Source organism: Nelumbo nucifera, chromosome 4, assembly GCF_055504915.1.
Source record: "Nelumbo nucifera cultivar China Antique chromosome 4, China Antique-T2T, whole genome shotgun sequence".
Taxonomy (NCBI): Eukaryota; Viridiplantae; Streptophyta; class Magnoliopsida; order Proteales; family Nelumbonaceae; genus Nelumbo; species Nelumbo nucifera.
The window spans coordinates 47064577-47186472 of record NC_142652.1 but is presented as its reverse complement, the minus strand read 5'-3'; the positions used below and the strand labels follow the sequence as shown (position 1 = coordinate 47186472).

Genomic DNA, 121896 nt, shown 5'->3' with positions numbered 1-121896 from the left:
CCGGTTGACACAAAGGATTCAAGGCACAAACATAAACAAATTGGAATTGGATTGCTTAATACAAATAATGGGTGTCTTCTTAGGAGAGCAATTAATTAATTAGATTCTCAACAAATGATATTCTTTGGACTTATTTCAACATCCTTCTATCGCAATCAACTTTCTTTTTCTTGTGCTTTTAATTGTTCAAGGTCTGAATCTACTACTTAGAAATTGTTTGTACATCCCCATCCATAGAGCACTTCTATTATGTATTGCAAAGATCTCCCGAGAAGGGAGATATTATGGATGTACAATTGTAATGTCTTGTGGGTAGAGATGTTGGATCTAGCAAATCCAAGACACAGGATGGGATGGGAAAAATGTGGGATGCGGGATCCTAAAAATAAGAACATGGGGTCCAATCAATGCCCATGGTTTTCAAAACTGGACTAGATCGGATGGTCGGATCGGAAAACTGGGAACCTATCAGGTGATTGGTCCTATTTTTCGCCAAAACTGGATTTTGGCAAAAAAACGTTAATTTGATCAGCAAACCATTTGACCTGGGTAGTCGAACTGTTTGGACTGTTCAATGGATTGATCGTTTTTATTTATTTTATTTTATTTTTTGTCACAATGAATCGATCGTTTGGTTCAAATGATTGGACTGTTCAACCCAAGAATCGAACCTTGATCGGTTCGTTCCCCGAGTTGATTTTTAAAACCTTGATGTGACATCACTGAGAAAGTTGAGGACGTCTCTAGGAAAAATTATTGAACCTTGTCAAATAAAAAGCTACTTCATATCTATGGGCACTTTTTTGGCGTTTTTGAGTGACGGTAAGACCACACTCATTTTCTACTTGTTTTAGGGATTCTGTTTACCCTTTTTTTCGAGAAAGATATTTCCTTATCCGTGCAAGATGAATGCTCAAAAACTCTAGATCAAATTTTATCCAAAAATACTTATATTTACACCTTTTTTTTTAATCGATTTGACAAAAATACCCCTTAAATTTACAAAATTACGAAATTACGCCTTTACCCTGATATAAAATCAATCCGAGTTATTTTATGAGGGGGCGACTGTTCACCTTGATGTCTTCCAACCTCTCGAAGATATCAACCGAGCAACCTAGCAGCGACAACCCTCTCCACCTCCGTCCAACTAGGTTCCTCACTTTCTCATTTTTCTCTCTTATCTCTCTCCCGAAGTACGAAATACCCACAATTCGTGTTCTCCATTTGGCGGAGATACAGAGCACCGTTCACATTCGTTTCAAAGCTCTCAACCGAGCAACCCAACGGTGGCTCCTTTTTCCCCAACATCTTGTCACTCTCTCATTTCTCTCTCCCTCTCTTTCATTATCTCTCTCTCCATTAACACGAAGGCACTGTTAATCTTAAAACTCTCGACAACGAACAGAGCGGCGGCAAGCTTCTCCTCGAATTAACAAATTAGCTCCCGGACTCCTTTCTTGAACGTGGCTCATTCGGCACGGGTTGTCTGACTCCAGCTCATCGAATTCACTTCAACAGGTGCAGCTTCTTCTTCCATAGCAAATAAAAAATCGATGGCAAATTTTAACGGTCTCGCCACATATTGTCTTTAATGCCTACCCAAATTTCTTTATATTATTTTTTGAACTTTAATTTATTATTTTGATTTTTCTCGGTTTGTATATTGATATGTGGTGATGTGTAATGGTTTGGCCTTTAGTAGATTGATGCTGGATTGTTTCATGATGTGTATCTTGATAGCTCTCTCGTAATCTCTGTCTTTATAAAAAAACCATCGTACAAAGGTGGAATTTAATTAACATAGCGGATGGCAGCTTTTAGTTTTTAGTTGGGTATTCTCATGGTCTTCATCCTTTTCTTTCTTTCTTCCTTGTAATACACATTCAAGTAGCTAGGTGTTTCCTTTTTCTTTCATTTTTTTTTTCTTTTCCGGATGCCCCTTTTTTATCTTATTTTACTTCTTTTCCATTATAAATCAATTGTAATCAGTTTGTGTTAGAGTTGATTACTAGAACCGCTTGCCATGTTAAATAACAATCAAAATTACAATTTCTCAATGGCTAAAAACGTATACTAGTAATTAATTAATGATTCTCTTTTATTTTGTTTTCTTGTTATCAAACAATACTTAGGATCTTTTTGGTACTAATTAATGCTCTTCATTGTTGTCATAAACAGGGAATACTCATCATATTCAATTAATTCATTTCTATTTGCTTAGGTGAATCTTCTCATGTTATTTAACAATCCTCTTTCGTTAGTTAATGATTATGATCTCAGATTAGATTTTTAAGTAATTCTTCATTCATGTCAACTACTCAGATTAGATTTATTTTTTTAGACTAATGACTCACTTTCTTCTTAAATTATTAAATAATTATCATTTTGTTTCTTTTCTCTCCTTCGTCAATTATCAAAGCGTTTTTCTTAGGTTGTTGAATAACTTTTTGTTTGTTTAGGGATTACCTCTTTTGAGCTTTACTTGCATTTACTCATAGAACCCCTATGTGGACCCCACCTATCGAATCCCTCTCTCATTCAAGTCTTAGCTGGACCGGTTGGACCGTTACCTTAAGTTTAGAGTCTCTACTTGGACCAAAATGATTTTATGTATAAATAACCCGGGAGGCCCATCACTCCCAATTTACATTAATGATGGGTGGCGACTCCAAATCAGCCCCAAGTGAGTCGTTTTCCGACACTCACAATGGAGGAGTGTAGATTTAACTAGAGCTGCAAGTCGGGCCGGGTTGAGGCCAACCCTAGCCCAACCTTAAGTTCTAAAACCCCAACCCTAACTAGGGCTGCAAGTCGGGGCTGGTTAGGTCGGGTTGAGGCCAACCCTAAGATCTAAACCCCAACCCTAACCCTAACCCAACCCGACCAACCCAACCCTAACCCTAACCCTAACTAAATTCCTTCAACCCTAACCCTAACCCAACCCAACCCAAAGTCAATTTCGCTTCTTCCCATCCCTTAAAACTTCATAGAATTTCTCGATTTTAGATCTTAACTCAACTTTCACCACATCTATTAACCCTATGTTTCATTAGTATTTGTTTGTTAACGTTTTTTTTTTTTTTTTGTTCTTTTGATACAAAATTCAGAAAAAACAAGTGTTAGAAATGACTATACTTTATTATGAGTTATGACTTCTGATAAAACATAAAAGTTTCAAAAAACATAAAATAAACATTTTCAAAAAACATAAAATAATGTTATTAAGGTTTTAGTCTTTCTGATTAGGATTAAGTGAAGTGATTATCTTAAAAGAAATACATGATACTATGTGGTGGGGGCTCTAAACAAATCAATGTATGCTATATATTACATATAACATATATTTATATATAGGGGTGCAACTTGGGTGGGCCTAGCCCGGGCCTGAACCAGCCCAACCTGGAATTTTACACGGGCTGAGCTAGGGGTGATCATTTCAGCTTGGCTCAGCCCGCACAAGCCCGACTCGGAAATTTTGGTTTTGGGCCTAGGTTTTGTGTTCAGGCCTGGCCCGGGCCCGTGCCCACATAAGGGCCGTAAATTTTAGGGCCGGGCTTGGGCTTAATACTTCAAGCCCGGCCCGGCCCACATATATTTAAACTTACACATTTTGTGTATAATGTATACATATGTATACATGTTATTTTACATTATATTATATATTTTATATATAAATATTATAACATGATCTGTATAATTTATATTATATGTAATATTTTATATTATATAATGTCTAAAATAAGTTTATATGCATGTTATGTCATTTAATATATAGATATGTAATGTTTTATATATGAGTGACATTGGCCGGGAATCAGGCCTGGCCCGGCCTGGGCCCATATAGACCTGGGCTAGGGCTTATGTTTTAGGCCTGGAACCCCGGGCCGGGCCGGGCCTGGGCCTAAGCTATAGCCCTTATCATAAGTGCAAAGCCCAGCCCGGCCCATGATCACCCCTAGTTCGCTTGGATTTTTGGTCCTCGAGCTGGGCTCGGGCTCAAGAAGTTGGGATTTTTAATTTTCCGGGACGGGCTTGGGCCTAGCCCTTAAGTAGCCCGAGCCCGGCCCAATTTTATACATTTATACATATATATGTGTATATATGTAGATGTTACATTTAATGGGTTCATGGAATTCATTCATTCACTCATTCCTTTTCCTTTTTATTTCTTTTTTCCCCTATCCTTCCTCTTGGCTCTTGGTTGGATGTTGTTTAGACAGAAGTGTAAAGCACTGATAAATTGATATGGATAAGTTTTGTTTCTTTTTGAACTATTTAGGCTGCATATTTTGGATTTTGGCTTCACTATGTTTGTATTTTCTCAGTATTATATTCTGATTCCGGAAACTTTTTTTAACCTAGTTTCGTTGCATTGATTTCTTAGCTCTTTGTCTTGTTTCGAAATGGGGAAACTGGGGAAAAAGGCAAGAAAGTTTGCGAAGAAGAATCTTCAGTCTGTACTGAGAAGGAAGAGGAAATTAAAATCCATATTCAATAGGAAAAGTTCTTCAAGTAAGTATTCCAAGCATGTGTACTAGTTTTGTTTTTCTTGGTGATTTGATTAGTGATTACCTCTCTTTTTCATTTACTTGTTTTCTCAATCCTTGTTTTTTTTTTTTTTTTTTTTTTTTCAGTAACAAAGGATCAGAGAAGTTTATTACATACTTGCAAAACTCTACTTTCATCTTTACTGGTTTATAAGTTCCTCGTTTTTTTTTTTGAGAATAGGTAGGTAATTTTTATTGAAAATGGGCAGGGCCCACGAATAATACAACAAAATCCTGGGGCCAGAGGAGATAGCCTCTACCACTGGACAAAACTACAGACCCCATAGGCTTAGAGGATTTAACACCCGAGCAGTCCTATGGTGTTCAAACTCATTAAAAACAGAATCCCAAGAGACCACTTTCTCCACAACAAATCTTATTAGAACATCTGGATCTCTAAACTTGTTTGAGTAGAGCCTCTATTTTTTTTTTTTTTCAGTCAAAATTGTTCATAGGACAGCCACAAGAATTGCCTTTGCTACCCAACCCTGGCAGAACCCAAGAAGACATCAAACCATGCACCGAGGCAGGCATAATCCAGCAGATATTTGTAGATTTAAGGAAATGACTCCATGGAGCTGCAGCCACTCGGCAGTGGATATAAAGATGATCAAAATCCCTTGGCAGCAGGTGAGTTTCTATCAAACATTGTCCTAGAGTAGCCACTCACAGCAGGAAGCTCACTTTGGGGGGAGCAATGACTTCCAAATCTGCTTACAAGGGAGATGGATCTATGTAGAGCTTCTCTACTTCTCAGCAGTGGATTTTAACAGAGAATTCACCTTCCTTGTTCGACTTGCAACCCCACCTATCAACATTACCATCTCCTATTGCTTTATCTTTTGGGAGTTGCAGCAGATCACAAACGGAACCCTTCTTCCAGTTGAAGAAGTTCTTGCATAACTTGGGGACTCATACCAAATTACCTCCCACATTCAAAGCATAGTCAACCATGGAAATTCCTGTTTCTTTCTCCCTCTTTAGTGCCTATTTATGATAGAGCTCATAATTTGCCTTAAATTTAACCTCACTTTCTTTCTAACTTCCTTTCTTATGGTTTTACATTTTTCTAAGTTTCTCCATTTTAGTTTGTTTTTTCAATCATTTTTGTTGGTTCGACTGTCTTAATATGTTTATGTATCTCTGTTGGGTCTTTAGTCTTTTGTTATTGGGCCTAATCTTATTTAGTGTTTTTTATTTGTCTAGGTGTCCCATCACTAATCAGGGGCATTCTAGTCTTTTTGTGTAACATTATGTAATAAACTTATTAATAATAGAGTAGGGCCGGCTGAGAGATTATTGCCGCCATTCTCAACTCTCCTTCTTCTTCTTCTTCTTCTCATCTCCTTCGGCAGCTTCATTCCAGCAAACATGGTATCAGAGCTCTAATCTTTCACCTGGTTACAGCCACCGCTTCATCTTCTACTTGTATCCAACTCTCTTTCTTCCTCTTTTCTATCTTGGTTGCTGCAAAGAAACCCTAGGGTTGGTCGTAGAATACAGCAGGACCTACATCTAGGGTTTCCCTTGGTTGTAGGGCCCAAGGGGAGTTAGTCCTAGAAGCTGATGCCCTAATAGACTCAGTACAACAGATTGTAGCCATTCGGCTAAGAGAGATCTGTGTGGAACAGATCTAGGTGGGTGGACTGATCTCAGCAGTCCTAGAACTGGTCGTGGCAGAGATTACAGGCTGCGACAGCAGTGATTAGAGCACAACAGAAGTCTGGACTGATTACAGTCTGCGACAGCAGTAATTAGAGCATAGTGCAACAGTGTGGTGCTCGTGGTTTCAGCTCTGTTACGGGTTCTTAGGACAGAGTTTACAGTGCAGCAAGTTCCGTAAGTCTGAAACAGTTCTCTGTATATTGTGTTTACAGTTTTTGATCTTTGCAAGTAGGAGAAGATGTCTTCTATATTCGGGGAAGTGTCTTCTAGAGATGTTAGGACTAGTGGGAGGTCCCCTAATCTGGAGAATCCAAATCTGCATAGCCTGCAGATTACTAATGTGTTGTTGGATGAGTATAACTTCAGTGAATGGTCTGTTTCAGCCATGCTCTTCATCACATCCCCGGAACTCACTAGTTATTTGGACGGGCAGAAGAAGGAACCTGAAGTGGGTAGTATTGTTTATGTAGTTTGGCGTAAGGAGAATGCTACAGTTATGTCCTGGCTACTTGCTTCAATGACTCCAAGGGTAGCTAGGACTGTTCAACATTTCTCCACTGCTGCCAAGATATGGGAGAAGGTGTCTAAAACTTATGGGCAGAGAAAAAATAATGCCAGAATTTATAGATTGAATGAAGACATTGCTCCTTGAGGCAAGGGGATATGACTGTTGCAACATATTTTGCTACCTTAGAAGGACTATGGGAAGAGCTAGATCATCACCTCATTCTTGATTGGGAGAATGCCAGATACAAGGAAAGGCATGACAAACAAATTGAAGAGGGCAGAGCATTTAAATTTTTGGCTGGCCTAGATCCAATATATGAGAGCATAAGGTCCCAAATTTTGGGAAGGGATGAAATGCCAGACTTACATCATGTCTACTACCTCGTGAGGAATGAAGAGGTTAGAAGAAAAGAGATGCAAGTTGATACTCAAACTAAGCCAGCTGAACAATCTGTGGAACATTCGGCCCTTATTTCTACAAATCAAAAGGGGAATAAGTACTCGAACAAGAGACATCTGAAGTGCACCCACTGTGGAGGAGAAAGGCATGTGAAAGAGACTTGTTGGGTTCTCTATCCACATCTGAAACCAGCTGCTTTGAAGAAAGATGAGAAGAATCAGAAGGGTCAAGCTGCAAGTGGGAATCTGGTTGCCAGTCACAGTAGTGATGGCTCAAAACACTCATCCACAGTTACTTCCTCTTCCACGGGACAGATTGCTAATTCCTCCGGACACGGGTCCTTGGGTTTCATTGTCGATGAGGTAGAGGTACTTAGCCGGACACTAGCCCGTCTAAGGACCAATTCTCTTGCTTCCACCTCCCTTGCCAGATCAGGTACTGCCTCTGCTTTTAGTGCAACTAGTTCTATTGACCCTGCTTCTTGGATTATTGATTCCGGTGCAACTGACCACATGACACATATGTCTTATCTATTTTCATTCTATCATTTACTGTCTGGCCAAGATAAGATGAGGGTTGCTGATGGTTCCCTCTCTACCATCTCTGGGAAAGGGGTGGTTGACCTAAGCAAAGACCTCTCACTCAAATCTGTACTGCATGTTCCCAATCTTTCTTCAAATCTCTTATCTGTTTCAAAGCTTACCAAGAATTTGAATTGTAGCATAACTTTTTTTCCTACTCATTGTGTCTTTCAGGACAGGTTGACGAAGAGAACGATTGGGAGCGGTCATGAGTGTGGAGGCCTCTACTACCTTGATGCAGACATCAGTTCGGCCTTACAAACATCTGCTACTAGTAGTCAGTCCAATGTGGAGTCAATAGCTAGGTTACATCTGTGGCATGCTAGGCTAGGTTATTTACCTTTTTCATCATTAGAAGTGTTGTTTCTGGAATTATTCAAAGGAGTTCTTGGCTGCTGAATTTGAGATCAAAGACCTGGGTCAGCTGAGATACTTCCTTGGGATTGAAGTTGCTAGATCAAAAGAGGGCATCTACATATGTCAGCGGAAATATGTCCTTGATCTTCTACAAGAGACAGGCATGATGGGGTGTAGGCCAGCAGATACTCCAATAGAACAGAACCATGGATTACAGGAATCAGTAGGAGAGGACTACCTTGATAAGGAAAGATACCAAAAGCTGGTGGGGAAGTTGATCTATCTGTCCCTCACTCGAACTGACATTGCTTATGCTGTACATGTTGTCAGTCAGTTCATGCACACTTCTAAAATCCCTCACATGAAAGTTGTGGAAAGGATTCTCAGATATTTGAAGTCTTGCCCGGGGAAAGGGATTTTGTTCAGAAAACACAATAAGATTGAAGTTGAAGCATATACTGATGTAGATTGGGCTGGCTCTGTTGGGGACAGGAAGTCCACTGCCGGGTACTGCACCTTTGTTGGAGGAAATCTAGTTACATGGAGGAGTAAAAAACAAAATGTGGTTGCTAGATCAAGTGCCGAGGCTGAATATCGAGCTATGGCTCATGGTGTTGCTGAACTTCTGTGGCTTAAGATCCTTCTTGGTGAACTTGGAATAAAGATCGAGTGCCCTCTCAGGTTGTACTGTGACAACAAGGCTGCCATCAACATTGCAAATAACCCAGTGCAACATGATAGAACGAAACATATTGAGATAGACCGCCACTTTGTCAGAGAAAGAATAGTCTTAGGAGAACTATGCATTCCTTATACTCCCTCCACGATGCAGATCGCAGATGTTTTAACTAAAGGGCTAACTGTAGTAAAATTCTTGGACTTACTTGGCAAGCTAAACATGATTGACATCCATGCTTAGCTTGAGGGGGAGTGTTGGTTCGACTGTCTTAATATGCTTATTTATATCTGTTGGGTCTTTAGTCTTTTGTTATTGGGCCTAATCTTATTTAGTGTTTTTTATTTGTCTAGGTGTCCCATCACTAATCAGGGGCATTCTAGTCTTTTTGTGTAACATTATGTAATAAACTTATTAATAATAGAGTAAGGCCGGCTTAGAGATTATTGCCACCATTCTCAACTCTCCTTCTTCTTCTTCTTCTTCTTCTTCTTCTCTTCTCCTTCGGCAGCTTCATTCCAGCAAACAATTTTAACAACAGAAAAATGCAGGAACAATGGTAAGATTGCATTGATGGCCTTCCATGGAGAGGTTCGACTTGTCCTAGGCAGTATTCCAGCATCCCATCCATTGTCCAAGAGCCCATGAATCTTGCTATCACTTTTGTCCTGAATTTGTCCCTATATTGAGGCATTCAAGGTTTAAAATGTCTATGTCGATGGAAATGTCGCTTACCAAAATATAGGACATATGTCGGAAATGTAGGAAATGTTGAGGGGAAATATTGTAAAAATTAGAGACATTGTGGAAATATCATGAAATATGTGGAAATATGCAATGATATTTTGTAAAATGATAAAAGAAGCATTAATACATATTTCTAGACTATTATCTTATTCCCAACCATTATATAAAGCTAAGAAACTAAGATCACTAACAAATTAGTAAATGACGATTTACTGGTTTATTATGCATTTTGATGTTTTTACAAGGTTATCTGATATTTTCTTTTCTTATTTTTAATTCTGATTTATTATAAATTCTAATATATTTATTTCACACTAGTAAATAGAAATACATTTATTCTGATTTTTAAATATTAATGTTATAATACAATATGTTTCATTATAATATTAATAAATTGATTCTCCTTTTTGTAGTATTAAGATTATGATAAATTCTGATTTCTTATAAAACTTAATGAATTTATTATGATTTTTGATACTAAATTTATAATAAATTATGATTTAGTATAAAATTTAATAAATTTATTCTGATTTTTTATATTAAATGTAGAATATGATTTATTATAAAATTTAATAAACATTTTCTGATTTTAATAAGTATTTTAAAAAATACTAACTAGTTAATATTTTATTACTTGAAAAATATTTTATGTTTTATATTATAATGAAACTAATTTATTCTTTTGTTTTTATGTTTTGTTAATTATTTTTTATAAATATTTTATTTGAAATATTAAATAGAAATTATTAATGGAATAATTTATATTAATATATTGTATTATATTAATATAATATACTAATATATTATATTATAAATGTACATTAGTCGACATCCTCTCGACATTATTGACATCCTGTCGACATAATAGGAAAAATTGTCTTTTTTTTGGTTATTTGGACCGATTTGGTCGACATTTTCGAAATATAGGAAATGTCAACCGAAATAATGTAATTTTTATATTACCATCCATTTTCATGTCGGTGAGCCTTGACACCGACATATGTTAGGCGACATTAGTGACATTTGAAACCATGGAGGCATTCTCCACAACCACTTTCCTAAGAGAGCTGTGTTCATTTTCTGTCTGATCCTTAATTCCAACTCCCTTATTTTTTACCTTTGCATACCACTTCCCTACTTATCCAATGATCTCTTTTCTCTCCCCCCTGTTCCTACAAGAAGTCCCTATGATTTTGCATACACTTGCTAGGATCTTGGTAAGCTGGTTAGAGTTGATCTAATCAAAGTGATTCTGCCTCCTAGAGATATCCTCTAGAAAACAAGCTTTTTATAACATCTTTCCATCACTAAATTCCAAAACCTAAGATGTTTGCACACTTTGCCATTTCTCCATCCTCCATATTAATTCCAGCTATGCAGCTTTTTTCAAAGTTTTTCTTTGAATTTGACATTCTTTCAAAGAGCTGCACCAAAAGCTTAAAATTTTTTCTCCAATCCACTTCATTTCCTTCACAAAAAAGTTTGGTATCATTTGCGAACTGTAAGTGGGTAATTAGCACTCCATCTCTTTCTACTCTCCACCCTTGCACTACTCCCCTCAAGTTTGCCCTCGGTATAATTCTGCTAAGGACATCAACAATAAGTGAACAAAGAGGGAGAAAGGGGGTCTCCTTGTCTTATTCGATGCCTAGCCAAAAAGAAATCTACCATTGTGCCATTTACTAGCACTGAACAATGACAAGTTCTCAAGCATCCGAATATCCATTTGCATTGCACCATCTCTCTCCAAACCCACATTGAATCAAGACTTCAATTAAAAATGTCCAATTGACTAGATCATAGGCTTTTTACAAGTCATGTTTAGGAATAATGCCTTTTTTCCAGGTAGACCTTGATAACAGGTGGACTAGAATCTTGTGAAGGGATAGGGGAATTAGTTGGGAAACGAGTCCTTAATGGGATTCCTCGGGAGGCATAGTGACCTTGTGGAGAGATGAGGTCATCGAGGGATTTGAAGAACTTGTTGGTAAATTCATAGTGTCCATTAAGTTTTGATAAGTGGCTGATGACTTTGAATGGGTATTGATAGATATTTGTGGTCCTAATGGATATAGAGAGAGGAATGAGATGTGGAAAGAGTTGGGATACATCAGAAGACTTTGGGAGGGACCCTGGTGTGTAGGTATAGGTAGGGATTTCATTGTAATTAGGTTCACTAAGGAGACAAATAATTAGAATCAAAGAATCACTACATGTATGAGGAAGTTCAATGAGTTCATCAACAACCATGAGCTTAAAGAGTTGACTCTCTTGCATAATAGCTTCACTTGTTCCAACCTTTAGGCAATTCCAATTTGCTCAAAGCTTGACAGATTCTTATTCACTGCAAATTGGGAGGAACATTGGGGAGATCTAGTTTCTATAGCCTTTACCTAGGGTAACTTCTGATCATTGGCCAATTTCCATTAGTAAGGAGTTAGGTTGTAGAGGCCTAACCCTATTTAGATTTGAGAATATGTGGTTGTCATTTGGGATTTGTAGAGAAAGTAAAGGATTGGTAGAATGAAAGTAATCCCTGGTAAAATGAGAGGGGATGGAGTTCCATTGGAAGCTAAAAGAACAAAAAGCAAAAATAAAGGAATGGAACGCTTAGCAATTTGGGAGAATAGAAGAAAGGAAACAAGAGGTGATTAGCCAAATTGATGATTTGGATGCTAAGGAAGGAGAGGGGACTTTTGAGGAAGGGATAGGGAGGTAAGATGGGAGTTAAGGAAGAAACTGGAGGATATCCTGTTTGAAGAAGAAATTAGTTAGAGACAAGTCCAGACAAATGGGTGAGGGAAGGGGATAGAAATACAATGTTTTTTCATTCTTAGTAAAATGGGAGTAGAAAAAGAAAAATTTTATCTCTAACTTTATGGTTTATGAGGTAATACTCACTCAACAGAATGAGATAGTAGGGCCTTTATGGATAATTTCAAATTTATTTCTAGATCGTTACTTGATAGAATGAGATTAGAAGGGTTGGATTGGCCTAAATTACTTGAGGACCTTAAATTATGGCTTGAAAAGAATGTTGAGGTGGAGGAATTATGAATAGGTCCAATGCACTTGGTCCAGATGGATTTATAATGGCTTTTTATCGGGACTGATGAGACATACTCAAGCATGGTATTCAAAGGGTTTCTAATGAATTTTTTTGGGAAAGGGTGATAAATTCCAGTTAGAATTCAAGTTTCATTGCTTTGGTCCCAAAAAAGAGTGGTGCAAGTCACCTAAGAGAAGGACCATGTTTGGGAGTGCTTATGTTAAAAATAAGTGCTTATTCGAATAAACACTTATTTGCTTTTGGCACCCTACTTTTTCAAAACAAGCACTTATTTTATATTAGACATTTGGTGTTCTTTTTCTCCAATCACTTAAATAAGCAATTGTGACTCTTTTGTCCTTTATTTTCTTTCAAATTTTCAAAATATCCAATCCAAAGTGAATGAATAAAAGTACTTTGATAGAAGTGCTTTATAAAAGTACTTTTATAAAAGTGCTTTCCTAAAAGTACTTCCATAAAATGCTTTTATAAAAGTGCTTTTATGAAAGCATTTCCATAGAAGTGCCTTTATAAAAGCATTTCCATAAAAGTGCCTTTATAAAAGCGTTTTCGTAAAAGTTCTTTTATAAAAGTACTTCCGTAAAAGTACTTTTATAAAAGTGCTTTCATAAAAGTGTTTTCGTAAAAGTGCTTTCATAAAAGTGCTTTCGTAAAAGTGCTTTTATAAAAGTACTTACGTAAAAGTGCTCTTCTAAAAGTACTCATGTAAAAGTATTTTAACAAAAGTGCTTTCTTAAAAGTACTTTTATAAAAGTGCTTTCATGTAAAAGTACTTTATACAAAAGTGCTTTTGTAAAAGTGCTTTCATAAAAGACTTTCGTAAAAGTGCTTTCACAAAAATACTTTCGTAAAATTACTTTTCATAAAATTACTTTTTATAAAAGTGCCTTTGTAAATTTTTTTTGTAAAAGGGTATAATTGGTATTCTAAAAATTCACTAGGGACAATTATGGGAGAAAAAAATTGAATAAGTGCTTATTGCATGAACACTTAAAAAAAACTGGAAATGTGGGCATAAAAAATATGCTATTATTTTTAAAATAAGTACTTATTTCAGGCTTATTTCCCAAATACCAAAAAGTGCTTAATGGTGTGGTCCTCGCCCAAATAAGCACATATTTTTAAGCACTCCCAAACATGTCCTTAGACCTATAAGCCTGGTAAAAAACTAATAAAAAATTATTGCTAAGGTGCTCTCTTGGAGGATTAGAGTAGTGCTCCTTAACATTACTTCCCTTAATTAAGGTGCCTTTGTAAGGAATAAACAAATCATAGATTGGATTTTAATTGATAATGAAAGTGTGGAGGATTTGAGAATAGTTGGAAAGAAGGGTTTGGTTTGCAAGTTGGATCTATAAGAAGGCTTATGATATGGTTGATTGGTCTTTTTTGCTGGAAGTGTTGGAAAAATTTGGATTTGGTGAGAGATGGTTTAAGTGGGTTCAAGGATGCATTAGGACTTGCCACTACTCTATTTTGGTGAATGGAACTGTAGTGGGTTGTTTTCTAGCCACTAGTGGAAGTAGACAAGGGGACACACTCTCTCCTTTCCTTTTTAGTTGAATTGCTGAAGTTCTAGGTAAGCTAATTGAGGGGGTGGGGAGTTGGTAGGGATAGAGGGTTCAAAATCATTGACAGTTTGTGAAGGTGGTGATATCAGGTGGGTGAGGAATTTGAAGTTGGTGATCCAATAATACCCCTTCTAATCGTCAACCCATTCGGTCTAAGGCCATTGTGACCAAAATCGACCCATCGCTACTCATGCAGGCCCCACACCAGATCAAATCTCCATTAACTAACACCCTTGCCTCTTGAGCCCATTTGTCTCCCTTATTTTCGGGCCACATCTTTTGGCCTTCCTCTTTCCTAACCTCAACCCCCTCCACGTGTTTACCCCTGTTCTTTTCCACCTCCTCCCTTCCTCCCTTCCTCCCAATATTCCACCTCTACTCTTATCACCCCCACCTCATCATCTGTTTTCTGATCAATAACTGAAATTTATATTATTAATAGAAATCAAGATTACATACTCTAGGGAGAGATAAAATGACTTATCTCTCCCCAGAGAACCAAAAGGAAATTACAAAGTTGCCCAAAACAATTGACCCCTTCCCTCCCCATGCTTGCCAAGTTATCATCAAACGCATTTGCAGTTCTCTTCACCCAATGAACCTGAATTTCCACTCCCCTCATTAACCACTTAACCTCCCTCCTCTCATTAGCCTAGATCCAAAAACATTACCCTTAACTAATTTAACAGTAGCTGTAAGTCTCCTTCAATAATCAACTTTTGAATATCCAACTCCTTTTCCTTCCTTAATCCAACTTCTTTTCATCTCTTATTACACCTCCAACACCTGAGGGTCCTTGATTGCCTTCACTACTCCCATCAAAGTTTAACTTTATTAACCCTGGGGCTGGAGGTGACCACAAAGGATATACCAATGACTTAGCCGACATAGAGGATACCACTTCCTTCCAATTGTTAATCAACATACCTGTGGAGACATCAACAAACAGGTCCAAAGTTTTCAGCCATTGCATCACCCCAACTGTTATGACCTCAATCAGCTCTTCTTTCTTTCTTACTTTTCAAGAGAAGGTCCTTAGATTCCTTTCCTCCCACAAAGGCCAACAGATGGCAGCTCTCACACATCTTCACATGATTTTACCCCTTTTCTTTGGCCACCTCAAGAAAGAAGCAGCAAACAAGCCTTGTATACTTGGAGGAGGGAGCCACCTGTACTCAAATAAATCCATAAACCAAACCCAAATATCAAAACCAAAAGAGCAAGAAATTAGTAGGTGGTAGGGGCTTTTACCATTGGCCTTGCATAGGATGCACCAATTTGGAGACAAGCACCTATTAGGTCTTTTCCTTTGGAGTATATCACATGTATTGCGTATTTCCAAGGAGGCTTCCCAACAAAAAGCTCCAATCCTTGGAGGGATTGGTTTACCCCAAACTTCCTTCACTGGGAAATTTTGAAATCTACTGTTGGCGGGGTGCATCATAGACTTGAAGAAGGAGGCACAAGAAAAGACACCAGAGGGGGATAAGGTCCAAATCCTACTATCCCTTTTTGAAGGGTCCAATACCACCCCATTCAAGATCTGAACTAACTCCAAAGCGTTCCTAAGTTCTGAATCCCTAAGGCTTCTTCTAAGACCCAAATCCCAATCAAAACCAAAATTGGACTCAGAAGGGACCAAAAAGGAAATCACAGGTTCCCCTTTAAATTGGGAGAGAAAATAGAGGGAACTTTATCTTTTAATGATACGTCTCCCACCCAAAGGTTTTCCAGAACTTCACCTGGTTACCAGAACAAAGATCATACCTAATATGTTGCAAAAAGGGAGATTGACATGTATGGATCTCCAAGGCAAGGCTCTGGTAGTCCTTGCCACCAGTCCAGAGTCCCACCCATCATCTGCAAGCCCATGTATACTCAGTATTACTTTAGCCAACAACTTATCTTTGTCTTCTTCTAACCTCCATAACCACTTTCCCAACAATGCTTCATTTCTTTTCCAAATGGTACTTAGTCCCAAGCTTCCTTCCTCCCCACGCCTAGAAACTATCTCCCACTTCACCCTATGGTCTTTCTTGTCCTCCCTCGGCTCCCACAAGAAGTCTTTCATCAGTTTCTCTAAAATTTTACTTACTCCCTCTGGTATCCTAAATACAAATAGATAGTATACTGGCAAACTAACCAAAGTGGACTTTATCAAAGTGATTCTGCCACCCAAAGATAAGTAATTCTTCTTCTGGAAGCCAATCATTTTGTGAATCTGTCAACTACTGGGCTCTAAAAGCTGTTGTTCCCCGGATTATCCCCTAGAGGCATCCTCAAATACTTCAAGGGCCATTGGGAAACCTCACACCCCAAAATTTCAGCCCTTTCTGTCATAGCACTCTCCTCCATGTTGATCCCCACTACAAAACACTTGTCAAAATTCACCATCTGATTTGACATTTTCTCAAAAATTTGCTCTCCCATCTTCAAATTCCTAACCCACCCCACCTCCTCCTTGTCATAGAAAAGAATTGTGTCATCAACAAATTGTAGGTGTGTGATAGGTATTCCATCTCTTCCAACCCTCCATCCCCTTACTAGGTTCCTTGAATCTACCCTCTCTATTAGCCTCCCCAACACATCTGCAATCAAGGTAAATAGAAATGGAGAAAGAGGGTCACCTTGTCTAATTTCCCAGATAATCAGAAAGTGATCCATTACTATCCCATTCACCAAGATTGAGTAGTGGTAAGTCTCAATACAACCCAAAATCCATTTACACCATTTCTCTCCAAAGAAAAAACAATTCATCACTTGCAACAAGAAGGACCAATTAACGATATCATAAGCTTTCTCCAAATTCAACTTACATACAATCCCTTTTGTGCTTCTTCTTTTCACCTCCTCCACACATTCGTTTGCAATTAAAATTTGATTAACAATATGCCTCTTGCCCAAAAGGCCCCTTGATTCTGTGAAATTATGCTAGGGAGCACCTCTCTGATTCTTCAAGATAAGACCTTAGCCACAATCTATACAAACTATTCACTAGGCTGATAGGTCTGAAGTCTCTTCTCTCTTGGATGACATGCTCCACCCTTCTTTGGGACTAACTCAAAAAACATTGAGTTCAACCTTGGATTTAATACCCCTATCAAAAAAATTCTTCAAACACTTTAATGATATCCTATTTCAAAATCTCCCAGCAATCCTGATAAAAAGCCATAGTAAATCCATCCAGCCCTGGTGCTTTGGGTCAGTCCATTGCAAGTATTGCTCCCCTTATTTCCTCCTCAAACCTCCTTTCTAACCATACCTTGTTCTCCTCTGAAAGTTTAGGCCAATCTAGACCTTCCAACCAAAAATTCTGATCTAAAGGTTTTCTATAGATTAATTTAAAATGCTCCACAAAGGCCCTAGCAATCTCATCCTATTGAGTAAGAACCACCCTTCCCACCTCTAGTTTAGAAATAAGTTTCTTCCTCCTTCCATTAGCCATTGCATGAAGAAACTTAGCTTTCCTGTCTCCCTCTTTCACCCATTTGTTCCTAGACTTTTGCCTCCAACTTACATTTTCATGATAGAGAATATCCTCTAGTTGTTTCCTAAGCTCCCACCTCTCCAGTTTATCTCTCTCTCCTCAAGGTGCCTCCCATTTCTTTAGCATCCAACTCCTCAATTTTGCTAATCACTCCTTGTTTTCTTTCCTCAATTCTACCAAACTGAAGGGTAGGAATGGCAATGGGGCGGAGCACCCCCTCCCTGTCCTCGCTCCGTAGCCAAAGTCCCTTACCCTGTGCCCACCCCATCCTTGGTGGCGGGGTGGGGCACCTCCTTATCGGGGACGGGGAATCCCTGAATTTTCCCTGTCTCGAGTCAATGCCTAATATATGGGGTATTTTGGAAATTATATTATGGGAATTTAGGGGTTTTTAAACATTAAATTATTGGATCCTAAAGGTTTTTGGAATTTGGGGAAAATTTAAAGATATTTTAGAAAGTAATGTTAAACCTAGGCATATTTTAATAATTTAATATTGGGTCAGGGCGAGTTCAGGGAATTATATGCAAAACCTGTCCCTTGTTCGGGGCAAAAGTATCTTCCCCATCCCCGCTCTGTCCTTGCTTATGATCGGGGAAAACCCGCTCAAATTCGAGGCGGGGCGGGGCCCCATTTTTACGGGAAAAGTTGCCATCCGTACTAAAGGGTGTTCCAATCTTTGATCTTTCCTTTCAGTTCCTTTAGTTTCCAATGGATTTTCATACCTTCCCAATTTGCCCGTGGATTACTACCGTTCCACAAAGATTTGACCATCTCAACAAAACCGGGGTGGGACAGCCTCATATTCTCAAACCTGAAATTTCATACCTTCCTCAATTTGCTTCTCCTTCTTCACTTAATGTACTTGCCGCAGGGGACCCCCACCTAAGTGATGTGGACAGAAAGACAAATACATGCAGTACCTCAAGTATACATCAATAAGCACAAGAAATGCCAAGCTGAAAACAGCAAAATAAGTTGGACCTTTAGGGATTTCAGACCTGAACCTGAAGTAAAACCCCTCTTGGAACAGTTCTGCTACATTAACAATGTTAGCAAGCTGGCCTCCCACGCGGACACGCAGCGATGGAGGGATTGGAAGGTGCCAAAATGGGTCGACTCCTCAAAACCCAAGCTCCCAATGCTTTAAAACCCTAGATGGGGCTGAGCTACAACTCAAACAAGAGAGAAAGAACCAAAAAGACCCCTATAGAAACAACCCCCTTCTCTTTGACTCACTGAGTTGCTGGACAAGCCAGTTAAAATATTTACACATAAGCCCCTAGAATGTTTCCCTCTCACAAGCAACTCCATAAGAACAAACCAACTTCAAATGAATCCTCAAAAGATAACTTTTGTTACAAAAAGACCCAAGAGACCAAAACCCAACAGATATGCACCCAACTGTCCCTGACCAAAAGTCTGACTTATAAAATGACGAAAATACCCCTGGTTCCAAACTGTCAACAAAGCTGCCCAAAACAACAATTTGGGATCCTACTACAAGAAAACATGCAAAACAGAATACATTCACACATTTCTTTTTTTTCTTTTTTTTTTCTTTTTTTTCCTTTTTTTGTTGCCTCATCACTAAGTCTGAGATTGACCTGCCTCACCACATTCACTTCTTCTTCCAAAATCTTCTTCGCCAATTCTCTACTATGAAACATGAAGAGGAACAAACCTCTGTTTAATTTCCTAGCACCCATCAGCTTATCCTTTCCCCATTCAAGATTTGCCCAAGCTTCAACCTCGTCTGCTTCCAAGTCCAGGTCCACAAGTCTTCCAACCAAATTTGCTCTTAGCGTCATCATCCTCTCATCCAACTTCCCAACTTTCCAACCAAACTTGCATGCACGTACCATGAATCTCTGAGGAGGAGAACAGACCCATGAATCTTTGAAGAAGTTGCAGTTGGTGGCAAACATTGCACCATCTCCTCTAAGACTTTAGCTTGCCAGAGTTAGGTTAAGAAGAGAAGAGGGAGAAGAAGAAGAACAATGCACTGTCTTTTGTACAAAGTGGTCATTCTCAGATTTAAACCCACATTATCATGCTTGCCAGTTTGGTATTTTACCATTATATCAAGCAATGGCCTTTACTAACTATTATATGAACTACGTTCCAATATTTGGCCTTTCTTGAGCTTTAGGCTATAAATTTTCAAGCTTGTCCCAAAAATGTTATGCTTGATTAATTCCATAATTGGATTACTTGCCAGTCTTGCCCCCTGATTTTGACTATACTTTATGATACAATTGACATTTTCCAATTACTGTAGGAAATGATGTTGATACTGCTGAAGATCAAGGACAAAAGATAGATCTGTCTAATGGAAGGTAAAACGACAATCCTATGATATGACTTATCATGACATAACCTTACATAATTGCAAGGCTATCTTTTCCTTTATTTTGACACTGAATTCAGGTTTTCATTTGGATATCTGGTATTTAGTAGCTAGGCTTTTTTGTATTAATTCCATTTACTCATTAGGATGCTCCTGTTGCCAACTTATTTTGATCATTTTCCAAAATTTTTATTTAAAAGCATCATACCGAGTATTGTTCAAGACCATTCATATTCCTGTTTCCATGTGCTTATAGAAAACATAAAAAAGAAATGTTCAAAGGGTGGTTTCTTTCTCCAGATCATATATATATGTGTGTGTGTGTATTGAAAAAGGTAAAGTACATTTCATTAAAATAAATTCAAAGCCCGTGCACAAAAAGATTGTGTAGAATGAAATGTAGAGGTATGCTGGTTCTATCCATGTATATTTTGTGTACAAGTTTTGAAAAACCAAAACCAAACTATGAGCCAATCCAAAAAATACTTTGTGAACAAGGTCCAAGATGCTGTAGTCCTCACTGTTCTGTTGGCAACTTTTCTTCACTACCTAGTTTGAGAAAATGAATTCGAATTAGCTGAATTCTTTAGCTGTGTAGCAGGCTGTGGAACCAATGATAATGCCCCACACCAGTGACAAAATACATGGGGCCCACACTGAGAGGTTGGTTTATTGTGGGCCCCATGTATCTTATGACCAGTGTGGACTGTGGGGTGTTATTATTTGTTCCACAGCCTGCTGAATGGCTATTGCTTTCAGCTAATCCTATCTGTGAGAAAATAGGGGCATTTCTCTTCTTTCATATGTTCCAAATTACTACAGCTGGAATGAAATAATTTCAGTGGGTAATGTGCTTCATTTGACCTTTACCAGTTTAGAATGAGATGGAAGGAAAACCAATTTTTGATCTGTGAGAGTGACAATAACATAGATTATCCCATTTATATTTCATTTATTGGACAACCAACAAGGACCAACACAAATATACTGACAGTCTGCTTGGGAGGTTGAGCATTGAAACAATTAAACCTGATGCTTCAAGAATCTCGGAGACATCACATCCCCAGTTAGTTTTCCATGTATGATTTTTTTAATACAATACAAATATTCAGCTATATTAAGTATTTTCATTTTTGATATGGAGTCCAAAGAGGTTAAAAATTAAGTATTTTTGCATATTGTAGGTTCTTCATTCAGGGCTTTGTAAACACTTTAACTCTCCCCACGAAAAAAGAAGGGGATGGTAGGCTCCTGGTTTAAGATGTCAACATGCTTCCTAATATTTCCATTTCCATGGGAACCAACACAAAATATTAATGGCACCAACATATTCCCCAATGAAAACTTTTGGTGCAGTGCAGAGTACGCAAGATGGTATTTTAGGTAGCAACAATATTGTAGATATGTGGAATAACAGTATTATTGCCTTCTAATGGACATGATGACCACTTTGATTTAGCGTAAAGTTCTCTATGGACATGTTAAATCTTGGTTTTTGTGAGTAGTCGATAGTCGATTGTTTGGTTGATCTATTATAATCATTTGCATTTTCTGTATCTGCAAACTTTGCTAGAACTTATTCTATTGTGTAGCTTTAACTCTTAAAGTCTACATGACAACTTTATGGAATGTTTTTTTTTTTTTTCTATTAGCCCTAGTCATAAAAGGTGTACCTATGTTTTTTTACCTTCTAATAAAATATCATTTTATATTTACATATATTTCAGAATGTTTCTACCATGCCTGTAATTTTCACTCTATTTCCATACAATGTATGTGATATTTCCAATGTGTTTCTTATATTTGGGTAACTGATGTTGCCACTAGGAGTGGCATTTTACCTTGGTTATGCTAATTATCTTGATTCTCTTGTGCCTTTTTGGTTATGAATTCATTGAAACTGGTAATTGGAAAAAAGGGTCTTTGTCTCTTCCTGTGGCTTGGTTTGTTGCAACTTTTGGCCTGGTCCTTAAGTAGCCCATATGGCTGGATGTTATTGGTGGTCCCAAAGTGGTGAGACTTCATCCGACTACACGTTGTTCCTATCTTGGAGGCTTTCTATAATTGGGGTTATCTGAGATGGGGTTTATGCATAAAGGTTGAGTCAGGGGGGTTATTGTCACACTGATGGGAGTTTGTTTATGGGGTGGCATCCAAGTCCTTTTGTTCTCTTTGTTCATTTTTTCAGGTTTCAGGTTGAAATCTCTACTGATAATTCTGACAGCAATGCTGTACTGCTAGACCAAGACACAGAATCTGGTAGTAACTAGTAAGTACAAAAGTGATTTGATTTCGCTTGCTGATGTTACTTTGGAGGTGGAGGTTGAGTTGGAACATTCAAGAAGGATGAGATGCCTTTGGAAGTGACTTAGTTGGAGTTGGGGTTTTTTCTTTTTGAGATCTGATCAGTGATGTTTCTGAGTTTTGAATGGAATACCAAGTACAATTGGGATTTCAGGGTTGCTATTCCCTGATGTGAATTCTGCACCTGTAATCGTGGACCTGCTCTGTGCACAATATCTGCTCAAGTGGCTTCTTTTTGGTTCTTGTGTTGTTATTTCTTATGTCTTTATTATTAACATCTATGTAAGAGACAGTTTTGTCCTAAAATAAGCTGGGTCTACATGCTTAAAACAATGGGTAAATGAGTTAATTCTTATTGTCAAATTGATATAGGATGTTTTTTACTATAAATACTTGTTCTTTCTGTAATTTTTTTTATGGTTTTTTTTTTTTTTTCAAGCTACAGATTGGAGGTAGTTTTGGGCTACTTTACAAACCTTAATTGACACTAGATCAATCAATCCTCTTATAATTGTTGTTTCTTTCTATTTCCATGTCCTATTCCTTATTTAACATTAGAGCATGCTAAGATCTAAAACCATGACTACATATGGTGGAGAAGGAAGTAGTGGAAGAGGTATGGAAGCGTAGCAAAATGTGGTAATGGATTTGAGCCAATGTTCAGAGAACCAAACTGGGCAAAGAACTGGAAAAAAGGTGATGTTCAAAGGTCAGGGGTTCAATTGGGGTCAAACCAGAGGTTGAACTGTGATGATGTGGCATATATGTATATATACTGCAGCTCATATAAATACTATATAATATATTTTACAAATTATATTATATATAAATGTGGTGGATAGATGGCAAGTTCCTTAATTTTTAAAGCAAGTAACCACGCTTTAGCCTCTTAACTCACTTTTTCTGTAAAATATGTGTAATAAAGTAATATATACAGACTGATAAAAAAGTAATATATACATTAATGAGTCATTAATTATCACAGTTAAAGAAATGGGTTAATGGCAAGTCAGTAAAACACATAAATTGTAGGTCATGGGTTGAAGTCTTACCATAAGCATTTTGAAATTTAGATTATTTAGTGACCGAGTGGTTTCATGAGTTAAACTGGCTGGTCAGATGCTTTTGCCCAGTTTTCTATCAATTTTGATTTCTAGGGGTTTGATCGAACTGGCCAATGCCAGTTGCGATTCAATCAGTTTAACCGGTCGGTTCGATCTGGTTTTCTAAACACTGGTGTGAGTTGCATAGTTGAAGAGTTGTTGGGATTTGTGCAAAGGTATTCCAACAATGGGAATGTGTGGAGGTATAATGGAGGTATGGGTAGGCCAATGCAGTTTTCTGGTATACTGGAAGGTAATGTATGACCTTTGCCACCAAATTTGTGTAGGTTTGGGTGCTTTTATGGCAGTTGGTGTAGGATCATCTGCTTTGATACCAATTGATGTTGGACTTGAATGAATCAAGGGTGAGTCTAGGAGAGCTAGGGTGGGTTTAGGGTGATTTGAAGACTAAAGGTAAAGATTGGTTATGCAAAGAAGGTTTTGAGGCTTAATTGCAGCAATTGTAGATCGGTTCCAACACTATGAAAGTTTCTAATTTTAAATTGGGGAAAATAGTGGGGTTGCACGTTTTCAATGAAAATAGTGGGGAAAATAAAGGTGACCGAATTTGGTATGGTTCAGAGTACATCTTGAAAATAAAATCTGGTAGGCTAGACTTGTGTACTCAAACCCTATATAATAAATTCTAGCCACTCAAATCAGTATTAATTAGTCAACTGGACAGAAGTATCTTTAAACTCATATGGCCCTACTTCAAAGTAGAAACTCACATGATTTCTAAATAAAGTTATATTGACTAAATACCCCCTGTGAATAAAGCAACATACAAGCTAACTCAGTGTTTTAAAAGCGAAAGGCACAAAAAAGGCGCAAGGGCCATTTTGCGCCTGAGGCGCAAGGCGCAAGGAGAGACGCACACCTTTTTGAGGCAAGGCACACAATTTTTTGAAAAAAGTTGAAGGTATAATTAAAAAACATATTCCTAAACTTCAAATTAAATTCAATGATTAGCAAACAACCTATTGATATGTCAAATAGCAACAAAAATCTGAAATAATCAAGTTCTTAAGTACTCACCAATGACCTATTAACATTAATTTCAAGACTTAAAGTTGGGGTGAATCCCCTGTTTTTATGATAACAATTGAAAAACAATGGGGCAGAGCCCCTGTTTTAACGAGAAAAACTGAAAAAAATGGTGCAGATCCCCTGTTTTTATGATAAAAACTGAAAAAAAATGGGGCGTAGCCCCTGTTTTTTGCAAGAAACAAGACTGCAAGAAAGAAGAAGAAGAAAAAGATAAAGAAGTTGGTAGAGGAGGAATTAGGGGAGAATTTTGAAAAGGAACAAGAGGGTAACACTCCAGTTCCTAGTTCCCAAGTAAGGGGAAGGGAGGGAGAAAGGGTAAAATTGGGCCAAAAAACAACAAAGAGAAGAATTGGGAAGAAAAGTCAAAAAAAGAAAAGTGGAAGAACAAGATATTTCGAAGAAAAAGCTTGGAGGTGGGACACCTAAAAGGAGGAAGAAGAAATTGAGTGAAGTGGAGAGATTGAGGTGTGAAGTGGACTATGACAAGGGGTGTTCTGGGAGAAAAGGAAGGTAGTCGGGTTAGCAAAAGGTGGTTTTTAGGGTTGCTCATAAGTTAGGTTCTCAGTGAAGATTATTAGTTGGAATGTAAGGGGATTGGGGAGTTCCAGGAAGAGAAGAGTGAAAGGGAAATGCTCAGAAAAGAAAAAAGCTAGATATTGTGTTGATTCAGGAATCAAAACAGTCAGAGGTGGATAGGAGATGGGTGAGAAGTATTTGGTCGGCTAGAGGACTGAGTTGGGCTTTTGCATAGTCTTGGGGGGCCTAAGGGGGTATTCTAACAATTTGGAAAAACGAGGATTTGGACTGTACAGAAGAATTAATAGGTAACTATACGGTTATAGTGAAATTTAGAAGAAGAATTGATGGATTGGAATGGGCTTTAACAAATGTTTATGGGCCAAATTCGTATAGAGAAAGGGAGGAATTTTGGGAGGAATTAGCAGCTATAAGATTTGGGAGGGTCCGTGGTGCTTGGGAGGGGATTTTATTGTCGTCAGGTTTATAACTGAAACAAATAACCCCAACCAAAGGATCACCTCAAGTATGAGGAAGTTCAACCGTTTTGTGGATTCTTTTGAATTGAGGGAGCTACCGTTGGTGCAAACTGATTTTACCTGGTCTAATTTTTAGGAAGAACCACTTTGTTGTAAACTAGACAGATTTTTATTCTCTTCAAACTAGGAGGAAGTATGGGGTGGTTTGGTGATGAGGGCACTATCTAGACCTACGTCGGATCATTGTCCAGTTAGACTATCTCAAGAAAGACTAGGAGGAGGACCTTGCCCCTTCAGATTTGAAAACATGTGGCTGTTATATCCAGACTTTCAAAAGAAAGTGAAAGAATGGTGGGAAGAGGATCAGGTGGAGTTTAGGTGGAAGGGATATAGGTTTTATAAGAAGCTAGAAAAGCTAAAAATCAGGATTAAAGCTTGGAACAAAGAAGAGTTTTGTAGAATTGAAGACAGAATGGAGGGTATTAGTAAAAGGATTCAAGAACTTGATGTTGCTGAAGCAGAGAGAGGATTGAGGCGTGAAGAAAGGGAAGAGGGATGGAAGTTGAAACAAGAGTTGGAGGAAATTCTCAGAAAAGAAGAGATAAGCTGGAGACAAAAATCAAGATGCAAGTGGTTGAAGGAAGGAGATGGTAATACAAGATTTTTCCATAGCTTGGCAAGTGGAAGAAAGAGAAAGAACATAGTGGAAAGTTTGGAATGGAATGGGGCAATGCTGACAAGAGAGGAAGAGATTGCATTTAGGTTGGATTGTTTAAACATAACCTAGGCGCTTGCCTGGGCTGCCTGTCGCCTGGCTTGAGGCGCACGCCTAGGCGCAAAGGCGAGCACCTGTCCAATGGTTGTGCGCCTTAGCCTGGGCGAGACGTCCAGCCTGGAAAGCACCTAGACGCACCTGAGGCGCACCTTTTAAAACACTGAGCTAACTGAAGATGGATTCTCTTGCACCATGGCTCCACCTTTTCTCAATTATCTCATCATTTGTACTACGTGCTTTTATATTATTCGGGATTTTGTTTTAATACGTTTTAAGAAATGTTTTTTTCTTTGTTACTTGTTATTGCAATTTTTATGTGAATAATTTAGTAGCTCAACATCTTTATTTCTGCCAAACTACAAATATGTTTTTACTCTTATTGCTTCAGTGTTGACTCACTTTGACTGGCCAAAATGTCTAGGTCCCATCTTAATGCTTTGACTATAGTTGATGCTACATGTTTTAATCTTTAACTGTTTCATTATGTTACTACAATTTCTAGAAACTTCGAGGGTGAAGCTTTTGAGGGTACTTCTTTTGATGCAATAGTTAGTGAAGATGACAGTGATACTATGCAAGATGATTCTGATAGTGATGGATTTCTTACAGAGGTTGGTTAGATTGATTTTTTCTAAAACTTCTTTATGGGTTTGTTTTTTCTCCTATTTTTTGTCTTTTTCCCTAAGAATTATATCATTTCTATAATCAGGATATGAGTTGTCCGTACATTGCTGAAACAGAAAATGAAAATGATTCAGAAGGTTAGGGCATTGTTATTCTCTCTAGTATCATATTACATTGCAACATTTTATTTATTGGTGGTTTCATGAGTTGATGTCATATTTGCACTTGCAGAAAATATTTGCCATATCCCTTTACTGGGACAAAACCAGGAAATTCATTTAGAACTTATGGAGAAAAAGATGAAGCTAGACAGGCTAAAGAAAAAGGTAATGCCAAGTTAAATAGGGAAGAAACACTTAGTTATTTTCATCAAGTCATCTTGTTCTGTAACATTTCTTAGCAGTAGCAATATTCATAGTATTCTATTTCAAACTGCAGTTGAATATTTCAATGTTTCTTCGTCATCTGTTGGTACTCTTAGTAGACTAGAATCAATTATATTAGAATGGCAGTCTGAAGGTTACACAAATGTGCACATACACTTGGTATTCCAAATAGCACTAATGGTATCTGTAGTCCTGTAGTCATTTTTTATAATACTTAGTATTCCAATAGTCCTACATATTATTTACTTCGATTATGTATCTGATTTGTGTCGCGTTAGAGCAATATGTGTAGGTCTCTTGTTGTTAATGGTTATGGGGCCTAACCTTTCACTCCACATATGTCTATAATTTTTCAGTAGAGATCTTTCCATCAGTGATATGTATGGTGTAAATTAAATGGATGCCCATATTCCTCAATCAATGACTTTTTTTGATCAATAACAAGAAAATTTCATTAATTAGGAAAAAGTAGAATTACAACCAGGCTATGCCTCTTTTTTGGAACACTGGAAATAAGTACTTATCTTACATGCTGGGACCACACAATAAGTGGATAATAAATGTGTATTCGTGTTTGGGAAAAAAGCCCAGAATAAGTGCGTATTCAATAAGCAAGGAATGGGCAGCTTTTTTAAGTGCTTAATTCTTATTTGTTTTTTTGGGACAAAGAGGTCCCAACATGTTTCTGTAATTTCCAGGGACTGCCCCTCTTCAAAGGATGATAGAACCCTATCGTCTTCTCAATTTGAGTGTCCAAGAGCAGTGGCAATGACCTTTTCAGGACTCCCGCAGATTTAGGTGCATGAGCTGCATCGTTTAGCCCATTTTCTTCATGTATCTGCTCAGTTTTCTTCATTTCTTCAAACCCTTTCCTTCTCCCATGTCATTTTTGGATCATAACGCCCTGATTTGTGATGGGTTTTCAGATCCAGCACCTAAGCTCTTCTCCCATGTCGTTTTCTTCCTTTCTCCAAGCCCTTTCCTTCTCAAGACTCACAGATCCTAACACCCTTTGTTAAGTTAGGGCTGTAATTTTCATTTGTGCAAATATAAGTACTTATAAGTGGCTCACCAAACACCGTAACACAAATAAGTACTTAAATTAAGTATAAGTAGTTTGGGAAAAGACTTCCCAAACACTAATAAAAGCACTTATTTACCAAACCACTTATTGCTAAACATATCCTATATCAGCCTGGTCCAGACAAATTTGGTACATTACAACCCAACAAAAGGAAGCTTCCTTCCTTGGCAATCCTTCTAATCTCCCTTAAAAGCTTGTTTGTGTGTCCACACTCCTTGATTTTTGCTTTGCAGCCATGATATTACCAACTTTGAGTCCTCTCATGCCTCCACTCTTTCAAGTTCTAACTTCTTAACTAGCCTCATCCGATGCAATAATGCCATAGTTTTTGCATTTAAGAGTCTCTAATCCCTATAAGTCCTGAGAACATAGCCATAACAAAGCCATTGCCAACCGTAATTGCTCTAATTCTAAATGGTCCTAGGTTACCTTGAGAGCTCCCAACAAAATTCAGCTTCACTAATAGGAGGCATCCATTCTTCATGGAGTAGGTTGCTCATTGAAGAAGCTGCTACCATACGTTGAGCTCCTAAAATGTCATCCACTGTTTATTCTTTGAAGATCTTGATTGTTTTTACCCAGTGCACAATTTTCATGGTAATACTCTCTATGATTGTGCACTTGGTTCTAAATTTCTAATTTGTCTTTGAAGATTTTGTTATTCCTCTCCTCCCATATGGTTCAAGGTATTGCAGCTTCTGTGGCCCTACACATAATCCTGCCTCTTTTTTTAGGTTGACTAAGGAACTTGGGTTCGAATAAGCTAATATTATCTTGAGAAGGACCCCATCTGGAACCAAAGAGAGCAAAATCACACCCAAATGCATTTCACAAATGAACAAGAGATTAGTCAATGGGAAATAGACTCACCACTAGCTTTACAATGGGTATAGATATGGGGGTGATAGATACCTATTTGGTCCCTTCTTCTGGAACATGTCACAGGTGTTATTCTTTTTTTTTTTGATTAGTAAAGAGGATTTTATTAATTATGTGGAAGAAGTTTAGTACATCAGGCTGAGATATTCCAAAAACATGGGATACATAAGATTTACACTAAAGCCCAAAACGGCTGATGTCTATTAACTGCTTGTTTTGCTAATGAATCCACCATCCCATTTGTGGTTCTTCTAACCCAAATGTATGAGGTGTTTAACTCCCTTGAGAGACATTCTAATTCCTTGAAGACATGCCTTTAGATCCTATGGACTTGGCAAATGACTTTTACCTATGTGATGATCAACTTTGTGTCCCCCTCTACATCCTCTGCTCATGGGAGATATGAGGGAGAAAGAAGAAAGAGGGAGGAAGAGAGATAGGGGCATGGATGGAATCAAAATTTTGTTCGCTAGCTTTGAATGTGCTCATAGGTAGCTTGGCACTGAATGATTTGGATGTTCTTTTGGTGTTCAGAGAGGCAATTTAGAGGTGCAGCGAATGACTTCTGACCTCTGAAAAGGCAATATTTTCGGTGTTTGGAGGTTGATTCAGCGCTACCGAATGCCAGTTTAGTATTAAATGCTTTTTTTGATCAGTAAAGTAGAATTTATGTATTAATTTAAAAGTAGATTACAGTTACTTTGCTACTCTGCTTCCAGAGTACATCACTTTACACAGCTTAGTATTAAATGTTCTTCTATCAATAATAAGAAAGTTACAACAGGGTGGGAAAGTTTTTCCTCGAAAATACAGTTTTACTGTTTTTCCCAAAACATTCGATGTCTCATAGCCCCTTGTTTAGCTAGAGTATCCGCCATCCCATTTGCTCTTCTTCCCACCCATTTGAAAATAACATTCAACTCCCATGCAATTCTCCCAATCTTCCTAAATGTATGCCTATAGATCCAGGGAATTTGGGTGCTACATATTGTCTAGGAGATGACCAGCTGAGAGTCCCCTTCCACTTCCAAATTAAGGAATCCAAAACGCTTGGAAAATTTTAGTCCATGTAGAAGTTCAAATAGTTCTTCTGTCAGTGCATCCCCATTTTCTAGAGGCCTTGAATACATAGTTAACACCTTTCCGCCTGAGTCTCTGAAGACACCTCCTAATCCAAGGAAACTTCCATCAAAATTAAGCTTCACAAAATTTGTTGCTTGGGGTCTCCATTCCATAAAGATTTTTTCTTTTCCTTGGGCCGATACAGCCACTTCTTTCCAAATTCCAAGTTCTCAGAATGTCATTCAATGAGAATACTTGGAAGTCGTCCAAAGTTTTTACCCAGTGAGCAGCTTAGTATTAAATGTTGCACAATAATTTGCATCCTACAAGAGTACAATCTGTATGCATGTATACTCGCTCCTGCACTTAGCCTCTACAGCAAAGCCTCGTGAATACAGTTTCACCCCCCCCTCCCCCCCCAATAAAATGTAGTTAATATCCCTGACCCTACATCACTCTTTCATACCACAGCCAGCAGTGAGAGCTAAAATTGCTTAAAATTTTCAAAAAAATTCGGGGGGTTAATTCACTATTTTTTTTTAGAAAAATTTTGCTTAAAATTCCTTGGAATTTTGGGCGCTAATAACTACCGAACTTGTAAAAATGTCAGACCCAAAGTAAACGACAAGCAAACTGCTAGAGCACCATCTCAAAAGCAATTCTAAACATGCATAAAGCATATCTAAAGGCATGAATCCATAATGCATAAACTCGTTGCACCGTGCTCAACTTATAAGCTTGTAAAACAAACTCGTGGTGTTTGCATATCAAAGATTCACAAGACCACAATATTGAGACTTATGCTTAACTCCGTTTACAAGTAACCAAATTTAAGCTGGGGGCTAATGTAAGAGGTTAGCATTGCGAGAGAATGTAAACCTGGCTGGCCTGGGTTGAATCTAGGTCAGACCAGTCTATTCCAGACCAATTAATTAACAATTCAAATGTTGGGCAGTCTAAAACTTTAATATATAAGCTTGTGTTCTAGATTTTTAGTCAAATAATGGAATATTCTAAAGAGTAAAGCATTCAAATTAAGCTATGGGTATTCTAGAAGGTTAATTAAATATGTGCATTAGATAAGGTAACATTCCAGAATAAAGGATAAAATTGAAAAAAAAAAGAGTAAGAAAGCTATAGTCCAAGAAACTTTTGGAATGCAGTTCACCCAAACTCTATAAATGGGGTTCCATATCCATTTTAGGGACTTCTCAACCCATTGCTTCCATTGAGGTCCATTTCCTCTCTTTCCTTCCCTCTCTCATTTTCTTATTTTTTCCTGCAATCAGCAGTTATTTTCTTTTCTTTTTCTTGCCGGAATTCCATTTCCGACAAACTACAATGGCTTGATCCCTTACTGGAGGGTATGTAGGCAGCCCATCTAGGGGTCTGACTAGCTCCTTCTCCCCCTTTCTTCTCTCTCTGTTTCAGACATATTCCAACCAGATTTTCAGAGTATAGACTGCTGTCACCACTGCCTTACACTTTCTCTTGGGTTGTTTGTAAAAGTTTAATGAAATGATCTTCCCAACTTTCATGGATCATATCAAGGGTATACATGGATATTGGTTATCTTTTGGTTGAGTGGGTGTCTATTTCAAAAATTTCAAGCAGGTCAAGCCATGAGAAGTTCATGATGAATGTGAATGATGGAACAGGTTATTATTGTCATGCCATTTTGTTATGTTGGAATGATAATAACCAGGTGATGACATAATTATTTTTTAAAAGAAGAATAAAAGATGATCACAGGTACTTGTAATTTTCTTGGATCATTCTTTTTTATTTCTTACTAGTGGTTATGTGTATAGACAAATTTGGAAGTATTTTGAAAAACAGTTACATGATTAGAGAGGAATGGAGGTAAATGAGGGTAGGGCTGTTTAGCACGCTAGGTAGACTTTGCAGACCCAATAATGTCCTGACAAGGACCAAAACATATTAATAAGGGGGTTGATTCTAGACCTGTTATATTCCGCTATTTTAGGTTCCAATGAAGGGATTAAGGATGGTGGTTGGGGGTGGATTTAAGGAGAATGAGAACAAACAGCGGTTGAAATTTTGTATTTGGTGAACTTATTGAAGTGTGTTCTCATATTTCTTTAGATTATCAAAATATATGAAAAAGCAATTCCTATGTTCCAATTTGTGATTTGTACTGGACTACTGGGTCCTATTTGAATCATTTTATGACTTGAATTTGGATTGAATGTTAAATTTTAAGATCATTGAAGAATGTGAATGATCTCAACAAAGTTTCTATCTTTTTTCTTATACACTAGGATGTTAGATCTCTTTTTGTCCCTTTTGTTTATTCCCTACTCTAATGCTCAAGTTCCCTGTTGTCCATTCATTCACTGAAGTAGGTTGTTTGACTTATTCAGGACCCAGAGTTTTCAAACTTTTTGGACAGCCATATTAAGGACCTTGAGCAATTCGGAAGTGAAGAGAATGTAAGTCCTTAAGTTTTATTTTTTGATTTCCCTGTTTTGACATATTTTTTGACCATCTTGTTCTGACATATTAGCCTTGGTCTATTTCCTTTGATGCATTTTACTGGTTTTTTGTTGAAGAGGAACTGAATGTTGAATTCTTTGTTGATGGCAAAATTGTAATATAGGGCCAGAAGTGAGTTACTTTATATGCATACTGGAAAGCCTTATGGTTTTCAATGGTGAGAAAGGATTTGAAGAGTTCATAGTTAGATGATAGGGCTAGCTTGGTATTGGCATTGTGATAAATTTGCTTGACTGCTTGTTTATACATCAAGAAGCCTTTCCTCTTTTCAAATTGCTTTGGATGTGCATTGCTCAAAGGGTGCCTTGTCGCCTTGACAACTATGGGTGCACATTTGTGGTCCATGTCCACTTTTGCCACATACATCAATTTGTTTGGATCCATCTCCACGCCCACCAATTCCTTTCTTAATGGGACCAATCCTATGAGGCTATGACCTCCTCTATTACCATGACCAACACTACTAGTAGCAAGCACTACGCCCTTCACCCCTAGCTACCACTAGTGCTGACTTATCCTATGCAGTAATTGTCTTTGTAGAACCTAATGGTACGTTATGTTTTGTGCAAACACCTCCTTAATGAAGTTAGTTCAGCACTATCCAATATCTAAACATGAGCAGGCTTGAATTTTGGCGTAAGCCCCAAACTTTTATGAGCTACATCAAATTGTTCCCTCTGTTGCTGAATTTTAATATTTGAACTAAGATGTTAGTAGGTGTCATGCTCATTCATGATACTCTTTACTCTTGAGGCTAGTTAGTAATCCTCTATGCTTTTTTCACCTTGTTGCAAGTGGAAGTACTCTTGAAACAACTGATTCACACAAGTGGTGTTATCTTTTCTAGAATGCATCCTTTGTGCATGTTCCCCAACTTCCTTAGCAGTGTCTAAAAACATGAAATTAACACTCACCTTAGGCTCCATGCTATTCCACAACCAGGTCATGATTTTGGCATTTTCTGCTTACAATCATCTTAATCACTGATCGTAGTTGCCCGTTTTGCATTCTTCAGTACTTTAACCTCCTCTTTGCTTGAGGAAAACGGAAAACGGAAAACCTCTACTGATTTGGTCCCAGGTATGAGAAGCCACAGCCGAAAACAATCCTTAAAATCTAACTGCCACAATACACCACAGCACAGAAACCTTCTTGGTAACTTTTTGTTAGAGGGCTCATACCACACACACACATACACACCATGAACCTGTTTTTGTTAAGAAGCCCAAGAAAGAACAAGAATGTTTCCAGGGGAGATAACAGTCTGAATGTGGTTGGAGTGCTGTGATACTATGTAAATGATATTCATTTTGTGAAAGAGTAAGAAAGAGAAGAGTGAAAAGGAGAGAACAATTGGAGAAGAAAAGCAGAGAGGAGAGGAAAAGAGCATATCCTCACCAGGCAGCCAGATCTATGCACATACATACATTTTTCTTGAAGATAAAATAAAAGAATTTATTAAAAACAAAAAGAAAGATACAAGGAAGGTGATAAGCAATCACCCGTAAGGAAAGGCCAATCCAAACTTAACTCCAATGAGACAAAAACAAACCCAAATCAACCAAAACCAGAACCAAGCTACGAAGACCCTTCTAACAAAAGCCCCTTACCATAACAATTTAATACAAGGCAAAAGACAAAAGGAAACCAAAATATCAAACCAGCCTGGCGCCCAACATAAGTCCAAGCCAGACACCCAAATGCCAACAAGCAGATTTAATCATCTTTCTCAGTTTTGAGTACAAAAAGACCACCTTTTAACCTTGTGAAGACCTTAGAGACTGGGGTCTACTGTTGTAATTTTTTGTGCTTTTGAGTTCTGAATCTTCTGACTGCATTTAGACGTCCCACCATTGTTTCAGAATTCCCCACTAATTTCTGACCCCTGTCTTCAACCATCACCCCCTCGACCACTTCTTCTGGCTCCTCTATGAAGTCCCACAACCTCCGGCAGTCACTTCCACCTCTTGCCTTGTTGAATTATCGCAATTAGGATTAACCACTGGATCTATCAGACTTTCTTTCTTCCCAAATGTTTCTTCCACAGATCTAAAGGCTTCTTTTGCGAATTCATCCCCTCCTAGAAAAAACAGACCCAAAATTTTGCTAACTTTCACTCTCCTATTTACCACTTCCTCGATGTTAATAGACTTTTCTACCATATGGGTCTCATCAATCATTGGTTCAGACTCATTTTCTTCCCCTGAATCCGCTTCCATCCCCTCTTCTCCGTTCTCCTCTAATGGGAAAGTTTTGTACTTCTTCCCCTGAATGTGTGTGTCCACATACATACATTGATACACACTCAAAGACAGTTCTGTCCATAATTGTGGGGATAGCAACTTAATGCTGGGACAGATCTGTAAACTAACTCCTAATATAAGGTTAAATAAATAGACAAGAATACCCCTGGTTAGTTGACCACTATCAACAACTAATAATTAATAATAGTAAATTTCTAGAAGATTTAAAAGCTCTATTTCTAAGGAACCTACAGGTGGAAAATAAATTCAATAGACTGAAAGTACCATTTTTTCCTATCACCAAAAATTCAGAAATTGATGTGGGATTTGGGTAAGTATTTTATTTGTCCATGTATATATTTCTTTTCATTTCTTCCATATCTCAACTATTGTGCCACACCTTTTTTTGTAACAGTTAGATGTCTTAAATTTAAGCACAGGACTTGTATAAGAATTTTAGTTAGCCTTCTATGATGGGCTTGGAAAGTTGGAATTTATAACATGTTGAACATGTAGAAAAGGGCCTCATAGAATGGTGCGTTGCTAATTTTTCTCATTCTTTGTCAATGGATGTCTTTGAAATTTTAAAATTATATTTCCATCTTTTAAAGTTGTGTTTTGTCATTTATTATCCGAAAATTACATTCCATTAATCTTCTTCATCCTCATCTGTAACAGTTGTCTGGTGGAGACGTTGAGATAAGTAATCATGGGACTTCAATAGAAAATGGTGGTGGCTTAAATTTAAATGAGAGCAAGGTCCTGGCCAGCTCAACCATTGATTCGTGGTGTGAATTTGTTCTGAAGCAGAATAGAGTGCATGCTCTTCCTAGTCTACTAAATGGGTACAGGGCAGCATGCCACTATGGAACTGATGTAACATGTAGAAAGATTGAAAAGAGTGAGACTTTTTGCAAGATACTGATGTTCATGCTCTGTGAAGCTGATAATATATTTCGACGACAACTAGGGATTTCAAACTCCAATTGCAAGGACACCATCTTGCCGATGATGAACAGTTCAAAATGGAAAACTATGAAACCACTGATTAAGTCTTATCTGAGGAGTACAGTGTTCCTTTTGAATCAGGTTACAGACTCTGGATTACTGTCCTTTACCATAACCCGCCTCAGAGCATCTATTGTTTTCTTTACTGCTTTTCCTCCCTTGCTGCAAAGGCTTGTCAAGGTACTTATGTTTCATGTTAAAATTGTTGAAACATTTTAAGTTTCTTTTTTCTCAGTGATATATTGTAACATCTGATCAGAATTCAGAACATCAATGGTAAAAGATACTTTTTCAAACTTAAAATTATATGTAGTTTTTTTTTATTTTTTATTTTTTTATTATTTTGGTATCTGAGTGTGTTTATGTGAATGTAGGGGGTGGGGGTGGGGTTGGGAGAACTATTTTTTTGGATGATTAATATTAGGTGTCTAAAACATCTGTTATTGACTCTCTCTCTAAGCAGAAAATTTCTAACAGAAAAATATCAACAATAGGCTGCAGCCACAAACATTATTTGGAAGGCAAAGAAGAGAAAATAGAAGAGGGAACAAGAATAAGTTCTACTATACTACTGGCTGTGGTAGAAACAGAAAAAATAATTCTTTGTTCAGTCTTTAGTAGGGGAAGACAATTGAATAGAATAAATTGTTCTCTACAAGACCTGTTGACAGTCTTTTGTAGACTCAAAGTGGCAACTTCCAACTTCTATTTGGTCTCTAGCTTGTACTTGCATTCAAGCTTAAGTAAAAAAAAGAAACTTTCCTTTTAAACTAGCACACCAAACCTTTCTGATTCTCCTAAATATAAGAAACAAAAAATTATTAAATTGTAAGTCATCGATTACTATAAATAATAGTGACGAAAGTTACTATAAATAGAAATGATGGGAATTACTATTAAAGCTATTAGAGTCTACTGGTCAACTTCTTGACTAGGACTTAGAGCAGTACTTGCAGAACGCCAGAACCCAAAAACCAGCCAACGTGAAGTCTTTAGTTGGGGAACTTCCAAATGCTGGATTGAGTTGAAATTCTATAATGTTAGAGTACTATAAGGATACTCCAATGCCACCAAAATTCTGCCAAATCAAGAAACATTTGACTGGTCAAATAGGTTTGGTCAGCATGCATTCTTCAGGTTGCAATCTGACCTCTTGTCTTCCATTTCTTTCTTTGCTTCCATATTTGCATCATTCTTCTCTGCCTCCTGGTTCAAAAAAAACTTGTACTCGAGTTTTGAAGTGAGGAGGAACTATTAATCTAGCCAATGCATGAAAAACAAGCTTGACATTGAGAATTGTAGGGATGAAGAAATCAACAACATTAGAATTTTTATTTGTATCTTTAGGAATTACCATTTCAACATGTTGAAAACATAGTTTTCTGTTTTCAAGGCGTCTAGGCGATGCTGGCGACACTGGGGCGCCTAGTCGCCTAGGCGATAAGATTTTATAATATAAAAATCTAACTTTTGGCTAGTTCCCTAGTTTTATATACCATTCAGCATGTATATTAATTGAAAAATAGCAATTCTCTTTATTAAGAACATTAAATTTCCTCTAAAAATGTGACAAATCATCACATCTAAAAGATACAAATCTTTTACATATATTAATTTAATTGTTTTCAAAAATAATACTGCTATAATAAGGATATAATAGGGAATTTTATATCAATTAGCAGCTAAAGAAGGTCAGCTTTTTATGATAAGTATTCAAGATGAAAAGTAAAATAGAAAAAACAAGGGTGGAGTTTTTGTTTTATTTAATTAGAGAGAGAATAGAAAAAACAGAACCTCTTTATAATTCTATTCTTTTTTTCCTTTTCTTTCTTTCTTTCTTTCTTTCTTTTCCTCTCCTCAAAACCGTTTGATGTTTTAAATTTCAATAGTAAAACATTAAAACAAAGTATATTGAGATATATATCTATATATCTATATATATATATATAGATATATCTATATATATTATATATGTATGTATGTATTAACACATACATTAATAAGATACAACAATATAAATGATATTAAAAAAGGTGCCGGCCTTGTCATTTTTGTCGCCTAGGCGGGCGCTTAGTCGCCTAGGCGGGTGCCTAGTCGCCTAGAAGGGCGCCTAGTTGCTAAAAGTCAAGGTGTTTGGGCTAGGTTCCCAGACAAATAGGTGATAGGGAGTTTCTCCAATTTACAACCTAATAGCTCCTTGAACCTTTCCAGTAGAGAGTCATTTACATTTAAGCCCACAATACTGCTTTTGTTGAAGTTAATTCTAAGACCAGTCACCGGATCAAAAATGTTTAACACCCTTTTTAGGTTGGAAATGTTTTCCCAATCTGCCTCCAAAAACAAGATTATGTCATCCATGAACGCCAAGTGAGTATCTGAATTTCTTCCCTAATTACCTCAAACCCTTTCAGCAGGTTTCGCTCCCTCACTTTTTGGAGTAAATAACTGAGGATATCAGCTACCAAAGTGAAGAGTAGGGGGGAGAGAGGGCAACCTTGTCTCAGGCCCCTGTCAGCATTAAAATATCTAGTAGTTTCTCCATTTATTAGGATTGAAAACCAAGCAGAACTTATGCACCATCTAATCCATCTAACCATCTCTAGGGATGGCAATTTTCCCCATTTCCCCGATCCCCGTGGCGATCTGCCCCGAATGGGGTGGGGATGGGGATGATTTTCCCCCTGCAGGGACGGAGATGGGGAAATTTTCATCCCCGTTAGCGGGGATGGGGAGAGCACTCCCTGCCCTGTGGGGACCCAAATCCTCGCCTCGTGGGATTCCCGCTAATATATATGTATAATATGTATGCATACGTTATATATGTATATATGTATGCATACGTTATATGTATATATGTACGCATACGTCTATATTTTAATATTTTTAAAAATATGATTGAATCTTTTCTAATAGGATTGTAAATTTTAATTATTATAACTTTATTTTTTGAATAAAATAAAAAACAAAAACAAAATGGTTAACATTATAAAAAATCATAGGGAATGGGGATCCCCGTGGGGACGGGGATGGGGATAACCTTGTCCCTATTAGCGGGGACGGTGATGGAGATTTTTGTGGGGACGGGGATGGGGAGAGGCTCCCCTTCCCTGCTCCGCTCTGTTGCCATTCCTAACCATCTCCTTCCAAAGCCTCTCAGGTTTAGAATCTCCACCAAGCAGTCCCATTCCACTTTGTCGCAGGCCTTTTCCAGATCCAGGTTGATTACCACCCCTGCCTTGCCACTTTGTCTTTTTTCTTCTATACATTCGTTAGCCACAAGTATATTGTCAATAATTTGTCTCCCTTCCACAAAGGCAGATTGGTTGCTTGAAATTAAATCTTTCAGCACCTCCTTTAGTCTAGTCGCCAGAACTTTAGCCACAATTTTGTATAAGCACCTCACCAAACTGATAGGTCTGAAGTCCTTAACTTCCAAGGTCCCCTCTTTCTTTGGAACTAGGGTGATAAAGGTCGAGTTGTTACCTTTATTCATGATGGCTGAAAGGTAGAAATCTGAAAGCACCTCCAACAGATCAGGCTTAATTGTATCCCAACATAACTGAAAGAAAAGAATAGGGAATCTATCTGGACCAGGAGCTCTATCACCATCCATCTTACTGCTTCCTTAATTTCTTGCTCTTAAAAGCTTCTTTCTAGCCTCAACTTTTTGTCCACCGACAACTTAGGTCCCTCCCAGTTATTCAAAGGAATTCTACAGGAACCATCTTTAACCTTTGAAAAACTACTCAATGGCTTTTGAAATTTCTCATTTGTCTTCTGTCTCTCTCTGCCCCACTTTCAGCTTTGAGACATAATTTTTCCTTCTTCTCCTTGATGCATAACTATGAAAGAACATTGAATTATTGTCTCCCTCCTTCAGCCATCTCACTCGAGACCTTTGCCTCCAAAAGATTTCTTCCCTTCTTATAAGCTTCTCCCAATCCTTTTTAAGAGTTTCTCTTCTGCTTCTACCATTCTCATCCAAATTCCCCAATTGCTCTCTTTCGTCCAGTTCATCTAGCTCTTGAGTTAGTTTATTCTTGTCTTCCACAAATTTTTTAAACTCCTCTTTACCCCAGACTTTTAGCTTCCCTTTTAAATGTTTTAACTTCTGCTAAAACCGAAATCCTGCCCAACCATCCACTTTGCATTCCTTCGACCATTCAGAAACTTTTTGCTGAAAGTCCTTGTGAGTAGTCCAAACCTTTTCCAACTTGAAAGGTGCCTTTCCTTTTCCGTAGACTTCATTCTGTAGAGTCACCGGATAATGATCAGAGGTTCAACAGGGCCTAATAGACTGCACATAGTTGGGAAATAGTTCCTCCCAGTCATTGGATATGAGAAACCTATCCGATTTGCTGCTTACTGCACACTCCTGCATATTAGACCAGGTAAAGGAGCCGTTGCTAAGAGAGAGGTCTTTAAGATTGTGCCTAGCAATAAAATTTGAGAAATCCTTCATGCTTCTTGTTGAGTGGGTTTATTTATGTTGGGCCGATTTATGTTTAGTTTGTTTTCTTTTATTTTAAGAAGTTGTTGGGCCTTGGGCCCATTAGTCTTTTATTTTTAAAGGAATTGTAAGTACTTAGTTAAGTTTGCCGCCCTACTAGGGGCATCTTTGTAATATCCCATATTTAAGTTAATTATAAATAGAATGAGGGGCTGGCGGCTAGGGTTCATGATCACTATCCTAGTCGACCTTCTTCTCTTTTCTTCCCTTTCCTCTGTCTATTGCTGAAATCCCCAATTTTCTCCTCTTCCTTTCACAAGAAGCTTGGCCGAAATCAGCACATAAGGCTTTCTACTCTTCTTGCTACTCTCCTACAGTTTGAACTCTTACTACAATACCTCGTGACATTGAAGTCACCACCAACACACCAAAGCAGGTCCTTAGATTCATGCAGAGAATCCAATTCCTCTGATTATCTTCCTCTCTAAGATGGAGAATTAGGCCCATACACGCCTATCAGAATCCAATTGATCCCATCAGAAATGTTTGTGAAATGGATAGAAATGGAAAGCTCCCCTTTGTCTACTTCTAATCCAGTAACCGCCTCTTCTTTCCAAACAATAAGTATTCCACCCGCTGTCCTCGTTGCTGGGAGATTTGCCCATTTTCTTCCTTTGATTCCCCAAATTGCTTTAATTAACTTTCTGTTAATGACTTCTTTCTTTGTTTCTTGTAAAATTACCATGTCTGGTTCCTTAGGGTATCCTTAACCATGCTGATTTCAGGTCCTACTCCCTGGTCGACAAAACCACATTGAATTCTTTTGATCTCTCTGTTTGTTTCTTTATTCCCTCCTACTTCCGATTTCTTTCCTTTACTATTTCCCTTTATCTCTCTCTTCTGCTTAATGCCTGCCCCATTGTTCTCTGTGTCATTGAATATCCGGCAAGTCTTCGAAAACTGAGTAACTCCTTGGTTGCAGAGACTTGCCAATGGTTGGGATACAAGGCCACCTTCACCTGAAACACAGGAAACAAAAGGAGTGGAGTGAGGCTCAGAGGTAGAGAAACCAGGAGAAGAAGTAGCTAATGTGTTACAAGCTAGGGGGTCAATCAGAGAGCTTGGAAGGGTGTTTGCCACAAATTCCAACTTTCCTCCTCTCTCTGTGTTTATCTTCAGATAGACTGTAGTTTGGATTAACTAGCTGTATCGGCTTCAGGATATCCACACTTTCCCAATTTCCTCTGTTCTCGAACAATGCTTGAACTCTTTCTAGAGCTACCTCCTGACCGTTGACATCTAAATCGGATTCGTACGAACTTGACTCTGAATCAGACTCCACCTCCAACTCTCCCCTCTCCGAACTCGAGCTGCCTAAAGATAATGGCGTGGGAGGGCGATTAACCCCCTTCTCCGCTAGAGAGAGGTGTTTCTGGAAAACCTTATCCAGAGGGTAGAGGGTTAGCAGGGGGGTTGTTCTCGTCAGCTTGGTCAAATTGGGCTTTTGTCTTTATTCGTCCCAATCTCTCAGATCTGTCAGGAACTAAAAAAGAGGGTCGGGTTTTGAGTGGGTTATCCTCTGCTTCTGGCTTTCTTTTTCCCCTTTAGCATCCTTTTGCTTAAGATTTGAATTTTGAGTGGAGTTTCCTTTTCTTCTGCGAGCTTCCTAAAATAGTTGCTGCACTTGGCTTTGCTTCTTCCCAACGTAACCTCTTCTGTTGCAGGTTGATTGTGCACCCCACGCAAATTCACCTGATTGGCAGGTGACGCTGTGACTCTCCTTGACTTGCCATGTGTGCTGGACCCAGGCTGGTGAGTTGACTCAGTTTCTTCCTCCCCAGGCTTGTTCTTCTTCCTCTCGACCTTGACTGAACAGCGGAAACCAGACTTCTCTGTCAAGAATGGGAACTACACGAGGTATTGCAAACACTCCTTTCCCTTTCACCCTAATCCTGGCAAACCGAAGCTCCTGGAAATCTCTCATTCGATTGTCAATGACTTCCAGTCCTCCATAGAGACTTCCTATTAGGTTAAGCATCTCCACTGTCCACAGATGAAAGGGGAGGCCATGTGTCACTATCCAGCCATTAAAACTCAGATTTGCAAAGTTTTCATTCACTTTCAGTCACCACCAATCAATCAACACCTACTTCCCATACACAAAAACTGATCCCAACCTTGTCCACTTGCTGACTGTCTCCTCTGACGGGACAATGCCCACCACCTTGTTTGTTTCAAAAGGTTTCAGAGTTAACAGCGTCGGGGAATGCAGGTTCGCTGAGAGGCCAAATTTCATGTCTCTCCAACTTACGTCCTCTAGCTTGGTGCACATGAAGGCCGACTTCCAATTTCCAAATGGACCAAGTCTGTGGACCATGGATATGAAAGCTCTTCCTCCGACCATCGCCACTCTGCTTCTTCCTTTCTCTAAAACTGGAAATTCCTCCGCCGATGGGGGAACAACTTCTGGTCTTTCCTTTCTGGCTAGAAACGAACTCAGAGCCTTTGACATCGTTTCCCACCCTAAAGTGTTAGCTTCTTGAGGAATACAAAGTATACCCTATGGTTTCTAAAACTACTTGTATATACCTTGTTTAATGGCCCCATTTGACACAAATAGGTCATCAGTCACTGAAATGTTTAGGGCTGTTATCACGTGCCTCATACATTTGGTAATCCCGGTTTCGCCCCTCTACACTTGCTTGAACTGTGAAACCCAAACCCCAACGGACTCTGTGGGTTACGACGAATCGAAAAATGGCTTCCAAGCAAGGTATGTTAGAGTTCCCAGTGAGATCCCAGATCTGTGGAAGTGTCTCAATTCATCAAAAAAGTAGCAGGCTTGATCCTCCACCTTTTGGAGACCGCTGGATATTGGGTGGTTAAAATTAAACTCAGAAAGAAGGGAATATAAGAGAACATCTAATAAAAAACAGGGGAAGATAAATAAATACTACCTGAATCAATTAAAGAGGTAAGTTGTTGACAGTGGAAAGAGGACGAAAATAAGAGAACATCTCTAAACTTTTCAATCAGTTGCTGACAGTGGGAAGAGGATGGAAATACAGAGAGGTCTGACTATTTAGCTTCTGCTCTATCACCACTCTGCTTCTTCCTTTCTCTAAAACTGGAAATTCCTCCATTGATGGGGGACAACTTCTGGTCTTTCCTTTCTGGCTAGAAACGAACTCAGAGCCTTTGACATCGTTTCCCTCCCTAAAGTGTTAGCTTCTTGAGGAATACAAAGTATACCCTATGGTTTCTAAAACTACTTTTATACCTTGTTTAATGGCCCCATTTGATACAAATAGGTCATCAGTCGCTGAAATGTTTGAGGTTGTTATCACGTGCATCATACATTTATGGTAATCCCGGTTTCGCCCCTCTACGCTTGCTTGAACTGTGAAACCCAAAGCCCAATGGTGAAGGAAAAATTTAGAAAACTTGGAAAAACTTTCATTTCTTTCATTAGTCTACTCTCTCATTTTGTTGTTATTCTGGCCATCTGAATGAGGGTGAAGTTATCTTTTTATAGCTTAGCTTAGATCTTGTAACAGAGAATTTTCCTGATCTGTTGTCTTCTTGTTATCTTTTTATACGCTTGCTTTCACCCTCATTCAGATGGTCAAAATCACAATAGGTGAAGGAAAAATGTAGAAAACTTGAAAAAACTTTCATTTCTTTCATTAGTCTACTCTCTCGTTTTGTTGTGATTCTGACCGTCTGAATGAGGGTGAAGTTATCTTTTTGTAGCTTAGCTTAGATCTTGTAACAGAGAATTTTCCTGATCTGTTGTCTTCTTGTTGTAGAAGAACATTTTGTTTGAGGTAAGTCATTAAGCAATTATGCCAGGTCAAAACATGAAGTTGTCAGGCTAGGTTGTCATGTGGTTACACTTGATGTTGACAATTTATTATTTTTTCTTTATTTAGTACTTGTGTCTATTTTTGCATCAATAGGTATCTTTTGTACCCTATTTTGACATTGCATTTGGTTTGCAATTTCTACTTCATAAATTATGAATCATAATTCAAACCTAACCCCATGCTTTGCAAGTGGAACCTCATTCACAGTTAACGAAATTATCCCAATTCACAACTCACATCACATGTTCACTCCTATTTTTTCACATTATACTACTATAACCATAATTCACATATCTACTTTCTGAGGCTTTGACAGCATATCCTGTTTCTTTCTTTTCACGAAACCCAATTTCTCCATGAACTATATCATATCCTACACTTCTTTCCTCCATATGCCCATTTAGATCTCCTATAAAAAATCTCTTTTTATTTAGTATTTCTTGGATTAATTCTTGGCAAAATTGATGGTGCATGAACTGCACCGTGAAAATGCTTGAACCAGTGATAAGCAACATGCTACAGTTGAATATTTAATGTGCTAAAGCCATTAATGGTAAGTATTCCTTGTGAAATGTGAACCAAAGAATAATAAGTAGACTGTGTGATGTCTTTAATGTGATTGGTTGAAATTTTGATATAACGTGCAGCAAATATTTGAAATGCACCTGTAATCGGACTTTTAATTCTTCCAAGTTTTCCAAAATGTTTTTGTTTTTTTTTTTTTTTTTTTGATGTTCTTCTAGACCCATTTGAGGTTCATAAGTAGCAATTATGTTAATTTTTTCCTTACCTAAAAAGGGTATTACTCAATGCTGGTTTTGGCTATATGTGGTCTTGGGATGGGTGCATAAGTGCCGATTATGTTAATTTTTTCCTTACCTAAAGGGTTCCTTTATTTGGGCTTGGGAAGGACAGTCTAAGACAAGCTCACATTGATAGAAGTAAAATTTTATGACACTTTTAAGAACACCATTGCCATATTGGATAAAGTAGGCCGTCAATAAACTTGCTCAGAAATAACAGAAATATGTGCCTTATAGAGCACTTATCAATAGCTCTATTTTGTGCCAAGATTAGGGATAACCATAGAAAATGACTGTTCCAATGAGGATTGTCTTGGTACAAGTAGAAGGATCTAAAAGAGCAAAGAGAATATTGTCTGAAGTGGTAAAAATTATCCATGGATGTATAATTTGACAGAAAACATAGCTCTTGATGGAGCACAACAAGATTCATGTAGCTAAACCCCAAATAGGTAGGATTGTATCTTGATTGAGTTGAATTTTTTTAAGTGTGTAATGTATTGGGATGTTGACGAAGATTACAGGCACTTATTTCTAAACTCTTCAATGGAAAAAAAAATTGGGGTTTACTCTTATGTTAAATGTGAATTTGCGAGTTGAGACATTCATAGTTGCCTCATTATGTACTTAAATGGTAGCCTTCCATTAAGTTTGAAGGAAGAACTTAAATCTCATGCAACTTAAGCCATTTAGTGTTTTTAGGGCATATAGAAGGAAAGAAACAGAAGTTTATTTAAATGCATTCTGAGGTTTCTTCTACATATATGCAGAAATGTATATAGCTTTTATTTTTTTTTTTCATTTACTTAGTTAAATTGATGCCTTAATCAACATCCTGAGTTATCATCTAAATCACTTCATAATAGGTTGGTTATATCTGTGATATGCCTCTGTATTGGAGGTTCTTGTATAATATGGACATTTTGGAATCATCCAATATCCTTAGATTGTGTGCAAATCAGATTCCAAAGCCTGCTCCGACTCCATGTCCATATTGTGCATGAATATTACACTATACACCAGTCCCTTGATTGGTAGAAATTGTCTCTTTTAACGCTACAAATTGGATGCAGGTCGCAGTTCAGCTGTGGGCAACTGGGGGAGGGACTGTATCATCATCTGCCTTTTTTGTCATGCATGATTTGGCTTGTTTGTGCAGTTCAGATTTTCTAGACCCCTGTTTGGTAAAGGCATATAAAGCCTTTATTGCACACTGCAAGTTTGTGGAACCTGCTAATATGAAACATATGCAGTTTCTTGGAGACTCCTTTGTTGATCTGTGTTCTGTAGACATACTGAAATCTTATAGCAAGGCACTGTTGTTTATCCAAGAACTAGCCAAGATATTGCAGCATGGTCTAACAACAAAGAAGAAGGTAAGCACCAGTTGATACACAGTGACATTCCAAATTAATATTTTTGGTGGTATAGCTTATATTGTTCATCTCCCAAGGTTGAACTCATCATTTATTGGGCCTTCACTTAGTATCTATGTAATTTTCAGAATGAATGAGCATAACCATCTCCTTTCCACCCCTTGCTTCGACAACATTCACTACAATTCCTCACTTCTTGGAAGTTTTTAGTGGTATAGCTTATAATGTTCACCATCCAAGCAGCCACGGGGGAGGAACATTCAACTAAAAATTCTCCCCGTTCAAACCAAAATCATAGGTAGTTATCTGATGAGCAGGCTTATTGCGTCCCTATTGATATGAACAAAAGAACCCACATCCAAATCTGTATATCACAACTTAGTATTGTCCAATAAAATAAAACATCCCCAAGGGATATCAAAGTCCAGATTGCAAAAGGCCTGTATATCTATCATGGAGTCAGAGTTCACTCTTAGGGCTCACCAACCTTTCCTTTACCAAAACTGAGAATCAAATGCAATTCAGCTTCAATGTCACCATGTTTAACCAAAAAGGATCTGCACCTGCAACAAAAAAATTGTTATAAGATAAACAAACCAAACCAATTGAAGCATGACTCGAGTTTTTCATCACACAGGAAATGAAAAAGACCAGGTGATTTAGAACTAGAGATATCAATCAGATCTTCTTATCTGATTTGCTTTGAGTTGTTGCAGATCCAATTGATCTATTGACCATTCAGAATACAGACTTTTCACAGTTTTTAAAATTGAGAGAATTTCTAGAATACAATATGTAGTACCTTGCCACAGTGACCCATTCCAGGAACTCTACACAATTACTAGAATGCAAGAGGAAGGTGATTCAAAATGGACCAAGGATCTGAGAAAGACTCAAGAGGATGATGAAATCAAATGCCCTGGTTAGACCCAATGAATTGTCTAAGAAGACTCCACATGAAAAGCCTATAACGAGGGTGTATTTTAAGCTTCCAAACATGCCTCAGATTTTTAACTATCTCCTGGTAAAAGCTTTTGCTCCTTACTTGCTATTAATGCAGTAGGATTTTAAGTTACAGTTACTTTCCCTATAAGGTCTCCAAACCCATTGCCCTTGAGTATTATTCCTCAATATATGGGCATTGAGAATGTTCCTGGTAATATCTTAACTAAAGAAAGATTTGTTTTCTCTGGTACCAATTAGAATCTTGATTGATCTGGTCTCCAACAGTGAGATTTAAAAAATCTCTCTATGAGGACTAAGAGAAGCATAGGGCCCATTAGGACCCTGTATCCAGGGAATAGACCATTTACTGAATTTTGACTCCTTTGCAACTAGAAGAAAAGTTCTTCACTGATGCACATCCAAGCTTTGAAAGTCGATCTCCAAGTAGTACATAGATTTCTGCTTAACTGCCTAGGAAATTCTAATCTATTTGAGTGATATTTGGCAGAAAGAAGCTTTATCCAGAGGGCTTCTTGAGAGGTCAAAAATCTAAAGCAAAGTTTACAAGAAAATGTATTCAGGGTATTTTGTGTTACCTTTTGTAGTTGATAGTAACAGAACACATGAGCACATGATGTTTGACTGATTATAGTATGTAGTGATTGACACTTGGCACAATCAAATATTATATAATTTTGGGTTTGAGTCCAGGAATTGTGTTAAGGAATGTAGGTCTAATTATGACATGTATTACCACAATGTGGTTATATTTATCTAATGTTTTACAAATCTGTAAATGTTTCTGGCTTTGATTAGGTACTCATGATATTACTTGTTCTATGACAAACTGAAGGTGTCTTTCCTTATGTTCTAATTCAATTATTTCTTTGGTTTCAGGAAGTACTCAAGAAGATATGCAGTTGGCAGTATATAAACTGCATCAATCTCTGGGTTAAGTTTCTATCAAAAAATATTAAGGATCATGATCTTCAGCCATTGCTATACTTGATCATTCAAATTATAAGTGGAGTAGCTTATCTTTTTCCTGGGCCTCGATATCTGCTTTTGAGGTTTAAATGCATTCAAATGCTCAATGAACTCTCTATTTCTAGTGGGGTTTTCATTCCTATCACCTCATTGGCACTTGGTGCTCTAGAATATTGTGGGAGTGGCAGGGCAGGTGCAAGGCCTGAAAAGGCCTTTGATTTTTCATTTGTCCTAAAGGTATGGAAGTAACAAATAAAGTATCAAGTTCCCTCATCCTAGTTTTGCAGTTATATCCCTGTTTCTGTCGGTATCTAATCTGCTGTTATGTTCTTTTTAAGTAACTTATGTACTGATTAGAGGAATACTAAGGATGCTAACACTGTAGTGGTCTTCTGTGTGATGTTTTTCTCATGATGATATGGCTCTGAGGTGGAACGTGGAAGTTCTACCTCAGCAGCTGGATATTTACTAATAAAGGTTCGTTCTAAGCAGTTAGCATAATGACATGTCTGCATTAGAGACAGGTTTTTGGCAATTAGATCCAACAAAAAACATCCTGAATCTGTTTTTTCCCCTTCTTCATCCCCTTCCCCCCTCTTTCCTTCCTGGAAAAGATGATCTAAAAGTATTTTCAGGAGTTGTTCAATTTCTTTCAATATTCTGAGGCTCTCATAATTTATTTGAAAATCTCATGTAACTTTGGATATAACCACAAGAATCCAAGGTTCAGAAATAGAGCATCTATAAATCAAATCTTGCAAGAAGAAAGGTTGCCCTTAAGTAGGCATCCACATCAGCACTATACTTAGAAAACATAAACAAGAGCTAAAGGCCCATAAAGAAAAGGCCCAATAAGAAAACATAACAAGAAAGAACTAATAGGAAAGACATTAATGGGCTAGGGCCCATTAATGGGTATAGATATCCATCATGCCCAACTTGCTTATATAGTGAACCAAGTTTCCTTTAGGATCACCTTTTGTCAAAACATTAGCTGAGCATAGATATCCATCATGCCCAGCTTGCTTATATAGTGAACCAACTTTCCTTTAGGATGACCTTTTGTCAAAACATTAGCCAACTGTTCTTCAGAAGCAACAAATGGTAGACAAACATTTCCTAAGGCAACTTTCTCTCTCGTATAAAATGCCTGTCAACTTCAATGTGCTTAGTTCTGTCATGTTGAACAGGATTATGTGCAATGTTGATAGCAGCCTGGTTGTCACAATATAACATCATTGGCTTCTCATAATCTATACCCAATTCTTCTAAAAGTGATCTTAACCACAAAAGTTCTGAAACTCCATGTGCCATTGCCCAGTACTCCGCTTCAGCTGAGGATCTTGTCACTACATACTGCTTCTTACTCCTCCATGATACAAAGTTCCCTGCTACCATAGTACAGTAACCTGAAGTGGACCTCCTATCATCAATACACCCGACCCAGTCAGCATTAGTGTATGCTTCCAGCTTCATGTGTCCATGCTTAGCAAACAAGATACCTCTCCTTGTAGTCCCTTTTAGATAGCACAGAACCCTCTTAGTAGCTGTTAAATGTGTATCTCTAGGAGAATGCATAAACTGGCTAATTACAATAGCTGCATAGGAAATATCTGGCCGAGTCATGCAAAGGTACAATAACTTCCCAACTAGTCTCTGGAACACTCCCTTATCAAACAATAGTTCACCTTCAGTAGCTGACAACTTATGATTTGGGTCTATAGGAGTAGAAGCAGGTCGAGCACCCAGTTTGCTAGTCTCTGCAAGGAGATCAAGAACATACTTCCATGGGGAAATGAAGATACCATCCTTAGATCTGACAACTTCAATTCCCAAGAAATATCTGAGTTTTCCTAAGTCTTTAATTTCAAACTTAATGTTAAGAAAACCTTTGAGATGAACAACTTTCTGAGTATCATTACCAGTAACCACAATATCATCAACACAGACAATCAGAAGGGTCACTAAGGAATCTCTCATCTTAACAAACAAAGTATGATCCGACTGAGTCTGTGTGTACCCAAAAGCAACAAAAGCAGCCCGAGATCTGTCAAACCAAGCTCTAGGAGATTGTTAAGGCCATAAAGAGACTTCTTCAGTTTACAAACCTTTCCTTGCATCTCATTCCCATACACTCTTGGAGGTAAAGACATATAGGCCTCTTCATGTAGGTCCCCATTCAAAAAATCATTCTTTACATCAAACTGATGAAGAGGCCAATCAAAAGTAGTAGCTAAAGATAGCAAAACTCGAACTGAAGTCATCTTGGCTACTAGGGAAGACCATACATCTGAGTATATCCTTTAGCAACCAAACGAGCCTTATATCTCTCAACAGTACCATCAGAATGATACTTAATATTGAACACCCACTTACAACCAACTGGTTCCTTTCCCTCAGGCAAATCCACAATTTCCCAAGTATTGTTCTTATGCAAAGCATCTAGTTCAGTCATCATAGCATCCCTCCATTTTGGTTTGGACAAGGCATCTGGGACAGATCTGGGAGTCACATTTGTCGAAATAGAGGCAAGGAAGGGGAAAGAAGGCTGTAGGACAGGTGTTTGGAAATGCAATGAGTTGTATATTTCCGTTTGCCTTTGCGAAGGGCAATAGGGAGATCAAGGTCAGGGAAGGTTTCCGAAGTGGTAGAAGAGGACTGACCTATTACCTCAGTAGTGATGGGAGGAGCAAGAGGCACATCTGAAGGCGTGGAAACAACTTGCATGCCTCTGAGTCTTTGTCTTTGGTACCACCTTTGGACAATAGGATGGGAAGAAAAAGTAGGGGGATGAGGAGGAGGGGGGAGCAGGAATGGATGACTCGACTGAAGGAGACTCTGTAAAAGATTCAATGGGAATTGCAAGAGGAACAGATGGTGACAATGCAAACAACTTCTCTGAATGCTCTCCCTTAAGAGAAGTACCAAAGAAAGGAACAGACTCTACAAATGTGACATCTCTAGAAACAAAGCGAGTGCCACGAATCGGATCAAAACAACAGTACCCCTTTTGTGTGGAGGCATATCCCAAAAAGACACACTTGTGTGCTTTAAACTTAAACTTATGTCTTTGATGACTGTGAACATGAACATAGCAAGTGCACTCAAACACCATGAGAGGAAGAGAGAAGAGATCTTCATTTGGGAAAAGCTAGCTAAAGGGAGTTTTAAACCCTAGAACCCGAGAAGGCGTTCGATTTATCAAGTCTGTAGCTGTAAGGACAGCATCACCCCAAAACTTAATAGGAACATGGGAAGCAAAAAGGAGGCTCCTCGCAACCTCAACCACATGTTTGTTCTTCCTTTTCGCCATTCCATTTTGTTGAGGAGTGTAGGAATAGGAACTTTGATGAATAACTCCAAAGGTATCAAAGTAGGAGGAAAGGCTCTTCTCAAAATATTCCTTTGCATTATCAAATCGGAATATTTTGATTCGAATGTTAAATTGTAAGTATAAGTTCATGAATTTTTGTACAATATATGGTACTTCATCCCGGGATTTCATAAGGTAAATCCAGGTGTAACGAGATAAATCATCAATGAAAAGAATGAAATATTTATAACCCCCCATAGCAGATAAATGATATGGCCCCCACACATCAAAGTGCACAATATGGAAAGGAGAAACATATTTTTTATTACTCACTGAAAATGATTGTCTACAATGTTTTGCAAGTTCACATGACTCACAATGAAGACTCGATAGGGATATTCCCTTAAACATTTCTGGAAACAAATGACTCAAAGCTGAAAAAGACAAATGACCAAATTAGAAATGACATATCATGACTCTATTAACTGACTCTGATAAAACAGACTCCAAAGCTACACCACTAGGTAATCCAAGACTTTGATTAGAGACATCCAGCATGTATATCCCATTCGCCTCATGGCCACTCCCAATCGTCCTCTAAGACTTCAGTTCTTGAAAAACACAATAAGTAGGAAAGAAGGTTATGCTGCAGTTCATTGATTTTGTTAAACTACTAACAGATAAAATGTTAGTGTTAACTTTGGGAACATGAATTGTAGAGGATAATACAAGTGAGTCAGAGGCTTTAATATTCCCCTTGCTAGAGATGGGAGCAAGAGACCCATCTGTAAGAGAAATCTTCTCTCTACCCGAGAGAAGCTGGTATGAACAAAAAAGGTTGGGTATGCTAGTCATATGGTCTGATGCACCAGAATCTATGATTTAAGGAATTTTACGATTACCTGAGGCTGTAGCATGATTTGCAGAAGCACAAATATCTGAATGGGAAAAAGCGGATGTAGAGGGGGTGCCTAAGGAGGAAGATGCAACAATAGACTCCAAGTGGTTTATCAACTTCCCATATCTCTCAAATTCTGCCTTCACTGCTGCCAGCTGATCCACAACAGATTTTTCTTCACATTTAGATACTGTAGCAACATTTGCATTCTTGGGCTTTCCAGACTGACCACCCTACTTAAAGTTGTTCTGAAACCTCTCAGAAAGAAGATTTGGATGAAACTTCCAACAAGAATTCTTTGTATGTTTCGGCTTCTTGCAATATTCACATATCACCTCCTTTTTTTCATTTAGCCCCTTTGGTTTTATTTCGGCATGTGCAAAATGTTCTGGAGGAGGTGGGGTCTGTAGCTATACCTGTCACCTGCTCTCTTCATTGCTCACCATAGAGTATGCTTGAGCAAGTGTCACTTCATCCTTGGCCAGGATATTCTGCCTTGTAATATCAAATTCAGGATTGAGTCCTGTAAGGAACTCAAACACTCAGTTTCTTTCCACAAATTTCCTGAAAGTTTCTACATCTTTGGTGCTTTCCCATACAAATGCTTCCATAACCACCCAATAACTGTGTAGTTATCCTTATGAATAATTATTAAGGAGATATGATTATGGAAATGGAACCTAGGGAACTACCTTAAGATATATGTTTTTTACTGAAAAAAAATCCATTGCCTTGGTGACTAGGCAACAATGTCCCCTTTGTCGCCTTGGCACCTTGAAAACTATGGAATTCTCTTTCCTCTCTTTATCTCCCTCTTTTTTAGTAAAAGTTTTCTTATTTATTTATTACCAAAAAAGGATTCAAGTATTGGCTACTCTCACCAAGACATTAATTAACTAGAAGATTTATTATTAATTCCATTTTCTAAAAACCAGTTTTACCCTTGAAAAGACTCAAATACCTATTTACCATTTTACCCTTTCTGGACAATCCAAATTACCAGCCTTATAACTAAAACCATCAACAGGGGACATGGGTTGAAATAGTAAGAAATTATTAGAGGACCAATTGTTGATTCAAATCATCTACTTAGATCATTATGTCTTGGGGTCCATATCTATAGAGTGATTTGAGGCTACTTAGGCTTACCAGGGTAACTTCAAAATATATATTTATCAAAAAAAAACTTTAAAATATATTTGTTCTTTATCTATTCCATTGCCTCAAACTGTGAAGTTTTTTTTCATGATTCTTTTTTTATTTTCCTAATTTTGTAATCTTCCCTTCTTGTGCTCTTCTCATTTTTCAGTATTGTGCGTTTTGATTGGCCAATATACTAAGATCTAATAAAAAAATGTTTCAACAATTGAGTTAGGACATCTCTAGGAAGAGTATTAGCCTTTAAAAGTGGACAGATGTCCTAACTCTTATTTAGTGTTTCAGTGTTCCTCTGGAATGATGCGATACGCCTGATACGGGGTTTATCACATTGATACTTTGAACCTTGCTCCATGCACTGTCTTAGATTGTTACATTCATGAAGTGACTGACACTGAATTAATTTTCATGACAGGTGCCAAAACAATGGTTAAAATCACAGTGCTTTCAAGGAGAGTGTGTTCTTTCTGCAATCAAGCTGCTATCAATGCATCTTTCTCAGTGGAGCTGCCATATATCCTTCCCTGAACTAGCAACTATTACCCTCATTTTTTTGAAAAAGTTCCATGAGAAAGCAACTTCTGAAGTCATACGGCATCGAGTGAAGCATCTGATAGATCAGGTCAGTGGGTGAAGGAGCTTGTTGGTTACCTTGTTGCTTATGTTGTCTGCTTAGATATTGTTAACACGACATTCCAATCTCTCAGAGAAATTGGCATTGCTGGAACTCTTTTTGCTGACAAAACTATCTCCTATTAATTCCAGGGAGGCCTTCCCATGATTGAAAGGGATTTGTTGGTGAAATCGGGAAATTTTAGTTGATAGGATTACCATATTGCTAATGTTACTTCTTGTTAGTATAATGTTACAGTATAAGATGTATGTATCCTGGAAATGCAGGTTCAACGGAATGTTGAGTATGTGCAGAAGAAACGAGATGAAGTCGCATTTTCACCAAAAGATGAGGAATCTGTGGAATCATTTCTAGAGGTTGGATCCTTATCTCTCTGCTAAGCTTTAAGGTGGGATTTTCCAGTTAATTTGTTTCAGTTTCATGTTTCAATGAATTGCAGTTTGAAAAGTGCAGCAGAAATGATCCCTTTACTCAATATTACACAAGAACTCAACAAAAGTCTATTTCTCAAAATATCTCCATGAAGGAAAAGACAAGGTATGACAACTCAACTCGACCCAACAAAGCCTTAACCCTATTATAAGTGGTCCACTGCAGGATATGAGAAATATAAGAAAAAAGAAAATAAGATCAGCGAGCGGATATGTCCTATTTTTCTCTTGTGTTTTCTGTCATGCAATCACTTGATGGAATTATCTATCAAGGAATCTAGTGTACCTATAATGTGGGCACAAGGTGATGCAGGATGGGAGGAGAGTGTGCTACTGGTTAAAAATGGTGGACTAAGGATTAGATCTGAAAAGTAGGAGGTGAATGGTTTCAGATCTTTAAAGGATTGAATAGCAGGTTGGAGAGGGTGTTTATTTTCTCTAAATAAGGAAAATTAGAGATGAAGTTTAGGACCTGTGATTACAAAGCTTCTTGTCTTGAGAATGGTTGGCCAGACCTTGTTAGAAAAGGATTTTGATAAAATAGAAGCCTTAAGACGCCCAACACAGCAAATGGACTTGTTAAAGGTGATCCAAATTTAAATCTGAATATGATCCAAATTCCATCTTTTTAAAAGTGGATTGAATATGGATCCATTCATATCCCAATCATATATGATCTCATATCTGTTTGTAAAATTAGTTCTAACATGGTTTTTAACAAAATACTCACAAGTTCAAGTATGATATAAGTTATTTTTATTTTATTCTGTTCATGATGTACAAGACGATATTTTATAATATTCAATATCTATTACGGCCTAACATTAGGGTCCATTAGTGGGCCCACTTATTGAATATGTTTTCAATTGGAAGAATAAGGTAGTGGGTGTTTTCTGTTAGATGTTGGGCTTTGTATGTAGTAGAGAGCCACATGGGCCCATTTGTGAAAGCTGTTATTAGTTTGTTCCTTATTTATGGGTCCGTAGTGAGAGAGTGTCATGATAGGTCACGTAAGGTAATGGGTTATGGGTAGTTGTAGGAGTCTGTATATATGTACTTCCATTGTTCTTTGAGAGGATATCAATTGAAGAATTTTACTTAGAACCGTTTGGTTTTTATCGGAGGTCTCTTGTCTCCCTTGAAGTAGACAAAATCTACGTAGCGTAGATTTTATCAGAGCCAAGATTATGATTTCCGGTTTTGAGCACCGGCTTGCACAATTGCAAGGAAAGATCCGATTGTTGGCCATAACCAACAGTGAATGATGGAGCAGATGAATTACATATTCGAAAGCTTGTCAGTAAGATTGGACCAGTTGGAGTCTTTGCACTCAAAGGAGAAGGGCGAAGTGACACACTGTTGCTGCAGTAGTGAATAGGTTGTTTCTGCCATGGCAACTAAAGGACATGCGACTACAGTGATTACCAGCAATTAGTGGAGCTCAAGACCAGATCGTTCACCTCCCTTCGATCCCTTCTATTCTGAAGAAAAAGCCCATGGGAGCAGTAAGCTCTGTGAGTTGGAGAATACTGCTTGGGTCTCAGCTTGGTCCTATGAAGGAATCGACCCTTACGGAGTCACAATGGGGTTCGGTATCACCTCTCATTACCACATGAACCAAGGCATTGATCTACAACGAGAGCTTATCAAATTCTTGAATGCCAACATCATTGCCGGAGATGAAAATGAACATGGAGCTGGCGTGATCATCTCCAAAACCTTCAAGACAAGGAAGATAATGAAGTTTGTAGAAGCTTCAAAGGACAAAAACTTAGTTCTACGCTATCAAGCAAAGATGATGGAGGAAGGGGGCATTCTCTGGAACCCACCTTGGACAATGGTAAACGGTTCAATCTCCATTCATTTGTACACCAGTTACCCACAGATTGCATGCATACTTTGGGTTGAATACACAATTGAGGCTGGTGGGCATTTAATTACAGAAATTGTCTATGGGGAACTCAATCCAAGCGGTGGTGCTGCTTGGGTACATGGGAGATCTACACGCATTGATCGAGGATCCCACCTGAAGTTATTTACAAAAACAGCTGATTGGATTCAACCATGTGTTCGTGAGAAGAACATGGGGGAGTTGCATGCATTACAAGGCTGTGTTTGGTTCGATGAAGCTTTGACCTCGAGGACAAGGTCATTTTAAGAGGGTGGGAATGTTACTGAAGAAATAGTTGGTTAGCCACGAGTGTGGGGTTCCATACCCACACTTAGTTGTTTCTAATTTCTTTTATTAGTTGTTTCTAATTTCTTTTATTGTTTCTAAGTTCTTTTAAGTTGGGCCGGCTGGCCTTATTGTTTCTAACTTTTGTTTGTTTCTAATCTTTGTTTATTTCCTATTCTTGTAAGGAACCTAAAGCGTGTATGAGGCGGCAGATTATTAATCACCGAACCCCTTCTTTCTTCTCCTCCTCTCTTCACTCTTCACTCTTCTTTTCTCTCTCTCTCTCCTCTTCGAACCTGTATTGCTTCTTTGATCACACAGTAACAGTTCTATTTCTTACCAGTTGGTATCAGAGCATTCGATCTAGGGTTTTCTCATGTGGATTTAATTCAGCCAACCACATGAGAATTATTTAGGGCTGGAAGTTCAGAAAGATCCTTACTTTGCCTGATTCTTAGAGGTTGCAAGAAGTTTTTTAGCAGCTGTCCTAAGATTGGAGAGTGCTTATTGTAATCAGGAAGAATCAAGTAGGAATTGAGTGATCAAGATCGATTCTTTGATCAAGATTGAAGGTGTCAACAGTAGTTGATTGATCAAGTTTGAAGACTGAAGGAGGCAATCAGTTTTCTGGGCAAACTTCTCTTTTTCTTGAGGCTGACAGCAGTAAAAGCAATCAGTTTTTTTTTGGGCAAGTTCCCTCTTTTCTTGAGGCTGGAGGCAGTAAGAGATAAATTGGCTACTTTTCTTTAGAAAGTAAGTTATTTTTTCTTTGAGATTGATATTCAAAAAGTCCTTGTTGTGCATTCAGAGAAGTGCGGCTAGAAAATCTCTTCTTTTTCACCTATTTTAAGGAGAAAAAAAACCTAAAGTCCAGGACTAATATTAATTCCAGGATAGTAGTTGACTGTTATCTGGTTCTGGGTAACTGTAAAATCCTTGTCCTAGGTCGGCTATTATCAGCCTTGGGGTACAGTTTTTCTGATTACAGTAGGTTTCCTAACCTAGAATGGAGTTAAAGAACCAAGGGGAAGGCGTTTTTGGGACTGGTGGTTCAGGTAACATGACTGTTAAATTTGATGGATCAAACTACTTAGAATGGGCCCAATCAGCCATGATGGCTATTGGGGGTAGAGGAAAGCTAAACTTCTTGCTAGGGGATGTGAAGGAACCAACCAAGGAGAGCCCTACTTATGCTAAATGGGTTCAAGAGAATTTTTTGGTGATGACATGGCTGTGCAATTCTATGCAGCCACACATCAGCCGAAACTACTTGTGGGCCAAAACAGCTAAGGAAATATGGGATGTTATGAAGGAAACCTACTCGCAGCCTCTTAATGTTGCCAGGGCTTATGAGCTGAAATGTGAGGTTAAAAAATTGTGGCAAGGAGAGAAGCAGCCAAGTAGGTCTCTGTTTATTTTTTAACCTTAAAATCCCTATGGCATGAAATTGACCATCTTGAAACAATTGAGTGGGAGAGTCAGAAAGATGCACAAACATATAGAAAGCAAGTTGAAACTAACAGAGTTTTTGAGTTCCTTGCTGGTCCGAATTCTGAATATGGCATTGTGAGACAGCAGTTGTTGACAAGAGATAGTGTGACTTTATCACAAGCCTATTCCCTAGTGCATAGTGAAGAAACTAGGAGAAAGGTTATGTTGCAGCAACAACCCTCTGAATCAGCCTTGGCAGTAGTTAGACCTAAATCTAGGGGGGATTAGGAGAAGAAGGAAGCTAAGGAGGACTTAGTATGTGAACATTACAAGAAACCTAAACATACTAAGGACACCTGTTGGAAGCTGCACCCTCATTTAGTTTCAACAAAGCTCAGAAATAAGAAAGGGAATGCTAATATGGTTGTCAACACTGATAGTACAACTTCATCAGGCACAAGAGGCACTCCTCTAGATATCCTAGCTGCAGTCCGAGCTGCTCTGACTCTGCTAGAAAATGATAATTCAGCTCAGCCTACATCATCTCAACACCCTATTTCAGCCCTTGCTCATACAGGTACAAGAGCTACTGCTTGCCATGCTTCTGTCCCAGGTAATACTAGACCTTCTTGGGTAATAGATTCAGGTGCTTCAGATCATATGACCAACATATCTACTCTATTTAGTACCTAGTGTTTATCCTCTAGGAGAGAGTTTCTATTGTTGATGGCTCTCTTGTACCAATTTCTGGCAAAGGAGACATCAGATTATCAGATACCATCACCCTATCCTCAATTTTGCATGTTCCCAAGCTTAGTGCTAACTTACTTTTAGTTAGTAGTATTACTAAAAATCAAAACTGTTCGGTAACTTGTTTCCTTGATCAGTGTATTTTTTAGGATCTGGAAATGAAGAAGGTGATTGGGATTGGCCGTGAGATGAATGAAGTCTACCTGCTGGAACATTTATAGGGGGAGCAGAGTGAAGTAGGGAAATTGTTTGTTTCCCAGTCTTGTAGTAAGATTATGCTTTGGCACAACTGCTTATGTCATTTATCTTTTGGGTCTTTAAAGAGTCTTTTTCCAAACTTGTTTGAGTTAGTAGAAGTGTCTGGGTTGAAATGTGAAAGTTGTGAACTTGCAAAACACAATAGATCATCTTATCCTTTAAGTAATAAAAGAAGCAACCTTCCTTTTGAGATTGAGCATACCAATGTTTGGGGGTCCTACCATACTCCCACCATGGGAGGTACTGATATTTTTTATTATTTGTTGATGACTATACTCGTTTTTCATAGGTCTACCTTATGCACTCTCGAGATGAAGTCCCCTTTTTGACCCAAGCTTTCCATCAGATGATCCTAACCCAATTTGAAACCAAGATCAAGATTCTTAGATTTGATAATGCCAAGGAATACTTTACAAAACCCTTGGCATCCTATCTTCTTGATCATGGGATCATTCATCAAAGCACCTGTCTTCACACACCTCAACAAAACGGGGTTGCTGAGAGAAAAAACATGCATATTTTAGAGTAGCCAGATGCATCATGCTCAACTCCAATGTTCCCATACGCTTCTGGGGAGATGCAATCCGTACAACCATATACCTCATTAATAGGGTTCCTTCACAGGTCCTAAACATGCAAACCCCGTTCAGTCTTCTATATCCAGATAAGGACCTATTCACTATTCCCTTCAAAACTTTTGGGTGTACTTGTTTTGTCCAAATCCTTGGACCTCATCGCTCCAAGTTTGATCCCAAAGCCACTAAGTGTATTTTCCTTGGGTATGCACAAAATCAAAAGGGATATTGCTGTTATGAGCCAGTTTCAGGGAAGATTTTTGTGTCCGTGGATGTTACCTTCTTTGAGGATATGCCCTAATATCATAAGGCTTCTCCTCAGGGGGAGAATAGTGAGGAAGGGATTTCAGTTTCAACCCCAAGAATTCCTTTACCTGTCCCAGTTACTGAAGGGGGGAGTTGTAGAGAAGGTTGTCAAAAATGCAAGTAGTTGAGAGTGTATCACAGAAAGTGGTGGAGGCAGGTTGATTCTCGTACTCAACAACAATCCAGGCCAGTTCCAACATCTTCTACAGCTCCAAATCCAGATACTACTACTGCTCCCACTTTTGATCCCATTGTTAAAGATGCTTAGCCTTCACTGATAGATGACTTTGATCTTCCTATTGCTATTCGTAACTCATCCACTGCCCATTGCATCTCCAAGTTCCTTTCCTATAATCGTCTCTCAGAATCCTACAGGTCTTACTTGGCATCTATTTCTGCTATTCCTATACCCAAAAAATTGCAAGAAGCTCTTTTGATACCTGAATGGAAGGAAGCAATGCAAGTAGAGATGGATGCTCTTGTCAAGAACAACAGATGGGAACTAGTTAACCAGCCTGAAGGGAAGAAACCTGTTGGATACAGATGGGTGTTTACTGTGAAATATAATGCTGATGGTACTATAGAGAGGTATGAGGCCAGATTTGTTGCAAAGGGATTCACACAAACTTATGACATAGACTATACAGAAACCTTTGCACCTGTTGCAAAAACGAACACTATCAAAGTTCTTCTATCCATTGCTGTAAACTTCTCATGGCCACTATTTCAGCTAGATGTTAAGAATGCCTTCCTCAACGTAGACTTGCAAGACGAAGTATACATGGAGTTACCCCCTGGTTCTTATAGTACAGAAGCAAGAAAGAAAGTTTGCCTTTTGCAGAAGGCCTTGTACGGGGGCTGAAACAATCCCCAAGAGCTTGGTTTGATAGGTTTAGACTGGCTTTGGACAAATTCGGATACATACAGGCTCAGTCAGATCACTCTCTTCTTTAAGAAGACAGGTCATTCCTTGACTCTACTTGCAGTCTATATAGATGACATTGTGATAACAGGAAGTGACACAGGTGAAATTGAAACCCTTAAACAACACCTTCACAAGGAATTTGAAGTGAAAGACCTAGGAAAGTTACACTATCTCCTAGGAATTGAGGTAGCTCGATCTAAGCATGGCATTTTCATCTCCCAAAGGAAGTATGTTCTGGACTTATTGGAAGAAACTGGCAAGTTAGGAGTGAAACCTGCTGATACTCCCATTGGGCCTAACCATAAGATAAGTGCAGAAAGTGGAGAACTCCTTGAGGACAGGACTATGTATCAAAGGCTCGTTGGGAAACTTTTTTATCTCTGTCTAATCCGACCAGATATTTCTTATGTCGTCAATGTTGTTAGTCAATACATGCATTCTCCTAGGACTACCCACCTTGCAGTAGAAAGGATCCTTGCCTACTTAAAGAGATGTTCAGGGAGAGGTATATTCTTCAAGAATAATGGTCATATGAAAATATAAGTCAATACATATGTGGATTGGGCTGGATGTGTTGATGACAGGAGGTCCACCTCTGGATATTGTGCATTTATGGGGGGAAATCTTGTTTTCTGGAGAAGCAAGAAACAAAATGTTGTTGCTCACTCTAGTGCAGAAGCATAATACTGATCCATGGCCAATGGTGTTGCAGAAGTGTTATGGCTGAGATCCTTGCTTAATGAGTTGGAGGTTGATTATGAGAAGGCTTTGATGCTGTATTGTGATAATCAAGCTGCAATTAATATTGCCCACAACCCAATACAGCATGACAGGACTAAGCATATCGAGGTTGACAGACATTTTATCCGAGAGCGAGTTGCATCTCAAGAAGTATGCCTTCCTTACATCGCCTCAGACATGCAGTCACAAAAATCAAATTGGAGACAGATCTATGCAAGTTGGGCATGACAAATATCTACTCCCAACTTGAGGGGGAGTGAAGAAATAGTCGGTTAGCCACGAGTGTGGGGTTCCATACCCACACTCAGGCTCTAGTGTGTGTGGTTCCATACTCACACCTAGTTGTTTCTAATTTCTTTTATTAGTTATTTCTAAGATCTTTTAAGTTGGGTCGGCTGGCCTTGTTGTTTCTAATTTTTGTTTATTTCCTATTCTTGTAAGGAACCTAAAGCTATAAATAAAAAAGTGTGGGGTGGCAGATTATTAATCACCAAACCCCTTCTTTGTTCTCCTCTCTTCTTCTTCACTCTTCTTTTCAATTGGAAGAATAAGGTAGTGGGTGTTTTCTGTTAGATGTTGGGCCATGTATGTAGTAGAGAGCCACGTGGGCCCATTTGTGAAAGCTGTTATTAGTTTGTTCCTTATTTATGGGTCAGTTAGTAGTGAGAGAGAGTGTCATGATAGGTCACGTAAGGTAACGAGTTATGGGTAGGAGTCTGTATATATACTTCCATTGTTCTTTGAGAGGATATCAATTGAAGAATTTTACTTAGAACCGTTTGGTTTTTATCGGAGGTCTCTCGTCTCCCTCGAAGTAGACAAAATCTACGTTACGTCCTATTCAGGTCTGTAACAATATCCAATTCCAATCCAAATTCAATTCAAATCCAATATGAAGCTGATGAATAAGATTTGATTCGAGTGTGAATATGAACAACTAAAATTTACATCTGGGAAGTCACTCTACAATGGATGCCGCATGCTACATTTTCAACTCTTCCTAGACAGAGGCCACTAAGCATAACCCAGAAATTTATTATAAATTTAGATCTGCCAGAATTTATGTTCTGCTGCTGAAACCCAGATTTGGGAAAATTCGCAACTCTTGCATAGATAAGAAATTTCTGCTGACTCAATTGCAATACATGTTTTTGCACGAAGTTCTACAGGATGGCGAAGTCTGTGCGTCCTAGTAGAACCCTATGGACTCCACCTGAGGAACCCAGTTTTACCTTGGAACTCCTATGAGTCCTCTTTATCACTTGTTCGTCTTTTTCTTCTTCATATGGCAAAGTCAGCTTCTAACAGTGTTTCATGATGTGAAGATATTCTGGGCTGGATTTATGCATGTATGACACGTAACTATTGGTTTTTAGCTACATGTACTGCTTTTCTGCTGGTACGGTACTACGGTGGTACCCTGTCCTTATGGTTTATACCTTTGACAGGAAAAAAGAACCCTGGTTATTGTCCTTTTTTGTCAAAACATTATATCATTTTATAGTTGTTGAGGCCTACTTATGAACCAGTAACAGCATGGTTGTTTTGGTAGATATCTCAGGATAGATTTATCTATTCACGTCTCCTTCGCTATTCCCTTTTAGCTATGTATACTGCTATTCTATTGGTAGCCTGTTTTTTTGGTTTATCTGTGGGATGAAACTTCCTTGAAATTTTTGGTTTCCTGGTAGTGGCTGATGTGTCTTTAAGAACTCTTTACTATGAATTTACTATTTAGAGCTTTACAACAATAGTATCTGTAGTTTGGGTCAACCATTTTTGTTTGTTTTGAAGTTTCTTTGTTTTCGTCGTCGTCATCATCATCTTTATTATTATTAAGTATGGTATTACTTCTTGAAGTTAAGCTATTAATTAATAATTGCAGAAATGTATTAGTTGATTAAATGGTTTACTTTTCGTATAACATTTTTTTTGGGCTTCCCAATTGTTTGGGTAAATATCCACAGATCTACTGATACGTGTCAAAGCATCATACATCCAACAATATTGGATATATCCTAGCTTTTCAAACACCAAAATATGTAAATTTACTGTTTAAATGAGAAAACACATTCTTCCAAGTTCCAATTTAATGCAAGTTGCCAAGCTCTGTAATATTATGGCAGATACCACAGGCATTTAAGATGAGGATGATATGCTTGGCAGATAGAAACTATTCCACGTGGCACCAACCCCATTTCACTTGTGTCCATGTGTTGGCCATTATGGAAATCGATATTTTACATCTAGTCTAGACATCGATCATATATAAGTGCTTTATTGATTGCATTTCTTTTTTCATAATTGTTGCAGTATGGTTGAATCGCAAGAATCAAAAAAGCATAAGTTGCAGACGTTGGAAGAAGGTTTTAATGGCGAAAAGTATTTTAAGAAAGGGAAGGTAAATTCTATTGTTGGCACACGAGATCGAAGAAGGAAGAAACCCAGAACCTAGACTACTGAAGTTTGCTCAGTTTTTCCAAATCTATAATCTACTATTCTACTTTGCTTCAGTGCACAAGTGCAAGTTCGATAAAGAGAGAGATGCCACATGTTGTGAAGGCCTAGGTGAGGACTACAAATCTACCCAGGTAGATTAAGAGAGGTGTGATTATCATGCACACTAACGTGCAAATTTTGTTATTTTTGGACTTTTGCCAAGTTGTTTTCTTTGTCATGACGTTGTGATCTGTATTAATCTCCATTATTTTTTTTAATTACTAAATTATTTTTAATTATTTAGTACTTTTATTAATAATTAATTAATATTTTAGTCATACTATTCTAGTTAATTATTTAACTAGTGCATAATAACCAAACAAATTCATCCATAGAGTTGAAGGGTTCAACCATGATACCGGAAAAACTTGTTGCCAATCAATCGGAATGGTAAAAGAGTTGACCAATTAATCAAATTCATTGGGTGCTTTGATTGGTTAAATCTATCTGTACCAATGCCTTTTCGGTATTATTGATTTTTCCTATAGAGCTTCGAATATGATACTGGAAAGACTACTGGAAATACCAGTCAAGTGATATTTATCAAAGTCACTCGGGTTAAAATTTTAAAATATCTATTTCTTGGCATTCAACAAACATTTCTGCTCTTTGGTTTGTGGGATGGGAATTTAAGGGAAATAAGGGGTAGGGATGGGACAAATGCGGGATGTGGGATCTCAAAAGTAAGAATGTGGTATTGCACCAAATCAATCCCAAAAATAAGGAAAGCTCCATCTTCCCCAACTATTTTCAAAGGCATTTTAACGGTCATATCTTTGGCACTTTTTTTTTTATGTTTTTGAACCATGGTAAGACCACACTCAATCTATATTCTTTAGGGATTGTATTTTGTCTTTTTTTTCCAAGAAAAATATTTCCTATCTATATACTGAAATCCTATGGACTTTCCATTTCTCGCTTCAAGCTCTCATCCTTTGCTTTCTACCTTGGTTTTTGCTAATTGCCTAAATTCCTCCAGAACAAAGTGCATTTTTCCAAAGCTCTTCTTCTCTAGATATTGTTTTTAGGCTTTTTTCATTTTATACTTAGTTTTTTGAGTAGCTTAATTTTATACTATCTTGTTTTGTTCTTTATATGAAAGGGTTTTATGTAATGTTCATTCTTGTTGAATGTTGTTGGTTGAGTTTCGTATTGGAGATGGATACGAATACAGATACATTTAAGAAACACATGGATACAAACAAAAATATATGAAACCACTTGGATACATTAGGGAAACACATACAAATGTCATAAATACATTAATAACACTAAATTTAAAGTCAAATATAAATTTTATTTTATTATTTTTACTTCTTAACATTAACAAAAAGGATGACCAAATATTAAATTTTGAAATATAAATTAAATTATTATTTAAAAGTTTATAAAAATAAATAATTTTTACTCAAAACATATCAAATCTTTTAAATTTTTTAAGGTATATATCATTTGCAAATTCGTAATTTTTTATTACTAAAATAATTATTTCATTCTTAAAGTTTGAATCTGAAAATCATTTTTTCATATAAATGTAAATTAGTGGGTTTGGTAGATTCAATTTAATATTATATTGTTGAATATTTTTGTAAACAATTTTTTTTTGTAAATGATAAATATAAGGCTATTTATATAAATTAAAATATTAACTAATAATTATAAAAATATTTACAAATTGTACGACATATATCATGCACAAATATATAAATTTTAAGTACTAAGATAATTATTCTATTATTAATATTTTATTTGTACATTTTTTTTGGGATTAAATTCATCTTTTGATGTAAATTTAGATTTTGTAGATTATTTATTCTATTTATTTATAAAATGCTAATTTTAAATATTATTTCTTTTAATTTTAGTTGGATTTGTTAATCATAAATATGTGTTATTTTGTTTGGATGAACACAAAAGTTAATAAAAGTTATCGTATTTCATTAAATAACACAAAAGGTGAGATGGCTTAACAGCTTAAAGTAATGTTAAGAGTTTTGATGTTATCATTAGCTAATCCATGTTTAAATCACACTTTAAATGTTAATAAAATTTTTTAGTAGAATGTGTTAATTAACTTTTCAAATTGGGTGGGATGTGTTTAATGGAATTGAGAAATTGAGAGAAAAAGTTAGACGTGATTTGGGATCAAACATATAGGCGGGTTCAGGAATGGGTAGGACAATTTCCACGGGAGTCCTACCCGTTGCCATTCATAGCTTTGAGTGCTCTCTCTTTGCCCTTCTAGGATCTCTGAATCAGTTTCATTGTCTCTCCTTGAGAGAAATATCATTATCTTGCATTCCGTTCTCTCTCCTTGTTAATTGAAGTTAGATACTTGTAGACATCTATTGTTTTGTTTGTGTTGGATATGATCTTTATTTTTTTTAAAGATTCATAACTAATACCATAATTGTCAAAATAGTAGTTTCTTCACCAAAAAAAAAAAAAAGAAAAATCATCAGTTGAGCTTTGGTTGTACGTAATTGTATTTGGGTTGGTGTTTTATGCTTTCATTCGCATTTGAAATCGTCCGCCCTGCACCCACCCCCCGAGTATATGCTTCAACAGGAATAGTCATTGGCTCAATCGGTACATAGTACATAGTAATCTATACTTTTAATTTTTCTATTCTATATAGATGGGTAGGTATAGGTTTGTATTTACCTGGAGAAATTTCAGCAAGAATTCAATTTAACCCCATATCATATTTTATCTTATCGTATGATATGAATAAAACAATTTTTTTTTTAAAGAACACAAATAAATTAGTTTTTTTAATATTCATCGTCAACAGATTGTTCAAGACGATCACTCATGAAAGATCCAATTCTTTTTTGAACAACTAAATTAATTAAAAACGAAATTCGAAATTAAAGAAGGATCCTTAATTAGATTCTATTAATTAATTTGGAAAAGTACAGGCATGTCCAATGTAGATTTCTGAATTCAATTGCAGATCTATAAACATTCAAAATGTTAAAAATCCCACTCTATACACCAATGCCTGCCCATGAATTGTTATCAATTCCGAGTTAATACCTATCCCAACTGTACTTTGGGCCTAAAAATTCTGACCCTGGGCTGAACCATCATTCTCCCTAATTAATTCAATGTTGATCCTTGTTATTTTGTTTGAGTTTTGAATTGGAGCTGCCTATGCTATTCAAACTTTTCTCCTTGTTATAAGGCATTTGAACCCTTTTGATGGAGGACATACAAGTAAGACAGACAACAAGAGAAAAATATCAGAGCAAATCATATCCGCAGTATGCTAGGAATATAATTTTATTTTGTTTTTTCTTTTCTTTTCTGTAATTTGATTCATTTGTTAATAATATGTTGTTTATGCATTGTTGGTTGAATTCTTTTTGAGGTTATTAGTGTTTACATGATTGATATGGATGTGTGCTAACTAGACTAAAACTTTTGTTTTGAGGCCTTGAGTCGATGGGTAAGATCATATTTTCAATTGACAAAGTAGCATACACAGCTCATGAGTAATGATTGAACTAGGGCAATGTAGATTTGAGTCTGACCGTCAGAAAGCAGACACTGACCACCTTGTACAAGAAAATGCTGAAGGTTAGATTGGGAAATAACTTGTATAAGAAAATGCTGATTCAGTCCACTCTCCCACGACCTCAGCCAGGACTAAGATTGGGAAATAACCTTTGCTATGAGTAATGCTTCTAATTTGATAGATTAATGCCAAGCATTGCCGTTCCAACACATTGGACATTAGGTGCATCATTCCTAGCTTAGTGCCCAATGGGACCATCTTCTCAATTTTAGTAAGGGCCAGGGGACCATGAGGCCATGGGGCCATGGGGAGAGTTTGTGTGAGCTGTTTGAATTTTCTTAAGTATATTATATGTTTTTGGGTATGCATTTTTTTCTATTTACAGGTGGTGTTGCTTCAACACTTTTATGTGGTTAAAGTATTTGTATTGCACCTTCCTTTTTTTTTTCTTTTATTATGAAAACACACACATGCTTACACATATTGAAGGGAATTAGATGTTGGAAGAGCTATGAGCATCGGATTTTGCAACTAGGGGAATGATTAGAGGCCCGAAGAGTTGTTTCTCGGGTAGGCAATTCGACATTCAAGTTAGTATGATAAAGAGAGATGTGACTGGAACGACCAAGTTGAGGTAGTGCTGGCCCGAGCTGAAGAGACAATGCAAAGAGATATTCAAAGAATGCAATTCTAAAAGTCCCTTACCTTGAGCGTGGTGTACTTATTTATAAATGGACATTCATGTTCGGGTCGGATAGGGTTTTTGGGTTGTTGGGATGAGGTTGTCCGCCGAGCTCTTTGGGGGGTTCCCCCTTCCCTGGCAGAATCCACTTCCATGTCCGTGTGGGACACTCTTTTCTACCCGCACCCATTCTTCACGTGGGAGAGTTCTAAAAGTCCTCAGTTGAGGAACTCCAATTTGTGATCCGATCGGCCCTTAGTCTATCCTGTTTAGTGTTAGACAGTGTATGCCCTTAGCTCCAATTAGATTGATGTATAGATACATTTATTGCAAATGAATAAAAGTACATTATTGTTTATTGACATTGGTATGTTTCTGTGAATTTACCCCTTAAATTGGACACTTATGAGAATCGTGTTAGTTTAGAATGTTCTCATTCATTGGATAGACTTAAGGAGTTTATCCTGCCAAGACTGACACTGATGTGTTGTCAAAGAAGTTGGGGCAATTTGTCTCAGCTGTTAGGGTTAGAACCGAAGCACAAGTAGTGTGTGTTTGGTTGAAACACTAAAGCCGAACCATTTTCCAGTTATGCCTTGGACCTTGGAGATTGATAGGTAAGACTGGAAAGTTACACATAACCCCTAGACTTGATTATAGTATTACACCTAGGTGTCGGATTGGGATGACTTTGATATGCCAATCAATGAGGTCCATTATAGGTCAAAACCTGGGTATGTTGGGGCATGTTGAGAATTCACTTAAGTGGGTGATCAAAGTGATAGGATCGACCCCTTTGTCGGACAAAGTGAATGATAGGGTTTACACCCTCTCTGATGGAAACCTAAACTACCGGCGGTGGATTTCAACTGTGTTTGAGATTTGGTTTTGCAAAATATATTTATATATTATGTTTTATGAAAAATTTTTGCAAAAGGTTTTAATTCCCGGGATCCATCTGAGAAAATAGTGTAACACTGCACCTTGCAGTCAGGGGAGAGGTCCTTCCCTGTCGGGCATTGTTTAATCAATATGGGCTGAGAGGTTAAGTGTAAGAGACCATTAAGGGCTGATTACTTGATGGACTTAATATCACTTACACCCATTATCCTTGGCTCTTCATAGGATGACTGAATTCAATGATCATTTAAGTGTAAATGCTGGGCCCGTTTTGAGCCCATAGTGATGTGCTTAGGGGTTCACTGCGTTTAGCAATGAATTCAGCTAGGCATTTTCATAGAAGCTGGGCCGAACCCATGTAGACTTATGTAAGGTTATTGTGGGGTCACGCACCATACAAATCAAGCCTAAATTGGCCAAACAACACTCTTTGGTCATGAATTTTGTAGCTGATGGGCCTAAAGCCTATAATTAATATGATTAATTAAGATGTCACATGATAACTTAAGTTGTCATATGACATGGGGCAAATATGGGTTTGGAAATGGGTATGGAGCACCTATCCTCTTAAGAGGATAAAGCTTATCTCTTAATAGAGCCTAGATCTAAATTAGATTTGGATAATCTCCTAATTTGATTAGAAGTGCTTCATAAAGATATAAAAGAAAAAGAGGGTGAATTGATCAAGAATACCTTTCAATTATGCTCTCTCTCTTCTTCTTTTGTCTTATAGGAAACCCTAGTTAAACTATAGCTTTTGGGATTGATAAAGATCAATTTTCTCTCTGATTTTTGCAAGAAAAATTTAGAGAAATTTCATGTTCACCTTCCTAGTTTGATCAAAGTAGTTGGATTGTAGTTTTACTGAAAACAGCATTGCTAAACCAGCTTCAAGATTACGTTGCACCATCTTCAATGGAGGCTAGTTTTATGTTTGATTTGGGTGTGAACTTCCATTTTGGGATCTATATTTGTGGAATTTGTATCAGGTATACATATCTTGTTAACAATGTATGCCCTTAGCTCCAATCAAATTAATCTATAGGTACATTTATTGTAAATGAATAAAAGTACATAATTGTTTCATATTATGATTGGTATGTTTTTGTCTAATTACCCCTTAAACTAGACACTTATAAGACTTGTGTTAGTTTAGAATGTTCTCAATCGTTGGATAAACTTGGGGAGTTTATCGTGCCAAGCCTGACACTACTATGCTGCCAAAGAAGTTGGGGTAGCTTGTCTCAACTATTAGGGTTAGAATCTAAGCAGATGTAGTGTGTGTTTGTTTGAAACACTGAACCCGAATCAATTTCTAGTTATGCCCTAGACCTTGAAGATTGATGGGCAAATCTTGAAAGTTACACCTAACCCCTAGATTTGATTATGGTATTTCACTAGGTATCGGATTGAGCTGTCTTCGATATGCCAATCAGTGAGATTCTTTAGGGGTCAAAACTTGGGTATGTTGGGGCAATCTGATCGGGATTGCACTGTCTTTGATGGAAACAAAAAACTGTCGACAGTCGATTTCAACTATGTTTGAGATTTGTTTTGCAAAATATATTTATATGATATATATATATATATTATGATTTAAGGAAAAAGTGTTTGCAAAAAGGTTTTTAATTCCCAAGACCATTTGAGTAGAGAGTGCAACACTGCACTTGCAGTTAGGGGAGAGGTCCTTCCCTATCGGGCAATGTTTGATCATTACGGGTTGAGTGGTTAAGTGTAAGAGACCATTAAGGGTTGTTTACCTGATGGACTATATCTTACTTAAATCCATTATCCTTGGGCCTTCATAGGATGGATGGACTCAGAGATCATTTAACTATAAATTTTAGGCCCATTAAGAGCCCATACTGATGGACTTAGGGGTTCATTGCATTTGGTAGTAAATTCGGTCAAGCTTTTTCACAAAGGTTGGGCCGAACCCTTGTGGGCTTATGTGAGGTCATTGTTGGGAACGCCCATGATTAATTAGATTAATCAAGATGTCACATGACAACTTAAGCAGTCATGTGACATGGGCGAATATGGGTCTGGATATGGGTATGGAGCACCAATTCTTATAAAAGGATAATGACTTATCTATTAATAGAGTCCAAATCCAAATAAAGATTTGGATTACAACACCTCCTAATCAGATTGGGAGTGGTGCTCCTTAAGGCTTATAAAAAGGGAGGAGGCGAACTGCTCCAGATAATCTTCTGCTTTCAATTCTCCCTTTCTGCTCTTGCTGCCAAATACCCTAGTTCGACCTCCCCTTCTTGGACTGATTTTTGATCAGTTCCTTCACTGAAATTTGCAAAGAAAATTTGTGCTCACCTCCCTTGTTACATCCATACTATTGGATTGTAGTTTTGCTGAAAACTGCGATGCTGAACTGGCTTCATTCCAAGTTGCGCCATCTTCAGTGAAGGCTGATTTTGGGATTCATTTTGGGTGTGAACTACCACTTTGGGAGCTACATCTGTGGATTCCATATCAGGTATACTTCTCCTTTTTTTTGTTTAAATTTGGTCCGATTTTGGTGCAAGAACGATCCTTGAAAAATGCAAATTTTCAAAATCTTGGGAATGCGATTCTCGAAAGTGAGAAAGAAATTTTTGAAATTTCGCCCAACCATATAATATGGTTCATCTATCCATATGATGGATCTCACCTTCCTTCAGTGGTTTCAGAGCCAAAAGTTCAATTTTGATCCGGAAAAGACCATATCTGAACCAAGGTTCAAATCGGCAGAACTAGTCTGGTTGAATTTGAGCAATTTGTAGTTTTCTGAGAATTCGGTTCTTAGTTTTGGGTGAATTGATCTGAAATTTTTAGGATTATATTCTGATATACTTTAGAATTGTTCGCGCCAAGATCTGTGCACTCGAGAAAATTATTATTTGATTATTGGTTTGTGATTTTTTTTTATTTTTTAGAAAAATTGTATTTGGTTATTTATGATGTAAGTAATAGAAAATTAAGGTTTTCTATTTTTTTTTAACATTGGAAGACCTACTAGAGCGCGTGGAGGAGAAGAAGAAAGATGTTGCAAAAAAATTGGAATCTGCGGTTAACAGTTTTTTGCAGGTTTGCAGTTCGTCTAGATCAGATTCAGACCATCACACTTGTAGCCCTAATTTATTATTTATTTGCTATGATTGATTATCAATTTTTGGATGTTAAGATTTCAGATCATATTCATATGAATTGTTGCATGTTTTGGACACCAAACCCTAGGTCTATTTGACCTAGTTTGGTCCAAACTAGTAGGACCAAACTAATGGTTCCATGGGGTATGATCACAGCCCCATGGGTCACGTTTTAGATGGCTCAAAATCAGATTGGGCCAAGGGTTTGATGGCCCGTTACATGGACCAATTCAGCCCTCCCTTGAAAACCCTATTTATGTTAAAGCAAAATCAACCCATTTTAGCATAACTGCTATATGGGCCGAACTGTTTTTTGTAGTTTAGACCATATACCTAGATGAAATTGTTGGATAGTTTTATGGGATTTTAATGGACTGATATTGTCTTAACCTGAGTAGTTGTTGTGCTGAATGAATGTGATTCGTTCATGGGCCATAAGTGCTTGGCCCATGTTTAGACGTTTATGGCTCTCTCTGAATGCACATCATTGCGATGATGCCCTTAGATCATTGCATGATCTCCCTTTTCGATGGGCCTCTGATCAGCTTCCTCTCCAAGAGGAACATCGTGGAACCCTAGACCGTTTTGGGCCCATTCGAATTTGACTTTATGAAATTCAATGGAAGCCACTATGGTATGACCTAAATCAGATGTAGGGACTATTTTTCTCGTTCTCTCCGGTTTAATATAAGTGCAATGAGATAGGGAATATCATATGATGAATTCTACAAAGGCCTTTCGCCATTAGCATGAAAATGAGTTTTCAGTGGATGGAGATGCACCATAAAATTGGGCTTTCCATTTTGCTAGTCCAGTCGGTGGGATTGCTTTATGAGATGAGAGAGGCCTAGCCTAAAATGGAAGACTCTTTCACGGTACCATTGGGTCCACGATGTGACGGATCAGCATTTACTAGATAGAAAGGTTTAACCTAAAATGACAATGAACCTTATTTGATGGTGGCCAAAGGGAAAACTCATTGGATGGGTGGGTACTTAATCCTTCACAGAAAGTGGTGGGGTTAAGCAATTGAAAAAGTTGGCTTCATGGATCTATGTGATTTTCCACATTTCTAGAGGCATATGCATTGTGTCCTCGTCACTGGGGTAGGAGGGAAATCTCAGAGATGAACAAATGAAAATGAAACTTAGATAAATGACCATTTTATGTCAGATAACATAAAACATTTTTAGGTCGTGGACTAATAACTGCTGCCTTTTATAAAAAATGGCACACAGACAATTCGCCAAATTGTTGGACGACAATAAACTAAAAGGACCTAACTATGCTGACTGGTATCGTAACCTTAATTTGGTGCTCACGTTTGAGAAATTGGACAATGTTGCCAAGAACCCTGCACCGGAACATCTAGATGATAAGGCTACTGAAGCACGTAGGAGGGAATATTAGGAATGGGAGGAGAAGAACTCTTTTGCCTGATGCTATGTCATGACATCTTTAGACAACAGTATCCAGAGACAATTCGATAAGATCGAAATCTGCAAAGATATTCTAGATAGTCTAAAGACTATGTACGAAGAGCAAAATCATACTCTCAGATAAAAGGTTCTCAAGCTGTTGATGACCACGAGGATGACTGAAATTTAGATGGTTCATGACCACGTCATGAAGATGATGGGGTATATAAATGAACTGGAGGCTCTTGGATCGTGACTCAATGATCACATAGATTGATGCCATCCGAAACTCTCTTACCCCATCCTTCAATCAATTTGTCATGAACTATGACATGAACAAGGTAAATGTTAGTCTTTAGAAACTCAACAATATGTTGCAGAGGGCTGAAGAACTGATAAAGGAGGAAAAGCCGGTGGCCATGTTTGTTGAAGTTGGAAAATCTGACAAGAGAAGGAGGAAGGGTAAGAAGAGGCCTCAGAAGAAGACGGGCTATTCTAAAAAGCAGAAAAGAGATAAATCATCATATGAGTGTCACTACTGCAAAAGGACTACGTATTGGAAGAGGAACTGTCCTTAGTATCTAGAATCCTGCAAGAACAACAAAGGTAATTTCGAATCTCTTGTCATGGAGACTAATATGTTGGTCACTTTTGCATCTTGGTGTATTGACTCTAGCACTTTCACTCATGCATGTAATACATTGCAGGGGTTCAAGGAAAGTACAAGGTTGAGTGATGACGAGGTGGTGCTCTACTTGGGGAGTTATGCAACTGTTGCATCTACTACTATAGGAAAAGTAGACTTATTTTTTAGAGAAGGAATTGTAACACTAAAAGATTGTCTTTATGTACCATTACTTAGAAGAAATTTGATTTCGGTTTCTAAATTATGTAAGGATGGATATCATGTTTTATTCAGTGATAAGATCACTATCAAATTGAATAATAAATTCCTTACTTATGGAGAAATTAAGAATGGTCTCTATGTCCTCCGTCCTTTTCTAGAAATGAACATAATCGAAATTATGTCAGAATGTATCGTCAAGAAAAGAACACGTGATACAATTAATCCTACGTGCCTGTGGCATTACTGACTTGGTCATATTAATATAGAACGTGCCACAAGATTAGTGAAGGATGGTCATTTAGATTTTCTAACTATAGAAGATCTACTAACTTGTGATCCTTGCCTTCAGGGTAAGATGACAAAACGACCATTTACGGGTAAGCCTAAAAGATATATAGGCACACTTGACTTGATACATACTGATGTATGTGGTCTCATGAATGTTAGGACACACAACCAACACTGTTATTTCATAACTTTCACAGATGATTATTCTTAGTATGGTTATGTGTACCTAATGAGACATAAGTCTAAATCATTCGAAAAATTCAAGGAGTTTAGACAAGAAGTCGAGAAACAGTTGGGGAGACACATCAAAGCCCTTCAATCAGATCGAGTAGGTGAATATTTATTCGACGAATTTAGGGACTACTTTAAGGACAATGAAATTATATCACAGTTGTCTCCTCCAGATACACCACAATTAAACGGTGTGTCAGAGAGAAGAAACCAGACTCTATTATATATGGTTCAATAACTCCTTGTCCATTCAGAACTACCTATATCCTTTTGGGGGCACGCATTAGAGAGTGTTATTTACGTGTTTGACCAAGTTTCAATCAAATCCGTTCATAAGACTCCCTATGAGTTTTAGATCGATAAGAAATCAAGTGTAAGACACTTGAAGATTTGGAATTGTCCAGCACACATTAAAAGAACAAATGTAGACAAATTAGAATACAAAACCAGTCGTTGCCTATTTATAGGCTACCCTAAAGGATTGATAGGATATCTTTCCTATAACTTAAGAGAACAAAAGATGTTTGTTAGTCGAAATGCTTACTTTTTGGAAGAAGAATACATCTTGAATGATCATCGTTAGGAAATTGTTCTTGATGAGGAGAGTTCAAGAGTAGTGGGAGATGTCCCACATATTCCAGATAACATCTAACTTAGAAGATTTACTTGGGTATCTAGACCTCTAGTTCGTTACGGCTATGATCAAGAAAGTTACTTGATGGAAGTTACAAACAATGAGGAAGATCCCGTGACTTATGGAAGCTATATTGGACATAAATTCCTTGAAGTGGGTAAATGTCATAAAAGTCGAGATGAACTCAATGAAAACCAACAAAGTCTAGACTCTTGTGGATCCGCCTCCTGAAGTGAAAGCAATCGGTTGCAAATGGATCTACTAGAGGAAGAAGTGCCTTGATGGAAAGGTTGTCGTTTGGTGGCGAAAGGGTATACTCAGAAACAAGGAGTCAATTATGAGGAAACCTTTTCACTTGTGGCCATGCTTAAATCAATTCGAATTCTGTTAGCTATAGCGGCACACTATGACTAGGAGATTTAACAAATGGATGTCTAAACTGTGTTCCTAAATGAAGATCTTGCTGAAGATATCTATATGCAATAGTCGCAAGGCTTTGTTGCCTCGGGTCAAGAACATATGCTATGCAAGTTGAATAGGTCGGTCTATGGATTAAAGCAAGTTTCTAGAAGTTGGAACATCTGATTTAACTCTATGGTTAAACAGTTTGACTTTAAGCTGGATGAACCCTGTATTTACAGAAAAATAGTGGGAGAAAATGTTACATTCCTTATTAGTATGTAGATGACATTCTACTCATTGGTAATGATGTAGGAATGTTGACTATGGTAAATGTATGACTTTCACAGCAATTATCCATGAAAGATCTTGGAGAAGCCTCCTATATCTTGGGATAATAAGATGACATCCTACCATTGGATAATAAGATTATCCCAATCTGCTTATATTAACAAAATTGTTAATAGGTACAACATGGAAAATTCTAAGAAGGGATTTGTCCCTTTCAGACATGGAGTCACTCTTTTCAAGGGTATGTCTTCCAAGACCCATGAGGAGATTGATGGCATGAGAGGAGTTCCCTATGCCTCTTCCGTAGGGAACATCATGTATGTCATGTTATGCACTCGACCAGACATTACTCAAGCTGTGAGTGTGGTAAGTAGATACCAATCAAACCTAGGACATGAGCATTGGATCATTGTGAAAAACATAGTTAAATACCTTCGGAGGACTAAAGAATATTGTCTTGTCTTCGGTGGTAGTTCGTTATAGATGGTAGGGTATACTGATGTCAGCTTCCGGTTAGACCTAAATGATAGAAAGTCTACATCTGATTACATCTTTACGATATGGTCTTGTGCAGTTAGTTGGAAGAGCAACAAATAAGGGTCCACAACAAATAGTCCACGACCAAGGCCAAGCACATTGCCGTAAGTGACACTGCCTAATAGTATGAATGAAGAAATTCGTGCTAGAATTTGGAATCCTACCATATCACTCATTCCACTATTGTATGACAACACTGGATTTATGGGAGATTGTTGATAGAGGGGACGTCCAGATTCAGAAGATAGCATCAACATAGAATGTGGTAGACTATTGACAAAGCCGCTGACATAGGAAGTGTTTGAGAAACACGTGGATAGTATGGGACCGAGACTTGTACCCGATTGGACCTAAGTGCAAGTGGGAGCTATTAGACAGTGTATGCCCTTAGCTCCAATTAGATTGATGTACAAATAAATTTATCGTAAATGAATAAAAGTACATAACTGTTTCATGTTATGGTTGGTATATTTCTGTGTAATTACCCTTTAAATTGAACACTTATGAGACTCATGTTAATTTAGAATGTCGTCAGCCGTTGGATAAACTTGGGGAGTTTATCCTGCCAAGGCTGACACTAATGTGCTGCCATTGAACTTGGGGCAGCTTGTCTCAGGTGCTAGGGTTAGAATCTAAGCACATGTAGTGTGTGTTTGTTTGAAATACTGAACCTGAACAAATTTCTAGTTATGCCCTAGACCTTGAAGATTGATGGGCAAATCTCGAAAGTTGCACCTAACCCCTAGACTTGATTATGGTATTTCACTAGGTATTGGATTGGGTTGTCTTCGATATGTCAATCAGTGAGATTCTTTAGGGGTCAAAACTTGGGTATGTTGGAGTAATATGAGAATTCACTCGAGTGGGTAATAATAGTAATAGGATCAGCCCCTTTGTCGGACAAAGTGAATGATCGGGACTGCACTATCTTTAGGCGTGAACTACCACTTTGGGAGTTACATCTATGGATTCCGTATCAGCTATACTTCTCCCTTTTTGGTTGGTTTAAATCTAGTCAAGTTTTGGTGCAAGAACAATCCTTGAAAAATGCAGTTTTTCTAAATCTTGGGAATGCGATTTCCGAAAGTGAGATAAATTTTTGATATTTTTCCCATCCCATCTAGTATGGTTCAGTCATCCATATGATGGATCTCACCTTCCTTCATCTCTTTTTTTTTGGTTTCAAATTTGGTCTGGTTTAGTGCAAGATGGATCCATGAAAAATGCAGTTTTCCAAAACATAGGGAAATGAATTCCTATAAGGATTATGGAAATTTTGAGAAATTTCCCAGCCATCTAGCATGGTTTGGCCATCCATATGATGGATCCTTACCCTTCCTTCACTTGGTGGGCAGACTGGGTGGTTCAATGCTCATACCATTTCCATTACGGTTTGGAAGGCACATCATTTCTTATTCCTGAGGTCACGTGTGTGCGAAGTGCGGCGACGGTTCTACACCATTGATCTGATTTGATATGGACTGTTGGCTGCTTTTGTAAAAGGGGGTAGGCGAGCCATTTCACTTTGTCATTTGTAAAGAGTCTACGCCTTGGAGTTCGACTAACGTCTCTTGCTTGGTATTTTCGATGTATTGAGCTTCTTTTTTCTTTAGTAAGATGTCTTCAAATACGTCTTCCTTGTCTTCCTTTTTGTTGGGTATACTTTGGGGGATGAGAGTGAGGGTATTCCTCGGTTGAGTCAACCGAGTAGGGTACTAGATACTGATGCTAATGCGGCCGAGGTCGATGACGAGGGCAATGTTGAGGTCCAAGAGAATGGTGCTGAGGAAGCTAGTGCCAACGAGGCAATTGAAGCCGATGTGGAGTCAAAAGGGCCAGCACTCGAGAGGCGGTTTGGGGGGTGGTTTGCCTCGACTCCATGTAGCCTTTCTCTGGTCGACCTAGCTTGAATCTGGGAAGTGTATCGCATTCCTGAAGAGTACAAATTGAGGTGTCTTGGGATCGGGGAGAGGGCCACTTTGGCCAGTCCTGAGGATATGTGTGTACATCCATATTTTGATTTCCGGCCTTAGGTTCCCTTTAGATCTTGGGGTATTGGCCATCTTGAGGTGGAATCGAGTCCTTCCTGTTCAGTTGATGCCAAACTCATTTTGCTATCTAGTCGGGCTACTCTACTACTGCATTCTCAAGGCTTTCGAGATTACCTTGTCGATGTTTAGGTATTTCCTCCATCTGAAGAAGCACAAGTAGGGGTAGTACTACCTATTGGCTAGGTCGAACACCAAGGTGTTCATTAGGGCTCCTTCTTTCCACTAAGCACTAGAATGAGGGTTTCTTCTTTGTGAAGTGTCGAGGAGGTTGGCCATCCTCCCTCACCTTGTCCATTTTGTGGACCAAGGATAAGGGTCCATCTCAGGTTGAGCTGTCGAAGGAGGAGATAGCTGCTGTGAGTAGGATAATGTGGGTGCACATCGGGGAGTACACATCATCCCGATTGCTGACCTTGGTTGGGCTGATGTGCACTTCGTTCGAACAATCCCGATTTGGTCTGTCGACCTCATGGTCTCCTTTTTTTTTATGAGCCTGTCTTTACTTGGTTTTAACTTTGTGGTGGTTTGTGTAGATTCAGACATGGTTGGTGTTGAGGAGAGAGCACGACGTATGCAAGTCGTGACCACGAGGAAGGTGTAGGTGGCTAGGACCTTGGGCGTGGAGCTCCAACGCTGTTCGGTAGAGTGCATACCTCGGTAGGTGAAGAGGCCAAGGTCGACATAGGAAGTCATGGTGGTTAACTCCGAGGAGGCCACGACTCAACTTAGGCGATCTTCGTCGCAGAGGGGGGACGCTTTGGAATATGCTCCGGTTGAGGGCTTGGCCAATGTGTACGTGCCACAATGGTCGGTTCGGCCAGATGACACCCTTGAGATGGAGGGGTGGCTGAGCAACTTGACTAGGATGTGTTTCTCCCCGGTATTAGGAAGGAAGCCAATAGCCACACCAATAACTTCCTTGAGAGTGCGGCTCTCCATCAGATCATGGCGATAAGTTCGGATCTACTTGTTCTTCCTTGTCCCTCTTCTTTTCTTTAGTACTAACTATTCGGTGCCTTGTAGTCGGTTTATTCGGTCATTGGCCTTGTCGACCACCTCTACGGGCTACGACGATTTTATGAATCGTGAGAGGTCGAGAATGCCCAACTGAAGGCGGAGTCAGCCAAGCTGAAGCGTGGCATTGAGGAGAGGGACGGGACCGTCCATAAGATGAAGGGTTGCATCCATGATCTCAAAGAAGCGTGGAAGGTGCTGAAGAAGGGGCTCAAGGAGGCCGATGTGAAGATAGCTCGGGTGGAGGAGGAGAGCATCGCCGAGCATAGAGATTTGGAGGTTCATCAAAACAAGTTGGACGACTACGATACTAACTCTTGGCAGGAGGGGTTTGCTCTCTATCATCGGTGGGTGATGCATCAGTTCGTAGAGGTAGCTGGTGTCACTCAGGGGTTCGGCCTGTTCGATATCAAAGAGCCTACTTGCGAAGATGCTATCATCACCAATGCCCAGGAGCATGCCGAGGACTCATAGTGGAAAATTGATGCTTTGGCTGAGGTGCTTTCGAGTTATCAACATTGTCGGGGAGCTTGGTGGCACCTGGTCTTGTAGAGCCTTACGCTCTTTGATTGGGCTAGTTGTGGTCTTCGATTAGCTCTACTCCGATTACGAGTCAGGATGATGCACGGAGTTCGATGTTTGTCCTCTTGCCATTGTGGTGGGGACGTCAGTCCCCGTTGAGGGTTTGTTCTAGCATCGATCGTCTGGTCGGTTGGGTTTTTCGTGTGATGGTTGTCGAGCCTTGGGTGTTATATGTTGGCTAGGTCTTTGACGAGGTTGTTGTCACGCTACCTTCATTGGTCAGCACGGAGTTTAGTCAGACTGTATGCAAGCATTTGGTCATTTGTGCTTGAAGAAAATTCTTTATTTATTGAGTTTGTATAGCTCGGTCACTGTTAGTGCTTAGCACCGATTGTCATTAGTACATTTTAGTCCTAGCACTCCATCTCTTTAAAGTAGTTGTTCCATGCCTAGTTTTACCCTCTAAGGGTGGTCCCACCCGAGATAATGGCGATGTCCCCAATCGAAGGAGCTCGGGCTAGGGGTTCGTTGGTGCAGTGCAGCTCTTCTTTGGGTTTATGCTCTTTGCTATCGATGAATCCACTGAGGTATCTACATTGGACGAGGTCTTCTGGGTGGTGGAAAGGCTATGGTCGCGGATCTTCAGCAATATTTCGGCCCGCGGCGTGTTCAAGGGAGTAAAGTTTCTATACGTTGGCAGCGGGGTCTTTGGTCTATGGTTAGGTCAGTGATCCTGTCTCTTGCTGACTCTGTCCGATCTACACTCATCATGGTCCTTTTGCTTTTGATTATGTTGGTCCTCTTCACTTCTTTGTAGTTCCTGGGCTTCCTCAGCGTTCATGTACTTTTGTACATGCTTCATGAGCGCAGTCTGGTTGGTCCGAGAGTTTTTTTGCAGCGAGAGGCTAAACATTGAGGACCACAACCCTTTTATGATAGCTGTCACAACTATTAACTAGTCTAGAGTTTGGACTTGAAGAGCCTTGACGTTGAACCTCACCAAGTATTCCCTTAAGGTCTCTCCTTTCCTCTGTCGTACTTGCATGAGGCTGGTCAACATCTTCCAGTGCCCTTGGCTGGTGGTGAATTGTGCCAAGAACTATGTCTCCAACTGCTCCTAGGAGTATATGGATTGGGGCAGAAGGGAGGTGTACCGGATTCTAGTGACTCTATGGAGGGAGCCAATGAAGGCCTTGAACATGAGACCCTCGGAGGAGCTGTACAACATAATTATCGCCTTGAACCCCTCAATGTGATCATTGGGTTCCGAGTCTCCATTGTACTTCTCAAATTGAGGGAGTTGCTAGCCGACTAGGGGAAGCTCGTCAACAATCTCCTGGACGAAGATAGGTTCCTTTGTAGGTTGGTTGTGGTGATGCTCTGAGGGCCAGGCCATCGAAGGAGTTGCACCTTTCCCCTTTCGGGATCGCATTCCAGTCTCGAACCAAGCCGGATTCGATTAGCAAGATTAGCGGTTGTCATAGAAGTTGGCTGAGTTGTTCTTTTGTCGCTACCTGAGCGGTGGAGTGATGGGATCTAGTGCAAGCGCCATGTGTGTGAGGTCGGGTTAAGGAGTTAGATGTTCTGGATGGTTGCGATCGTTCGCAGTCGGATTGGGCCCTATGCTTGTCTATGTGGCACCTGTGCGGCAGGGTGAGTAGCTTGGGGGCATGTGCCAGTTGCCCTAGCGTCTCCATCATGGCTAGGATACGGTCGACCTTCTGTAGCATGGAACTGCACGAGGTCGACTGCTGCCTGATGCTAGGGCTCCCAAGGCGGGGAGCTGCAAAGTGAGCGGGATCCCCGAGATGGGGAATGGGTTCCAAAGTGGTTGGATGTGTTCTTAGGCATGGTTGCTTTTAGTGCACAGAAAGGGGTTTGAGAAATGACTTTTTGTATGCTTTCCACCGATGGCACCAATATGATGTTGTCCGATCCGAGGTGTTTCGAACTAAGGGCACGATCATATATTCCCACCAACTAGACGAGGCCGAGGTGGAAGAGCGAAGCTACGCACCGGGACTTGCAACCAAGAGAAGGGACTGAGGCCTGAGGAGTTGTTCCTCGGGTAGGCACTTCGACACTTAAGTTAGTAGGATAAAGAGAGATGTGGCTGGGACGACCAAGTTGAGGTAGTGTTGGCCCGAGCCAAAGAGATAGTGCAAAGAGGTATTCAAAGAATGCAATTCCAAAAGTCTCTTACCTTGAGTGTTGCATACCTATTTATAGTCGGATGTTTGTGTTTGGGTCGGATAGGACTTCTAGGGTTGTCAGAATGAGATTGCCCGTTGAGGTCTTCGGGGGGTTCCCCCTTCCCCAACGGTCTGATTTTTAAAACCTTGCTACTAGTCCTACTTGCTCCACAACCTTTCCCAAACCACAACACTGAGTTTTCTCTTTTTATCCTTCAAAAAATACCCTCATTCTCCACAAGTTTTTCCAATTGAAACCCACATACCTATCTCGCTTCACCTTTCCTCTCTTCCCCATTGAAGCCAGGTCGATTCTGAACACTAGCTTGTTTTTCTACACTCTTGCAAAGGTCCTCTCAAACTCAAGTGAATCGATCTTGCTTCCATCACTTGTATCGCTCCTCAAACTTCTCTCATCTAACGCAACATCCCCTTCAACAGCTTGTTCTTCCCCTTGCCTTTGAAGCTTGGAAACTTCTACTTGTCTCTTCACGTTCTTTGCTACCAAACTCATATTCTCCATTACAGCTCCAGCCTTATCCTCACTTTTTCCATCTACATACATGTGCAACATACCAAAACCATCCTTCATCTTCATTTTTTTCCTTCATGATAGATCAAACCAACAATATTTCCATCATTCTTATTTGGAATGCAATATTCCCAACTAAACATTGGTGCAAAAACTCTAGTCTTTCGTTAAGCTTTCCCACATTCTTCACCGAAACTCCCCATCGATGCAAAAGCTCGCCATGTTCGAAATGGGGGGTCGTGGTACTTCCCTGAAGAGGATTATTCTTTGATCTGTTGATGATCAAAAAATGGCATGGGGCAAAGTTCATAAGGATTTTTCATGTGAAAGAGTGTTCCCACAATTGAATCTTTCTTCCATTTGTTGGTATCTGAAAGGGTCGAGAAAAAAGAGATTACTAAATTTGGATAGATAAAAGCTCTACGCATTTTTAGTCTTTATAAAGCAGAACAAAATTGCAAATGCTAACATGTGGAGCCCAGGTCCTTAGTTAGAACCCCACTTGGGTTGGCATGTGTTCCCCATTATGACACCAGTTCTCAATGGGGAGGAGGATTAGCTGGGTGCAATAGCTAGCTGTTCAGTGGGCTGTAGAATCAATGATAATGTTCCACCGCCCGTAATAAAATACATGAACCCACAACCATTTAACTTCTCACAGTGGCGCCTTTCCTCACCGAGGCCATGAAGTTAGAGACTAATAGGATTTCGTTGAGAAGAATTGCCTTGGAGGAATTTAGAAGTTTTGAAGTTTAAAAGCTTACTGGACACAGTTTGCAAAGTGAAAACGAGAACGAAGAAATTTCCATTAGATCAACTTAAATACATTGAAACAAGACTCCATTAATACAATAACAAGGTTCCCACTTTTGAGCATAACCCAGAATGCAAGCTTTATCAGCTCAGTTGTACGAGCCATTTTATATTTAAATGAAAACAATGAGCTACATTAGCTCATTTAAAAAGAGCCATTCTATATTTAAATAAAAAAATAATGCTAACATGGTCTTTTACCATTGGGAATGAGCAATCAGTTTCATCTCTCTCTCTCTCCAGAGAACATGATGCTAATCCTCTTTGCAAAGTCATCCCCATCTTCATCGTCCAAGTATTCCTCTTCAGGGTCCATATTTTCAACTTCCTCTGTCCTATAATCTTGGTCATCATCAGCTTGCTCATAATCAGATTCACCATCTCTCTTATCAAAGGTTTCAAGTTCTTGATCTTCCATAGTATCATCAATCTCGACCTCAGACCCATCTTGTGCATATGACTCCCCTTCATGAGCCACTTCTTCATCCTCTGGAAAGATCTCACCTTCTTCATCGTCAATTAGGGCAGCTGAATTTATAGGATTTTCCTGATTGCTGACTGTGCTTTCATTGGCTTCTTTTTTGAGATCAGAAGAAAGAACAGTCTGTATCTCTGCAACTGTTGTGATGCTGGAGTTGCCCACATGGTTTTCACTCCCTTCCCTCTGAATGTCACTATCTCCCATTCCAGAAACCTCATTATTACCAGAAGCTGCGGTTTCTACTACTCTTTTCCTCTTCAAAATCATGCTTAGCGGCTTGGGACTCTCAAAGGAAAGTGAGTCCTCGTATTCTTGAGCAACACATTTTCCAATCTTAGAGTTTCTCTGCTCTCCAACAGAAAATACTTGACAATCTTTGCCTTGCTGGTGGTCTTCTTTGCTCTCTGTAACCTTAGCACCTTTCAGTTCTGCAAGGCTTTTTGGACCAGCAAAATCCAAGCTGTTCCCTACCTCATCTCTTTTGACAAGAGGAGCCCTGCAATTTCTCTCCTCCATGTTTAAGTCCTCACTTTTGCGTTTTAATCTGCTTTGGTGCCTTCCCTGGTAGGACAATACTGGTGCTCTGCCTGGTGACAACCTGCCCCTTTTTCTTCCCCTGTCCATTTCCCGCTCTGGATGCATGCCATTGGTATTGTTATTGTCTGGTGAAGATCTACCAGGAAACGTAACTCTACCTCGCAGCCGATTGCTTATGGAACCCGCTTGAGGCAAATGACGTGACTCTCTCCAAGATTGACTCAGGTTTCTTTGATCCTCAATGTGGTGGTCATGATCAACCCTCCAATGGTGATCACCATGACGATCTGAACTAATGGCAGATCTTGATCCACCAACCCTTCTTTGCTTCGATAGCTGGTGGCGCAAATCTGACTCACTAATCTGATCAGGGTTCTCACTTCTTGTGAACCCCCTTTGTTCTGGTAGAGATAGCCTCTCTGTAACCCTCTCAGATGAAGCTCTACTCTGTTGCCATGCATAATGATCGTGAGACCGTCCATATGGGTCATACTCACGTGCATTATTGTATGGCTCCCTGTCAAATTTATTCATTGAACTGTGATTAACAGAGCAGTTGTCGTAATCAAATTCATTCACAGAGGTCAAATGCCTTCCATTATGACTTGTTGTCCTTCCAACATCATCTTCCTTTTGGTAATAATCATAATCACTGAGCTCATTATCTACGAGTACATCAAAGCCAGGTGAGGATTCACCCAAGTAATCATCACCCTCTTTGCCATTCTGTAGACTCTGCTCATCCACCTGAGCTTGACGACTACGGTGAGACCTACTTAAAGAATTTCCAATGATGCCAGGGCCATTTGATGGCCTACTTATGGAACTTCCACTGATACCAGAACCATTTGCTGGTTTATATCTAAGACACTCATCATCTGATACAGTTATTGGTGGTACACTCTTCTTAACTGGCACTCCATTTTTCGACAATGCAATCTCAGGCTTTGTAACTGATTTTGCTGAAGAAGGTACTTCAACTTGGCTTACAAAATTTTGTCTTGGGATCTGCTGTTGTTTGGTGAATTTCTCAAGCCCCCAAAAAGAAGCCTTATTTGAATCCTGAGGCTCAGTAGTAAGAACAACTTTTGGTGGTGGTGATGGTGGCTGTGAGGGCAGATTACTAGTTGGTTGTGGTCCATGTGTGAAGGGGCATCTGTCACCTTTTAAGCAAAGTCCCTTTTGGAAGAAAATACAGGGGATAGATTGTTTAGCTGAACTATAAGCGGGAGCATGCAATGGAAGAATTTTTGTTGATGCCCCAGTATGTGCAGGCATATATGATCCCACATAAGATGCCCCTGAGGTTCCTAACAAGCCATCCAAAGGCTGGAAAAGAAATAATAGACATAAATTAGGCATTGAAAATCATTCACATTACAAGATTGTGGTGATTTATGAAATAAAAAGGACCCATCCATGTTGTCAGTTCAAAACAAAATAAAAAAGCTAATGGAAAGACAAGAACAATCATTACAACATCCATCATGAAAAGTAAACAAAAAAGACTCACCGGATGTCGGAATGAACATTTTGGATTTAGGCAATTGCCATTCATCCAGAACCAGCAATCTCTGGGGTTAATCCTAGCAGGTTCACTATGGCGATATTCACATTCGCTTCCCTGTTTGATGGAGAAAAAAACATAAGAACAAGATTCTTAGGGATACAACTAATGAGAAGGATAATAAACAAGCAGTATTGATAGTATAATGAGTGATAGAAATGAAGAAGAAACATTAATCCTACAGAAGTAAATAAATAAATAATAGCCAGGTCTCCTGATATAATCACTGGCTAAAGGTACAACTGCATAATATTTAAGTACATATAGTACAAAGACAATTTCTCCATCTTTTTCCAGTTCCAATCTCTTCAAAAGTTGGTCAGAGATATCCCACATCTGATTAATGTGAAAAAGGATTGTCTTAATACTCTGGAAAGTCAGGATATAGATCAACACTAAGGCTATGTTTGGTTCTGAGGGTGTTTATTAAAAAAATGCTGCCACATCAGTGCCACATAGGCGTTGGTGTTTATTGCATATGAAACCACTGTTTGGTTTCACCATTTATCAAAAAAAAACACAAAATCTGAAACGCTTTGGCTTAGGTGCATTGGGCATTTGGGGAAACATCAAATTCTCGTTTCCCCCAATGCCTGGGTCTTGAAATGAAATGCTGATATGGTGCACTTTAAGCTGAAGTAGAAAGCAATTTTATGGGGTGTTACTTGAAATGCCCAACCAAATAGAAATGGCAAAAAAAAAAGGGTTTAAAGCAGCATTTTTTGGTAAACATTTATCTGAGAAAACGCCCCTCAGGAAACACCCACGGAACCAAACATATACTAAGCTAGAAGTTTCATACATTCCAACTACCAATAGAGCTTAATAAAAGATGTGTATAGATTGAAGGAGGTTTCAAGCACCGAGGATGCAGTGTTGAAGGACTTGTTCCTTCTCTAAGGATGGGTTTGTACTTGCAATTCTGAGGAAAAGACAAGTATGCAAAAACTTTTCTTTTAAATAAAAACATTAATATTGCAGGAATTTAGCCAAGAAATAATGAATATGTTTATGGTAGAAGTGTTTGAGATGCCATGAAAAAAGGTGGCAATTTACAAAATGTTATAAAATGCTAAAGCGTCAACAAAGGCACATTACTTGCTCAAGATACCACAGATATACACGAGAAATTGTTTTGTTAGTTGCTAAGATACAAAATAGACAATAAAAAGAGCAATATAAGACATAATCATGATTCTTATCCTTAGAATGAGAAGCTTACTAAGATTACTTAGGTGTTGTTTGACAAATCTTTTTAGAAAGATCTTCCAGCAGCCCAGATGGCCAAAAGACGTATTGAGCTTTTGGGGTCTTGTCTTTAAAGAGAAAAAAAATCGTTTGGCAAGTGGCTTGGTCTACCGGGCTCTTAAAAACACGTTAAGAGGCTATTTATCGCACAGAAAGACCAGAAAGCTTCATTTGAAACTTCCTAAAATTCAGGGTATTCAGTCTTTTCGGGTCTTTCCGCGCTTGCGTCTTCCAGTCTTACCACCTTTTGGTTACCAAACATAAAAAGACCAGTTTTTGGTCTTCTGAGTTTGTCGAAGCCCAGAAGACCGCTCCAAAAGACTTGCCAAATGCCACCTTAGTTAATTTTTTACGAAGTTAGAATATATTATGTTAAACTGGCCACTTTCATTATGGTTCAACTTGGCTTTCCCATGCATTGCACAGGGCACTACTAGTAAGTTTAAAATAAGACATCTTTGTTTACTTTTTATCATACTTCTAATACTAAATATAATAGCAGAAGTAAGCTTCTACGCTCTGCCCCACTTTTCTTATAGGATACAGTCATACAGAGGAATTTATTGGATCAGTATAGGGCCAAAAAGGTCTGATACACTGAAAGAGAAAGGCAAAGGAAATGAAAAACACAACTGACCTACACTACATTAGACATCAGATTTATGCTGCTAATATATTCAATGCAACAGTTGGGATATGGCTAGATGATGATGATGATGATATTTAGCCCCTTGGATCTCATTCCACAGAAATTAACAATATCATATCAAACTAACAAAGACTAAAATGGCACATAAAATTGATTAAGAAAAACAGCTACCATTTTTTCCTTTTCTTCTTTTGGGGGTGGGGGTGGGCAGGGAAGAGGGTGGAGAAAAAAGGGAGATGATGCCCTCTCACTCCACACCAATAATGGAATAATTCTGGCTGGGCCATAATCCATTCTTCTTATTCACTCCAACCCAGCCCATCCTCATAAAGGATGAGTTTTAAAGGGTTTTGGTCAGAAAAAGGCCATTCTTTTTACCCCCCCCCCCCTTTCATTGGCTTCTAACCAGGTATTTCTGGAAAGAAAATGTAAAATTATGTCCTGGGAGGTACTTCTGTGGAGTTTACCTATGGGAACTAATACCCCTAACCAACCTTGTAATGTCAGAACCCACTAGTAAGTAATAAATGCAATTCTAACTATAAATTGGAAGCTGAACCAGGAAATCACACCAATTATTTTATTATTTCATTCCAATCATGTCTCTGAGAAGATACCCTTTAGAAGGAATGAGCAAGGAACATCAGTATATCAAATATAACTCAGGAGTCAGGAAGGACAAATTCCCCACTCCATTTTAAAGAACACAAAGGTGCCTCCTTCAGTCTGAACACATTAAGCAAGAAACCAACATATATTACTTCAGAAGTTAGTTGGCTAAGCTGTTAGGACGGTCATATGGATGACATTTCAATTCCGTCCAACAATCATCTTGGAAAACTAGTAAGTATGCTCTCGTGACCAAAGAACATAAAAGGCAGAAGCCTTCCGGTTATTTCTTCATCATACGCTATGTTCTTCCTCACTCAGACAAACAGAGAAACCATAGTATGTCAAAATTAAAAAGAAAACCGTAGACCAGCACACTCTCTGAAACTTCCAAGCTTCCAAGACGAAGCTCCAAACCGAATTCCTTCAATTCTTAGTATGCTCTTCCTATTAGATTAACCATCAAAACAACATCTTTAAACACCCCATCCAAACTTTACTGTGAGAAAGACGCAACTGAAAACGTTATTCTTCGAATTCGATGAGAAAAAACAAATTCAAAGAAAATACTACCTTTTTTTGTCGATCAAGATTAAAAAAGAACAAGTCCATCATGCTAATTTTAAACTCTCCCTAATATTCAATCAAAACAACCACAGAAACCCCAAAAATAGAAGCAAAGCAGCGTTGAAAACAAAATTGTACCTTTTTACAGGTCAAAGGAGATGCAAGGAAATAAACACAATCCGTGTTCTTCTTGAGGGCCTCTTCCTCTGCAGTGGCCGATGGCTGGGTCGAATCTCGTGCTGCCACTTCCATGGCGGCGGCTCCGGCAGCTCTACAAGCCCACTGGATTCCCCGATTTTGATCCCGAAACGATTACAGACAGATGCAACTTGAGGGGACGAGGCTGATAGGGCAGGAAAAGGGTGAAGAGATGGATGGAACCGATCCGATAGACGCAGATCCAGTCACGTGATGAAAGAGAGGAGGTGGGGAGGGAAGAAGGAAGATCATAGGCGATTAACTGATCAAGGAAGAACATATTTTTTTTTTCAGTAGTAGTCCGTTTGGTTCCGGAGAAAATTCGGCTGGAAAAAGGATGGAATGAGAAAGGGCAAGGGGAAAGAGAAAATTTATTTGGACTAGTACACATGCACGTCCAATGCACGTGATAATTTCAATATCTTTATCACAATCCATACAAAATTAAGAATCCATTTGGTTCATAGTGAGTAGGGATGTAAACGGATCAAATTCGAATTGGATCAGACAATATTCGAATTCGAATCCGATTAAAAAATTTGATATTCGAATTCGATTCGATATCAAATTAATATTCGAATTCGAATTCGACTAAATATTCGAATATTCGATTAGATTCAAATTCAACTAATTAATTATTTTAAATAATTAATAAATATATAAAATAAATATTATATATATAAAATATATAAATATATAAGTTATTTATATAATTTAATTATTATATATATAAATTATATAAAACACTTAAAAATTTTATATATTATATATAAAAATTAAATAATCGATCGAATTTGGATATTTATCGAATCGAATCAGGTCATATCCGAATTCGAACCCGATTAGCTATTCGGTATGAATAGGATATCCAAATTCGACTGATTAACTATTCGAATTATCCGAATTCGATTCGATTATGTCGAATCTCGAATTCGAAATCAGATTTTCGAATACCGTTGACACCCCTAACAGTGAGAATGGAATAAAAAACCCTCAAAATCATAATTGGAATGATCTATTTTCATAGTTTGTTTAGTTTGGACAAGAATCAGTATGTGAATTGAAATTAGTTGGAATGGGATTTCATTCCCAAGGGAAGGGATGGAACGGATATTCCCTCAAATGGGGGAATATCATTCCATCAGGAATGGAAATGGGATTCCAATTCCACCCAAGCAACAATTGGAATCAGAATGGGCCAATCTGATTTCAATTCCAAACCCCTATTCTCGCAAACCAAACAGACCCTAATTAAAGTATGGTGTGTTGGTGGATTTAAATTTTGTATTTTATTTCTATTGTTAATAAAAATACTTCTTATTTATCATATTTGTTTTTGTTTAATATGATAAATATATAATATTAGAGATGTGCACAAATTTTTTTGACAAAAATTATGTATTTTCTATAATTGTTTATTTCTATCTATTTCGAGAATTATTAAAATTTTTATTCATCCCATAATTAATTGTAAAAACAATTCTTGTTTATCACATTTATCTTTGTTTAGTATAACAAATTTATGTTATCTGAGATATGTTAAGTTTTTTTTGTAAATTTTCTATATTTTGTTTTTCGTAATTGTATCTATTTTTTTATTTAATTATGACATCATTAATTGGCCCATTTTACTTAACTGATTGGACCATTAGGGTGCAAGTCATGGCAGGATGGGCCAAGTTTGTGCTTAATTTAGGTCCAACCCTATGCATTGGACCTAAAGCTTGAGCCTAAGGTCAATCTTGATCTATGCAATTAGGGTCGAGCCCGCACTAAAATTTGATGCACTCAGGTTATGCTTGCGTTTGGATTGGTCGGTTTTAAAAATAAAAGAAAAAAGATTTGCAAATAGGAATGACCAAGGTGGGGTAGGGAAAATTTGAGGATCCCCGTTCCTTATAGGGATGGGGATGATGTTGGAATTTTTAGTCACGTTGGAGTACGAGGCACAGGGTATTTAAATTTGGGGTCAAGGCTGGAGCATACAAAACTCAGCCTTGCCCTACCTCATTGCCATTCCTATGTATGTATGTATATATGTGGCTAGGCTTGAACTACCTAAAGCTAGGCTTGGGCACAACTCTAAAAATAGAAAAACCCAAAGTTTTGAGCTTAGGCCTAAGCCCATCCCGAAAAGCAAAAATCCAAGCCAATTCATCTAAAATTGCAAGTTGGGTTGGTCTAGGATTAGATTGAACCCACCCAATTTACACCCCTAGGGGCTAGGGGTCACATACCACCAATTAGATGGAAAAATAGTTCTTGTTGAGTTAGTTTAATTTTTTATTGCATTTCCATCATTAATAAAAATAATTCTTATTTATTACACTTATTGTTGTTTAATATGATGAAATACATAATATTGGAGATGTACCCAAATGTTTTTACAAATTTTTTGTATTTAAAAAAAAAAAGATGTCTCTATCTTTTTGAATTTTTTTTTAATTTAATTATGACAATGTAGATTGACCAATTTGACCTAAAAGTTTAAATCATTGAATAGGAAACTAGTTTCATTTTTGGGCCAGTTTTAAAATTTATATTCCATTTTCATCATTAATAAAAATATTTCTTTTTTATTATACATATTTTTGTTTAATATGATAAATATATAATTTTAGAGACGAGCCTAAGTTGTTTTTGTAACTTTTATATTTTAATCAATTTTTAAACATTTATTATTTAACTATGAGACCATTTGTTGACGTACCCACCACACGAACAAAAAGTATAGTTTAGTTTTCATGTTGTGCTTAAACACATAGGTTTTGTATTTTTAAAATTATTGGGTATAGATTTAATTAATAGAATTATTGGTTAGAAACAAAAATACTTCAAATAAAGGATGGAGGAGAAAGAATGGGAGTTAACTCCTTAATGAGAGGGAATTGAATGAAATGAAAAGTAATAGTTCTTATTATTATTATTATTATTATTATTATTATTATTATTATTATTATTATTATTTTTGCCTTCACAGTTAGGGAATGACAAAAATCAAAAGTAGGGGTGTTTTAATTAAGAAAAAGTCCACAAAACTTGTTAATTCAATATATAGTAAATAAATGAGAAAGGATGGGAGTTAATACCTTAAATATAGGACTTAATAAGAGGGAATGGAGTGAATTTAATATAAGTAGTATTCAAATTATGGGTATTTTAGTAAAGAAAAATTATGGAATCTAGACTTCATTTCCACTTTTAATAGTAGTATAGATGTAAGGGGAAAGAGAAATTTATTTTCTCCACTAGGTGTCATGTGTTTGGTTCATTTGCTAAATATATATGTTGGAAAATATATTTTTTGATGCTTATTTACCAAGAAAATTTTGAGAAATTCATAAAATAATTCATGATTGACTTATTCCATATAACATGTAAATGTGCTAATTTGGATTGTCTTAGAAATATGCACCTAGCAAGATCCAATGACAGGTGGCATTTTTTGCCACATAGGCACTAGGGCTGTTCATGGGTTGGGTTGGGTCGGTTTACTAGTTTTTTTTCAACCGACCTGACTTGGTTAGGTTATTATTTGAGAAATTCATAAAATAATTCATGATTGACTTATTCCATATAACATGTAAATGTGCTAATTTGGATTGTCTTAGAAATATGCACCTAGCAAGATCCAATGACAGGTGGCATTTTTTGCCACATAGGCACTAGGGCTGTTCATGGGTTGGGTTGGGTCGGTTTACTAGTTTTTTTTCAACCGACCTGACTTGGTTAGGTTATTATTTGAGAAATTCATAAAATAATTCATGATTGACTTATTCCATATAACATGTAAATGTGCTAATTTGGATTGTCTTAGAAATATGCACCTAGCAAGATCCAATGACAGGTGGCATTTTTTGCCACATAGGCACTAGGGCTGTTCATGGGTTGGGTTGGGTCGGTTTACTAGTTTTTTTTCAACCGACCTGACTTGGTTGGGTTATTACCTTAAGATTAAACCGAAACTGACCCTCTATTAAGCAAAATCGACCTGGTCGGTTTGGGTTTAAATATATACATTTCCGAAATACATATTTCAACTTTACATATATATATATATATATATATATATATATATATATATATATATATATATATATATATATATATATATATATATATATTGGAAATATACATATTATATATAATATTTCAGAATATATTTTTTAGAAATATATTTAAAACTGAAATATACATTTCAGAAATATATATTTAAAACCCATATATATATATATATATTTAAAGCTGAAATATACATATTATATATATAATATTTCAGTGAGAATATATTTATAGATAACTCGGTTCGGTTTACCCATCTTCTTTAAGTAAGGTTCTTTGAGCTTAAATTGTGTAAAAGAAAGAATGCTACCAAAGATGATGAAGTGGAAGTTCTACTTGATTAGTTGCCTAAACTTTATATTTTCACTATCACTAAATCCTCCACATGAGGTTGTTCTAACATCATTCAAGCAGGATAAGGCTACTATAAGAGTTGAAAGTCTTGGAGCTACTTAAATGACCATTTACTACAACAACTCATCAAGGAGGAGGACTACATTAAGTTGTTCTCAAATGTGTCTATCTTTAAGGATCTTTATATAATCAGTTTTTTAACTTGCACTCTCTTTGATGCTCAACAAGACTAAACTCAAGTAAAGCAACCTTAGAGACCAATGATTATAATATGTTTGGTTTTTATGCTTTCCTAGACTTAAACAAGAGTTTATCTTAAAATTCCATTTGAAAACCAAAGGAAGAAGTTCCAAACCTTTGGATGATCATTTCCAATGTTTCTAAGTGTTGGGCTCTCTGACTGACATGCCTTGCCAGGACTATAAGACATAGTCAACTACGCCAAAAGGCGTAATTGACTAACTAAATAATCAAGGCATGTCTTGCAAAAACTATGGGACATAATTGACTACCCCAAGAAGGCATAGTTGACTAATTGTAATAGCCAATGTATGAAAATGCCCTATTTGAGATAGATGGTCGACTAATCAAGAAAATCTAAGTTTAAAGTGATATCAATCAATTCATTAAAGGAAACAATTGACTAAAAGAGAAATAACCGACTAACAAAAATTTGACAACCGACTACTTCAAAGAACTTGATCATTTGAAGGCTCAAACTGCTATTGCCATCTTTCGAAAGCCTTTTATCAGATTGGAGGGGATTTAAATCAAAATCCCTCTAACATTTAGAAAATGGTTATATGCTCTCAAATCTTCTAAAAATAGAGGAGTTTGGTTTAATTCAAAGCAAGAGGAATCAAGAGAAAAACAATATATGCCTTCCTTGTACATAGTTTATAGCTATTTTTCAAAGAAACAAAGTAAGAATCATTTTTGTTGGAGAGATTCTTAAGATGTAATAGTTTTATAGGTCTAAAAAGTTGAAAAACTTTTGTGCTTTTACAGTCTCACTCATTTATTGTATATCTCTTCACTGGGTTGAGCATTTAAGAAAACTCTTCCAATTGAATTGTTTGTACTTGTATTGCTATATCTACCTTTGAGAGGTCTCTTGTTGTAAACCTGTCTTATGCTATATTTGTAATAGCTTGTTTGCAGGTAGGATTTTAAGTTTTAACACCATTAGGGTCTTATTGCCACCAAAGTGAAGCTTAGTTACAAGGTATTACAAGCACTCGTAAGCCCTGTTGGTTACATATTGTAGGCACTTGCAACTTTTATTGGTTAGATATTGCAAGCACCTACAAGTCTTGTTGGTTAAGATATTGTAGGCACCTAGAAGTCCTAATTGTAAAGGCTTTGCCGACACCTATGAATCCCAATTGGTTAGTGAAAATCCTTAGGGGTGGCCTAAGGTAAAGGACATAGGCAATGTTGGCCGAACCTTTATAAATCTTGTGTGCCTTGTTTGTGTAGTTTATTGTAATTATGGAAATAATCCATTGTGACTAGGATTTTCCTATTGATATGTTGGTATCTATGCCAACTTCCTTCACAAAAGGACTTGGATTCTTGCTTGTTGATTGGTTTTGATGGTACCTATTAAAGTGATACAAGGCTTCTTCATAGGTGTTAAGAAATAGATAGCTTCATTACATCTGTGCACTTATGTCATGGTTGATTTTATCAGTTCCACCATTAGAGTGTCATAAGTATGTCACCATGTGGTCTTGTATGGGACATTGTCTATATTTATGTACGAGGCAATGTCAATGGTATAATTGTAATAATCAATAGGACTCCTCAACATTTTTATGTATTTTTATGTTAGAACCCCAAAAGCTTAACATCCTCTTTAAGGTTTGGTAACGTTGCCCAGATAACTAGGGGTGTCAATTGGATTGGATTTGGTCCAATCCAATCCAGTCCAATGTGAGTCCATTACAAATGGACCTAGTCCAATTCAATCCAATGAATATTTTGGACCAATCCAATTCAATGTTTGGACCATCCAATTTGATCAAATTTGTTTTAATTTAGGTTGGTTCCAACTCGAACCTAGTCCTTTGACACTTGTATTCTTATCTTTTATCAATAGACTAGATATTGGCTCAATACAATGTAACCCAATATAAATTCTTATGGATGAATCAGGTCCAGTCCGATCCAATAAATACTTTAGATCATTAAGTCTAGACTGGTCCAATTCAATATGTCTTATTGGTCTATCCAGTCTGTCCAAATTGATTTTGATTTGGACGGAGTCCAACCCAAAACATACCCATTGACACCCTTACAGATAACCTAACCCAATACAAAAATATTTTCCCCTAATTAAAGCCTTCTATGAATGAATGCAAACTTGATGGAATAGAAGGCTATGAGTATGTGCTATTTGATGCAATGCAAATAACAAAATAATTAGATTAAGTAAAATAGGTAAGTAAACAATTGTAGAACTGTAAAGTACATAAGGATTTATAAAGGTTCATCCAAACTTAGGCATATGTCCTCTCCTTATGCAAACTTTTGAGAATTCCTACTAAATAGTTGGACTTTCAAGTTCCAACAAAACCTTACAATCAGTAAGACTTTTAGGTTCTTATAAGACCTGAATAGTTGAACTTTTGGGTATTAACCAAACATGAATAGTTGGGTTTACAGTGCCAACCAAACCTATAATATAGTATTTACACTTGAACATACAAATACAATAGATATAAAAATGTAAAGCATAAATACAAAGCAAATGTCTCTTAATAGGCTAATAATAACAAATACAAACAAATCTATATTAGATACAAGAGTATGCACAAAACTATAGGCACAAACACATTGAAGAGATTAAAGAAATCTCAATGAGAAACAATTAGTCCCAAAGATCCTTAGTTTTTTTCACTATATGATCTAATAAAGCTTAGAGATCTCTTCCTCACTAAAAAGTCTTGCTCACAATGCTCTCTTTATCTTAGCAAAATTTCACCAGTTAAAGTTCATTGAGTTATTTAACTCAAATCACTAATTTATAATGGTTGAGAGCATATGACCGTTATATATATCCATTGAGAAAAGATTAGATTATATTTGGAAATGTTTAGAGCAAGTTCTCAACAGAGTTGAAAGTTTATTAGAAGAGGAAATAGTCATTATGCCTTTAAATGGTCAAATTTTTCTTCAAGTAGTTGACTATCACTACATAGTATTCAATTACACTCGTAGGGAGGAATCTTTTTTCTCTAGTAATCGACTACTTCCTCTTGATTGTCTAGCTTATGTCAAGTCTTGGCTATGAGGCAGTCAATTATAGGTTTATGCATAATTGATATTTATAGCCATACGTTGAGATATTGATTCTAAAGGTCTAGAAATCATTTTCTTAGGCTTCCAAACTTATATTTAATTGTTAAGTTTAAAAATAAGTTTGGTAACACCTAAGAACCAAACGTGCTGCTAGTCATTAGTCTCTAAGGTTAGGTTAATTGATTTTAGTAAGTTAAGCCCATAGTGTAGCATCTCATGCAAATGATATAAATTAAATCCTAAAAACATGATACATTGTAGAACATTAGAACTTGATGCTCTTTCCTTTTAGCTCTTTGTAGCAATCTTCTTCTTTGGAGAGTCACAAGTTAATTGACAACTATCTAAAGCATTCATTCAAACTTTAATTCCTCAATGTGATTTGTCAAACATTTTAATTTAATTGGATTAACATAAAACAGTTGTATAATTAGCACATTCATTAGTACTCTCAATGAGTTTATTATCTTCAAAACACATAGTGCCAACATTCTTCCCCTTTTTTATGATGACAAAATATTGATGAAAAATGATAACAAATAAAGCACAAATGGAGAGTACAATGATAACTCCCCCTATCAGTGTTCTAAATATAAATGCATAGGATTCATACAATCATGTGAATATTTAGAAATACAAACATTTAAGCACATATATTGATCTCCTTCTAAGGAAAATAGACATTCAAGCACCTTCACTAAAGTCCCCTTGAATCATGTAAGGGTTTACTACATAATTGATAAATCTCCCCTTGTTTTGATGGATTTGTTGTAGACTAAATGAGTCTGTTCCAAATTTTCTCAAAGTTTTTGAAGAGACTTCCTCTAAAATTTTCCCTTTTTGATAAAAGCAAATGTATTTCATTTTTCAATCAAGCACATATTTCCCCCTCTTTTGGCATCAACAAAAAAGAAGGGGAATAGGAGAAAATAAAATATAAGTAGCTAAGCACATAGATAACTCATAAAAACACATAAAAGCATTTATCAATTGGTTTAAGCTCATAGATATAATGACAAGGTCTCAAGATAAGTTCTTAGACATTTAGAAACTTAATAAATATATAAATATTAAAGAGTTCATAAATTAGTTCTTAAAACAAAGAAAGAATTTATGGAGAACACTGGTAATGATTTAAACAACACCTAAGATCTTGTTCCCTAACAATTGTCGAAACTCCAATCGAGTTCCTTAATCACCCTCTACGATTTTCCTTTGAAAGGCATGGGATTCTTGCCTTTCCTTTTTTTTCATCCTTTCTTAGAGGGTTTAGAGCTCAGAGATTTCATTATAAAACATTTCAATGGAGAGAATGGTCATCAAATCATTTTCATAAATGGAATCTATGTGAGTTTCTAGAATATCAAAGCATATATCCATCCCTATTACTCTATCACATATGAGAAAAATGCTAGTGTTGAGAGAGTTGAGACAACTAGCAAGATCATTCATGTTGAATGAGGACGAAATATCTATAGGGTTATAATGTCTTACCCCTGATGACATGTTATCCTGGCCATACTACCCATGTCCTTTAAAGTGAGGAATTTGTTCACCCATCACATTTGGCTCTTCTATATTCAAAAAGTCAATAGTTTCTATATCATTCTAAATCCCCAAAGCATTTTTATGCCAAGTTCATGCTCCTCAAAGTATGGATGTTTATAAATTTGACCTTGTCTCATTGTTAAGATTTACTCTTTCTTGTTGGAAAATTTCTATGAGCACCATTCCATATGGTAATAGACTTGAGACAAAAATTCTAACTAGAGAATACATGTTTTGATGCAATAGAGGAGCGTCATCTCCAATATCATTGCAATGGAGCAGCAAAAATTCTAACTAGGAAATACTTTCAAAGGAGCCTTTATTTAGAATGAACCCTTTTGCCATTACTATATGCATAACCTTCATGGGTACTCTTAGGTTCTTTAATTTAGGCCTATCAGTTTGATCAAGAGTGGGGTCATTGAATACAGTTTGTAGTGTATCTATATGTTCAACATCTACATTATCAAGCCACTTCCTTTTCTCATAAACCATGGGTCTCTCCCTACTTATCCCATGAATTGTTTCCAAGTCTTCTAGTGTAACACGTATCCTTACTCCTTTGACACTTGTCTCAAGTCCAAAAATTTTTAAGGTAAAATTAAAGTACAACCGCTGCGCTTTAGAGAATTGGGTTATGAAATTGAACTAGGGTTTCCCACCCTAGGTAGTTTATAAGAGTTTCAATATCTAATCCCCCACCCTTTAGAGAAGATAAACCAATCATGTGTTCTTCAAGAATTTCTCTATCAGCAAAGTCTTATTGGTACCTTTCCTTAGTCACCAACATTCCTCTTTGGGCACTAGTAGGAGCGTTCCTCTTTTTCTTCCACTTAATGAGGTCATTGATGAGGTAAGATAGAGATAAATGATGAGCACAAACTTATCTTTTCTAGTTTTGAGCAAGTAAGACTTTACCATTGCAGAAAGATTTGTATTTAAGAGGAAGGTTGTATGAATTAGTAAACTAATGGGTGTTAGTAGTGGACTGGTTATTTTAGATAGTTGATTACTTGAAGCAAATGGTTTTTAATAATCAACTGCTAGATTTAAGTAGTCAACTCCTCAAGTATGCTCATACTTCAAATATTATTATTGATCGCAACATTAGGTTTGGAGGTTAAACCTTACAAGAAATAATCATGTGAAAAAAAATTGTATTTCACATTGATATCTTCATAGCTCTTTTTGACATGATTGTGTATATTTTTGCAAGGAGATAGACTGATATAATACTATGATGTCACCACCGAGTAACTGTGACTGCATATTTAGAGAAGCCGTGGAGGATTCTATGGTAGAATACACAATAGTTTACTTCCTTCAAAAAAACAAAGCAATTTGCGGTCTCTAGTAATGAGATGAGAATGAAAAAGGTGGTACAGAAAGTAACCACTATAAAAAGAAACAAGGCAGGTTGCATGGTTCCAGAACTTGTCCCCTAATGCAACACCCAGTAAGACCATGCAAGAGTGATGGTTGAGCCATGGTCCCCTTTACTTTGTAGGTTGACGCATGTCAACACCTTTGAATTAATCTAGGGACCTAAGCCTATAACTCCCTAAAGAATATTCTGGAGTCTTGCTTAAACCAAAGCCCCTCCTTTGTCTATAAATAGCAAGACTTGTAATGGAGGGGATGGGTTTTCCTTATTCTATTATTCTTATAGAGCACTTTGTTCTCTAAGAAGCTTATCTCTACCAACCAAATTAACCCCTGTCCTTTTTCTTCCATACGTCACATCCTTATACTTTTTACTCTCAGAACCTAGACCATTCCCACCACAATGCCTACACTCTTCAATTTGAAATCTAGTGTACCCAATGGAACTAACTAATATTTTTCACAAATTAATTGAGTTATCATAGAAATTATTAAGATGTCCTTAAAAAGATATTCAAACAAGTTTATAAGAAAGCATTCATTCTAAATAAAGTGTTGTTTATTTAAAATCTATGTTTGACTAATTATCCTTTCTTCTTTGAGCATTTACTCCTTATTGAGCACCTACATAGATTAAAAGAAAGAGTTTAATAACCTATATGCTTTAGGTCATCAAGATTTAGTTGTTTTCTTCTTTTAAATTACATTTTTACTTGAGTTCTTTGAACTCTCTTTATATTAATACTGATAAATTGAGTGACCTATTCATGACAGCAAGCACACTTGTGTGTTTTGTTCTAAACTTCCTACTCCTACAAATCTAGTTATGGAGTATTGACTCTTTTGAATCTGATTCCTCCCTTATCATTGGTAGGCTTATGGCTTCCCAACATTTTAATGAGGTTATTAGTCTCACATGTAAACTTCTCTATGGTGTCTAAGAGGTCACATTTCTCAATTTTTAAATTTATACATTCATTGATTAACCTTTGGATAAATCATTAAACTTTTCATTCACATTTCTTAGTTCATCATTTTTGGCCAATAGGATTAAACTTGAGGAGCTAAGAGTGATGTTTTGACTCCTTAGACAACTAATCTAAATCACAAGGTTTTGATCTTTTTCCTAAGTTTCATTTTTTTTTAGAAATCTACTTGGAATGAAAATTTCTTGGTGGAGTTGAATTCAAGCTTACCTTATGTCTCCCTAACATTTGAAGGGGACATTTATACTTGGTCTTGATAGCTTCTATCTTTTCTCCTTTTGAATTCATATTGATTTTCCATGTTCCCAATGGTCACTCAATTTTTTCTTTTTTTTTCAAAACAATTGAACTCATCAATAATTGTCACTTGTGATTTCATCATGGTTGACTCACTTGTATGTATAGGTGGATTTGCTCTTAACTCCTTATTCAAATTGGTTTCCACATAGGAAACATCAAGAATTTTCCAAATATCGTGAGATGTTTCACATGTAGAGACCTTATTAAGCTCATTTTTATCTAATGCATGATATAAGCAATATTATTTTTCTCATCCTTAGTCCATTTTGAGGTCTCTTTTCCTACCTTTTTGGTAGGCTTGTATGGTCTACTCTCTACTACTTTCAAAAGGTCATAATCTAAAGACATGAGATAGAGTACTCTTTTCCTTGCTTTCCAATAATTATTGTAATATACTTTATTGAAAAATGGAGGACTAGAGATGGATTGTCCTTTAGTGTAGGAGGTGTTATCTTGAGGGGCCATTCTAATCACCTAGCTATTAAGATATTCTAATGGTTAAGCTACTCTAATACCAGATTTTGCCTAAATAGCCTAACCCAAGACGGGGGTGAATTAGGTACTGAAAGATTTTCTCCCCAAACTAAAACCATCTAAATGAATGAATGCAACTTTGATGGAATAGAATATTGTGTATGTGTGTGTGTTATTTAATACGATGTAAATAACAGAATAAACAAACAAGTAAAATAAAAAGTAAAGCAAACAATTATAGAAATGTAAAGCACACAAGGGTTTATAGAGGTTCGACCAAACCCCACCCTACATTTTATCTTCAAGCAATTTCTTGAGAATTTCCACTAAATAGTTAGACTTCTAGGTGCTAGCAAAATCTAACAACCAGTAGGACTTCTAGGTGCTAATCAAGCCTACAACGATGTTTACATTTGAACACATAAATGAAATAGATATAGCAATGTAAAGAATAAATATAGCAAATTGCTTTTAACATGATGATAATAACAAATACAAACAAGTTTATATTAAATGTAGAAGTATGCACAGAACTATAGGCTCAAACACTTGAAGAGATTCAAAAAATCTTAGTGGGGAATAACTAAGCCCAAAACTACTTAGTTTTTCTCACTATATGCTCTAATAAAGCTTAGAGATCTCTTCTTCACTAAGAACTCTTGCTCACAATGTTTTCTTTATCTTAGCAAATTTTCATTGATTAGAGTTCATTGAGTTTTTCAATCCAAAACCACTAATTTATAGTGGTTAAGAGCACATGATCATTATATATCCATTGGGTAAAGATTAAACTGTACTTGGAAATGTTTAGAGTAAGTTCCCGACAAGAATGAATGCTTACTATAAGAGGAAATAGTTGTTATGCTTTCAAATGGCCAAATTTTCTTTAAGTAGTTGATTATCATGACTAAATAGTCAACTACCACTTGACTACTTCCTCCTAATAGTCAACTACTAGTTTATGTCAAATCTCGGTTGTGACACATAACTGACTATTGATTTTTTATAGTTGACTACCGAGTAGCATCCCATTAATATTGGTCTTGATTGTCACAAGTAGTTAACTATGGGTTTATGGATAGTTAAATACTCATTATTCATAAACTTAAAGACATTAATATATTTATTCCAAAGGTCTAGTCATCATTTTTTAGGATTCCAAACTTAGATTTTCAATTATCAAGTCCAGAAATGTGTTTGAAAACACCTAAAAACCAAACCTACTAGTAGCCATTGGTCTCTATACTTAGGTCAATCGAGTTAGGTCAAGTTTAAACCTATAGAGTACATCACATATAAATGATTTACATTAAGTCCTAAAAACCTAATACACTATACAACAATGGAACTTAATTCTCTTTCCTTTTAGATCTTTGTAGCATTCTTATTTTGAGATTTACAAGTTAACTTCCTAATGCATTCATTAAGCTTTGATTCCTTAAAGTGATTTGTTAAACATTTTATCTCAATAGGATTAACTTAGAATAACTACACAGTGCACACTTAACACCTTCATTAGTACGCTCAATGACATTACTATCACCAAAACACATAGGATCAATATGTAAGTAGTCAAAAGGGAATTAAGGTGTAAAGTTTAAGCACAAGGAACTCCTGACACATTAATTGTGTGTTTATACTTAACATATCAATGCAATACAAAGTGTCTTTTTATTAATTCATGTTCCATAATTATTGCTTTTTCTTGTGTGTATTTCTTTTTTTTTTTTGTATGCTTACTTGACACATTTTGCATAAGGCCTCATGAACTAGAGCCATGAATGTATCAAAACAGGAGCTCATCAACACACTTTGATCCACTTGATTAACCCTCAATGGTAGTAACATAATGAAGAGCAACTAGGACATTGTGGAAGAGATACAACAAGGCCTCTCCCAAACCCACGAAGTGGCGATGCACCCAAAGATGATATTAGCAAAGACAAAGCCCTAAAGGTTTGAACACTCAAAACAAGCAAGTGTGAGAAATCCATCAACAAGCTTGCAAACACTGACACCTGAATGCTATATTGCAAAGTAACAATGGGTGAGACACATGATTGGGTTGAAGAACTCTAACTCAACTTAAAGACTGTTGTAAATTCAGTTTTGGAGTTGGAAGGCCGCTTAGATGAAGCTCTTAGGTAGATCTATGAAGCCTTGTAACATTTAGATGTTGGATCGTCCTAAACTATCATTTGGCATCATGGATGAATTCCATGCTTAATTGGATGAGATGAAAAGGGAATGGAAAGCCATGAAACTAGTCATGTCAACTTCCACTAGAATCCAACCAACATTATACTTGGGTGCTTGAGATGTAACAACCAACATTATACTCGAGTGCTTAAGATTCTTGGGAGCTTAACAACTTCTTATGGTAACTCAAAATATTTCTCTGCCATAGGCATCAATGATGATATTAAGTACGTCCGCTATGTATTTAATTGATATTGCAATGTGGTGGTGGTGTAGGTGTTGCTAATGTTGCCCCAGGTAGCAAATCCATTGGGGGTGAATTGAGAGTTTAAAAGCTTTTTCCCTTTTTCTTGCCTAAAGCCTGTTATAAGAATTGAATGCAATAATAATAAGTGTGAAGATTGTATGTTCTAGGGGATGTAATGGAATTAAATACAATCAACCAAATAATAATAAAAAAGAAAATAAAGATTGCTGAAAATGTAAAGCACACAAAGAATTTTTATAGAGGTTTGGCCAAAATTGGCCTATGTTACCCTCTTGAGATTTTCACTAACTCAAATCAATTGAGCTTCTCAAGTGACAATCAAACATTTACAACCTAGGACTTCCAAGTATATGTTAAAGCTAGATAGACTTTCTTGATGTTATTCCTACCAACATTGTTGTTCAACACTTGGAACACCTCAGATACAAATGATAAGGCACTATAAGTACAAATACAAGTAAAAGTCTTTATTTGGGAAGATATAAGCATATCCATATCGAACTAATATTTATAGCAAGATGATACAACATAATAACAAGCTTAACACATGAAGAGTTCTCAAATCTCTATGAGAAACATATATGTAGGGGTAAGCATTGTTCGGTTAAAATAAAAAAAAATAAAAAAAAAACTGAATCAAAAGTTTTGGTTTGGGTGTTTCCAGTTTAATTATTTCAGTTTTTGGTTACTTTAGTTTGGTTGTTTTGATTTTATAGAATTTTAGTTTTGGTTCTGATTTTTAGGTTTGGAAATTTGGTTAATCGGATTGACCAAATTGTTTGCTCACCCATACCTATAAACCAGACTTCCTAATCAGTTTATCTTACATAATTGTTTTAAGCTCAGAGAACTATACTTCTGTTAAGATTCTTGCTCATAGAAAATGCTCTTAATATGGTAGATGTTTCTCTTTTGTAGTTCTTGTCTAATCTCAGTTCTTAAGCATCATTTTATAGATGTTGAGACTAAGTGACCATTAGAGAGACATTGGAGAGGATCACACTAATCTTCAGAACAATTTCTCAATGAATAAAAGGCTTACTAAAAGAAGAAACTAGTCTTTGAACCTTCAAACAATCATTTATGACTACAAGTAGTGGATTGATGACTTCTATTGATTGACTATTACTCACAGGAGGGAATCTATTTTCATTGATAGTTGATGAGCCCCTCATATTAATTGACTAACAACTTATGCCAACTCTTGGTTATCGTCAAAGGTAATGGACTATCAGAATGTTGTAGTCAACTCATGAACAATGACAATGCATTTTATGCCTCAGATGTCAAAGGTAGTCGACTCATCATAAGGACTCATAAATAGTGAAATATATACTTCATGCCTCGATTGTCAAGGGTAGGTGACTCATTAATAGTAATTAATCAACTCCTAACTATTTAGAACCTTATAGAACCTTGCATGCTTTTTTTCTAAATGAATAGATATTATTGCCTTAGGTTTTCAAAGCAAGATTAAACAAACTTAAAGCCTAGGAACACCTAAAAACCAAGCTTAATGTAACTATTAGTCTCTAAGGTTCATGTTAATTGAGATTGGTCTTTGACCACACAATATGAACTTCTTTGGATTTGAATGATATTCTTCTTCTTCTTTCTTCTAACTCATGGTAGTTAATATCATTTTGGAGAGATTCATCATGATTAATAGTAGAGGTGTAAATTGGGCCGTGCCGCCCGTGGCCCGATATGAACTTGGACCGGCCCGGTACAGTCTGGCATGATGGTCTATGGGCCGTGCTAGGCCTGACACGATCTACATGCCGTGCTGGGCTTGGAATTTTAGGTCCATGGGCCGGCACGACATGGCACGATCGAGCGGGCCATGCCGCCTAGCCCAGCACGACCCATATATATATACTATATATTTATATACATTATATATATTATAATTATATAATAATATATAGTATATAATATATTAATAAAATAAATATTTTTTAATTTTATTATACTAATTTATTTAATTATTTCATATATAAGCAATTTTATACACAAAATTCATATAAAATTAAAATTTTAAGTTTTTTGTCAATTTTTTTAAATAAATAGCTTTGGCCTAATACACGGCCCGACCTGGCCCAAGGCTCGGCGCAAGGGCCAGCCCAACCCGTGGCATGGCATGGGCCCACATGGACCCGGGTCGTGGGCCGTGTTGGGTTGACCCCCAAAATTTTCATCGGGGAGGGCAGCACGACCCGTGATGTCCTATGGGCCAGCATGGCACAACCCGCACTCTGCCCACGGGCCGTGCCGTGCGAGCTCGGCATAGCCCACTTTACACCTCTAATTAATAGCTACCCAATGCTTTCATTCATGCTTTATCTCATCTAGCATTTGTTTATCATTTTTAGCTCAATGGAAATAGTTGCACACTTAGTACAAACCATTAGTACTCTCATTGAGCATGGTACACACACCCTCAACACCTAGGTTGATTTTAAACATGAGATTAAGTGACAATTTTACCTTGAAAATGTTGAGTGCCTTGCTCGAAGGAAGATGAAGAGCCTTAGACATATAGACTCATTACATGAGTATGTCATAAAATTTTTAGCCCCGAGAGATCACTGACATGTCTAACAAGGATCTCTCTTATTCAACTTCATGAACGGTCTCCATCCCTAGGCTGAGGTTGAATTATAATGGTGAAGGGTAAAGGACCACGCAACAACCATGGTTGTGGCATCGAGCAATTTGTTGATCTATGGAATCCTAATGTAGAAGACCACAAGCCAACCAGACCACATACCACTCTTGAGTGTGTGTGATTGACAACCAAATCCACTCAAGAAAACTGCCCTGGCCCAACAAGTTTGACAATCACTAAGAAGGAAAGAAGCCATAAGGATCCTATAACTCCCAAAACTACAAGTACACTAGGAGATCCACAATTCCTCATTCACCTTGCTTCGTTTATAATGAAATTCATTGGGCAAGTGGTTGTCCCACAAGGAATAAAATCAATGCCCTTACTAGCAAACTTAGTGATGAAAGCAATAAGGAGAAACCCACATAGGCACCAAGAATGGGCATCTTGCAACTTCTCAACACTATGGTAAAGGAAGAGGCCACACCTAAAGGCCCAACAAAACTCATAAAAGTTTGAAATATGTGAAAATCACCCTCAACAAGAAGCTACTTAGGCCCTACTAGACACAAGGGCCACACATAACTTAATGTTACTTGTTGAAGCAATGCAACTTAAATTGACCATCTCCAAGGAATCGAGGTGGTTCAAAGTTGTCAACTTTAGTGCCACTGTGATAGAAGGCACAGCCCATGTAGTAGACCTCCAAGTCGGGCCCTAGAAGGGGAAGATTAACTTGTCTGCTATATCCCTAGACGATTTTTAGGTTGCCTTGGTGTGAGCCATTGAATATATTTCTTGATACAAGCAAAAGTGACCTTTATACCACACATCAACAGTCTATTCATCCAGGACAAGCATTCACCTTGCATGATCCTAATGATGGCCGTGATCAAGGTACACAAAAAAGCAAGTTTTGGCCCTCCATATTTACAAGGAAGAAAACACACTTGGAGTAAGCGCCATGCCAACAATAGAGAAGGCTTCCACTACTGCAACCTCAACCATTACATCCAGGGCGGAATGGGAGGCCATCAAGAAGAAACAATATAATCACCACCCAAGCCATTCAAGCAACATTTGTAGGGAATCAACACCCCAATAATCCAAAATTTTCTTTTATCCTAAATCTATCCTTAACATGCCACAAAAATAAACTGAAGCTTCCAATCTCATACCATAAAGTAGCCAGCCGAGGAATTAACCCATGCTCTAGTTGTAGGATACTCCAAACCATCAAGAACCCTCAATCCTACCACCCAAGTATGTGCATTAGCCTTGGGAAAGAAGATGCTTGTGGATCAACTGAAGACCACTCATCTTTAGAAGAAATTAACCCATGCTCTAGCTGTAAGATAACCTGGAGATGCAAATGGATCACATTCGAATCAAGGTATATCCAAATCCAATCTGATATATCTAATCCAATCTGATGACTCAGTCACATCTCTCAAAGGTCAATTCGAATATACTCACCTCACACACCTTGTACTCACTCCCTTTTCTCTCTTCAGACTCATTTGTCTTGATCATCAGAGTCCTCACCCTAGGAGATCACCTTGGGGGCTCTAAATCTCCATTGTGGTTTTAGGGATCATCCATGTCCAAGGTATGTGCCAAGCAATCTAACTCATTGGTGACTTTTGGATGTTCGAAGCGTCAAAAGTTTTTTTGGAGGGGCCAAAAACTAAAATGGAGAGGAGAGAGGGGAGAATAGACATGGATGGGCCATTAGTAGGGAGGGCAACCATTGGGGTGGGGTGGGAGAGGGGAAATATTAATGGGGATTTTTGGGAAATAGGGGGGCCATGGCTCCCCCAGGTCCCTATCACTCTGCCCTACATCATAGGGTTCAAATTTTGCCCAATAAAATATAAGCCCATTGATCACACATTAAGCACAAGATATAAACCCAGTAACCCACTGAATGGGTTAGGTGGTCAATGGTCAACTAGTTTTGTAAAATAGGGGGGTGGAAGTAGGGATGACAACGGGGTGGGTTTTTGTAAATTCTAGACCCCAACCCTGCCCTCCCTGCATTCAAGGGTAGGGTGGATTGGGTTCCTATTATTTTTTGTTATATATAAGTAATAAATAAATAAAATAAAACAAACAAACAACAAAATTTTCAATTATTTAAGTAAGACATATAAAAACAAATAAACTATCAATCCTTTATATAAAATTCAAAATATTATTAAATTCAACACCTAATACATAAAATTTATATTTTTTCCATCATATGCGGGTTGGGGAGGATTGAGTTGAACCTAATTCCGTGCTATACCCATATCTGTACGGGTTAATGCCTTCCATCAATAAGGGTAGCTGGATAGGTACAATAGTAGGTAAAAATTGCCATCCCAAGTTGGAAGTTGACCCAAATTTTTATTGTGAACAGGCCATTGGTCCGACAGGTCGGGTCAATAATGGGTTGAAAATATTGAACCGCATTAAATTGGGTTTGGTCCCAGTTGGGTAGCCCATAGGCAGGACACGAATTGCACCCTCAAAACACTTGCTATATTGTATACAACAACAAATTAAATAATTTTCTTAAACAATTAAACAAACATAAGATGCTGCCACGTGGCAAGAATGAATAATCCAATCTGGTCTTCCACATAGGTTCCTCCTCTCTGTACAAAATGTGTAGCTGGCCATTTGAGTTATGAGCAAAATCATTAAAGCAACTTGAAAAGGCTTATATTTTCACACATCTATTCCTTTTTGCAACATCTATAATTTATTTGGAATCGCCTCTTCCTACAAACCGTAGAGGAGGAGAAAGAAAAAGTAAAACACAAGAAGGCAACACCAAAGTAAAGCAAATTAAAATGGCCCAGGCCTCTGGGGCCATCCATTCAAGCACTCCATCAATGGAGCAACCAGTTTGCCATCGCAGATAGCCGCATGGACGGCCTCGATTTGTTCCCCAGGAGACACTTTTCTGGTGCCACTAAGCAGCTGAGTACCAAGCTCTGTACGGACAAACTTGTAGACCGGATACGACCGGCAATCGGCGATCCTGTTGGGAACCTGTGGGGTTCCGTTATCATATTTGGCACGCGCAATTTTAACTTGGGCATTGAGCTGCGCTTTGAGCTCGGATTCGAACATCTTTATCCGTCCGAAGACACCAGATTTGGGCGACAGCTCCGCCTCTGTATGCGAGCTCTGTAGTGAGTGTTCAACGAGGACATGCCGGAGCTTCTGCATGAGAGGGTAGTCGACACGGCAAGGGTCGTCCACATAGGCAAATACTGGTTCGCTCTCCACTACTTGGAGCAGGTCTTTCTCAACAAATCGGCCAGGGAGCGGCTCACCGTTGGGTCCTGTGCTTAGGGTCTTCTTTGCTACCTGTGCCATGGAATATCAATGAGTTTTAGTTGCTAAGATACATATAATAATATAAGCCCAATTAGTTGGCGTTTGGTATGGTACATGAGAAATTAATTGAATTGAGCGGCTGCACTTTTTTTCTCAAAAAAATCATACCACAATTTTGTGAGTGTTTTGCATGGGACGCGCTTGGATCTGATACCCACAAGCTGTTCCCACAATTTTACACACACGACATTGTTGGGAATATCAGATTATTCTCAATACACAGGGGTGGTGTTTTATGGGTAGGGAATTTGGGAAGGATTTGCCACTAAGAGATCCAGACTGGGTATGGACCTTGCCACAAAAAGGAAAAAAAAAATTGAAAAATTGCAAGATTTCAACTATGATACCAAAAAGACATGATAGTAGAAAAGCTTGCAACCAATCAACCAGGAATTGGTAACTAATCAGGCAGTATGGTGGTGTTGATTGGCCAAAACTCTTTTAGAATTCTCTTCTCGACAACATAGATTTTTCCATATCTTACTCATTAGACCAACCCAAGGTTCTAAATATCAATACAGGCCGATACGCCGTTAAAGGTGTATCAGCTTGTATCAGTGCTTTTTTTGTGTTTTATTTATTTTTTTTCAAAACCGATTCAAAAGGGTTGGTTTAAGTCCTGACTATCCTCTAAACCATGGCCTGACCCGATACATCCCCTATAGAGGCATATAGAGGAGGAGTTCAAATCAGCCCCCCACAAGATTGCTCCCCACAACACGTTTCTGTTGTATATTGAGAGCATCTCCTAATGATGACATCATCATTTCTGAGGTTATCATTGAGAGATGTTTTCAATACACGGTGAAAATGTGCTATGGGATGTTGTGGGGGGACTGATTTGGTCTCATAGAGAAGGCCTCGATACAATGCATATCGGCTATAACAATATTTTGAACTTTGGACCAACCCAATTGATTTAGAAAAAGCCAGGGGTGATCATAGGCCAGGCTTTGTACCTTTGGTTAAGGCTATAGCCTGGGCCCCAGACCAGCCCAGTGTGGGTTTTAGGCCTTGAAACAGTAAGCTGCGGGCCCGTGTTTTTATCTATAAATACATCAAATATATAAAATATGAATTATGCATATCATATCACAGATTATATATATAAGACTATATAATGCAACATAAAAAATCATATATAAATATTTTATAACATGGGCCAGGTTGGGCCTGGAGTATTAGGCCCAGGCGCGGCCATAAATTTGTGGGCCTATGCTGGACCTGAACAAAAAAAGAAAAACTAGGCCCAAGGTTGTTGAACCCCAGAAACAGCGGCCCATATTTTAATGAATTAAATTGTATATACTCTTAAAAAAGAAAAGTCAAATAAAAAATAACTGTTAGTGTAGCTATGTCAGTGGCTGACTAGAATACACACCTGTGCAACAACGGATTTGACGGTCTGGCGGAGATTCTCCTCAAGATGGCGGAGATCAATGGCTTGGCAGAGCGCGGCCAGGTAGGTTGCAGTCATCAACTTGAGGATGTGGATAGCCTCCGCCGACTTCCGGGCGGATACCAAGCCGAGAGAGTTAACATCCTGGTTGTGTTGCTCGGCACTCTGTACATGGGTTGTGACTGGGTTTGCCAAATACTGAAGCTCTGACGTGTATGATGCCATGGCAATCTCAGCACCCTTGAATCCGTAGTCCAGGCTGGGGTCGGGTCCGCCGCTGAGGTTGGAAGGCAGGCCTCCGTTGTAGTAGTCGTTCACTAGCTCAGAGAATTGCGCGAACATCAGCTTTCCGATCGCCGCCACGGCTAGACGTAGATTGTCCATCGCTACACCGACTGGGGTCCCCTGGAAGTTGCCACCGTGGAGGGCTTTGTCTCGGGCCACATCAATAACCGGGTTGTCATTCACTGAGTTTATTTCACGTTGAATCATGTGGGTGGCCACTCTAATCACCTCGATCTGCATCCAACGTAATCAACGTTACTTTGGTTCACAATATTTGACTCTACCCTACCCACCAACCCGTTGCAAACAGATTGACCTTTCCTTGCCCGGCTTGTCCCATCGATTACCTCTGAGTCTGACCCACTATATCTCTTGTTACAAACTCTAAACCATGCTTTGGAAAGTCGGACCGGAATGGATGGTCGGACCATTTGACTTGAGAAGGGGCATGGCTCCGGATTCAGCTTTAGACCCCAAAACCATCCGACCAAGGTTCTGATCAGATGGTCGAACCATTTGACCCAAGAATCAATGGTTAAAGTGGTTCCATTTTCGGTCTAATTTTCAAAACCATGCTCTAAACCTAGGGTTTGGTCTAGGGGCGGCCACAAACTGAGCTTCTCACGAGCTATTTGAGTTCGGCTTAGCTCGGTTTAAACCAAGCTTCGAGCCGAGTTCGAGCCTGATATATAGGCTTATTTGCTAATCGAGCTGAGCTCGAGCACAGTGAAGCTCGGCTCGTGAGGCTCGCGAACCTAATCGAGCCTACTATAATAAATAAATATTTTTTATTATATGCATACATATACATATAAATATATATGTATATATATAATAATAATTTTTATTATTTATATAATAATATCTTATATATAATATTTTTATTTTTATGTATAATAGAAAATAATTTTTATAATTCTTATTTTTGTATGTAAAATAAAAACATTTTTATATGTGTATATTTATTTTTATATGTATAATAATAAATAATTTTTATAATTCTTAATTTTTTGTATGTTAAATAAAAAATATTTTTATATTTATAATTTTTATTGTTTTAAAAAAAAAACTTGGCTTGTAGTCGAGCTCATACTTGCGAGCTTTGAACCGAGTCGAGCTTGAGCTCAAGTCTCTAGCTCGAATCGAGCTCGAGCCTAATACAATTTCAGCGAGTCGAGCCCGAATAGCCAAGTATTCGGCTTGGCTCGGCTCAAATCCACCCCTAGTTAGGGCTGATTTGGATAGGAGTCACCTTAGTATCTAAGTCCAATTCAATTATCAATATCTAACACTCAATTTAGGGTTGTAACTCGTAAAGAGATTGGATTTGAAATCATATTGGACTTTCCAAATTCTTGGACAACTCTAATCCATGAGCTCATATAACAATTTTCATTATCAGCTGAAATCGACTTAGAACTAGAATTGATTTGGCCATTGGTTTTTGGGTCAATGGTTCGAATAGATAGCCCATTTTAACAAAAAATTAAATAAATTAAAATAAAAAATGACCATAAACCATTGAATGGGTCAAACGAGTCAGTGGTTCGACCACTTAACTCAATAAATTAACCAGTTCAACGATTTTTGGCCTGGAACTGGGTTTGGAGTAAAACAAAACTAGTTACTTGAACGATTCCTAGGTTAAATAGTCCAATCATCTAAATCAACAACGGTTCAAAAACATTAGGTGCGGTAGATAAATTGTCGCATCGATGGTGGGACTTTGAATCCCCACTATTATCAAAGAAAAGAGATATTAATGTAATGTTGTATTGTTTAGCTAAAAGAGTAATGACCCGTAAGGGGTGTCAAGTAGTGATTAATACTAAAAAAATATAACAATTTTCATCATGCTACAAATCTAGAGAGGAGTGAAGTTTTTTTTGTTATTCTTTTTTATCTTTTACAATTTTTACTTTTATAAACGTTTTTTATTATTTTCTATCTAATATTTTCATTTCTTTTACTAATTTTTGTTTTTTAAAAGAATTTTAATTTGTTTAAGAAATTATAATTATGGATAATAAGTCAATTATTCAACTGCCACCACATGGATAATAAGTGCAATTGATTTGATTAGCCACGAGCAAATTATCCGAATTTTAGCTCCTATTTATTATATAACTTTTCAAGTTTAATTAAATAGATTGACTTTGATAGTATGTATTAATGTAATAAATATGTATTAACCTTAAGCATCTCGCCCAATGTTTTCGAACCGCTGTTGATCCAGATAGTCAGATCATTCGGACCGAAAATCGTCTAAGCATCTGATTCTATTTTACCTCAAACATGGTATTTGTTCAAAATCTGGTTCCGGGTTAGTTTTTAAAATATTGATTTCTCCAGCTTTCCATAATCTTAAGCGGGCCCCTCTTTCATTTATGGTCACGTTCGTCGTATGATTATCTGATATAACTACAACCCAACATTTTTAAAAATGACTCGGAAACGGAACCATTTTGAACACCGATTTCAGGGTCAATGGTCTGATCGTCCAGTTCGAACAGATGACCTATTCTAACAGCAAAATTAAAAGTAATTAAAAAAATGGTCCAAAACCGTTGAAAGATCAACGGTTTGACCACCCAAGTCAACGGTTTATTGACTTTTTCAATGATTTTTGACCAGATTTCGGGTTTTGGGTAAAATAGAACCGATTGCCTGGACGGTTCTCGGGCCGAACGGTCCGACCGTCCGGGTCAACGGCGGCTCGAAAACGTTTCTACAACCTACACATCCGTGCACCATGTGCATGTATCGATCGACAGCCGACCTCTTTCAACCGTCCGATCGAGAGATTAAGTATAGAGTGAACATACCTGTGGGCCCAGCCACTGGGGAGAAGTACGAAGAGCATATCGGTCTTGTTTCGGCTTCTGCAAGGGATTGTATTCGTGAAGCTTTGCCGCATTCTTAACTAAGCCGCTTCCGGCGAGAACGTACTCCATCATTGCCGCCGCCTCCATCTGACCCGGATGGTGCTTCAGCCGGTGAGTCAACGGATCCGTGAACTCCGGCTTCCCCAGCATCACTTCGCAGAACATCGCCGATGCGATCTCAGACGCCACCGCCAGGACGTTAGCGTCGTAACACACGATAGCCCCCAGCGCTGCTCCCACTGCGGTTCCGTTGACTATGGCTAACCCCTCCTTTGGTTGTAACTCGAATGGCTTCTCCACTCCCACGCGCCGGAGAGCTTCCGCTCCGGAGATCAGCTCGCCTGTGCATGTACGGACCTTGGAGTTGGGACGCCCGGTGATTACTCCTGCAATGTAGGACAACGGGACGAGGTCGCCGGAGGCTGTGATTGTGCCGCGGAGGGGGAGTAACGGTGTCAGGCCAGCGTTGAGGAGGTCCTTGACGGTACTAAGTATGTCCCATCTGATGCCCGAGTAGCCTTGAAGAAGAGTGTTGGTACGTACAAGCATGGCTGCTCGGGCAACATCGCCGGGGAGCTCATTTCCGTCTCCGGCAATGACGCCGGCGTTTAAGAATCTGATAAGCTCCCGCTGAAGATCAACCCCTTGGTTCGTCCGGCGGTGCGAGGTGGCGCCGAAACCGGTTGTGACGCCATAAGTGTCGGTACCTTTGCAGGACTGAGCCGAGACCCAGGCAGCGCTCTCTTGCACCCGGAACTTGGCAGTGTCGGCGTCGAGTCGGACTTCGACGTCGGCTTGGCGACGAGCGACGGCGACGACGTCTGCGACTTGGAGGTTCTGACCTTGCAAGTTGACTGAGTTGGTTCGACTGAATCGATCGATCATGCACTTCACTTCTTCATAGTGCGAACCTTGGAGCTCCTTGGCCACCTTGGCCCAGTTCAAAGGATCCTCCTCGCACATGCTGCATGGAAGGACTTTGATCTGCGAGTGCGAGCCATTCTGCACTATCTCGGCCCCTGCAACCATGGTGACGCGTGCAAGAGGTTCGAGACAGAGAGAGAGAGAGCGGGGGACCGGAAATTGAGGGATTGAACTGGGTAAAGAGGTAGAAGAAGAGACGGGTTTAATAGAGAATGAGAGAAAGTGTGTGTGTGTGTGCGGTGAGAGGAAATGCCACGAAAGGAAGGAGGATGGGTTGAAGGGAGGGTGTGTCGTGGGGAGATCTGAGCGTTTGGTTCTCTACCTTCCACCACGGTTTGGTCGTTGAGAGTGGGAGATTGGGTTCGCACGTGAGAGTAGCGGTGGTTGTCGCAGCCGTCATCGTGCGTTCAACACTTACAACTTCCAACTCCAACTGTTCAACAGCCCTTCCCCCTCCCTCTCCACATATTCCAACTACTTCGTGCTTCGCATGTGCTTACCTATCTCTTCCTAGCTAATAGGTAATAGTTAATAGCAAGGTGTGTAGGGTGTCTAGCATCTTAATTATGTGCGGCTTTGGTTTTTGATAGGTAGGTAACAATTGCATTTTCAAGAATAAACGCCAAAACCAGCGACGAAAGTGAAACATGTGTTTGAGATTATTGAGTTAGAAGTTGGTGCCTGTTCGTTCCTTTTTAAATTTTATATCTTAATAGAAATCTTTAAATTTTAAGAGAAAAATGGTTGTCCGATTTTTTATCTCTTATTTTTTTAAGTTCAATCATACAATTTTTTATTTTTCAACCATACTCTAAAAAAGATAAATAAAAACTCTCATATATGGGGTCAAAATAGATAATTGATAATTTTCAAAATTCAGAACAATATTCTCTGCATTCAGAGTTTAGAGAAAAGAAAAGTTCATCAATGCCAATATACTTCTTAATGTAATTATTATACTTGCAGATGTCAGGTTTTAGAGCAAATGAACAAGCCCTTAGAATGTCATTTTGCATGGAAAATCATGGCAAGATGTATATTAGTAAATTGCATATTAAAACTAGGGGTGTCAATGGTATTCAAAAATCTAATTTCAAATTCGAGATTCAACATAATCAAATCGAATTTGGATAATTTAAATATATAATCGATCAAATTCGGATACCTTATCCATACCGAATAGTTAATCGTATTTGAATTCGGATCTAACCTGATTCGACTCGATAAATATCTGAATTCGGTCGATTATTTAATTCTTTTATATGATATATAAAATATTTAAATATTTTATATAACATATATATATATATATAATAGTTAAATTATATAAATAAAATATTTATTTTATATATTTATTAATTACCTAAAATAGTTAATTGGTTGAATCCAAACCAAATTTGGATAATGAATTTTCTAATCGGATTCGAATTCGGATATTGCCTAATTCGATTCAAATTCAATCCATTTACACCTCTACTTAAAACTTTATAACTATCTTTTTCATTATTTTTAAGACCATTTTACTCTTTTCTTTAAAACTTTTAAAACTTAAAAGTTCTTCCCTATTTTCATTTAAGCTTCTCAAGACCCAACAATCTCAAGCATGTTGTATTAGGATTAAATGCAGGCAATTCCTTGGCCAAATCATTATCCTATGTAGTCCACTATTCTACCACCACAACATACAAAAGTGAGTGTGATTGCGACATTTGTTTTAAAAACAAAATGAGTGTTCAAAGAATTGAATTGAACATATAACCAAAAAAGGGAGAGGTTCATGGATTAGAGGTTTAACTATAAAGCGAAGGTATTATTGCACCTAAATGTGGTGGATAGATGGTTAGTTCTTTAAGTTTTAGCGCAATTGACTAGGGATCAAACCTCATAACTTCCATCTTCTTTAAAATACATATTTATTAAAGTAGTACATGCATTAAATATTTATAAGTGAACGTAAACAATGAAGGGGATTAATGGTAAAAAGTCAATATACATGAATGAAGGTCATGGGTTTAAATTAGACCTGTTCATTGGTCAGGTCGGGCTGGGCTTTGTATATGTATCAAAAGAATACACTCGGGCCCAAGCCCGGGCCCGAGCCCAACCAGAAATTTGAAAATAGAATTTTTTTTCTTTTTTATTCAATAAAAAAGTGTTTTACTTATATTAAAAACCTTCAAAACTCAAAAATAATAAACATCTCACTATTACTTGGAAAAAAGAGAAGAAGAACAAAGAAAAAAATATTATATATATACATATATATATATATATATATATTTTATTTTTATCATTTAGTATATAGTATCAAGTCGAGCTCAGGCCTAGGCCGCTCGACCCAAAAAAAAGTTGGGCCCAATCTACAGGCCTAAAATTATGACCAAGCTCGACTTAATAACAGGTAGAGCTGGGATAGCCTGTCGGGCTTCCCGGTCTATGAACAGGTCTAGTTCAAATCTTATTACTTGCATTTTGAAAATTTGATATATTTAAGACTCGAGTTGTTTTAAGAAACTAAGATCAATTCATCGATTTTTTGGTTAAACTGATGGGTCATCTGGTATTAAGCAGTTCTCTATGCAATCCAATTTATAGGGTACAACTGAGTTGGAAATAAGTTTGGGTCATGGTTCAATTGATTTCCTAAAATTATTGATTTTAACTTGTTTTCCTCCCCAACAACGACAATAATTATTTGTCTTCTCCATAAATGGCAACAATTTAAAACTAGGGATGACACTTTTCCCCACTAAATTGAGGCCCCGATCCAATGTGCCCAGAACGGGGTGGATTTTCCTCGACCTTAAATGGGGATGGGTCAGGTTCAAGGATTTTTTTACCTTGAACTAGGGATGGGGTCTACATATAAATCCCTAAACCAGCCTCACCCAATGGTAAATTACATCATTACCCTTTAAATGTTATAGGTGATGAGTGATGGCTTGGCACATGACTCTTAGTCTTAGATTTTGGACTTTTGTCTTTTAGTTTCCAGACGTCGACATTTCCCCCAATTCAATCTAAATTCCAAAAGCCAAAACCCAAAAAGTGGCAAAACCCTTTCCTTCCCATAATCCCTTTCTTCCTCTTTGACAATGATAATGAAACTCCTAAATGGCCAAATCAGCAAATTTGAAATATGAATCAACCCTCTAAACTCAGCAAGCACTGTCCGACGAATTTGAAATTGCAAGTAGCAATAGCAATTCCGACTTCCAAAATCTAGAGTCGAGACTCTCCTCTATTCACATTCTCCATTTCTCCTTCCCTCACTTAATTCCCCATGACTTGCAAGCAGTAGCGCTAGTAGTTCAGCCCCAGTGGGTGGTGGACCAGTGTTTTGACTGTTGTCTCATCCGCTTCTCCCTACCTCTTTAAGTATCAGTTATTTGAAGAGGTGAGTGACTTTATTAGCATGTCTAATAGTAAGTTAGCCACAAATGGATGGAAAAACAAGATTCATGTAGTGATGATGATCTCCTAACAAAAAATAGGGGATAACAAATATTGGTTTTAAGGAGTTGATAGGCATTACACGTCTACCCCTAAATATTCATACTTGTTTTAATTTTTAAGTTATTGAGATGGTGAGGCCCAGGATTAGATCCCCTCTTTAGGATTCTTTTGCTATTTGTGTATTTTTCATAGTCAGTTGTTTTTCATATTTGTGTTTTTAAGTTATTGAGATGTTATTTGTTTATTTTAATTTAGGCCAACAAGTCTTATACAAGCCTTTCTTTTCTACTATGTTATTGATATACTTGCGATCACTACAACAAATTAAACAAGTTGGATTTTGTATCTATAAACTTTTGCGTGACAATTGACCTACACTCATTTACACAAAACCCAACTCTCATTCATGATTCTGGAGATAAACTTTTGTATGTTAGTTGCTACTTAACATCCTTCTAGATATCTTGTTGTAGCAGCTTAATGTAACATACTTGTATTGGCCACAGATTTCACATAAGGTTTCAATTAGTAGCATTTTCCAAGGTCAAATTGGTTAATATTGTCTCATCTTTGATATCAACTTGCATTCCTTTTTTTTCTTGTTTATAACATTGTTGTGTTCATAATCAAAAAGCAAATAATAATATTGTCTGCACCCTATAGGAATGCATGTTTTAAAACTCTCTAAGAAAAAGTAAAAGAAAGCAAGATATTTGTGATGAACAAGATTTGGAGGAACCTCCTCACAAAAGCCTCCTATTGGTTTCCTGGTGTACAATTGTATAATATTCTACGTGGACAAACCAAATTTTAATGTTATGAAATTAGAAAGACTAGTAAACAAGTATGAAGATTTTCTTCTTAAAGCTAAATTCTTATCTAAAAGATATCTGTGAGAAATTTTTTAAGATTTACACTTACATGAAACCTTAAAGAACATAAAATAAACTAGCAATTCCATAGATATGCATTCTTCTATTCTCTTTGGAATATCTAATCATAGCTTTATCAATGAATTGGATAATCTTGGTTTGATTGGAAGATGAAAAAATTAAGTTTTCTATCTCTACCACTGAAGTGCTTAGACCATCTCTAAGAAAAAAGAGTATTGATAATTGATCTAAATAACAAGATGATGACTACATCATTATTACTAATTCCCTTCAAATATCAGAGTGATAGGTAGACTGATTATTGTCACAGTATCTAGAAAAAATTGCTTTTTTTGAATTTTGATGGAAAGATAGGTATCCAAGTCTTGGGATGTCAAGTTTTGAAGTCTTAAGGTATATTATTTCTTTAAAAGAAAAGTTTAGTGTTTCTTTTTTTTTCCTTCTAATGAAGAATATTTGCTATTATTGATCTATATAACCTAGTTACTAGTAAGATGTTGTTTTTTGTGTTAAAATTTAATGTGTATTTAAAAAAATTATAATGATGGATTTAGTGGTTTCTTTGTGGGTTTCATTTCAAAGAATCAGAGGCTAACAACAAATAGTTGATGGCATTAAGTTTTAGCAAACCTAGTTATCTTATTACTATTTCTAAAATTTTTTATATATTTTTTAATTTGTCTAACATTTTTAACTACTTCTAAAATATTTTTTCTTTAAAGTTAGTCTTGATGTCTGGACAAGGGGATAATCGGGCTCTTTACCAGCTAGCCAAAGTGTTATTCCATCTCTT

General features: G+C 37.7%; 3 protein-coding genes across 4 annotated transcripts; 1 reads left to right on the top strand and 2 right to left on the bottom strand.

The window, feature by feature from the left end:
* Window positions 1-1056: 1056 nt before the first annotated feature.
* Window positions 1057-64791, top strand: LOC104589409 (Noc2p family). 2 transcript variants are annotated; one of them, XM_088903628.1, is made up of 15 exons: window positions 1423-1521; window positions 2182-2224; window positions 4388-4515; window positions 19893-19950; window positions 26691-26799; window positions 26898-26949; window positions 27044-27138; window positions 32608-32676; window positions 35662-36171; window positions 46184-46486; window positions 48329-48655; window positions 54203-54409; window positions 54688-54777; window positions 54861-54958; window positions 64328-64791. In XM_088903628.1, the coding sequence occupies exons 3-15, from the start codon at window positions 4407-4409 to the stop codon at window positions 64467-64469; spliced, it is 2169 nt and encodes a 722-aa protein (XP_088759754.1). In that variant the 5' UTR covers window positions 1423-1521; window positions 2182-2224; window positions 4388-4406; the 3' UTR covers window positions 64470-64791. The 2 variants fall into 2 exon arrangements, with proteins under 2 accessions (XP_088759753.1, XP_088759754.1); XM_088903627.1 differs by lacking the exon at window positions 2182-2224 and having other exon boundaries at window positions 1057-1521.
* A 19699-nt stretch (window positions 64792-84490) lies between these two features.
* Window positions 84491-90710, bottom strand: LOC104589392 (zinc finger CCCH domain-containing protein 17-like). The gene is made up of 3 exons (XM_010247704.2): window positions 90327-90710; window positions 87062-87172; window positions 84491-86877 (listed from the first exon to the last, which is right to left on the bottom strand). The coding sequence occupies exons 1-3, from the start codon at window positions 90438-90440 to the stop codon at window positions 84754-84756; spliced, it is 2349 nt and encodes a 782-aa protein (XP_010246006.1). The 5' UTR covers window positions 90441-90710; the 3' UTR covers window positions 84491-84753.
* Window positions 90711-110555: 19845 nt separating this feature from the next.
* Window positions 110556-117197, bottom strand: LOC104589393 (phenylalanine ammonia-lyase-like). Its single transcript, XM_010247705.2, has 3 exons — window positions 115771-117197; window positions 112643-113179; window positions 110556-111231 (listed from the first exon to the last, which is right to left on the bottom strand). Exons 1-3 carry the CDS (start codon window positions 116857-116859, stop codon window positions 110704-110706), a joined length of 2154 nt encoding a protein of 717 aa, XP_010246007.1. The 5' UTR covers window positions 116860-117197; the 3' UTR covers window positions 110556-110703.
* Between the last annotated feature and the right edge of the window lie 4699 nt (window positions 117198-121896).

Bases quoted from the DNA above. Each gene is read 5' to 3' on its own strand.
- LOC104589409 (XM_088903627.1), top strand. From the start codon at position 4,407: ATGGGGAAACTGGGGAAAAAGGCAAGAAAGTTTGCGAAGAAGAATCTT. The intron at 36,172-46,183 runs GTACTTATGTTT...AATTGGATGCAG, and splicing joins TGCTGCAAAGGCTTGTCAAG to GTCGCAGTTCAGCTGTGGGC. The intron at 54,410-54,687 runs GTCAGTGGGTGA...CTGGAAATGCAG, and splicing joins TGAAGCATCTGATAGATCAG to GTTCAACGGAATGTTGAGTA.
- LOC104589392 (XM_010247704.2), bottom strand. From the start codon at position 90,440: ATGGAAGTGGCAGCACGAGATTCGACCCAGCCATCGGCCACTGCAGAG. The intron at 87,173-90,326 runs GTACAATTTTGT...TCCATCAAACAG, and splicing joins CTCCTTTGACCTGTAAAAAG to GGAAGCGAATGTGAATATCG. The intron at 86,878-87,061 runs GTGAGTCTTTTT...TTTCTTTTCCAG, and splicing joins AATGTTCATTCCGACATCCG to CCTTTGGATGGCTTGTTAGG.
- LOC104589393 (XM_010247705.2), bottom strand. From the start codon at position 116,859: ATGGTTGCAGGGGCCGAGATAGTGCAGAATGGCTCGCACTCGCAGATC. The intron at 113,180-115,770 runs GTATGTTCACTC...CGTTGGATGCAG, and splicing joins CCCAGTGGCTGGGCCCACAG to ATCGAGGTGATTAGAGTGGC. The intron at 111,232-112,642 runs GTGTGTATTCTA...TCCATGGCACAG, and splicing joins TCAAATCCGTTGTTGCACAG to GTAGCAAAGAAGACCCTAAG.